This window comes from Theropithecus gelada, chromosome 3, assembly GCF_003255815.1.
Source record: "Theropithecus gelada isolate Dixy chromosome 3, Tgel_1.0, whole genome shotgun sequence".
Taxonomy (NCBI): domain Eukaryota; kingdom Metazoa; phylum Chordata; class Mammalia; order Primates; family Cercopithecidae; genus Theropithecus; species Theropithecus gelada.
The window spans coordinates 106915244-107059422 of record NC_037670.1 but is presented as its reverse complement, the minus strand read 5'-3'; the positions used below and the strand labels follow the sequence as shown (position 1 = coordinate 107059422).

The 144179-nt window shown below is 42.0% G+C and overlaps 2 protein-coding genes and 1 long non-coding RNA gene across 3 annotated transcripts; 1 reads left to right on the top strand and 2 right to left on the bottom strand.

Moving 5' to 3' along the window:
- Nucleotides 1-34830: 34830 nt before the first annotated feature.
- On the bottom strand, nucleotides 34831-82673 carry LOC112621450. Its single transcript, XR_003118728.1, has 3 exons — nucleotides 82538-82673; nucleotides 80798-80920; nucleotides 34831-37170 (listed from the first exon to the last, which is right to left on the bottom strand). It is a non-coding gene; the product is annotated as an uncharacterized LOC112621450 (long non-coding RNA).
- DLX6 (distal-less homeobox 6) lies at nucleotides 74082-79590 on the top strand. The gene is made up of 3 exons (XM_025380894.1): nucleotides 74082-74932; nucleotides 76210-76403; nucleotides 78345-79590. Exons 1-3 carry the CDS (start codon nucleotides 74500-74502, stop codon nucleotides 78594-78596), a joined length of 879 nt encoding a protein of 292 aa, XP_025236679.1. The 5' UTR covers nucleotides 74082-74499; the 3' UTR covers nucleotides 78597-79590.
- Nucleotides 82674-88965: 6292 nt separating the features above from the next.
- On the bottom strand, nucleotides 88966-93674 carry DLX5 (distal-less homeobox 5). Its single transcript, XM_025380895.1, has 3 exons — nucleotides 92852-93674; nucleotides 90774-90958; nucleotides 88966-89653 (listed from the first exon to the last, which is right to left on the bottom strand). The coding sequence occupies exons 1-3, from the start codon at nucleotides 93204-93206 to the stop codon at nucleotides 89324-89326; spliced, it is 870 nt and encodes a 289-aa protein (XP_025236680.1). The 5' UTR covers nucleotides 93207-93674; the 3' UTR covers nucleotides 88966-89323.
- Between the last annotated feature and the right edge of the window lie 50505 nt (nucleotides 93675-144179).

Sequence of the window (144179 nt, the reverse complement as noted above, 5' to 3'; positions counted from 1 at the left end):
ATTTGTGCCTAGTGTCATGACAACATTAGCATGCCCCCTTTTTTGTGAGTGAGAAAGATCAGATGATTTACCTCTTCTCATCTTTAGGGCTTATTTTCTAAACATTTTATCAGGAAGGAGCTATCCTTTATAAAGATTTGGCATGCCTTTTATTTTATTTTATTTTTGCTCTTCTTTGTTTAGGAAAAAGCAAAACAACAATGGATTCTTTTCTGAGATGCACATTGACTTGTAGGAAGGCAGTCTGAGAAGCAATTTGTCTATGAACAGAGATTGTGGTCTGTGCAGAAAAATGTACCAAGATATCTTTCCAGGGTAAGCTATGGAGGATATGTGGGCCTGATCCTACACAGTCTAATGGGCACAAGGCTTTCTTTTACGTCAGAGCCGGAGTCTGTTTACAAATAAACCCAGACCAAAGTGACATTCTGCCCAAGATAGGAACAATGAGGGGAACTACGGAATCTTTCCATTAATGACCTGTCTGAAATAATACACCACCCTTGATTCAGGGGCAGAATTTCCGCTGATTCTATGCCGAGTTGGGTGGGCCAGCACTGAGTACTATGATGAAAGCCCTTCACAATGGTTTCCAAAGAATGGGAGCCAGAAACACTAAAACAAAGTCATACTTTCACAGAGCAGCAAGAGGAAGGACTTCCAGCGATGAGTGCCTATGGAAAAATCTGCCCTGGCTTCATGGCCCCAAGCACAGCCCTGGGAACCATTAAAGAGAGGCTCTGGCAGATCTCAACTGACACATAGGCGAATGGCAGGAGGCAAGGGAAGGAAGCTGGGGCCCACCCCAAGTCAGACTTCTGAGATGCAAGATCATCACACACATACGTGCGCACACACAGATATTCACTGTCTTAGGAAGGCATATTTCACATTTTAATGATAAGCAAAACTTGTAACAGTAAATTGCCTCCTCTTCTTCTAGAGATGGGAAAGATGAAAACTCTGGAAGGAACAAAGAAGAATAGAGACCTGAATTCCCAGGTCTGAGGGTGCTCTGTGGATGATCAGGTGATGGCCACAGCCAGCTTTCCCAGTTTTTGGTTTCACTGTATTTGTTGTGCTTCAGGAAGCTCTGAGCATGTTACTTAGCCTGCCTCTACAGGAAAAGGTATATCAGTACCTTAAAAATCACCCCTTCTGTACCCTACTCCCATCCCCACACACCCCCACCATCCCCTCAGCATCAGTCATCCTGGGTGGTCTCCTGGAACTCTCTGTCTGCTCAGTCACCTGTGGCTTCATTACATTTGCCCTTCACATGGACGGTTTTCTATTTAACAGTGCTCTTTCCCTGAATGCCTTTATGGCTGGATCTTTCCTATCATCCAATAGGAGCTAAAATGTCACCTCCTAATAGAGGCTCTTCCTGGCCATACTGTCTAAAGTATTGCTTGCCTCTCTTTTCTGGCCTGCACATTTTTTATTTCCCTCATTGCCCTTTTCCTAAACTGTAACTCTTTTTAGTTGTTTAATATCTCTCTCCCTCATTTGAACACAAGCTTTTTTAGATTAGAAACCATATCTTCTTCATTACTATACTCCACTCAGATCAATGACCAGTATATAGAAGGTAGTTGATAAATATTTGTTGAATGAATGAAAAACTTAGCTGAAGTTCACCTTTTCCATTTCAGTCCACAGTGACCTTTGACTTTCTGGCTTGATAAAGTACTTGAAGTAAGTTCTGCATTCACATGACACAGCACTCTATTGTGTGGTCTTGATGCCTTCAGTCAGGTCATGCCATCTTAATTCATTAATACTCTGTGCATATTAATATTGTTTTCTACTCATTGTTTTATCCAAACTCTCAACTCAGCATAGATCTGGATTCACTTGTCTTAAAGCCAGTGTAACAGAAATATTAGCTTTGGGGAGAAGTCATTTTCTCCAGAGTGGTCTTTTCCCCGTAAGCCCTCTATAAAGCTATAGACCTACTGTCAAGATTCTGTTCTTAGAACATGACATAAATCCCGGGTCTTAGTTTCTGAGTGTTGGGAGCAAGCCATCACCTTCAGGGGAGCAGATTTGCTTGTAGAAGTCTTGAACTTCATATAAACATCATTCATTTCAGGCATACTGTCAAAAAATCTAAACAGTCTTAAATTAGGAGTGTATTATAAGTTATTACAGATTTCCTCATGTTGCTTCCAGATTGTTTGTTTAAAAGGATCTGGTAAATACCAGATCTTTAGTATGATGACTAATGTCCTGCCAAAATAAGGGGGGAAAACACCCCTTCAAAATTATTCTGGAAACGCAGGTGGCTCTGTCCCACAGAGATCTGCACCCCCCAACCCACCCCACGCTTACTCCTCTTAGACAGCTTGTTACTTCTAAGCCTTGGAAACAGCTCTTTTAAGATTGGGAGTTACTTTCAAAATTGCTTAGACTAAGAAGACAAAGCCTGTTGTCTTGCAAACATTTGCTCTGTGTTGTCAATCTTTGGTGGTCAGCAAAATGACCCCCAAATGTCAGAATTCAAATGAATAATTCAGTGGTTGAACATTAAAATAGATGCTTAATTCTTCAAGATAGGAACTCTTAACACCTGTCAGATGCTTGGAATGGGATGAGGCAGAAAGTAGACGGCAGTGTACAAAATGCAAAAAAAAAAAAAAAAAAAAAAAACATTTTGCTGAACGCGGACTCCAGATTTCCGTTTCAGCCAAAATGGACACTCATAGTCTTGACTCAATTTTAATTAGCGGAAAAATTGTGAAAGAAAATGAAAGAATCATTAGTTTTTTTTACAAGAGGTTTTATTATGCAAGATGTCTTAATGTTTTGATTCTAATGAGCATTTTCCAGACTTAAGCTACTTCTATTTGCAGTGTTCTCTCTGGATAACATTCCCGCTCTCCACATACACACCACTACCCACATGTCTCCAGGGATTAAATTAGTATCAGCCTCTACAAGGAACTCCGATCAATACCTAAGCTACTTTTGCTCTGGAGATTCCCTCAAGAAATCTCAATTGAGCTTAACTTTGGAATCACTTACAAGGTCTTATATCCACATAAGAGAAAGCAGTGTACTGAGTGGACATGTAATACAATGAAATAATTTTTAAATTGACTGTTTTTGAGCATCGTTATCTTCTGAATTCTGTCCCCCTCCTCCCTCAAATTCATATGTTGAAGCCCTAAACCTGAATGTGACTGTATTTGGAGAGAGGGTCTGTAAGAAGGTAATAAAAGTTGAGAGAGGTTGTAAGGGTAGAGTCTTTATCCAATGAAACTGGTGTCCTTATAAGAAGAAGAAGAGATACTGGAGAGGTAGCTGTCTCTCCAGGCACACAGAGAGGAAAGTCCATGCCCGAACACAACAAGAGGGCAGCCATCTTTAAGCCAGGAGGAGGAGCCTCACCAGAAACCCACCCCAACAGCACCTTGATCTTGGACTTCTGGTCTCCAGAATGGTGAGAACATTACATTCTATAGTTTAAGCCACCCAGTCTGTGATATTCTGTTATTACGGTAGCCCAAGCAGACTGATAAGTGCTTGCCAGTGCTTGCTGATCCCCAAGTGCTTTGTATACATTATCTCATTTAATCTTTACAACAATTCTATAAGGTAGACACTATTATTATTCCCATTTTAAATATTAGTAAACTGAGGCTTAGAAAGGATGAACAACTTTCCGAGAGTCACACACAGTGTCAGAGCCCTCTGATTCCAGATGGATATTATATTAAGTAAATTAAAATAAGTTAAAATATCTTTAAGGTAAGTCAAGGCTTAAAATTGTGGGTGGTGTGTGTCATTTATTCTTCCCATTCATATTCCTGGATTTTTTTTTTTTTTTTTTTTGGTCACTGGTACCAAATTATACCTAACTTGAGTTAATCTCAATCTAAATTAACTGACGTAATGAAACCATAATGCTCACATTTGATCAGTATATACCAGGGAATGGTTACATTATCATTTTTCTCATACTATTTGCCTTTAAAGGTTGGCATAATCTGTTTTTGAGTATAAAGTTGTAGGTGGATTTGAATCTTTTTATTAAGCAATGCTGTCAAGTACTGCAGTTGAAGCTGCAAATCGTGGTTCATCTGGTGGGAAACGTACTCTGGATTCTAAGAAGCCTGCTCCTTCCTCAGTGTATATAATTTAATGGGAGGAACAAGACAATCAAGAAAAATGTCTTGAAATATCTATTTTTACTTAGTGCACCATTTATTTGCCAAGAGCACTAATGGGATATATAGATTGTATATATGGAGAGCCTATGGAAAATAGAAACTTTGAGGATGTAAATCCATTGCCAGGACACTGAAATGATGGCAAATACAGACTTGGAGTTAAACAAATACTGGTTTCATTCACAGCACTGCTACTTACTTTTGGTGCAGTCTAGACAAGTTACTCAACCCTGCTCTATCTCAGGTTCATCATGTATAAAACAGGAATAACATATCAACCTCCAAAGGTTATGAAAATTAAATGAAATTATGTCTATAGAAAGCTCAGCATCTTGTCTGGTGTATTAGTCATGGATCTTCAGAGAAACAGAACCAATAAGATGTATATAGAGAGGGAGACAGAAATATTTATTATGCAAAATTGGCTCACATGACTGTGGGGGCTGGGAAGTCCTATCTGCCGTCTGCAAGCTGGAGACTCAAGAAAGCAGGTGGTAGTGGTTGTGGTGTAATTCAGTCTGAGTTTGAAGGCCTGGGAGCTGGCGGAGCCTATGGTATAAGTCTCAGTCCAAGTGGAGAAGCAGTTCAAACAGTAAGGCAGGGGGGAAATGAGCACATTCCTCTTTTTTCCATTTTTTGTTCTATTCCAATCCTCAGTCCGTTGGATGATGTCCACCTACATGGGTGAGGGCAATCTACTATACTGAGTCCACTGATTCAAATACTGACCTTATCCAGGAACACCCTCACGGACACATTCAGAAATAATGTTTAATCTGGGCACTTTGTGTCTCATTCAAATTGACACATTTTCAATTTATGAGCCATTGTTATTGACATCTTCCACAGAGGTGAGTTTTTCTTCCATAACATATTTATCTAGCCATTCAACATCCTGGCAAAACTCCTTTTTGGCTCATTGGTATCATCAAAGCAGACCCTCAGAAGGTATAATATGAAAGAAGAAGAAACAGAGCTAAAAGTAGAAAAAAATCATTTTTCAAAATGAAGAACTGTTATTTTCCAGCTCCCAAGAGACTTTGCAACAATAAACAGCAAAAAGTAGAAGATGATTACGCTTTACGGAAGAGATAGCTATTTATAAAATATTTTAAACGATGTACCACAAACACCACTGGGCCCACCAGCACAACACAGACAGGGATACAAGCCAGTGTGGAATTGGTGGCAATGCCCTAGGAATTCCGCAGAATTACTAGAGTGAGTTTGAATCGCAGTCACATAGACCTAGGCATTAAATTAGCATCAGCTAAAGGCCTAAGAAAAGTCAGACGTAAACAACAGAAATTGATCAAGGAGAAACACATGCATGCCGTAACACTCAGAGTGGCTACTGTTGTTCATCAGAGCCAAGTTGCTCTGACATCAAATCATTGCCTTGATGACCTCAGTGCGAGAGGACAAGACAAGTTAAAATCTCTAAAGGATAAGATCAGAAAAGCCTAACTACGACTTAGGCTATCAGGCAGTGACAGTTAACAGTTACTAAAACTGTTTCCTGTTTATGGCACAAAGTTGGGTAAAATAAGCTGTTCAACCAGGACTATAATTTCTAAGCCCCGCTGCACCTTAGCAACGCCGTAAGCCTGAGTTCTAGCCAATGGGATAGGAGAAGTGATGGATGCCACATCCAGACTCAGCTCATAGAACCTCCCAAACTTCCTCCACTACACTATCCTCCTCCAGCCACCAAACACAGATAATCATAGTGACCTTGGAAGCTAAATGCTGAAGACTGCAGAGCCTCCACCAGCCTGCATCCCCGAATGACTGGTACATCCCCTCCTTCCCACTCCCCCTTAAATGACTCAAGACATTTTACAGTTAAGAAATAAACCTGAGCTGGGCGCGGTGGCTCGCGCCAGTAATCCCAACACTTTGGGAGGCAGAGGCGGGTGGATCACGAGGTCAGGAGATCGAGACCATCCTGGCTAACACGGCGAAACCCTGTCTCTACTAAAAACACAAAAAATTAGCCAGGTATGGTGGCACATGCCTGTAGTCCCAGCTACTTGGGAGGCCGAAGCAGGAGAATCGCTTGAACCCGGGAGGCAGAGGTTGCAGTGAGCCGAGATTGCACCACTGCACTCCAGCCTGGTGACAAAGCGAGACTCCATCTCAAAAAAAATGAAAATAAATAAATAAAAAAGGAAGAAACTTATATTATGTGTCAGGCCTTATGCATTTTAGCACCTACTTAGAACAGTTAGCGTTGCCCTCACTAATACAACTAGCATTATCCTAACTAGTAAAGTTATAAATATTCATCACATGAATATTGCTAGAGAAAGAGGGCACAGGAACTTGAAGCATGTTTTCTGTTCTGTTTTCTTTTTCTACTTTTTCCTACTCTGATGTGTACTGGGCATATGGTTTTTGAGTACTGAATGAATGAATACCTGACCTGACTGATCTATGACAAATAATCTAACTTCTTTTTGCCTTCAGTACCTAAAGCCATAATTAACATCACAATGTTTGCCACTTTATTGAAATGCAATGAGGATTAATAAAATATCTGACATGCCATTCTGAGTTCCTTTGGGTAAGAAATACAATAAATTAGGTATAGAATAAGTACAATCAGTATAGTAAATTAAGTATAAATTAAGTACAGGATAAGTACAATGTGTACCCATTAAACACAAATCCAGTAGAAGTCAGGTTATATAAAATATAAAGTTATCTAGAACCCAATAATCTCAAATCACTACAATAATATATACAAGTGAGAGTGAGTAGTATTATCTAGTATATTAATCAGGTAAAGTAACTTCACTCTTCCTTAAGAGATGCCTTAATTACTAAGAAGAGTCATTAACTAATTACTCACAAATAATTTCTTTTATAGAAATGTGAACCTCTGGTTTTATTGTTAGCTGGACATATGTAAATTGATGTGATCTTTCTGTTAAAGGTGGTGGCACCTAACAAGTACTGTTATGAGCGTTAGTCTCAGACGGACAGGAAATTCAGTAGCCGATATATTTAAAAGACTCGCCTAAAAGGAGGTACCACTGATAGGGTCTCCAGCTTTTTGTGCTGATTGTGAAAATGAAAAATATATTTCTATACTTTTAATTTAAGATATAGGGTCTCACTATGTCACCCAGACTGAGTGCAGTGGCTATTCACAGGCACAATTCCACATTTGATTAGCATGGGAGTTTTGACCTGCTCTGTTTCCACCCTGGGATGCTTCACCCCTCTTTAGGAAACTTATAGCCCCCTGTTCCAGGGAAATCATCATACTGACACCATACTTAGTGTGGATACCCTATTGGCATAGTGCAGTACAGCCCAGAACTCCTGGGCTCAAACAATACTCCCACCTCAGCCTCCAGAGTGGCTGGGGCTGCAGCCATGTGCCACCACACCCAGATGAAAATTATTTTGACTAATTTGATTTTACATTAATATCTGTTAAGGGTGACCTTACATTATATATGATCCAGGTCCCATAAAGGAAGACAAACACGCGATGGCTGTCTGAAGGCTTAAGTTAACCAGAATTGGTGGGTGAATTATTTTTCACCTGATGATCTGGACTGAAGGAAATGCCCACCACTGGAACTTTGGTTAAGTTTAACACCATGTCATTCAAGATGCATCTCTTCCATGTCTACAATCTCTTCACAATACTATGATTCATCCATTTACAAAATACCTACTGAGCACCTGGGCTAGAAGCTGGAGATTCAAAAATGCCTAAGATACAGTCCTTGTTTTCACACAGCCACAACCTAATTTAAAAAAAAACAAAACCACAATATATATATAATACAGCTGTATTAGATATCTAAATGCATTCCAAGCTCCATCTTTGTGTCATAGACTATTATGATATAGCAACTAAAAAGAAATATTCCATGTTTTACCATCTATGCTGCAAACATAATCTAAGTTTCTAAAGTTTATGAGTTCACCTCAACTATTTATTGTTGTTTCAACCTAGCCAGCCAGCATAACACCATAGGCTTTTTTTGTGATGCAGAAATTTTAGATGCCCAAATTAAGAGGATTCCATCTCGAATTGACCAAAATTCTTGTCACTCTCATAAATGAAAAAGCCTTATTTACATGACTTTTAGCCTTTAATTTGCCCACTCTGCTACAGTGTTAGAAGCCCAATGTCTCCTTCTAGTTTTCCTTCACATATTCCTGCTTGGGCCAGAAAACATTAGTAAGGATATAGAGGTGATGTAGTAAGTGGTAGCCATTTGGCCAGGAAAACTTTGGAACAAAAATCTTGTAGTAGAGCCTTCTTTGGATAACACCTGTGCCCCCAGGGAAAATGGGGTATTATTATGAGCAGAAAAAAAAAATGCCATCCTACCACTTGGGAGTAATTGTTAGCAGGCAAATGATCATGTAATACACAGCAATTGTGGATTGTAAGGGCAAGATTCCAGACCATGATACAAGCCCACTTGTCTGCCCAAGGTTAATGGGGTAATATCCTTGCTTACTGCAGCTCAGAGTCAAATTAACTTTATAAACTCTGAGTATAGGTTCTGTCTTTTGTCTATAGAAGTTAAGATTTAATATTCTGAAGGGGACCAGATGATTCAGTGTTTCATGGAGCGTTTGTCCCTCTTTACAACAGACTGCTAACACATCCCCCTAAGACGCCCTTCTGAAAAAAAACCCAGACAGGTGAGACTCTTTGCCAACAGACTTTTTTACTTTGTTTTGGGAAATCTGTCAGACATTGTGTGAAAAGAATACTCAGACTGGTTACAGGCCTGCTTCACTGAGGACTACTGTGCATCATCCGGTTTAAAACAGCAGACTCCGTGAGGCGGCCAGGGTTCCACAGTTTTTTGCTGAAGCTCTCTACAAGCTGCCAAAATGGCTTCGAATACTGTAAGAGGAAAGCCGTTTAAATGAGTTTGGTTTTATAGGGTAGGGAGGAAAAAGAATCAATCATGTATCAAAGGAGTGAATTGATTGATTGCATTTTTACTTTTCAATTAATCGTCTTGGCAGCCTGGAAGAGAAGGTCAGCAGATCTGTCCCCAGTTGAATGCTGTTGTTGTCAGAGTGAAGCGTGCCACTGTCAATGACTGCTATGCCATATTTAACATCTGGTTGCTTGGAAGCACAATGATTATTTCCTGGGAGTAGCAATTTTCAACTACTACTTTTGTATGATATTTACATAATATCCCTTGCTCTGTGGAGATACTGACTGAGACAACAGTGGTGCTCCAAGGTAAGTCTTAGACAGAAGCAGCTCCAGAGAAGCAGGTACACTGACAGATTGCCACTGCCCTGGGATTCAGAAATGTTCCATGCTCATCTTCTCAGATCACCACCTTCATGTTTACTGGTGAAAGCACCTGCTGTTGAAAAATGCTAAGTCAGCAGCCCAAAGTTGTGGGCCTATTTCACACACTTACCAAACACACTTCTAGGCCAGGCTCTCACACCTGCAATCCTAACACTTTGGAAGGCCTAAGTGGGAAGTTTGCTTGAGCCCAGGAGAACCCCATCTCTACAAAAAATAAAAAATAAAATATCTGGGCATGGTAGCTTGTGCCTGTAGTCCTAGCTACTCAGGAGACTGAGGTGGAAGGATGGCTTGAGCCCAGGAGGTTGAGGCAGCAGTGAGCCATGATTACGCACTGCACTCCAGCCTGGGTGACAGAGCAAGACCCTGTCTAAAAAATAGAATAGAATAAAATAAAATAAATTAAATAAACACTTCTACTATGAGATATGTTAGTACTGTAACATGAAATGTAAATCAAAAGATAGCCTGAGGAAGCAAGCACTTGAACTGGTATTGGTACCAGATTTGCCATCCACAGATGGTAAACATCAGATTTTGATATTATAAGAAAATCTGCTATATCATGGGTGTGTGCCATTCTCCCTGCTAGAGAGCTCAGGGGCTAGTCATGAAGGCAGATACGTAGCACACACATGATTTTGCCAGTGTCTGCTAAAAGTTAGTAATGCCACCTGGGCATGGTGAACTTGTTTGAGGATGCTTTCATTTTGGCTGCACATCCTTGAGGATCTGTCTAAACAACCTTAAACTCAGGAGCAATAATTAGTCAATCCAGGATGAAATTCAATTGTGATGATGGCTGCATAACTCTATAAACTTACTTTTAAAATACTGAATCATACACTTACAATGGAAGAAACTTACTGTATGTAAAATAAGCCCCATAAACACTAACAATGTTTGTAATAAGCAATAAATATTGTTAAATAAACAAAATATAAACAAATAGCCAATGTAATATATTCAGATATTTTGACAACTGGTTTAAGTTAACTTCATGCCCAGCACATAATATATTTATATTATGAATATATATGCCATTAATGTGGCCTCCTAATTTGTCATAAGAAATGATTTGTCAATATCCAATTTGGGCCAGGCATGGTAGCTCACACCTGTAATCCCAGCACTTTGGAAGTCTGAGCCAGGTGGTTCACTTGAGGTCAGGAGTTCGAGACCAGCCTGGCCAACATGGTGAAACCCCGTCTCTACTAAAAATACAAAAATTAGCCAGGCATGGTGGTGGATGCCTGCAATTCCAGCTACCCTGGAGGCTGAGACAGGAGAATCACTTGAACCCGGGAGGCAGAGGTTGCAGTGAGCCAAGATCGCTTCACTGCACTCCAGCCTAGGCGACAGAGTTAGACTCCATCTCAAAAAAAAAAAAAAAAAAATATATATATATATATATATATACACACACACACACACACACACACACACACATATATACATATACATGTATATCCTATTTGGTTTACGTATAATTAACTATTTTTAAACCAAGATAAACATTTGTTTGCTCTTATCTTCAACTAAACACAGAATACATTTTAAAACCAAAAATATATTTTAGATCTAGACAGTATATCAATAAGGACGAGTATTTCCTGATCAATCACTGGGAAATAATGAAAATAAGAATAACTTTATAAATGATCACAGAAAGAATGTCATAACCATACCCTTAAGAATAATTGTCTGATATTCTGAGAAAATTATATATACAAGTTTCTCTCATAGGAAGATAGTACTTAATACTTCAAGAATTAAATTATTCATATGTTATATGGCTATTTTCCTATTGTTGGTGCCTTACATAGAGTGGGGTAAAAAGCCTTGATTCATTTTAGCATAACTACTAAATTTTCCACTGAAAGATAACTACCCTTCTTTCTTTAATGTAACTTCTATTTTCACTGGTTTGAATAATGACCATGAAACTTTAAATAGTGGGATACCTTACAAAAGCCAGTTATCATTCTTTCAAGCTCTATGATCCTTGCCAGTGTATCTAAAACTGGTTCAGACTCAAAAGTAACTTCCCATAGAAAATTGCTGCTTTCCTTGAGGTTTAGGGAATGAATCTACTTTAAATACTATTTAATCTGTAATGTAAGGAAGCCACTCTATTTCTAGGGAATTAAAGGGAGACAAATGGTGAACATCTAGAACCCTTCATTTGTATCTAATTATTCTTTTTATTATTATAAAAGTTCGAGAGAAATGCTTTCAAAGGCTTGAGATGACAAAATCATTTATTCCTACTGTTTGCTATTATTCTTATATACTTAATTTTATGCACAATGGTCCCATAATTATTCTGAGGGGGGGAGGATAACTGCTAATTTCCATAATTTCCAATTATTACTTGATCCTCACAGTAATTCTTTAAGCAAGATATCCAGGTATATTATTATTATTTTTATTAATTATTAGAGACAGAGGCTCTATCACCCGGGCTGGAGTGCAGTGGTGTGATCATAGCTGCATTGTACCTCCTGAGTACAAACTATCCTCCTGCTTCAGCCTTCCAACTAGCTAGGACTGCAGACATGTGCCACTACGCCCAGCTAAATTTTTTTCCTAAAGACAAGGTCTCACTATGTTGCCCAGGCCTGGTCCTGAACTCCTTGGCCTCAAGCAATCCTCCTTCCTTGGGCTACCAAAGTGCTGGGATTACAGGTGTGAGCCACCACACCCGGCCTTAAGCAGGGCATATTATTATATCCTTTCAATAGTTTGAGAAACTGAATCTTAATGAGGTTAAATATCTTGGCCAAGTTTATTAGGCTAGTGAGTAGCAGGGACAGAATTCAAACCCAAGACTGATTCTAAAGTCAGAGTTAACTGCTTGCCAATCGAGTAAGAAAAGCTGCAAACCAAAGAATCTGACACAAAACTCTGGTCTGGGGGAAGCTTTCCAAAGGACAGAATCAGACCAACTAGAGTTTGTGTTGACTCTGAAGAATTGAGTTACCCTGAGGCCTACATGTAAATATTATGCCAGAAGATACTGGCTCGTGGGAAAAGCTGCCCCAAGGACTTACTGGAAGGAGTACTCTCCAGGGAGAAGACGTGGGTTTGCGAATTTCAGCCTAAGACAGAATCTGGTCATGGCTAACAAAAGTTGTGACCTGTCACTTATGAAAAATTATAAATTGACATTAGCTTCCAACCACTTTAGCTGCGTTGCTTTAATAAGACCATTATGATGCTCACAGGTGGCCAGTTGCCTCACCGATCACCTCAAGTGCAAAGAGTGGCTCATACCATTCGGAAAGGACAAAGACCAAGCTGAACAGTAAGTTTTCACTGGAAACTCCCTAAACATTTTCTAGGAGAGCTTTCTTTCTGTTGGCAGAAGAAAACAAATCTACTTGGTTATTATAAGATGTTTCATTTTCTTCTTTTTACCCCCAAAGAAAAATATGCTTTCCTGAGAAATCTGAAATTATAAGGTGCTCTTTTAGATATTGCCACATAATTTACACTTCTGGCAAAGATTCTCCCCGCAGCCACTTGGGATGCATTCTCATTCAGCACACTGGCACTCTTATGTACTTTTGATAAAGGTCTTATTCACTGGGTTGGCCATGGTAACCCACTGTCCTTCGATTGTCCCAACTGGACTATTTGTTGAGTGGCTTGAATTGCTAAGTGATTGGATGACCCTGTTCCCCACAAAGCCTGTTAGGTGGAGATGAAGCACAGATGAGTTCATTTAAGGGCTCATCAAGCTCTGGCAAGGCTGGAGCTGTGTAGCTCTCCTTGCCTTGGCCAGGACCTCCAAAGCTTTCTGTTTCCACGTGGAAACTTGGCCAATCTTGTCAGCTCAGTGACAATGAAAAAAAAAATGAAACTTGGTTAATAGGATTATACGATTTGGGGAGTAGAATGTTGTTACATATGATTTATTTTGAAAGCTGATTTCGCTCTAGCGAAAACAAGCTCAACCCATTACACCAGAGACTGTGGTGCCAAACACAATCATTTCCAGTTTGAAAGATGTGATTGCTTTTTAATGTGGAAATTTCACAAGGTTACAAAAAGGAAAAAAAAATTAAACTGCTTTCATATAACAAAGTCACTTTGGTATATGGGTTGCAATGCACTGACAATGTCCAGACACCCTTACCACCTCTTACCACATCACAAGTCAGAAAGGTGGATCAGTTTGATTTACACCATTTCTTGGTTGTGTTTTTCTCATGTCTTTGAAATAGCCTAATAGTTTTTCACCAAAATAAATAGTAATATATGTTCAATATTGGACGTATGCATGGTCAGACAAGGACAGGAGAGATAGAGGAGATAATCTAGGTAAAGAAACCTCCTCTGCAGGCCTGTGCCTGCATGTGTGTGTATGTGTATGTGTATGTGTTTGACTTGTCCTCCACCAAAATGACCTAATTTGCTTTCTCAGGTTTGACCAGACCAGTAGCCTGTTTTTTAGTCGGTTCCAGTTTATACAACCTGGGTTCACTAGGTTCTGTACCACCTTCTTCCTCCCTGATCCCATACCTTTGAGAGATTTTAATAGAAGTAAAGACCCATCAAAACAATTTTTAAAGTGATCCTAGAATATGGTTGAGATTATCAAAATGATGATGGTTAGGTTTTTATTCTGCCATATTACATCAGATCTTGAAACTCTTTGTTAATCTGTAATCCAGAGTGAAATTTTTAGAAAAGAATCCGTGGCAGAAAGTGTTTCTACTGGTAAAAATCACCAAATTGAGAAAGATCAAAAATTTAAACTGTTTTGAAGAGAATTGGATATTTTTAATTTCTGCATCCTTAAATTAGGCCTTCATCCCTAGCTGTGGATGATGAGGCTTGGGGGCTGAGGGGGGAAATACAGCAATGACAGTGTAGCAGCATTTTTCAGAACCTGGGATAAAAATGACACATACACCATGAAACCTTTTTGTCCTTCCAGTAACTGTTTTTGTTTCTTTGTTTGTTTTTTGTTTGTTTTTTTTGCCTGTGCATTTTGAATACAAGCCATCCTGTTATTTTGTGACTGACGGGAAGAAAGCAGGTGAAGAAACTCTGATTGCAGGGCTCCTTGCAGAAGCTTGGCCGACAAAATTAGTATTGCATCTGCTGGACCCAGCACAAAAGGACAGAAGTCCAAGTAAAATTAAAGGAACCAGGAAACTGGAAAGGAGAAATGTTTGCCTTCTTTAAGGTGAAATTTGAGAGAAATCAGTTGGGAATCAGAAAAATAAGCAAAACGAGATTAGAACATCCAGTTTTCAGTTTAAGCCATTCCTAGTGAGCTCCTGGGTGTTCATACTTACTCCACCATTCATTGAGCACTCAGACCAACCCAGAACTCATAGATCACCCAATTCTGTATAGTGAGTATACATTTTCTTTCACTTTCGTTTTTAGATTCTTCCTTTTCTGTTCATTGTCACTTCAGTTATCATATTGGAATATTGACCCTGATTATTATACTTTTTAGCATCAATTCACAAAAGAAGACGGGCACTGTAAAATAGAATTTGGGATTATATGGATTGATGTCACTGGTGCCTAGAGAAAAGGCAACATTTATTGAGTGGCTACCTTGTTCCAAACATTGCATATACTTATCTCATTTAATCCTCACAAAAACTTGAGACAGATATTATTATCACACTTTGTGTTGGGAGGAAATTGAGGTGCAGAAATTTTAATAGCCCACAGATTCATCTGATTCAAAGCCCCTGCTTATCCCATTAGGCTGTTCTGCCTCCCAACTTCACTTGAAGTAGCAAAAGCCTATTGATTCTACTCGCTGAGGGATGGGCTTATTTAATGATATGAGCCTAGTTATTTTCGCCTTTTAAGATCTCAGAGCCCTTGATTATGTGACTTTGAGAGAAGAGTTTGGAGATCTTTAGATGAAAGGAAAGTCAAACATTACATTCAGTAGTCAGTTAAATAATGATAAACTGCTATTGGCTATGAAGGTTGGTCCAGCAAGTAAGGTTTTGAGACCAATAATAATAAAAATATCATCTTATATTTATATTATGTACACAGGTCTTTGTGCTATTTCATATATATCTTCACATTTAATCTTTCAACAACCCTGTAACTAATCAAGACAGAGATTATTATCCCATTTGATAGGAGAAGAAACTATCAGTTAGAGAAGTTAAGCAATTTGTCTGTGATCACATGGATAAGTAAAAAAGAGTCTAAACCCAGCTCCACTTTTCTATCTCTTAAGCCAGTTCTCATTCCTCTATGGTAGAATGTGAGCTTCATATCCAACTTAGCATGGGTGTCCTAAGGAAACTTTGCCATCTCTATCATCCTTCTATTCTGCTGCTTATCATACTGTTTTAAAGTTATTGGGTCACTCACCTTCATATCCATCAACTTCAAGCTCCTTGAAATGAGGGACTTTTTTTCTTTCTTATTGAAAAACAAAAACAAAAACAAAAACCATTTTATTTAAGTTTCTAAATTGACCAGAGTGCAAATTCTTAAATCCTACCATTCAAAACTGACAGTTGCCAACATTTTGATATTTTTTTCTGTCTTTCATCTCTGTGTTCTTAGTACCTAACATAATGCCTGGCATAGAGTGGATGTCTAATGAATGTTGGTTACATTTAACTGTGGGTTCCATAATTATGGGAATAAATTAGAAAATTGGTTATGTAATACAGAAATAATATTTGATATTTATTTCTTTCATTCCTAAAGTTGTCATATGTAAGATGCCTCTGAAACATTTATCCATATTTTACTATTTTATGGTAAGATGACAATGGTAATCACAAGAAGGTTTTGAAAAATGACATCTCTTACTATGCGTTTCTTTAAAGGCGAACTATACATGCCCCTATGACAATATCCCCACAACGAATGCCATACTAGGTACGGATTGATGGTTTCTTCAGTTTTGTTTTGTTTTGTTTTTAATGATTCCTTCTTGAATTTCAGTGGTTGCTAAGACTGCACATCTGCACGGGAATAGAAAACTACATGAAACCAGACTCTAAGCTCAGAGGGCAAGCATGCACACTGCACCAGAAATCATGCTATTCCAATCCAAATGAACTAAATCCTTCTGTAATGTGTGGTCAAGGAGTTAAGTTCTAAAGGAAAATGCAAATAACCTAAAGTGGAAACCATATACGTCTGCCTTCTTCAGTCTCTAAGCCTGTGACAGAACTCTGTGGAGAAAGGTGGCAGCAAAGCATCTTAATGTTTTCTTAATACTTCACCAAGTAATGATAGTCTCACCAAGTGCTTCGAAGGAACTAGACAGTAAGGGCCAAAGTTTGGGTTTGGAAAAGAGAGGAAGGAAACTGACTCTGTGGTTTGTTATGAGATCCTGGGAGGAGCTTTGAGTGTTACAAAGAATCTTTCCTCTTCTAACCTATCCAACCTCCTCCTACTCCCTCATGGGTTTCCTTGTTTTTTCATAGAAGCTTGGCAGGCTGGTTAAGAAAGGATAACGGGAGAAAATGACCCCTCGACTCAGGTCTCCTTTGGCTTGTGACTATGGGCCCAATAGTAGATTGTGAGACTAGAAGGCCTTTTCATTGAGTCTGTCTTACTGAGAGGAAAAACTGCTTTGTGTGATGACTTTATGGCAAATGCTGGCAACAGCTCTGCCCTGCATACTGAAAGAGAGACATTTCTGACCGCAGCTCATGAACCACACTTATTTACTCTGGCACATGCCCACTATTTGTTCATAGGCTTTCTGTCTCTACTAAATGCGTTCCAATTTTGGAGGCTAAATCATTGCCAGTAGTTTCCAGGACATTCCGCTAGGCTAAGCAAAATTGCCCTAAGCGGTAGTCAGAAACCACTGGAGTAGTATTGTAAATACAGACTATTTGCAGAAAATGAAAGATACCGAACATCTTATCTTTTTTGTGCTGCAGAAATCCATGAGTTGTATTTTGCAGAAAGCCGTGCAAGGCACTAGCAAGAAACAAGAGGAGGGTACGAGGGCTTTCATCCCCACTAGAGCTCAGAAATTGTGCTCGAAACTACTTTGAAAGTTGGGCACAGCCTAAAACAGTTATAAGTGCGTACTATGGCCACGTTCAGGAGGCATGCTAGAGATTAGGTACAGCCTAACCAATAGTAGCTTTTTGCTCAGTATGGATTTTTAAATGATCTGAAAACAGTGCAGCAATGATAAGAAGAAAATAAATGGTGGTCCTCGTGGGTGTCTTTATAACCATTTCTGTATTCAGTGATAGCTGTCCCCTCCCAATGTCAGTCATCACCTTAGACCTAAATGATGGCTTAATGGGTCATGTTGAACCACGCTGAGTTTGAGATCTAGGATAATTGAGAAATTCTCCATTTGTAATAAAACCTCCCACCACTATTGAGCTGTGTATTCCATATCTTGCCTCAGGCAGGGACTAAGAAAAGGAGATATTACATGATATTGCTTCCCTGTACATAGCTCTTTCACATGTTTCCTATTAAATTTGTTTCTAACCAAGCAGAGATTTTATTTACACATTGGCTTTAATAATAAATAACTGTGTGCATTATAAAGTCAGCAACTTTGATATCAACTCACCAATATGATCATATTTGTGTTTGGAAAACGAAAGGAAGTTCACTCTGAAAGCAAATGATCTATTGAAAGGAATAATTTTCTTTGGAGGTGGCTAAGCAGATTCTTGCAAGTACTTACATATTGCATAATACCTCCTGAGACTTATTGAAATAAATCTTCTTCATCCTAAGGGCAAAGCAAAATTAAGTTGAAATAAGCCACAGTTAAAACTCCATGCACTGGGTTAAGAGGGAGAAGGAAGCCTATACATACCTCTATCCATGTGTATTCTGTTAACATTTAAGACATTTTAACTTTGGGTAGTGGACAGCATAAAGGGGGACTAGGTAGGAACAAGGCCACCACATCAAACTGATAGTGGGGTAGAAGAAACATTTGACACCTCCCGCCTTCTCTGCCCTCTGTCTGTGTTTAATTTTGCTAAATCATTCCCGTCTGGAGATTGTATATTTTAATTTGCCTCTCCAAGCAACACAGAGGTACGGTGTCAGGAAGCCTGATCTCAGAGGCAGGCAAAGAGATGCAAAAGCTGTAAAGACCCCAAGACCCAAGAAAGACAGAAAAGGAACAGGGCGGGGTTGTGTCTAAAATCGCATGAGCCTAAAATTGGCATATGGAGTAACTGGGAAGATGGCACTGGGAGATGTAACATTCTCTCATGGTTAATTTAGGACTTTATGTGTGTTTATGTTTTTAAAAGTTAATATCCCTTTGAAAGTTCTAAAGATGACTTCCTGGGAAATATAAACTTCCCTGAAATTTTACTGGAGAAGACATTCCATAACAACCAACTTCAAAGTGAGCTAGATTTGTCCGTCAGAGATATAAAGGTAATAGAAAATGAGGGAAAACTGAAATGTGACAGAAACTAAAATGTGTGTTGCTTATGTGACCATGCATTGAAACATCATGACACGATGGCCCATATCAATAGTGAGTTTAAGAGAAAAAAATATCGCCCTGTCTACATATCCTAACACAGCTCCCAAATAAATCACTTAGATGTGTTTGGGGACAACTTTGAATTCACATGTTCTAGGCATTTTATGCATATATGTTCTATATATGTATAATATATACAGGTTTTATGCATACATGTTCTATATATGTATAAATAGAAAATGGACATGATAATATTTTCTACCTATAGAGTAAATATGAGGCCCAAACAAGAACAAAGCAAATAACGTGCTAAGCATGGGACTTGGAACAAACTTGCAACTCAAAAATTATCATAATTATTATCTAGAAATCTTACATAATGTGAGAATTTCTTTAATGTGGTGCAATAATGATAACTAATAGCTTTCTCCCCAGAAAATAATAGCCTTGACCCTAATTTATAATTATTTTGTTTATTTCTCATATATATTTTCCCCTGCTCAGGTTCATTGAGAACACTATGAATTTAGCCTCATTGCAGCATTGCTCACCAACTGTAATAATCTCCTAACAGTATTAGCACTATGGTTTTCATGAAAAGAAACAGCAAAGATGGTCTGGGCTCACACACACAGATCTGCATTGCAAATCTGAATGGAAAAAAAAAAGCCCTTCTGAATGGCATTTCTTCATGTTTTAGTCAATATCACTATTTAAAAAGATGATTAAACTACCTATTTATGCTTTTTGCCAATAAAGCAGATGCTGATTATAACAGTTCTGTAACCTCATCACTTTCCTACAAAAATCCTTGCTTAGTTGTATGTGTCTAGTAGCAATACCATTCTTCCTTAAAATTTAACAATTATGACTCTAGGTTGTTTCGTTTAAGCATCTTTCCATATTATTATTTAGTAGTTATAGGAGCAGTAGAGTAGTCAGCTCAAATGAGAGAACAATTAGTAATTGAAGACCAGAGATTTGTGCAGTGGGTGTGTGTATGTGCATGTGTCCACATGTGTATGCTTAGATGGCACTGGAAATTTTATGCCCTGGTGCATTTATGCATGTGAAAGGCATACATTTACATACAGAAACCACATAATTATTAAGAATCAACAATGGTCCCCTTGATTCGCACTGGAAATCCTGTAAGTCACATGGGAAGTTTTCCTAAGAGTTTAAGGTTAAATCAGAGTCCTGTCTAGTCAATAACTCAATGAATATGTTCTGGCTAGGCTATGAAGATATTCAGAAAATATTGCATTAGTAGAGCAAAAATGAAACATAAACAGTGTGAAATCAAAACTGCTGTGGGCATTTTTTTAAAGTTCTTTGGCTTGAGTCGTTATGTAATCAGGAATAAAGCATTGTCGCTGTTTTCTAAGGGAGAGTCGGAGAGCAGAGTGCAGACTGCATCAGCAACACATCAACACTTAAAAGAAAACAGGCACGGATTGTGAGATTACATATTATCAGTATGAATCAGCTGCACGTACTTCTGAATCATTTGCCTTTCTGATCTTTTAGGAATAAGCTGTAGTCAAACCATGGTCTGAGGCCAGGAGTGCCTGGGTGAGAGTGCATATACACTATATACACTATGCACCCTCACCCAGGCACTCCTGGCCTCAGCCCATAGCGCCAACCCCCAGGGAGGAGAAAGGTATGTACAGTCCCTAGTCTTCCTGTTGACCAAGCAGTCAGGCACATTCTCAGGCTGTCTTGCTCCTTGACAGCACCTCCTCTGTCAGCTGCGATGACACCTGGCTATGCGAAACACATACTCCAACTCTTCCGAACTCCACAGCTGGGCCTTCCTTACTCAGAACAGGTAGTTGTTTATGTGCATGATTTTGAGGGTGCTTTAAAAATGTTCTTGCCCCCAAAATGTTACTCCCACTGATTTGAAACATAGGTCCTGAAATTTCACCACTGAAAAATTCACAACTTTGAGTTAAAATACGCTGTTCTAGAAGCCACTCATGAAGTGTAAAGCCCCTACCCTCCACCCCTGCATTAGGAGGAACAATGTATTAAATTGTTTTTACCTTTTCTGCTCTTGTTCTAATTAGATTATAGGATCACTTCCTCTTCCCTTGAAAGGCAGAAATAAATATCCAATGGGAAGAGGACATGATACAGGTAGAATCTGATAAGAAATCTGGCGAACATGAGAAGTGGACAAGGTCCATAGCATATTAGCTCAGGTAAGGGCCACAACAAAGGGACTTTGGGTAACCAGATTACAAAATCATACCTCTGGGTTGGTTAAGTAAGTGGGGAAAGGGGAGGAGTGGGAGAAGGAGTAGGAAAGAAGAAGAACACTTCCAAAATAGGTAAATGTTGCCAAAGAGCCACTTCCCAGCATTTCTTAAGGCTGGCCCTGCTAGGGGGTAAACCTTCCAGCAAAATACATCCTAAAAAATGTCACCTTTCCCCAGTGAACACATATCCCACCCCCACTCTGTCCTGTGCCTAATTCCCATTCAGAAGGCTTACAGTTGCTGTGGCAGCCTCTAAGTTTTTCCATGAACCACTCATGGAACAAAAGTATTTATGGAACCTAGAGTTCTTCACCCAAATAATCATATGACAGATTTCCCAATTCTGACATCTAAGCCCTGGACTTGGCACCCCAATAAATCCCTGTCATGTTGTTAGCTGGAAGACAGTGAGTAAGTCTCTTGAGAATTACAGAGATGTGCACAGGGTACTCAGAACACCCCTGCCAAAAGAAGATGCAGTGCATTATGGGTAGTTCTTGTCCTGTCATTAGGAATAGGTCATTATTCTTAATCAGGGAATACATTTTTCTATCTTATGAAATCTTCACTTTCTTTTGGTAGACCTTTAGTTTTTAAGAAAGCTGCATATATTTTTAATATATAATATATATTACCTATTAAGATGATCCCGGTACAATTGGTTTCCTGGAAGACTAGAAACCTGGTCTATCACTCCACCCTCTCCAACCACCTGATGCCATTACTTCCAAGTCATGGAAGTTCCCTATGCACTCAAGAACTCCAGGGTTCTTTGGGCAATTTCTCAGGCTGTGTTTTATAAACAGGCCCAGAAACTCCTAGAAAAGAAGCTGTCTTAATTCATATGAAAGAGGCCTCGCCAGAGTTTGTTATACATCTCCCAGGAGAGACAGGGAAGGTAGGGTGAAGGGAGTGGAGTTGATGCCTAAGATAGGAAAAGACATAAGTATTATGAGAAATTTCCTTTAGCTATTCAACCCAGTTCCCTAGGTTAAGAAGGGATTTAGGAGTCCAGTTTTCCTGATATCTTCTTAGTATTAACAAAAGCATGGAATTTGTTTAAATGAACACTAGAGGAGTATCATTGATATTTCAGCACCTGTCAGTGTCTTATAATGAAGCTATATATACCAATAATAATTTTTAATGTACTTTCATTTTAACTAGAGGAGGAGGAGAAAGAGGGAGAAGAAGAAAAACACACTGAAGACACTCTGTTTCATTCAATTTAATTTTTCAGGCAAGCTACAAACAAGGATAAAGTCATTGTGCATTTATTATCTCAAACATTCATAATGTTTTACTAAGTATGTTATTTATTCTCACCGCAACTGTTTCAGGAAGGCAAAAACCAGCAGAATTATCTACAGTTCACAGATGAGTTATAAAATAATTAGATAAAAACAATTTAGTTTCCTCACTAGTTGTTTTGTCTTCATAATTCCACATTATTTAAAATACTTTTCTTTTTACATTGAGTTGATTGGGTGCTTCAGTACAATAAGGACACAGCCTTAGATGAAAAAAATAGTGGTCAATTTTCCAAAATTAAATAATGAAAAAAATGGTGGTACTGCTACTACCATCAGCCAAGAATATAGTTGTAGAAATATCATATCAGAAATGTCATTCTACTCATCAACTCAAGAAAACCTTTCCTTGTGAACCATAGAAATTAAACAGTTTTAACAGAGATTATGTCTAAGAAGGTCATCCAAACTCACCTTTCAATTACTCATTCCCTAGTAGTAACTTTAGGGACATTAAGTATCGTAGGCCACAAACACATATGTTACATTGAAATTGAGTACATTTGAGTTTTCTGTTCTCTGGGCTAAAATTAGTAGTCAATCACAGACTCTTTCTACAAGATAATGTTACCAAGGAAAAAAATGTCTCTTCAAGTTTCTTGTGGATTAGATAGATGAAATTCTCCCTATACAAGGCTAGTGCCTCTGAACAATTTTGATTCTGACCCAGCAAAAACAATCTCTACATTTGGTCTTGGGAATCTGAGGAGGAAAACTAAAACAAGTGGTCATTACTGAAGGGGGTTTCAATAATTACTTTAATGGGAGAGAGCGATTTTATGTGAAGGTCTTTGTGACAACTCAGGAAGAAACAATCAAAAGAAAAACTGTTTTCACAGCTTGTGACAAACCAATACCAATAAATAAGAATGGCACCTTGATTGTTTATCCCAGGGACCCTAATACTTAGGTTGACCATATAATTTATCTTCCAAACCAAGATTCATTAGACAGTGAATGGGGTTGCAATTAATAATTATGCTGGAACAACAGATGTAAACCAGGACAGTTCAGGCATGCAAGGCTTACAGTTACCTTAGTAATACTGGAAAGGGGGATTGATTATGGAAGAACACTGAGATAGGGCAGGTTTCTAATTAATGTTGAATATGAAGGGGACATCCATAAGGATTTTAATACACACTTATTTTAACAATAGCAGTTAGTGATGTCTCAGTTATGTCCTCTTTTTACTGATGATGAAATTGATGAGCCTTATCTTGTCAAATCATAGATTATCTTATATCTCAGGCATATTGGAAGGGACATGGGTTCTTTTTGTAGCCCTGGAGACCAGTTATTAGCACATAATCATGCCCTTATGACCTGAACATGAATGCCCATTCCTTAGAGAATAACCTACTTACCTGGAAGAAAGGAGTTTTCAATCGATCTTTCAGAACTTACAACGTCTAAAAAGTGATGTTCATCACGGATTATCTTAGGGGAATAAGAGACCATTGTTAGGATGGAGCTTGGCACATAGTAGGTACACAATAAATGTGTGTTGAATTTTTTTAAATGACAGAGACTTAGCAGAATAAATAATTTTTAAAAGAAATCATATATTTGTTTTTATTCAACTTTTCCCAAACAGTTGAATATAAGAGAGAAAATATACATTAGAGTCAACAAATTGCCTGTCTGTAGAAATCACAGTAAACAAACTGCTATACAGAACTTACAGAAGAGATAGTATCTCTTGGTAGAACTACAAGCTTAAAAGATGAAACAGCCTTTCTTTTCTTTTGATTTATTTGTTATTATGAAAAATAGGATTAAGCATATTTAACTGAAGTATTCTATCCCTTCCTCGATAGGACCATCATCTTGGAGAAGGCATTTGATGTTGGTGTTGAAGAAAGTTCACCAATGATTTGGCCATAAAATAAGTTCCTGAAAGCATGTGTAGAAAGACTTACAGAAGAAATAAGAAACTGAAGTAAAGGAAACAGGAAATAATAAAAAGAAAGGATAGGGAAGATGTTACATTTAGGGAAAGCTGGGTGAAGAATAGATGAAACTTCTACATACTTTTTTTGCAAATACTTATGAGTCTACAATCATTTCAAAATAAAAAGTTACAACAATTTTTTAAAAAGACATGAGAAAATTGAGAATGGAGAAATAAACTGTCTTAAGAGCAATTCCATGTAGTTTGAATAGGCTAAAGGAAGCTTTAGTGAACTTCTCACCACTCTTTATTCGACATTCAGGGAATATTTTTTGAGCACTTTCTTTGTAACCATCATTCTTCTAAATATTAAAGATGTAGTAAACAAAAAATTTCTGTTCTTGTGGCTCTTATTTACAATAAGTGCATATTTACAATAGATAACTAATAGATATATAATGTGTCATATGATGGTAAAAATAAGGCAGGGTAAAGGGGTACAGTGAAATGGGTGAATGCTATTCTAGACAGGATATTCATGGAAGGTTTCTGATAAGGTGACATTTGAGCTGAATGAAGGGAGAGAACTGAGCCATGTGAATACTTGAGAAAAGAACATTCCAGACCTATAGCAAGTATAAAGGCCCTGAGGTAGGAGCATGCCTGACACGTTCAAAAAGCAGCAAGGAAGTCAAGGTGGCATGAAAACAGTGACAGTGAGGAGGAGAGAATGGGGGGTGACCAAAGACATAGAGTGAATACAGGAAGCATATAGGCCTTGAAGGCTCTGGTAAAGACTTTGGATTTTACTCTGAATAAGATGAGAGCCATTGGAGGGTTTTGAGTAAAACAATGGCATAACCTGATTTGTACTACTTTTTTTTTTTTTTTTTTTTTCTTTTTTTTTTTTTTTTGAGATGTAGTCTCGCTCTGTCGCCCAGGCTGGAGTGCTGTGGTGTGATCTTGGCTCACTGCAAGCTCCGCCTCCTGGGTTCACGCCATTCTCCTGCCTCAGCCTCCCAAGTAGCTGGGACTACAGGAAACCGCCACCACGCCTGGCTAATTCTTTTTTTTTTTTTTTTGTATTTTTAGTAGAGATGGGGTTTCACCATGTTAGCCAGATAGTCTCAATCTCATGACCTCATGATCTGCCTGCCTCAGCCTCCCCAAATGCTGGGATTATGGGCGTGAGCAACTGCGCCCAGCCTTGATTTGTATTTTTTAAAGAACCACTTTGGCTGCCATCAGTGAACAGATTTTAGGCGAAAAGATGGAAGCAAGGGAGCTGATAAGAGGCTATTGCACTAATCTAGGTGAGTGATAATCAGGCTTGGACTAGGGCTTTAGTGGTGGAGGTAGCGAAAGCTGTTAGAACAAAGTAGAGCTTCAATTAAGTTGCCATTTAGCGATATGAAAAGGGTGGTGCAAGCAGGTGGATCCACTTGTTTTGGACATGTTAAGTTTAGATGCCTGTTAGAAAGCTAAACAGTGGTGTCAACAAGACATCAAGTCCACTTTTGGAGACCGAGGGGGGCAGATCACCTGAAGTCAGGAGTTCAAGACCAGCCTGGCAACATGGTGAAACCCCATCTCTACTAAAAAATACAAAAATTAGCCAGGCTTGGAGGCAGGCACCTGTAATCCCAGCTACTTGGGAGGCTGAGACAGGAGAATCGCTTGTACCCGGGAGGCAGAGGTTGCAGTGAGCCAAGATCACACCACTGCACTCTAGCCTGGGCAACAAAGAGCGAAACTCTCCATCTCAGGGTAAAAAACAAACAAACAAACAAACAAAACAAAACAAAACAAAAAAACAGAAGAAGAAGACACCAAGTCCATTGTTTAGGTACAAGTTGGAGTGTGGACATAAAAAAACTTGGAAGACATCAGCATGGAGAGGGTATTCAAAGCCAAAGGCTAGATGAGCTCACCGAGAGAATGGGTTTGAATAAAGAAGGCAGGTGGCTCAAGAACTGAGCCATGAGTAGTCCCCACTTTTCAAGGTGAAGAGGATAAAGAAGAAACTCAGGAGTAGTCTGTGAGGCAAAAGAAGATCCAACAAAGAGAGGTGTCCAGAAGACCAAAAAAAAGTATTGCAAGAAGAAAGTGATTGGCCAATGAGTTGGGAGGTAAAGATGGGGACTGAAAACTAGCCACTGAATTTAGCAAGTAAGTACCATAAGTGACCTCAACAAGATAGTTCAGGGACAGCGGTTAGGGCTGAAAGCCTGAGAGAAGTAGGTTTAAGGATGAATGGGAGGGGAGAAAGTATCTTTACAAAAGTAACGACAACGTTGTCAAGGGAAATAGCTGTAAAGGAAAACAGAGAAATGGTGTGGTACGTGAAGGGGATGTGGAGTTGAGGAAGTTCTCTTGGATTTTGTTCTTTGAGACTGGAAATACAACATATTTGTAGATAGGAATCATCCAGAAAGCAAATAAATTTTCCTGAAATAGGTAGGGAGTTTTGTTTAACCAAGTTGAAGTGTGTAAAGTAGGAATCAGGAGGATTTTAGTTGCATTATTCTTGATTAATTAAAAAGGAAAGTGGTTGAGAGAGGAACTACCAGTAGTATTACCATGATTTTCATGGTCATGACATTAGCTGGGCCCTACTGATAAAGGTGAATGCATTAGAGTAAAGATAAAGGAATAGAAACTTCACAAAGCTTCAGAGAAAAGGTCAAAGAAGAGATCTGAACTCAATCCATGAGATATAGCAAAGAGCAAAATAAAGCTAGCCAGAAATGCTGGAGAATTTTGTTGATAGCTGTGCAGAAATCAAGTGCAATTTTTTGGGTTTGAGATGTATGAATTATTTATTATAAATTACCATGTGCCTTGTGTAAAACAAAATCAGACAATATAGAAGTACAAAGGATAAAAAAAGGAAAGTATGTGCACACACATGCACATACACACACACACACACACACACACACTTTCTTTTTCCCTAGGGGGAACCACTGTTAACAATTTGGTGCATCTCTTTATAGATGTGTGTATGTGTGTGTATATACATGTATGTATAATTACATTACAAAAATAGTATCATATACTATTTATGCTACTCTGCACCTTGCTTTTTATATCTAACAATATGTCTTTTGTATTTTTCCATCTCACTAAAGATAGCTCTACTTTCTTCTTTATTAAAAAATGAATAGGCAATACATGAACATGATATACTATATAAAAGGGACAACAGAGACAGTCTTCCAATTTCTGAATCAGTCAGTTTCTCCCCAGAGACAACCACTATTACCAGTTCCTTAAATGTCCTTCCACAATTAGGCAATCCATAGAAACATATATGTATGTATTTATACAAATGGTAGCACACCATACACATTGTTCTGTGCTTTGCTTTTTAAATTTTAACTATATATCTTGGATACCACTCCATAGATAAAGCTGCCACATTCTTTTAAATGGCAATATGATACTGTACTCTATTGTGTCTTTATTTAATTAAGTCCTGTATCAGAATGTTTCTAATTTTTCACAATGAGCTCAATGCAACTATACTGAGCAATAATGAATAATTTATTCAACAAGAAGAAAGAAAAGAAATTTTAAAAAAGACCAAAAGAAATAATTTGAGACTGTAACGAATTGTGAATTAAGACCAAATCAGGCCAGGCACCATGGCTCACACCTGGAATCCTAGTACTTTGGGAGGCTGAGGTAGGTGGATCACTTGAGGTCAGGAGTTTGAGTCCGGCCAACATGGTGAAACTCCATCTCTACTAAAAATATGAAAATTAGCCAGGAATGGTGGCAAGAACCTGTAATCCCAGCTATTTGGGAAGCTGAGGCAACAGAAACACTTGAATCCAGGAGGCGAAGTTTGCGGTGAACGGAGATCACACCACTGCACTCCAGCCTGGGCAATAAACTGAGACTCTATCTCAAAGAAAAAAAAAAAAAACTAATGTCACTAAAATGATCCATTTACCAGGAAAAATCCAGAACAAAAAAACAACAGTGAAACTTTCCTTCTATATAAATACATTATTAACTGAATTGGCTAGAAAGACAATATCTTGTGGCGGTTAGTCTTAGGTATGGAAGATGTCAGTTCTGTGACCACTGGGTAGGTGAGTAATGTTGAATCATTCCATTCTCTTTGCTTCACTTACCCTTTTGGAAGAGGAATCATTGTGTTCAATGTCTCTACCTGCTCTGAAGACATGCAAGAAGAAACAGAAACATGAACCTGCACATAGCAGAAAATTCTCAAGTAAGATCCTCTCAGGTAATAATGTTAGAATGACTCTGGCCAAGTTATGTCTCAAAGAGAGTAGCTGAATTTAGAGGCAGAAACATGTGTGTATCAGAATCAACTGGGAAGAGTTTTCAAACTACTCCTTGTCTTGCTCCCTCCCCACATCCCAGTTGAGAACCATTATGACTGAAGAAAACTTCTGGGGGCTGGTGCCATAAGTGACAGGACATAAGCATTTGGGTTCTAAAAAAGGGGGAGATGCACACAGTGGTGATGAAGGTCATGAGCTTCAGTTTCAGGGATGCCTGGGTTTGAGCATTGGCTTTACTCCTTATTGACTATATGATCTTGAACTATTTATTTAACCTTTGGAAAAATCTTCATTGCCTTATCTGTGAAGAACCTGCCACATAGTTAGTACTCAATAGTTATGGCACTGGTTCCTTGGTAACTCTGACCTTAACTGTCCACTTTGAACTACAGATTTAAGGAAATATCTGTTCTCATATGGGTTTATCAATTAATTCTCTCATAAAAGTTTAATGGATGTAGGATCTGTACAAACATATATGCATAAATACATAATTTTAAAGCTGGACATGGCTTTTTAATCATAAACTTTACCCTCAATAACCCCTCAGTTTATGAATGCAGAAACTGAGGCTCTGAAAGGCATGAGACTTGTCCAACGTGACAGAGCTGATAGGCATGAGTCAGGACTAGACTTATATCTTCCATCTTCTAGTCTAGCGCTTGTCACTTCTTTCCTCTCTAAAACCACGCATTTAATAAACTAAAATATACTTGCTTTAAAAAGCTAATGATGAGAATATTATTTCCTTTCTATTTCAGGGGTCAGTGACATTATTTTTTTTTTTTTTTTTTTTTGAGACAGAGTCTCGCTTAGTCGCCCAGGCTGGAGTGCAGTGGCGCGATCTCGGCTCACTGCAAGCTCCGCCTCCCGGGTTCACGCCATTCTCCTGCCTCAGCCTCCCGAGTAGCTGGGACTACAGGCGCCCGCCGCTTCGCCCGGCTAATTTTTTGCATTTTTAGTAGAGACGGGGTTTCACCATGTTAGCCAGGATGGTCTCGATCTCCTGACCTCGTGATCCGCCCGCCTCGGCCTCCCAAAGTGCTGGGATTACAGGCGTGAGCCACCGCGCCCGGCAGTGACATTATTATATAGGACAAGAAAAATCCTGTGAGGTGATCCTCATTCAGCCAATAAAATTAACTACACAAGAAGGATAGAAAACCCCTCCCTATCATTGCAGAGGTGGCATCCAAAGACCCAAGAAACGAGTCAGCAATAGCCTAGGATCCAGGACTCAGAGAGAGACCCATATTGGGAAAAGGTGCTGAATAAGGAGTAGAGTTTTTATATTCCTTACCGAGCCCCAAATTAACTTCTCCAGGCTAGTCCTATTTCAAGCTTCTATGCCTACCTTGAGGAGTCACAAGATTTCCAAAAGCGCCATGTTTTTTTTCACATGGTTGTTTCTTCCTCGAATTCTCTATTCCTGCTCACCTGACTAATAGGGATATTAGTGTGTCTGCAGTAAATTTTTACTACAGTTCTGCCGTCCTGGGCAAACATGGAGGTGACCAGACCCACAGTGAATTCAGGAAGCGGAATGTGGTTAGTGACTAACACCAAGGAATCATAAATGCAATTCAACAGATAACAGCTAGGTCTGTGCCTCTAAAAACAGGACCAAAGGATCTTCTGGGCTCCCTCAACAAAGCTGGGCGCCAATACTGACTGAATAGCTATCCTTGGGTCTGACTCACCCGACCCTGTGGAGTGGAGGGGAAGGTCACAGAACTGGAAGCACATCCAGTCCAGTTCTGGACACCTGCCTGTCTGCCCACGAATGACCACTGTGGAATCTAAGGCAAGCAGACAGCTCCCAAAACTCAGCCTGGAGTCTGCCTCCGTGCATGGCCCAGCAACCACAGCAGTCTCCACTCCATCCCTGGCCACCATCAGAAAGGCATCTGTTACCTCCTGCTTGGCCTTCAGTTCTGTGGTTGCTAGTATAACCCAATGGCCATAAATTTCAAACTCTGCTAAATCTTGGCCTACTTCTAACTCTAACTGCAACACTTCTCCTTTGGGAAAACAGCCTTACTCATGAGTACTCTCTGCTAAATGAGTGCCACCTTGTCTCTTTCCTCTGAATCATTATAATTAATAAGCAACAATATCATCCCTCGTGGTTATGTTCTTATTAGATGTTAACTGGCCTTAGCATCATTATCTCATTAAACCTTTCCATCTAAATTACTTTATCAGCTTCCCTCTGAAGGAGGTCTGGTACTGTCTGGCTGAATGGAATCTCTACACAAACACAAGAAACCAAAAAGGATGATCACTGGTATTTAGTCCTGCTCCAAATACTAATATTTAAAAAAAAAATTATTGTTATTTCTACTACTAACAATAACCTTACATTGCTATAAATCCTCTTATCCAAAGTGTTTAAAGCAATACCCATAAGTTTTTCAGCTTCTTCTCATTTTTATGGGGAAAAATGTAAAAGAATGCATTCTAAAATATTTCTAACTGTTAAAACTTCCTCCCTTATCATTACCCACATTTCTATTTGGAAAATCTATTTCCAGTTCTTTCATTAAGATGATGAATTTCAAAATTTTATAGAAAAGGCTGAAAAACAGGCTTGCTGGTTTACTTCAGTTGTTCTAGGTGCAATCTTTTCTTCAACTTTCCTGATAATGTTTAGCTTTTCTTTCCTTTAACAGCATTCATTTTATACATTAACCTTTTATTAAAAAGTAGATGAAAACTATTCTGCTCATAAATGAAGAACATAGACTAGTACATTTCTCTAGAAATGCTTTCATTCCTGAGGCATTTGCTTATTGCTTCCTCTGTTGTCCTCACAATTTCATGTTAACCATGACCTCTTTTAATCTTTTCCTTCTTTATTACTAAGTTGTGCACATTCTCCAAAGTTTGGGAAGATACGCCATCGCGAGTCCAAACTTGCCCTTTTACAGCCATTAATCATGTTTTCTTTCCCACCCCAGTCATCTCCTCCCTTCCTTGCCATCCCAAATCCCTTAACCATCTACTATCATTCATCCTCAGTTTCCCAAGTAATTTGCTATTTTTAAATATCTTATTATCTCATATTCCTTGTTATCCACTTATCTTTCAAACTCTATTGTTCATTTAATTTTCTCAGAAATTGTACAGTCTTATTTGGCTTGCAGCATCCTTTTCCCCATTCTTGCACACCTACCTCACCTTCCCACTTTCCAGCTTCCTCTTTGTTTCCAAAGGTGCAGATCATGATTTGAAATGATGGAGATATATCTTAATCTCCTTCCATTTACTTAATTTTAAAAATCCAATGATCATTCCCAGAGGGAAACCTAGGTCTGTAATTCTCAAGCCTTGTCACAGAAGCAATCAAATACACTAGGTCTCTTTTTATTTAATCATGGATAATACAACGAAATGCATTCTCAAATGAAATACTGCACAGTTGGTTGGTGTTAATCTGAGATGCGCTGACCACTCATTTTCTCCTTTGGGAGTGAAGCCTGGTATCATAGTCAGCCAAAGACACATTTGTATCTTACGAATCTATGTCACATAAGCCTTTTCTCTTAGGGATCTAAATAAACCACTAAATACAAATCCTGCTGTCACCAAGCTTTCTGTTAGTGTCCAGCCTCTTTTCTTAGAAGAGCATAATTTTAGCTTTAAAATTTTTTTGTTTATATTGTGTTTTTCAACCTTCACAGGCTTTGAGGCTGTTTTCCCTTTCTCTTGATCTTTCTTTCCTCCTCCTGAAATCTCAGGTAAATTAATTTTAGCAAACACTGAAGGCATGCAGTCTTCCCTTTATTTTCTCTACTTCGGGATCCTTCCTCACCTAATCCTCTTCCAGCCCATGCCTTCCTATTTCAAGTGCAGGACAGGGATGAACTCCCATCTTTGGACAACCCCACCTTTGTATCATCCTTCACTTTCCCCTCATCACTTCATTTCACTCCATACACACAATACTTTCGTTCCTGACCATGTTTGGCCACTTGTGTGGCTGCTGAAGTTCTGGCAGCCTGCCTTCCTGGCCACGAGTACAGCTACCTGGCTCCTTCAGTGCCCCCAGGTGCTGCCAAGGCAAAGGCATCATGATCACTGACTTTATCAGTGATAACACCAAGGCAATGGAAGCAAATATACAAAGGGACAGCCTCATTTCATGCTTAAGGGAAGAACTGGGACAATTTCCCCAACTCAACCTATCTCCCATTGAACTTCCCTGAAGAATAGTGTTCCTTTTCCAAGCTTATTGATTTTCCCATTCCATCACGGCATATAAAAGTCTCATATGGGAATGAGGTTAGTAAATTGTAACCGCTGAAACCTAGCATGCATCTCCATATGATTATGACCTTACTCTCATTCTACACTGGCCAAAGGTATAGATGCTTGTGCAGTGGGAAATCCTGCTCACTGAATGATGATTAGTACATTTCTTTGAAAAGAATAGTTTTCCTGAGTTAATCCCTTTTTTAATAATCCAAATTATCTACTCTTTTTTTCTATAATGTGACCCCTTTCCCCCTCTGTATTCTATTACGATTCACCATGATTTCTCCTGAGGGTACAATAGAGTCTAATTTTCTTCATTATTCAATTTGGATCCTGTTAAGAGAGACAGACATTCACTGACAAGAAGAACATTTAAATTTTGGCAAATAAGTTCATTAGTATTCAGAAAGCTTTGCACCCCTCATATTTAATAAACCTTTCCATTACAGTGTAAGAAATCCTGCAAAATAGTCAAACAAATTAGCAATGGGGCCACCAAGAGAGTACATTCAACCTTGATTCAAAGATGTCTCAGTTTATTAGTTTTCTGTCAATCATTAAAACAAGAAAGATGAAACATGCAATTAGATACAAGGAGACATAACTCCTAATTCTTTCATCCTAGCTGAAGCAGAAGAGTTTTAATTGCTTGGAAAAATAAGATTTTTGTTTTCTCTCAAGAGGGAAGAGGAAGCAAATATAAATTGCCTTAGAGTCAATGGCTGGAGGTACAATGCTCCAAACCATGCAAATGAGAGGTAGAAAGACAAGTCCATCATCTGTATGTTTTGTCTTTACAATGGCCAATATTCAGATATTTTAAAATGTGAGATGATTGACAGAATAGTCCTCTTTTCATTAAAATGTTTAGAGTCACATAGATTTACTGATTCTCTTCTTCTTAATGAGAGTGACACTGAACTAAAATACTTGAATATGTTGTCAATTATTCCAGGGCCAATTTTCCATTCATGTGAGTTATGTTTCTCTTCTTAGTCCAGTTTCTCTTCTAAGTTCCAGTTATTTGAGTTATTTCCATTTATGTGAATTATGTTTCTCTTCTAAGTCCCACCAGCTATTCTATCTTATGAGCCTTACACTGTTTATAACATATTTACCAGAGGGAAAGTAAGGACAAGGAGAGGAGATAAAATACTAATCAATCCATTTAGTAACGATGTACATCTACAAAACTGAAAACGAGAAAATTAAAGTTCTTGGCCATGGAGAGGTATAGACGTTAACTGGAGGTGTCTGCCTGTTCCTTGACCTCAACTCAGAAGTAAAATTAAGAGTTAAGAGTAATTAATTCTACCATTTAAGCCAGAAATTGAAATCCCTAATACTATGTCCTAGGATAAAATTCTGAAACCAAATAGTGTGTATCAGCAATTCCGAATTTGAAATTCCATAGATTGATTTTTCCATAAAATATTTTCTACACTCAGAGATATACATCAAATAGATCTGCTAATGTTGGAAAAAACATAGATACAAATTTGCTTATATAGGATTCACAATAGGGTAAGAATTAATAGCAACATCTTTTTGTCTGATTAGGCTTTTTCCTTTCCTTTTTAAAGAAGTCACCACCCATAGGGATGTAAGAATCACAGTATACATAAAAATGTCTATTTGCTGAGAGGTACTTTGTAAGTTTAGAAAGTAGTCCTTCCTACCAGGGAAGGGATGGGTTACAGAGTATAAAGTAGTCAGTGGCCTTCACTGTCTGGAGGTCCTTCTACAGATTTATCCTAAGAAATAAAAGATTGTTTCTTCCTTATATCTGAAGACAGATCTTTTCACAATGACACTAGGACTGAATGATTATCTTTTTTTCTTTTTTTTTTTTAAGACAGGGTCTCCCTATGTCACCCAGGCTGGAGTGCAATGGCATGATCTCAGCTCACTGCAGTCTCGACCTCACAGGCTCAAGCAATTCTCCCACCTCAGTCTCCTGAGTAGCTTGTACTACAGTCAGGGGCCACCACACGCAGCTAATTTTTGTATGTTTTTGTAGAGCTGGGGTTTTGCCATGTTCTCTAGTCTAGTCTTGAATTCCTGAGCTCAAGCAATCTGCTGCCTCAGCCACCCAAAGTGCTGTGACTACAGGTGTACAGCATCATGCCCGGTCCCGAATAATTAACTGATGTGTATCTCAAGGCACTCTAAAAGTTGCTTGAGTAGAATGGGGCATCTGTCTGTAGTTGGTTACCCTGGGACATGGGCACACTCCCCTGGGACATCGTTGATTCTTTCCAAAGAGAAAGCCAGCAGATGAAAGAAATAAGGGTTTTGTCTCCTGGAGTCTGGGAAACTCTCAGGTTTACCTTGTATCTCCAAACCTAGCACACACCTGGTATATGGCAATGGTATATGCTCAATAGAAATGTTTGAGGAAGGGAAGGAGCGGGAGAAAGGTAAGGGGGAAAAAAGGAAGGAATAAAGCTTCCATAAGCTCTACAGTGTATATTGCTACAACCTTCCTAACTCCAAAGGGAAGAAGCAGACTCACTGTATCCTGAAACATTGGTAAAACACCCGCTTCAGAAAAAAGTAACAACAATCAAGTAACTATTGAAGATTGATTTGACCTAACAGTGTAGAAACAGGAGAATTACATAAGGCCAGCTGTAGCATAGGGCCTGATCTTAATGTTTTAGAGCTGGAGAGGCCTGGAGTCACTCAAGAGGCATCCAAGTGGAATGTGAAATGACTTACCCACAGTCACATAGCTTGTTAGTATTAGAACACAAACTAACACCCAGGTCTCAAAAATGCTGGGGCCCAGCATTTTTCATCCTGCAGTTTTCTATATAGAACAGAAGCGAATAGAATAGAACTTGAAACCTATCCCTTCCTGTTTCCTGACCCAAGTCACTTCATATGTCCTTCCCCAGAGACCCTGCTAACCTTAAGCCCTTTGCCTGGTACCACAGAACTTTGTACAACTTGCTGGGTGGAAACAGCTCATGCTTACAGGCCATTTATAGAATGCAGGCTTATAGAACATGATCAATAGGCATGATTAAGGAAATAGGAATTATTCTAATAACTGGAACACTGGCTCAATGATATCTTTATGACCATTTATTAGTTGTAGCCACTGTTCTTCATACCTAAGGGAAAGCTACAGTGTAAGCTCCATGGGGGCAGGAACCATGTCTGTCTTGCTTCTAAGTCTCTACTTAGTAGAGTATCCAGTAGTTACTTAACTATTAGTTGTATTATTAAACATGACCACCAGTTCCATATTTCATAATTCCAAGCATGTTCCATGATGGCTTTATCTACAAATAACCAGCAATGTCATCCTTTAGCCAAATATTTTTGAAGGGCCCAGCTCTACCTTGTGTTCCCAATAATCTAATGAACTCAACACAGAGTCTGACCACCAGGCCCATAGGCAAAGAGTTCAAGTTCCATTTGACTTCAACTACTCTGTGAGCAATGACTGTCACCCGCAAGTGAACGAAGACTCCCTAAGGGCTCACATTATAGAAATGGAAGATAGATAGTCTGCCAGTGTCTTTATTATCAAAGCCCTAGAGTGCAAAGAAGAGACATGTAGGGTAATGAATTGGTGTCTCCCTCAGACCACTACTTGTTCAATCTTTATTAGAGGAAAGACTGAGGTCTGTAGGGGCAAGAATCAAGCAGGAAGATCATGGGAGCACTCAGCCTACCCTCTGTGGTCATAAACAATCTAGCTAGAGTCCTTGTTTTATATATCCTAGTAAGAAAAACAGAAACCCTGAAGTCAAACAGCATGCTCCTCTACATTCTGATTATGCCCTACTTTCTACCCCTAAGGAATTTAACAGACTATTCCTTCCAACCCCACACAGACTCCTCCCTGAGAGAAGGGCTGGTAAATATATTTTCCATGGATGTGTTAGCATACTATTGATATGTTAGTGCCCTTATAGTTTAGTCCTCCAAGCAATTGTCCAGTTGTTTTGTCTTTAATCTGACCCTGCTGACAGTCATTACTCAAAATGAAGAAGGCAATCTAGAGAGAAACTGTAGCTGATGCTCCTCTTCTCTCAGTGGGTGGATAGCCCATCCATAAAGTCTTCTTGATGATGGTGTCCAGGAGTCAGGGTCCAAGGAGCTCAACAACAGCAGTGGGAAGCAATACAGGAAAAGGTCATGCTCCTCCAAGGGAGTGGGTTTTCCTTTGTCTCAGCAACTGTAAAATTATAAACAAAAGATTAAAAAGCTAAACCACTGCTCAAGTAAGGATCTCGGTAAATGCATGCTTTACCCAAAGCCTGATGACGGATTCATTGGCACCTATATGAAGTCTGTGGTTTTCCAGACAATGGGGCAGAGACTACAGGAACACACAAATTATGCCTAAGGATTCTCTGTTCCTTCATTAATTTTGTTGTACCAAAGAAAAAGGAAAAACTATAATTGCAACTAAATACAAGTAAATGCGAGTAAATCTGCATGCATAAAGCATGTAGAATACATGGACTAGGGGAAAAGGAGAGAGAGCACAGAGAATCAAGAGCAAAGAAGATGCTTCTTCCCCTACGATATTGCACAGCACTGACCTGAATGGAACAGCAATTATGCAACCTAAGTGAGAGTTCAATAAATAACAATATCTGGGGACAAACTGAGATTTAAGCTCCCATGAAAAATTAGAAGTATAGTAACCAAAGCCTTAGCCAGTTCCTGGGCAATCAATATGATTGATACCCAGAGTCTTTAACAAAATAAGATAGGATGATAATAATCTCACCCAAAGATGGTCTAAATGAAGCATCACTACTTTAGCGAATTTCTACCAAAAACATCAAAAATGATGGCGATAGCACCATTATCAGAGTACTAGCAAAACCACCAAATCAATGGCTGTCTTTGACTGCCATCCCCACATAGGTGGGTCCCTCTGTCCCCTTCCTCAGGAACCAGGAGCCCAGCATCCATGTGCCTTTATCCACCCACTCTAATTTCTTTAATGCAACAGAAAGCAGTTAAATAGAAAGTCTTCCAATGGCTAGAATTGAGTATTTGATACTAGGGTATGAACAACTGGTTAATTTGACTTTATCAGCACCATAAGACAGACAGACAGACAGAAAGAAAGAAAAAGAAAGAAAGAAAGAAAGAAAGAAAGAAAGAAAGAAAGAAAGAAAGAAAGAAAGAAAGAAAGAAAGAAAGAACAATTGGTGACTTTCACACTCCCATGAGGTATCTGCAGTTTATAAATGGAGCTTGTGTACATAAAACTCTTAATTACTGGAATGTGAAAAAGATAGAGAGAGAAGGAAGGGACAAGTGAAAAAGGAAAGAGCAGGGCCTTTCCATGCTTCTTGTTTAACGTCACCACCATCCCACGCCAACCATCAAACCTCCGAACAGTGGGCTTAGGCAACTTGGCCTCCGATGATACTGAACAGCTGCTAACCCCAGTCTTAGAAGACAATTCTGTCCTCAAAGCACACAGAAGGGCTGTGTCCTTTAGAACCGACACCCGGATTCATAGAGAATCCTCCTACAGATATCAGTGATCATGTCTGCATTGCTGGTGTCTCCCCTAGTCCAAATCCTTCACTCTACAAAGAAGCAAAGTGAAAGATGAGTGGCTTGCACAGTGTCCCATAGAGACTAACCAAAGGGTAGGGCCAGTACTGAGCCCAGGTCTCCCAAGACCCAGTCCCTAGCTCTATCCAGGTAAATCCCCATGAGCATAACACACTGTGCTCCAGACACAGGCAGAAGATCATACCCCTCAAACTCTAGAGTAGTATTTGGGTAGTATCTGGGTAGCAATTTCCTCTCCCTAGACAACAATTTGATTCAGTGGGTCTGGGGTGAGGCACAGGTATCTACATGTTAACAAGCTCCATGGGATCTTCCAGATATAGAAACCACCCCCCTACCTACCAGCACCGCACAGAGGGCTGAGAGGGACTGCTCTGGGGACATCCTCTGGAACCCAAACATCAAAGGGCTCCTGACCACTGGGTCACAAGTCAGAGCCCTGAAAACAAACACCAGCCTTGAAATCTCAAACAAAGAATGCTTAGAATGGGCCAGAAAGGTCTCCTCTTAGACCTGTTGACCTTAGTGGCTTTGGGTCTGGCAATATCCAAGTGATGCCTTCAAGCCTCCTATGTAACCAATCTCCCAATATGTGCTGAGCCCCTACTTTGTATAAGACTGTGCAGGGGGGCTAAGATGGGCAAAGAAAAGTAAGCCCTAGTTGTAAAAACTCTACCAAAAAGATCAGACACATACACTTAAAAAGAACACCCACATTACAGAGCAGTGTTGTTGAGGATGAAACACAACACAGATCCATATCCATGTCATATAAGCTTGCCCAATGTAACTCAACAATCTCTAAATCCACTTCCTGGCAGAACCATCTTTCCTGGTTCCTCAACCTCCACCCTGGGATTCTCATTCAGTAAGCCTGAGGAAGAGTCCAGAATGTGTCTTTTTTGCCAGCTGTGAGGTAAATCTAAGGCAGGCAGTCCACAGGTGGATATTTGAGATTCTCAGAATATGTTAAGGGTCAGGCTGCAAAGAATTTGAGGGAATCTAGCTTGGTTGCTTCTTTATATTAATGGTTTGCTGCTCCTCTAAATTCTTAACCTACTCACATTGGCCCCTAGAATCTAAGTCTGTTTGGTTTTGTTCCTCTCAGCTCAGTCATGGCCTATGCTGTCTTCCTACTTGAAACTTCCTACTTAGGGCCTCCTTCATGTTCCCAATAGAAATCTGTTTTCTGGGAAAGGGTGCAGCTTTACTCCTCAGGAAAACACACAGGGGGAAAAAAAAAAAAAAAAAAGCCCATGTCCAGCCATGTATCATATGATTCCATTTAAACCATTTATATGGAATGTCTAGAACAGGCAAATCCATAGAGATAGAAAATAGATTAATGGTTGTGGAGGATTGGGGGAAAGTGGAATGGGGAACGACTGCTAATAGGTGTGGAGTTTCCTTTTGGAGGTGATGAAGACATTCTGGAATTAGCGGTAATGACTGCACAACTTTCTGACTGTACTGAAAACCACTGGATTGTACACTATAAGAGGGTGAATTTTATGGTATATGAATTATGTCTCAATTTTTGAAAAGCCCATGCGTAAGTAACACATAAAACATACAGGTGGCTGACCTGGCTCCCTGGGTCCTCACAACTACTGGGTGATGACCCCTGGGCAAGAGGCAGGGCAGTCAATGACAATAATAACTACCATTCACTTGTACTTATTATGTGGCAGATAGACATCCATTACACACAGTACATGGCTGGCTCAGTACATGGTTATCTCAGATGAGACATCACTGCCAAAGATGTAGATATTGTTATGATTATACTGTTATCACTAACATTTTAAATATGAAAACACCAAGCCATAGTGAAATTAAATAACTTGACCAGTCCACAGCTATTAAGTGGCAAAACTGATAGCTAGGGATATGTGGCTTAATAGGCACCAAAAGACCCCTGCCCCAAACCTTGCCCCAAACCATGTCCCTCAAAGATCTGTCATTCTTATCATTAGATTTGCAGAAAGTAGAATAATCATAATGGTGGCAATAATGTAGCTGAGATGTATTGAGCACTTTCCATAAATCATTCTCGATTTATAGATGTGAAAACTAAGGCAGAGAATGTTTAAGTAAATTGCCCCAAACCACACAGCTAGTAAGTGGTGGAGCCAGAACTTAAACACAGACCCTTAGTGCTAAGCTGCTCGGTCAGAGATCCAACTCAGATGTCTGCAGGAGCAGGACAATGATAGTGTCAACTGGGCCCCATATAGCACACCTTGAAATACAAAGCAGTATTGACTCATCTTTGATTCATCTATAGACATGTGGTAAATTTTCTCCTAATACTAGGGGATAAAACAAAGCACGAGATCAGTGATAAATGGCAAATGATGCTTTGCCTCAATGTTAAGGATGCAAACAGGAGTGCAGAAACTATGGCAAATTGGAGAGAGAGCCGCTTCACCCAACAGGACTTCCCCATTCCACTCTAAACCTCCACCGCTGGGTGGGTGTGCAGTACAGTGTTGCTATATTTTCTGAGATAAAGCCAGAAAAACATATCTTTACAGAAAATCTTTTTCGCTTTTAAAAGATAGTAAAGAATTCTGCAGACTATATTGGTCTATAGCAGAACACTTGACTTCAACACATAGTAAATTGCCTCCTCAAAGGCAGTTCTATGTGACTGGGATTTAGAATTTGGGGTGAAAAGTAACAGGGTGAGTCAGGAATAGTAAGGAGGAGCCAGGGTCTGAAGACTTGATGCACACCTAAGGAAGTGGAACTGTATTTTCTAGGCCAGGGAAAGCCAGAGCTTTGCTGTTCTGTTTTAAGAAGGGAAAGGGACCAGATCACAGACATCTCTGACGACGATGTGAAGGTAGAATAACCAGGAAAGATAGCCAAGGCAGTGAGACCAACTGGGAGGTAACTAATTGTCAGCCCCAAACTAAGGTAGTACCAATGGAGGCAAGAGCATATACTCAAGTCAACAACTAATAGCAAAGATCTTCCCTGAGAGATGATAGATATGACTATATCAAAAGGGGGCATGCATATACTTTATCAGATAGATATACTGGTAGTCCCTTAATTTTTTTTTTTTAAAGACTATCATAAGGAAGAGGGAGACATTAGCAAATGTGAGGAAGAACACTATGAGAGAAATACAGAAGGGTTACAGGATACAACTTGTTAGAGGCTGGGTTTGGCATATGAAAGGGAAAGAAAATGTTCTTGGCTGGCGAAGAGACAGCTCTAAAACTGCCTAGGAAAACAAAAGTGAATGAGGGAAATAAAGAAAACATAAAAGAGTTCAGGTATTAAGAAATTAAGAAGAAATATGGAAAGCCAGCAGGGAAAAAAACAATCAACCAGTGAAGAACAGTGAAGGTCCCTAATGTCCATATTTAATGCAGATGAAAGAAACCAGTGAAGGCATTTTAAAAAGATGTTGTAATGAAGGCACCAAGAAGATTGCTTTAACAGAGACTGAACTCAAGAATAGAGACCACAATGGAGGCATTTATGAGGGGTAGAAGAAAAAGAAGACCAAAATATGGGAAAGGATTTTAGTGATTGGAAACTCACAGGAAAAGATGAGTCTTAGAGATGTCAGAAAGAAAAATATGACAGGATTCTGGAATATTCTCAGAGTGAAAATAAGGTCTAATCTGTAAAATATACAAAGTTCTCTCTCCACAAGTGCTTGAGAAGCAGCCCTGAGGAGTGCCAAAGATAACACCAAAGCTGCATTCCGAGGGCATGAGGAGGAGAAAGCAGTTACCAGCAAGACCCTGAAGGGAAGGGAGCAAGGATTTTAGCCCTCACCAGGCTTGGTTTTCATTGCTTGTAACATCATCCAAATCGGAATAAAGCATTCAACAGAATGGACTTTTCCAGAAGTAACCTTGTGACAGCTCGGAGCATTCTGGGAGAGCTGCAGTAGTCAAGAAGGCAGAAGCAAAAAGGAAAAGCCTCTACCACACACCCGGTGCAGAGATAGAGGACCAACAATAACAGTAACAAAATATCCTATTGAAAAGCATCAAGGTGTACATTAAAAGGGAAAAAATACAAGGAGGTAGGAGGAGGTAACATCCATTGACAACAATGGGAAAGGGCTGTCGTTTAGAAGTATGTCATGTTATGTTTGGTATCTTACATACAGTATTCCATTTAAGCCTCACATTAGATAGGCAAAGTTACCCCGTTTTGCAGAAAAAAAAAATGTAGAGGCTATTTGAAATTGATTATTTGCTAAAAGTCACTTAGATAGTAAGTTTTAGAGCCAAGGTTTGTTGGATTCTCAAACTTATGCATTTTTCCACTATACCACACTGTTGGACTATGGACCTTCCAATCGGATTACAGCAAAAGCCTTCCTAACTGATATTTCACCCTTTACAATTCTCCTTTCACTATGTAACTCAAGTAATCTTTCTAAAATGCAAATTTTATCATGGTGCTGCCCTGCTCAAATCCAGTCAATAAATTCCTTTTGATCTTAAGAGGGAGTCCAAACCACTTAGCATTCCCTACAAGGCCCTTCAGGAACTGTCCCTACTCACCTTCCCAGCCTTATTGCAAGCTCCTCTCATTTCAGGTGACAACGCAATGACTCTTAATATATTAAAGTCCCCGGAATGCACCCTGCACATTCTCACTTCCAGGTCTTTGCACACTTTGTCTCTTTTGCCTGAAGCACTCTTCTTCCTGACCTCCTAAACTCTCCCCTCAGGCAGTCAATGCAACAGCTTCTCTTCTCTCATAAAATTTAATACACTTTATTGAAATCCTCTCTGCCAGTTCTGAGGTCCCCACACCCTCTAACTGGGAACTACATGAGGAAAGATCCTGTTTCTATCTTGTTCACATTTACACCCACCTAGTAGTGCCCTGACATATCATAGGTGTTAAACACATATCTTTTGAAATGGATTAATAAATTGGATGGGATGGGGCTGTCACTGGTTACTAAGTTAAACTATGGGTAGAGGCCAAGGCCACAACTAACACCAAAGCCTCTACTTTTAACATCTGCAATTTACTGTTTATAGCTGAAGATTCTTTTCTTAGGCATCTTGAAAAATTTAACAACATTTAGGTTGGGCCTCCCCTGGCTCACACCTGTAATCCCAGCACTTTGGGAGGCCAAGGTGGGCAGATAACTTGAAGCCAGGAGTTCGAGACCAGCCTTGCCAACATAGCAAAACCTTGTATCTACTAAAAATACAAAAATTAGCTGGGCATGGTGATGCACACCTGTAATCCCAGCTACTTGGAAGGCTGAGGCATGAGAATCACTTTAACCCGGGAGGCAGAGGTTGCAGTGAGCCGAGATCATGCCACTGCACTCCGGCCTGGGTGACACAGCAAGACTCTGTCTCCAAAAAAAAAGAAAATCAACATTTAACGAACATATACTCTATGCACTTCCTGTGCTCAGAGCTATGAATAATTTCTAGGGATGTGACTCAGTTCTTGCCCTAAACAAGCTTGCAGTCTAGTGGGGTAACCTTCATTTTCTAATGTGTTACAATTCGCATTCTCTTTAAACCTTTTTAGAATTGAGTTGACAAGGGATCCTTGACAGTCCGTTAAGCATTGGGTAACTGCCAGTTGACTGATCACTGGCTCCAACAAGACTACAAGGGGCTTGAGATTTGAGACTGAATCTTCTTCATCATTATCATCCCAGTGCCCAGCATAGTGGCTGGTATATAAAAACAAGTTTAAATAATCAACTGAATGAATGAAAGAATAGACAAATGAACAAGCAAACAAGCCAAGTCTTGGAATAAAGCTTTGGGATCTGGGTCAGAGTCTCAGCAGGAATTATTCTCTATCATTAAACAGATAAATGACTCAGCAACAAATACTCTAGGGAAAAATCAACCCATTCAATATAAACACACACAGAGATACACACACACACACACAGAGACACACACAAACACACAGATACATACACAGATAGACACACACAGAGACATACACACACTGCAGAGCCAGAGGAGTATGGGAGCAGGACAAAAGAGGGTCAGGGTAGGATTTGGGATGGTTTTCCAGTGCCAGCTCAGGTTCCTCCTGTGACTTTAGGTTCAGAAGGGAGACACTATGAGGCAGGCACACACACATAGAGCAGTGACATGGCTTATCCTGACCCCTACAGCCTCAAACCTGCTTATTAAGACATACCATAGAGATAAATCATTGGAAAAACAGGTAGATAGATCAGTATCGTGCTCATTACATGTTTTCAAAACTTATTAAGAAAACCTTAATTTGACATGTTATTTAAAATGTATGTTAATAATCACCAACACAAATAAATACCCAACTGAAATACCTGAATAGTTTCTATATCTTTCAAAATTAAAACCAAATATCAGAACAGAAATAGCTATCTAAATAGCATCCTTTTCACACATACACACACACTCCTGAAATTAACCTGCTGCCAATTTGTTAGTTATTTAAATAAACATTATTTCTGCTACACACTTTACCACCAAATAGTACCTTGTAGTCAGTTTTAAAAACCTTTATCAAAGTAAGAGTATGGTATTATTTTGACACCAGACAGTCCTTTGCTTTTGTGTGGAATCACTGTGTTGCCTGAACAGCGTATGATTTCGCTTTTGTGCAGAGAATCAGCAGGTCATTAGTGTACCATACAAATCGCCCTGGACTCAGGATGGAGCCCTGGGGAACTGAAGCTGTAATAGACTGGAGGGAAGATATGGTGTTGCTGACAGTTACCTCTGATGGCAGTTAAAAGGTATGATTGCAACCACATGACAGCTTAATACAACAGATCCCTGAGTTGTTCACATGGCAAATTCTGATTAATGACGTCAATAATCATTATAAACGTTTAAAGTTTTGTAGAGGACTCCATTACATCCTACTATCAGAATACAAGACCAACCAGGTCCCTTATAAAATAACCATGTTTTATCATTATTTTACTGCTATTGGTTTTACATGTTGGTGAACATGAATTTATTCACGTATGGAAGGTGGGGGGGCAGAGTTCTACTGCATATTTATAAGGTTCATGAAGAAATTTTTGCATAAGAAAGTGAATGTAAGATTAATTGAAACTCAATATATGAACCAGAATTTGCCACTTTCACACACACACATATGCATGCATACACACAGAGATACACATACAGGATAAGGTCAATTTCACTGTATCCACATCTGGCAATGATGTGGGCATAGTGAAAAGATTTCAGGTTCCCTCCAGAAAGCCCTTAGGCTACAAGAAAAATCATCCTACATCTAATAAACCCATCTTAGATATATCTCCCATATGGTAAAGCCCTGTTTTGCTTTATTCCAACCAATTTGTCCTTGGATTCCTCTCGCAGCTGTTGCTGCTATTGTTTATGATGTATTGAGCCCTGGCAGTGGAGTGAGGCACTGCATACAACAGAGTCAAGATTCCCACATCACTGGGCTGTGTGAGCATTAAATAATCTCACCTGTGAGGAGTCCGAAGCACCCAGTATATTTAAGGGCCTGATACGTAATAACTGCTCAACAAATGGTGGCAAAAACCATTTTTAATTAAAATATTCTAGGTGCTTAGTCTCAAGAAAAAAATCACAGTAGGTTTCTAAACCAGACTACCACCAAGGTAATAAGGATGCTAAAACAAACAAACAAACAAATAAATAACCCTTCCTCACAATTTCCCCCTCACTATTTTCCACCACAGTTTGGTTTGGCTTGAGAAACACTGGTGCCTTTATGTGCCCAGCACTGGGCTAGCACTGGATGCATGGAGATGACTGTGGCCACCCTCCAGCTATAGGTGGCTGCCCCTCTGCTGGAGACATGAAACACTTGAAATTCTTTCAAAGCTGAGTCTTTTGCCATCACAACAGCAGTTAGAAAAATTATTATATAAATTCATATAAATGATATAATCCTATATAGGAAGATACTTGCTCCTGTAACAGTTACTATTTAGGTCAGTTGACTTTTTCATATTCTGGGAGACTCCTCCTTAATGTATAGCTGCCATACATACAGGAATCATCTTTTCGGCAATGAGTTTCCTAGAATAAGTGAATGTTTCAAATGTGCTAAAAATAAAATAAGTAGATTAAATTAATGCTAATTAAAATAGAGCCTATGAGGGCAAGCCTATACATATAATTCTTTTCTATAAAATATATCATAGCTGTCACCAAATAAATTAATCTAAAACTTAAAATTACCAATACTAGCTAGATGTCAATAAATATTAATATCAACAGATAATTCTAATCCTTTTGGTCTATCTGCATGGGTGATCTTCAGGCATGTAGCCTGCAGAGTTGCTCAATACTTTGAGTTGTTCAATATCACTACTAATGTTTGGAGGTTCCCCACCCGAAGGATTTCCCTTTCCATTTCTATCAACTTTCAGCAGATCCTTTTCTGAAGTTTAAGACGAGAGGCCTTGCCTGTTCCATATCAATGTGACTTGGAATTTAGAAGCTAACCCTTCCTCCTCTTTCTCTTCTCCATTTCCCTTACTTTACTAGCCTCATCTCCCTTGTTTCATTTTCTTCTGAAGTTATTTTTTTGCATGCTTTAAGTATTAATGTAAAAGCTCCCCTTTCCTATGCTCTAAGAAAAAGAATAGCAGAAGGAACATAAGACAGGGTTAGAAGGTGAGCAAACATGAAGAAACAAGAATTTTGAAGCTCCTACGCCTTTAAAGCTCAGCTTCTTTCTGCAATGGCCAAAAACAGATGGACATTCTAGAAAGACTAAAGGAAGAAGATGCTAGGTAGGAGGAGACAGAAGGTTGAAGGGAGGAACCCATCTCAAGTTCTTCCTTCTTCCTCCAATCTCTTCTTTCCACAACTCATATGCAATGGCCTTTATGCTCCTAGTGGAATTGAATCCATTAAAAGTTCAGTGTAAGGCTGCGTGCAGTGGCTCATGCTTGTAATCCCAGCAATTTGGGAGGCCAAGGCGGGTGGATCACTTGAGGTCAGGAGTTCGAGACCACCCTGGCCAACATGGCGAAACCCCATCTCCACTAAAAATACAAAAATTAGCCTGGCATGGTGGTGCATGCCTGTAATCCCAGCTACTTGGGAGGTTGAGGCAGGAGAATCGCTTGAACCCAGGAGGCAGAGGTTGTAGTGAACTGAGATCACGCCACTTATAGCCTGGGCAATAGAGCAAGACTCTGTCGGAAGGAAAAGAAAAGAAAAGAAAAGAAAAGAAAAGAAAAGAAAAGAAAAGAAAAGAAAAGAAAAGAAGAGTTCAGAGTAGGTAAAAGGGACAAATGGCATGAAGTAAAATTCCACTCACAAAAAAAAAAAAAGAAAAATTCCCCAGGGTGCCTCTAGATAAATTGCTCAAGTGTTGTTCTCCACCCCTCTCCCAGGCCAACACACAACACTAGGCCACCTCACACCTGAACTTCTGGTTGAGCCAGAAGAGCACTAGAAGTTTGAAGGCAGGGCCAGGAGCCCAGCAGAGCCCCAGGCAGTGGGCCCAACCATCACCTCTGCAGGGCTGGGACTACATTTGCCCCCGAACAACCCTTAGAAAGTTGGGTAGGAGGAGCACTGGGGAAGATCAAAGGCAATTTGGGCTGGCACCAACGAGGCCTCACCCACCTTCCACCAGGCTCCAACCCTGGCTATCTTAGAGGGTGCAAGAGTCTTCTAACTCTGTCTTCCAACTTCCAGTTAAACCAGAAACTGGACATTCAAGGGAGGGGCCAGGAATGTGGCCAGCCAGGTACAGGGACATTACTGCCACACTTCCCATCATGGCCCACAAGTGAGATCCAGGCCACACAGGTGTACTTGTTGGACAGAAACATTCTGAGATTCCACTTAAAAAGTCTTCTATTCCAGATACTAAACAATCATGACTACCTTTTATTGACCGCTTACTATATATGGCCTAGACTCACCACGAAATAGGTCATTTAATTCTAACAACAACCCTATACAGTAGATATATACTAGTATGTATTACCTCCCCTTTACATACTAGAAAACTGGAGCCTAGAAGGACAAAAGAAAGTCAATTCCAACCGAATAAAGGACAGATCCAGAATTCCATTCCAGATAAAATTGACTACAAAACCCACATTTTCAATCATCATATGCAGAAAACCAACCTTCTATACTTTTGAAAGTACTCCTCCTGGATGGGCCTTCAAAGCACTTTGACCTTGTTTTGTTACAGGAACAGAATTCAGTAGCAAGATGGCAAATAGTTTTCCTCTCTTTGTCAGTGTGCCTGAGGCCAGAAGTAGATTCTAGAAATCAGATAAACAAGTGGCAGAGACAGCCAGGTGCAGTGGCTCACGCCTGTAATCCCAGCACTTTGGGAGGCTGAGGCGGGTGGATCACCTGAGGTCTTGAGTTCGAGACCAGCCTGACCAACATGGTAAAACCCCATCTCTACGAAATACAAAAAATTAGCCGGGTGTGGTGGCACGTGCCTGTAAACCCAGCTACTCGGGAGGCTGAGGCAGGAGAATCGCTTGAACCCAGGAGGCAGAGGTTGCAGTGAGCCGAGATTTCACCATTGCACTCCTGAACAACAAGAGCAAAACTCCATCTCAAAAAAAACAAAAACAAAAAAAACAAGTGGCAGAGACAATCCATTTACAAAACAGAATTTGAGTGAGTTAGTGTGTGGAAGTGTACGTTCTGGGCTCAGTCTAGCTCAGAACTAGTTTGTCTCAAGGTTAAAGTATTTCCCTTGCCTTTCAGGGGCAACCAATACATGAAAATATATCAACCATGAACTTTAGTCACAGCTGTAAATAAACAGACAACATACAAACACATTATATGTTCAAGAGGTCCCTACAGCATAAGTACTTTCTCCACTAAGGTCTCTATTTTCCAAGTCTCATTTTTCCAAAAGATACTGACTGCCCCAAAGGAGAGGTATAATAAAATATTGGAAACGTTCCGGGAACTTATTGAAAAAAACAATAGATGCAACAAATGAAGACAAAGTCACTACTGTCTTTATGTCCAATGGCCCCTAGCTCTTAACATAAGAATACCCTTATGATTTTACAGCAGTCGCAATGATAAATGTAATTGATAATTTAACATAATTATAAAATAAACATGCCACACAGTTTTTCCCCTTTCACAGAGGCCTTAAGAATCCTCATGATTATGACTTTGGGGGCATTAGGACTATTTATAAGAGATTCAAGTCAATCCAATCTGTGATTACGACTTCCCCTCCCAGCCCCTGTGGACTCTGAAGAGTCCCCTATTTGTAGTTATCAAGGGAACTCCCACTTCCAGTGGAGAGAGAATGACAGTATGTGATTACTTAGCTTCCCCATTCTCTCAAAGTCCCCCAACCAAATTTTCAGGATTGTTCTTCCTTTCATGTACTATGAAACAATAGCAGGTGTTCCCCCCTCACCCCTTTCTAGTTTACAGACTCCTCTAAGGAAGATGGATGCTCCTCTAGAACAATGACCACAAGAAAACAGCAGAAGCAAGAAAAGTCAAAGATCACAACTACCCGAATCTCCATCAAAAACAAGACTCAGGAGCCTGCAATCATATAAGTAGACCTACAAGGTGACTCAGCTCCCTAAGTAATATGATTTAGGGAGAATCAAAGGAGATATATATATGTGTGTGTGTGTGTGTGTGTGTGTGTATAATTTGAATATATATATTCCATTTGAATATATATACTATTTGTATATAAATATATATATATTCCATTACTTTTATGTATTCATTTTCAATCAGTATTTATTGAGCAGTTACTGTGTGGGAGTTACTAGAAGATGAAAATAAAATGGTCATGGGGTTGGCAGAATTCACAAATAAAAATTTCATGTTTTATCTGGCAATTCTAAATTGTCAGCAAGAGACCATGCCTGCCACAAGGAACTCACAATCTAATGCCCTGTGCATTCCCTAAGAATTTTGAAATCTCATTAACACCTTAGCAAAACTGATTTATCTGATTAGCTTCAAAGTCCATAACCTGAGGCTGGGCTCGGTGGCTCATGCCCATAATCCCAGCACTTTGGGAGGCAGAGGAGGGTGGATCACAAGGTCAGGAGATGGAGACCAGCCTGGCTAACATGGTGAAACCCCATCTCTACTAGAAATACAAAAACTAGCCAGGCATGGTGGCATGCACCTGCAGTCCCAGCTACTCGGGAAGCTGAGGCAGCAGAATTGCTTGAACCCAGGAGGCGGAGGTTGCAGTGAGCCGAGATTGCGCCACTGCACTCCAGCCTGGGCAACAGAGTGAGACTCTGTCTCACAAAAAAAAAAAAAGAAGAAGAAGAAGAAAAAAGAAAAAAGAAAAAAAGTCCATAACCTGGGAGAATGATACACAGAAGACGTAAGTTTTGAGGGGAAGAAAAGTGTTAGAAAGGTCCAAGGCAAGCATCAGCAGAATGTCACAGAAGGATTAACAATGATTAACCGAGGACAACAAAATGGCCCCATGTCCATAGTTGGGTGGTGGGGATAGGGTAAAGAAATCAAAATGAGGCAACTATTGCTGAGAACTCAGCTTGTTTCACCTGCATTCCAAATAAGTGACAAGTTCACAAAAATCATTGTCAAGGTTGGTAAACATTTCAGTTAGACCTGAGCAGAACGTCTAGTGAGATCTCATGCCAACTTATGGTTTGGGGTGGAAACCATACAAAATGTGGTGGTTTTATAGGGTTTGAACCTGAAAGCAAGCAAAATGTGGTGGTTTGGGCTGTGTTTTTCTTGGAGTTTTTTACATACTCAGGCATAAAAATTCACAGTCAAGCTTGGGAGGTCCAATCTGAAACAATAAAGTTTTCACACTATCCTTTCAGCAACCACAAGGAATAGGCTTCCAAAAGAAGTTGTAGACTCTTGTTTGAATATCTTTTAACTATGGTTGATAAATGGACTACTTAGGCCATGTTTATGTGACAAAAACTAATTTTGATATTTGGAAAGAGGAAAGATGTTGTCTTTTCCTGGACCAACATTACCTACATAGAAAAAAGAAATCAAGAGTTTTTTATGCATGCTCTCTGTGTTAATAATAAAACCAGTTAATGATCAGTTCCATTGGCAGAAATTTCTTGGTTAGCCTGCTGTGAGCAACTCCATAGCTTGAATCTAAAGTGAGAGTGGGCTGAGGAAAATATTTGTTTTGTCTTGTATGTCAGTTATTAAAGCCACTTCAAATCCTTCATGGAAACATATGGGGTTATCACTGTCTTGGATGTCAAGCAGTATAGGTTCTATAATGGCTTCAGAGTGCCTTGGTTGGGTGCAAGAAAACAGACTTGCATGACCCTCCCCACGTTCTTTTTATAACTTTCTGTGAGGTTCATTATCTGAATCTGCAACCAAATCAAAATATTTACTTTGTTCTTTAGTTTGAAAACCTGAATATCCCTTTACCATTAATAGAAATTCTAATGTTCTCACAATGGTGTAAAATTTATTTTTTCTTTTGTAATTTTGTAGTGCTTAACTTAATTTTCAACGGGGCTAGGGAAAAGGTTATAAACATTAATTATGGTTTACACGAGCAGAACAGCAGGAATCATCATTATTATCACTTAACACATATATTTATTAAGTTATTCCAGGAAAACCTAGTTAATTTACACCTTGTGCCTTTGAAACATTTGATAACTCCAAGTTGGGGAATTGGCTTAACTTTCCCTTTGGTGGAAGAGAGTTTACAGATCTAATTAAATTGGCTTTGCAGGGGGTGATTAATCTCCTTAAGGAAATAGACTGCTTTCAAACACTTCAGTAACAACTGTTTCTAATGATTAATGAAATAAATACAAAGAATTCTGGCCTACTAATTAAAGCAGATCCAGTTATGAGTGTTGGCCACAGAATATTAATCCCTGGCTTATGCAAATATGTTATATATAATAGATTACAATATTTTATAATTCTGACATATAATAGTTTATACTGGTCTTCCCTCACATTAGTCTAAGACAGTGAGGGCTTCCTTGTGTTTCTGTTCAACAGTTGTAGGCTTCCAAGATGCCAGTGAAATACATCTAAATAGCTTTTTGAAATGTTTATGATCCCTCCAATCCCTGTTAACTATAATATGTGATGACATAATTGGATTCATTGGAAGCCCACTTGGCTAGGACATTGTGGTAGTTGAAACCTATTAGCACTCAAGTAGATAATCCAAATCACCATCCAACAAAGATGTATAAACCATATATTGAATAGTACAATCGAATGTCTGAGGATTGGACAGGTAACCCAACATGTTTATAAGTTCTTCAATTAAGATAGAAACTCACCAAAAATAGTTTGTCCTGCAAATGTCAAGAATTCATTATGGAGCCCACAATCAAACCTCTTCATAAAGTTACTCAGGGAGAATAACAGGATCCTTTCAGCCCTCCTTTTTTTCTTTTTTTTTTTTTTTTTTTTTGAGGTGGGGATCTTGCTCTGTCACCTAGGCCAGAGTGCACTGCAGTCTCAAACTTCTGAGCTCAAGAGAGCCTCTCAAGTAGCTAGGACTACAGATGCACACCTCTATGCTTGGCTAATTCTTATTTTAATTTATTTATTTATATATTTTTTTGTAGAGATAGGAGTTCTACTTTGTTGTCCAGGCTGGACTCAACCTCCTGGCTTCAAGGAACCCTCCTGCCTTAACCTCCCAAAGTTGAGCACTCATCTTGAGAAATACTAGCTAGAAAAAGCTAAAGACAGAAGAATCCATCCAGTTGCAATTTATTTATAAATGTAAACAAAACAGAAAGAAAAATTGAATATATATTCTTTCAGTGTACATATATTATTTACTATCCATTAGGCTCAGTTGTGGGCTCTGAGAAATATAAATATTATGTTGTGCTTGCTACAACTTGTAGTTTAAAAAAGGAGACAGATTAATAAAGCAACAATTACAATAAGGATCTAGAACTAGAAATACCATTTGACCCAGCAATCCCATTACTGGGTATATACCCAAAGGATTATAAATCATGCTGCTATAAAGACACATTAACACATATGTTTATTGTGGTACTATTCACAATAGCAAAGACTTGGAACCAACCCAAATGTCCATCAATGATAGACTGCATTAAGAAAATGTGGCACATATACACCATGGAATACTATGTAGTCATAAAAAAGGATGACTTCATGTCCTTTGTAGGGACATGGATGAAGCTGGAAACCATCATTCTCAGCAAACTATTGCAAGGACAAAAAACCAAACACCGCATGTTCTCACTCATAGGTGGGAATTGAACAATGAGAACACTTGGACACAGGAAGCAGAACATCACACACCCGGGCCTGTCGTGGGGTGGGGGGAGGGGGAGGGATAGCATTAGGAGATACACCTAATGTAAATGACGAGTTAATGGGTGCAGCACACCAACATGGTACATGTATACATTTGTAACAAACCTGCATATTGTGTACATGTGCCCTAGAACTTAAAGTATAATACACACACACACAAAAAAAAACTTGCAAAATGCTGTAAAAGAAATAAGCAGTGGATACTATGGAGGCATAAAAACAGGTACCTAATTCCAAGCATTGGAGATTTCCCCAGGGCTGATGTCACTTGAGCTGAGCTGGAGAGGTGAGAAGTCAGCCAGGTGGGCAATGAACCAGGGAGGGCTTTCCAGAATAAGGGGATAGTATATGCATAAGTAGAAACTAAAAGGCCTCGTTAAACATTACATTAAAGCTAATGTTAAGCATTAACTAGTATTCTTTGAACATTTACTTTTCACAAAGCATCTTGGTAAGCATTTTACAGGCATTTGTCTCATTTAATTCCATCATTACCATTTAAACCAGTTCTATTATTATTCCAATTGTACTGAAAGAAACTGAGGTTTGGAGAAGTAAAATAACTTACTGAAGATTTTTCAGCAGTCTGACTGTAAAGTCCCCCGCCGCCACTAGACTCTAACTGCCTCCCCAATGGTGCTTGTCCTCCACAATGGTGCTTGTCTGTCCTCTGTAGGCAATGAAAAGCCACAAAAAACTTTTGGGTGAATCTCCTAAAAGTAAGCATAACATTTTTAAAATGTGAAAATGACTCCTTTTTTTGGTCATTTAAAAAATCCTTTGGTTCAATACCTTGATTATGTCCTTGTTAAATTTGGTTTCTATCTTGTTTAGAAAAGGAATCATGACTTAAGAAGGACCTATTGTGCATGTGAATCACAACCCCCATAATGAGGAGAGAAGTTAAAATGATGCTGTTTCCAATAAGCAGGGATGGGAAGTGCCATGTGTCACTCTGATATGCGATACAGAAACCAACATGGGTTGTCACACCATACATACAGGGTAGGATTTATCATTTATACCTACTCTCATGGAGGCAGGGTCAGATTTCTAAATCTAAGTACTTTAAATTCAGAATACTTCTCCAGCAATCTTTGCTTTTTAATTGATGGTCTTTAAAGGGCAAGATTTGCTTAGAACCATATTTAAGAGAGAAGAGTGGAACTATAGTGATCTAAAATGATCTAATTTTCTAGAAAATTACTACTTTCTCTAAGCTGTATAAACTTTAATTAAGAAGACAAGGAGGTCTATTCTCTCTCCTTACACACATATGAAATGCCAGGCTTTTGGGATACTGATAAAAGGAAGACAGTGGACTGAAAAGATTAAAATTTTTAACAAAACTCTAAATATAATTAAGATGGAATGTTTACTGCCATCTTTAAGGAGCAAAAAGTAACCAACATTTGTTGCTCCTCTGGAAAGAAAATATCTATCACTTCAAAATATGGGTAAAGTCAGCTTATAAAGTAATCTGTAGAAAGAGATTAAGTCACAAGTAAGACAAAACGAAAATCAGCTCATATGAGCAAATACATTTTTCAGCTAAATATCACCAAAATAAGCATTCTGGGACACTTAATGCAATGCTTTGTGCATCTGTATCCAATAACATATTCTCAACATCTCCTAAAGGGATATTTTGGTAGCTTCCACTACATATTCTCTAGAACCTGACTTTAATGGTAGCAGATTTAGAAGAACAGATAAAAAAAAAAAAAATGAAGGCCACTAAGGTGAGAGCAGATATTGAATGCGAAAATATCCTCCACAATTCACAGTACAAAATCTATGGCCCCAAAAGGTTTCTCTTTTCCCTACTTTCTATTCATGTGGTTTTCTTTCACCTGCTTCCTCTCCTTGCCCTCTTTCTCCCTAAACTTTCTTTTCCCACTTGAGTTCTCCTACAAAACCAGGTCTAAAATCACTTCAAAAGGACATATTTGAAGCAAAGCAGTTTAATGTATTTTGTCCTGCAAGTAAAAGCATTTGGGTAGCCTTGGTGTCAGCGTGATTTCAGCTGTCATCAAGACTGGCCCATTGAGGTTAAATGAAAATCAACTTCAATTGGAATAATTTGAAAGAGAATAGCATTTTTAACAAATTCAGATATCTTCATGTGCTCCTCCCAATCTACAAATTTTGAAGAAAGCTGGGTGGCAGCTACAGCTTCATAAGTAGCCTCCTGTGATATGTTGATGCTACCACAGCAAATTGAGAAATGAGGGGAAGGATGTGTGTTTAGCACAAATGCTTATGATTATGCACACATCACTTGTGTTGAGAATGTAGCTCGGCTATACTAACTATACTAACTGATTAACTATATTTATATATATGGGATGTGGGCTGAAAAGCACTATAAAATTTATCTGCGTGTGTATATGCAAGCAGAGAGAAATGCTGTATTCTGTGTATAAATATCAGGTAGCATAAAATAAAATACCCCTGTAGTTGTTTGTTTAGGGACACATTTGGATTGAGTGAGCATTATAACAATCATTTCTTTCAGAGCCACAAAAACATCACACTTTTTAGTTTTAATAAAGTCTAGTTTTTGGCAGTTCTTTTATCACACCTGTCATCTCCTAAGCTTTGCTTAGCCAAAGCACTCAGACTTGAATTTTTGAAATTGTCAATATAGGCCTTCTAATCTTTAAGTCTTAAATTATCTAAGCAGATTAACTACCATTATTCTATGCTTACAGGACTCCAGGGTAAAAGGCAGCAGAGAAAATACAACTTTTTTTTTTTTTAGGCAATTAAGTCCCTGAGGAAGCTGTGTTTGGGGCATGTATTTGGAATATGGTCCAATGTGTTTATGTAAATAACCAAATTGACGTGGTGAGTACCTTAACTCCAGTATCTAGGTTTATAAGACAAAAAACAGCTCTAAGAAGCTTAATTGTCCCACTTTTAAATTATGAGTTATTCTTAGTTCATATTGACAATTCTCCAGTTTGCAAGCAATGAATGTCCTGAAGCCAAGGGAGATATCTTGAAGGAAAAAAATAAATAAAAAGCAAAAACGAAAGCTCACTTTCACAGCAGCGCCTATCTCTGTGGTGACCCGATCTCTGCTATGATCTCCTTTCTGAGATCAAAGCAGGATTAATGTGATTCTTTACTGTTTGCATTGCACATCTCAAAGTTCTGGAGACTTAAGAATTAAGTACAAATGCAGCCCTTGAACACAGAGGAAACTGAACTTGAGTGGGGTGGGTTAATAGCACGAGGGACAGCTAACAATGAAAAGTTATTTGGGATTTGGAAGGCAATACAGAATTTAGAGTACTTTGTAAGCACTGTTGCTTTCTCTTTTCTCATTTTCTGGGGCAGACTTTCGGTTGGTTGATGAGGCCAGCACTGAATGCCATCTTATTAATAGTCTCCATAATGACCTTTTAGCTCATTTGGAATGTTTTGCAGCTGCTAGTATGTATGAAAAGGGAAGGGAACCCTGCTGCATGTTTTCACAAGAAAGCACTTTCACATTGCTACAACCAGGCATTTATAAGCAGGATTTAAAAGAGGGGGAAATCTTTTAAAATATCAAAATGTTGAGCTTTTGTGTTTCCACTGCATGTTACATTCCTGGATACTGGAACCCCTAAAGGGTGAGTGTTTCTGCAGCCTTTCAGAATTGCTTGCTCTTTTGTTGAAGAAAAGGCAAGTCCCATATTCCTGGGATCTCAGAAGGTGAAAAGAAAATCGTTTTTATTTTTAATGCTTAGTATACACACTACTTGGGAAGGGAGAAGCTCCCCTCCTCCAAAAACGTGACTGAGATTTTACCTGCATTACCTAGAAGAGGGCGCGCCACAGTGTAGCCCAATTTGCAATTTTATTTGTACTCAGTACTCTATAGGAGAACAGGATCGCGGGGCGGGGGGTGAAGGTTTTCTCAGCCCCGAATGTGACCCCACGGTTTCCACTCTCGGCTTATACAGTTCCACCCAAAGCTCAACTTTTCCACAACTCTGCAAGCCTAGCCACACAAAGACACCCATACAACAAGAAGTCCCAACACCTGCAGCCCATTCAACCAGCTGAGCCCTCCTTTTTCACAGGGTACGGAATTTCTTGGACAACTTCCTCGTGTTCCCTCTTCCAAGTTCTTTTAGGTTAGCACTCGCCCTGTCTTTTCTCTCACCATTTCCTCCCCCTTCCTCTCCTGCCCTGCCTGGAGGCCACACTCTAAACCTGTCCTCGGTACTCCTGGGCAAAGCCCAAGAGGTGACCTGAGATGAAGGTAGTGCAGGGTAGACCAGGGAGAGAGGTCTCTACACTACCTCACGCCGGGGTACCGGGGGTCCTTGCTGCGTAACCCCTGCCTTGGCACCCAAGGAGGGTCCATCTACTTTTTCCTAACGTCCCTTATACCAGTCCCGCGTGGAGCCGGAGGATGCGGGGAGCTTAGAGTCAGGCTCTTTCTAGGGAGTTGGGAAGGGGGTCCCACGTGCTGGAGCGCCTGCAGCTGCGACCCAGCACCTACACCTTCGCCTCAGCGGTCCTGGTGGCGCCGGACTCCCACCGCCCACCCCAAGTTCCTACCTGAAGGGGAAATTCACCCGACGAACCTTGTGAGTTGCCTCAACTGGAGAAGGAGCTGGATGGTGAAGCTTCTGGTCCAGAACACAATTCCCAGGGCCAAGAATAAAGGAGACAGAATCTCAGTACCTACATACTCTGTGCTCGCCTCCTAACTGTTTTCACCACAACAAACAAGCAAAGTGGACTTTCTTGGACCGTTTCCTTGCATTATTTAGCTTCATCTGATGGTGTCAACTGTTTTCTCATTATTATGCTGAATTTCTTAACAAGGAAATTTTCAGCTGAACTACGATTGTTCGGAATCCATAATGAGGATTGTTCGGAATCTGTAGCTAGGAATTGTGGCTTCCTGGAAGAAGTCGCCTGAACATTCTATTGGAAAAGTTCGGAACATCAATAACAGCTCACCCTCTGCCTTTCTCTTTCTAATTTTATACTATTATTGTCTGTGCAGCCCTGGTGTGCCCAGCGGTGTCCTATCACGGGGAAACAGTCACGTAGCTAAAATCATAGTAGGGAGGGACCCATGCTTTATTTTAAAAATGTAAAGTTTTAAAATGTCGGATTTTTTAAAAAGCTTAAACTACCATCTGAAATCTCGAATACAATTAGTCCTTGCGTCTTAAAGGCCTTTATATCATTGAAAATTTCCTAACAGCCTGTATAACTTTGAAACAAAACGTTAGTGTTATAATTCAATAACAGTTATTTAATTATTAAAACACAGTGAGGGCCCCATAAGTTTTATAGCTTCTGTCAAGACATTGCTAATATGAGTGTGTGTGTTTGTGTATGTATATATAGATGTGTGGGTGTGTGTCAAGGGAGAAGCAAACCCAGATTTTAGGGTTGGATCTTTGTTAATATGTAATATCTATGAGGCTTCCAAGTCCAGAAATCAACTCACCAGTTCTGTACCGGATTCTGTATGGAGATCAAATTTGAGATTTCTAAAGTTAAGAATTCAGGCCTTTGAAATGGATTAGATTATATATACCTGAGCTTATTTTAAAAAGAAAGAGAGGGAGGGAGAGAGTGAGACAGGGAGAGAAAAGAGAGACAGAGACACAGACAGAATATACATATATATATAGAGAGAGTGTGTGTGTGTGTGTGTGTGTGTGTGTGTGTTATCGGTTGTATTTTTTCAGATCTCATTTTTAAATGTCCTGTTTTGGATGTGATCGCTTGAGTTCAATACATGATCTTTTACAACTTACAAAGAATCTAAGTTTTAAGGAAGGGAAGCACAGGCTTCAGCCTCTATTTCATATTTTTAGAGTCACAGCATACCATCTCTTTTGTATTTCCTAACTTAAAAACAAAACTTATAAGGTAAATTTGGAAAATTAACTTAAAAGAGACACATAATAGAGGATAATTTTTATCTATATCTATCTGTATATCTGTATATCTTTATAGAGATGATTTTTAAATTAGTTAAGATGTACAGGGTAATTAAATTATATGGTATCCTGAAATATATAACATGGGAGGAGGGCCTTAAAAATTATCCCATCTAGCAATACTTGTATATACACAACTAGTAAGAAGTCCATAACTATCAATAGCCAGCAGTGCTTGCAAATTATATTGAATTGAAACGCTACTGAAAGAGTTTATCTTTCATTGTAGTTTGGAATTGTGTGAAGGTATGTTATGTACATGATCTATGTATATATAATTCTTATACTTTATATATATTTAGACATGCACTTCTTTTTAAATGTTTATGTGGTTAGTCACTTTAAGAGCATCAAAATAAATTGTGCGTTGGCTTACACTATCTCCCAGATATTCACAAACACTGATGAACAAAAATCTTTATATCGGAAATGAAGAGCTACCCATTTAAAGAAAAGAATGGAAAGGGGAACTCGATTTATTCTCATTTGTTTATCGCTAGATTCCCCCCCACCCCCCTGCAAATTCATTTGAATAGCTTTCAAGCCGGAAAATGGAAATGTGGCTCCTGCCCTCTATTTCAGCGGCAGCAGCAGCGTCCTGGCAACAGCGCAATTTTCTATCATCAAGGATAAATGGCATTGAACAGAACATTCTGATAAAAAAAAAAAAAAAAAAAAGGAAGAAAAAGAAAGAAAGAAAGAAAAAAAGCTTCAGCCCAAGGAGCCCATGATTGCTGGCCTTCCTGTCTGTCATCCCTTTACAAAATCCTCTCCGCAAACCTGAGCGGCATGCTGTCAGAGCTAATAACGTCTTCTGAAGGGGCTGGGGGGCGGGGGGAGCACAGTCTTCCCTGCACAATGTTCCCATTTATTAAATCGAGTGCTTATTTTAAAATTGCAAATATCTTTGTTTGGTTCACTGAAAATTAAAACCAAGATGTAGGAAGTTACATGATGCGACAATTATTCGTGTCATATCAGAGAATCAAACCCTTATCTCTCCCTTCTCCTGGTTAAGGTTGGATGAGGGGGAAGGGGGAGTTTGGGGGTATCCGGGACAGGAGGTTTCTGGTGGAAAAATACAAATCGGTTCGCCCTGCAGGTAAGCTGAGAGTAATTGAAAGCCAGAGCAGCGATGCCTGTTTCTACCAGGAAGAAAGAGCTAACTGCGATTCCAGGGGCGCGTGTGGGCGCGGTCCTCGCAGCGATGCCGAGCGCGGGTCAGGCTCAACTGCAAACCTTGCCACCGAGCTTTCCCGCGGGGGACTTCGAACATAACGGTGTCTATTTCTCGCCTACTGAAATCTCTTTCCAGAAAAGGACATTCTCCTGCTCTGAGGAGATGGATCCCTGAGGTCCCCATGCCCGCACAGGGGGTCCTGGAGGAGTTGAGAGGACACTCCTGGAGCCCTTCCCTGCGTAGTACGCTTCCTCCCGAGGTGGGGGCTGAGAATCGAAGAGCAGCGCCCCCCACACTGGGATTGGGGGTGGTCGAGGGGCTAGAGATGCCCGCGTTGGGTTTCTTAGCGGCCTAGGCTGATGCCTGGAGATGGGGGGGATTGGGTTTGGCCGACGACTAGCTCTAGTGCCCGTGGAGTTCCTGGGACACCGAAGTTCAGCACTTTGGCATGAAACCGAAACGGCCAGGGAGGGGCGGGGCGGGCCGAGGTCCAGGCAGCGGCGGTGCTGAAGCCCTCTTCCCACCCAGGATCGATCAATCGGTAGGGAATTTTTTAACTTTGGGAGGGAGAGATGAGGAAGGGGACCTAAAACGAGGGGGAAATTCGAATTTAATATCCTTTATAGGAGGTCAAAAGAAAAAAAAAATGATGGTGAGGAAGGCAGAGGGCCCTAAATGGACCCTAAGATGAAGTAGGGTCGGGGACTGGGAGGTGGGGCTGGGGGAGACGGGTAAGCAGCTTGCTTTGGTGAGGAGCTCCCGCGCTGAGAACGGTGGGAGGAGGGAATGATGGGGAAACCTTTGTTTAATGAGGAAACCTAATTATTGCGCATCTGGAAGTCTTAGTCCCTACTACCAGACGAAGGCGGGTACCTGAGGGATGCTGTGCGCATGCCTGGGCCGTCGGATTTGCTTGATAAGGCGCGCACGTGAGCTAACTCCGGCGCAGCCCAGACTGTGCCGCTGCCGCCAATGGAATTTCTCTCCTACTGTGCCTCCAGGTCACATTGACATCTCGGTTTCCCCACAATAGGCCTTTAAAACCCACTTTAAAAATAAAAAAGAGTGTTTTAGTATTGATTCTTGCCTAGACACTGAAGATTTCTGTAGGAAATTGACACGGTTTAGAACTACAAATACATTACTACAAGCAAGGGTTAAAGTATTCGGAATTTAAGAAAAAGTTAGAAGGCGGGAGAGAGGGGGCTGTTTAAAGAGCCCTGGCAGGAAGTCAAGGAATCCTGGGACTGCTGCCTTCGGAGCCCTGTGGCTTGGGCCAAAGCTGAAGCTCTCTGAGCCTTACCTGTCACATGAAAATCACACCTACTTCATTAACCAAATGAGCCTCAAAAGCAGAAACATTACCTATGCAGGCCTGGCTTGAGAAAACAACCCATACTGAGAAAGCAACCCAAACCTGCTCTTTCTCCACCTCATCCCCAGTCACACATGGTGGCCAGGGAGATGGAAACTAGAACACCTGTGTTCCATCCCTCTCCCTTTCCCAGACACCAAAGTGTCTTTGGGGTGACGGCCATGTGTTAGCTCCCTCCTCTGTGAAATGTTGCTAATTTTAGAAAGACAGAAAAGAGAAAGGTAGAGAAGTAGCATGAATCACCACCATGGCTAAGCCTCTTGTCTCCACCCAAGCTCTGAGGCTGGAAAGATGAGATTGATTCTCTGGTGCTAAAGAAAGGGTGGGCCAGCTGGGAACTATTACCCATTCTGCCCCTTCTGCACACCAAGGCTGCTCCCTGTCCTTGCTGCAGCACCATTCTGACCATTACCAACCAACCACCTTATATTCTTCTCAGTATATATTCCCGCCAGAATTGCTGTCTACACACGGGCCTCCAGTGTCCCTAAGAGTGCTCATACTCTGTGACAAGAAAACCATTTGTTCTCACTGAAATAAAACATGTGGGGATTGTCATTTGCAGTTCCTATCCCCTTTTGTGTAATTCACAAGTCTCTGATGTAAGATTAGGCTTCGAATACATTTGGTCAAGTACATACATTTTAGTACTCAGCTTAAACAATGTCATGCTTAAAAGCACCTCAGCAATGCCTCTGTTTGTCTCTAGGTCTTTGTCACCCTCCAGGCCTATGATTATAACATGGCTTTTTGTTTCTTTTTTGAGAATGTGAACCAGAGCTCCACCCCAGTCCTCTAAAATGCAAGACACTAAAAAGTGACCTCAAGGCATTACCTGTTCATCTAAAATCAATATTATTTGACCAATGAGTATTACATCACATATCATGTAAGCATATAGCTTCCAATAGCCATGTCTATTTTCAAAGAAGGAGATACCTACTGAACCTTCAGAAAAGCCAGCTGGTAGTTTCTGTATAGAATGACAAACTTCCTCACAATAGTGTTTTGGGATTGTCTTTGAAAAAGGTAAGCTTTCTCTAAACTGGCCCAATAAAATCAAGAGTGTTGGCTTCAATCTTATAAGGCTGCAAAATGAGATAGCCATGTTGTCTAAAATAGTTCTTGAACACTTTGGATTTTAGAACACTTTTTCTTAGACTTCTCTTTGTGCTTTAAGGAATAGGATAATAATGGTATGTTTGAAAGGAAATCATTAGCCAATCAATAATTGTCACAGTCCTCAATTAAAGCAAAATTATCTTTCCTTGTTCTATAAGTGGCTGGAATAAATGAAGAAATTTTTCTTCTTGAGCATTTTAGGTAAAATTGAATGAACGTAAGTCTCAAATTCATGTCCTGGTCTTTTTCTAAGGTTTTCAGATCATCCATAAGGCTAACTTTGATGACAACTCACTGTCATCTCTGAAGAAGAAAAGATTAGCAGGCTGGGGGTTCTAGAGAGGGACACTGCAGTGTGGGCTCTGGACAGTGACCAGGAACCCATCACTGGCCACAACTTCAGGCTCTGGAGCTGCTGTTCTAAGGCAGCTTCAGCTCCCACCTAGACTGCCCTGCAAAGTCTCTTTGTCTCACATTTGTGCTGACCTCCCATTGGCTCCTTCTCATTCTCCACTGTCATGGCTGGCCCTTAGCACCCTATGCCAGTAAGGCTAGTTGACTAAAAAACTATATATATATATATATATATATTCACACACTGAGCTGGGAGCATTTCCTTTCTACGTAGCAAGCCCCTCTGATTTAAGATTGGTCAAATTAATAGGAAACAGCAAAGGAGGTTAAAGAGGGAAATTATTGAGGACAATGACTGCAGACATGCAGTCTACTGTGCAGGCTGCCTTTTCCTGAGGATTCAGAGCTGTGCCCACAAATCGGATGAGCGGAACAATCCCCTACTCCACCCGCCATGTTTGGGCTTATTAGGATTGAAGGTAGCTTGGGGGGATTCCCTTTCCTCTAGCATGGGTCAGCCAGGAGGCAAGAAGGAGACTAGGAGGCTGGGGACCCTCATCAGTCCCATGAGCCTCCAGGAGGTATCTTTTCCATCTGCCCCTACCTGCTCCCCTGCTCCCCTGCTCCCCTGCTCCCCCAGTGAGTCCCGCGTGCCTAGCCCCCACACCCCCGCCCTGCGGGAGTTATTTTAAGGACACTAAAGGTGCTCCAGGAAGCTTTTCTCTCTTTCTCTCTCTCTCTCTCTCTCTCTCTCTTTTTCTCTCTTCCTCTCCCACTCTCTCCCTCTCTCTCAACCTGGGAGCTAACTCAAACCTGTGCACCGGAGGGCAGCTGACAGCTGAGCGTGGCAGGGGCGGGGTTGGGGGTGGGGAGGTGGCGGTTGTTCCAAGCGCAGGATTCTGGAGTCCACCGGCGCTTGGGCAGGTAGCAAGCAGAGCTAGCTGCACATTGCCCCGGCTGGCGTTTTCAAACAACTTGAATTACAGGCTACATCTTGNGCTGCACATTGCCCCGGCTGGCGTTTTCAAACAACTTGAATTACAGGCTACATCTTGAATATGAATTAGCCTTCCGCACTGGTGTGACTTCGCTTTGAAACTCAACTTGTCAAGTATGGTTTTAATTAAACATCTTCCGGCCTCGAAAGATTACATGTTTTGTAAAATATATTCTAGCATGAAATTTACTTCCACGATCTGAAATTAGGTTTTTTGTAAATGTTTTCATAAAAAAGAAATAGGAGGTGTGTGTGTGTGTGTGTGTGTGTGTGTGTGTGAGAGAGAGAGAGAGAGAGAGAGAGAGAGAGAGAGAGAGAGAAAGGGGGGAATGAAGTAGTTTATATTCACTGCCTTCCTTTAAAACGTCCTACTAGCCGGCCCTGGAGCCTGACAGGTCCCAGGTCCCAGGTCTCAGCCAGCCGCGGCCGGGGCAGGGCCAACACCGCGCGTCCAGGTCAAGCAAGTAACTCAAACCTGCCCAGGCAAGCGCGGCCCACGCTGCTTTTGCAGTTGGGGACAATTGAGTGGACACACAAATTAATCCCGCACTGATTTGTTTCGGATCCATCTGCAGGACGCTTGATGCCTCCCCCTTGGCTGCTGCAGCAGACACCTGCCTCCCTCCCCATCCCAGACTGCTCTGCTTGTCCCATGAAAGCAGAGAAAAGAAACCGTAGGGTGCAGAACAGACCTCAGTAGTATTCACCGTGAAACGTAAAGTTCTCCTTTAAGAATTCCTGCCTAATATTGAGAACAACAGCAATGTCAATTGATAGCCGTTCTAACAGACAGTCCGAACTGCTCTAAACCAATCTAAAAGCTTGCCTTGATGGAGAAGGGGCCTCTGGGGCCTCTCTATCACCTGCCTGGGGGCCTCTATTTCCCAAGTAGCCCTCAAAGAAAAAAGACCCTATGCTCCTGCGTAGGGGTAGGAAAAGTGCCTGCCAGGATGGGTCTTTCTATTCAATACAGAATTAAGAGTTGGGTCCCTGTGGAATTTTCTTCCTAACTAATCTCTGAGGAACCAGCCAATTCTGACGGGATTTGCTGGATTCGAGTAAAACTTGGCGCACATGGGGTGGGGTGTGATGGGGGGCAGGAGGGAGGGGGGCGCATCTCCTTTCTTCGAGATAATTGGGATCCAGCAAAGAAGGAGGGGTGGAGCGGTAGGGAAAGTTATTTACCGTCCTCGACTGAAATAGGCAAAACCAATAACGCACCTCGCTTTTTGCCCTGTTTACTCCATCCCCATTCAGTGATTGGCAAAGCAGGCCCTGAAGGCAAAGGCAATAATTGTTCCGCGCTCTCCTTACTAGGGAAATGTGTAGGCATTTGAAGTGTACTAAAAATAAACGAAGGAGCGAGAAAATGAAAAGGGGACAGAGTGACAATTTGCGGCAATTAAAGCGTCTGCGCGCTGTTGCCGGAGGAACAGGAACCCACAGCGGTTTTTGTTTTCCTAGGCTTGATGAAGTGACTAACTCGTTAGAGAATTTGCGTCCCAGGTTGTGTGTGTGTGCGCGTGCCCCTGTGCATTCAGCAACCCAGGAGCCCACAGAAATGGCCGGATCCGTGGGGGAAGACGGAGCCTAGAACCCTAAAAAGCCCTTTAGCCTCAAGAAAGACCCCGGTCAGCTCTCTATCCTAACTGCTAAGCCCCTCTCAAGTGAGAGCCTCTCAGCACTCAGTTGCCACGTCTCGCAGGAACTTTGGAGCAAGTTTTCAGCTCCAAGGTGTCTAACCTTTAAAAGGAAAAGCATAATAATACTTTTATTTCACGACCACGCGAAACGCAAAGGATGTGGAGTGGGGAGGGGAGGGAAAAAAGGGGCGGCCAGCCAAATCAAAGCTTGGGAGACATTTTGACAGTGCGCTTGAAATAATGCTCATAATTTTTGGAAGGTTTGCAAGGGGGTGGGGGGTACGTGGGAGAACCACAACTTTCTCCTGTCTGTCACTGAAGCGGCCAGAGAGGGCTCCAACCTCCAGCTCCCGCGGCAACACACAGCGGGAAATTGCTTCAAGATACAGTAGGGCTCTATTCTTTCTCCCCCCCCCCCCCCCCCCCCCCCCCCCCCGCCTTTCCCGAGCAGTGAACTTCACAGAGAGGGTAGTAAGGGAGGGTAATCCTGGGTGTCAAAAATCTGTGCATAGCCTGAGCTCACAAGAGTTAACCCCAGGCCCCAGACCCAGCCTAGCGGCCAAACTGGCACCCCGGGCTGCTCAGTCCCCGCATCCCCATATCCATCTCCCCATCGGGGATGGTGAGGTTTGGGGGAGGGGAGTGACACTACCATGCATTCACCACCTAAGTCCTGCCCAGGCTGCCTTCAATGAAAGCTGGCAAATCCAGCGAGTCTCGCAGAAATTTTCTTCAACCCTAATTCAATTTTAAAGCGGATTTTTACTATTAAAAACGCTGACGAGTAACACATTGAATTAATCTGACTGTACGGTTTTAATTACAGTGAGGGTTTCTCTACAAATCTGTACAAGACAGTGGCTGGCTCTCGGAGAATCTCTGCCTCCTGAATTCCATTATCGGGCCCCTGGTTCCCTGCAGACGGCAGCGTGTGGGAGCCAGCTGTGGTGCCAGCGTTCAGTCGCCCTCTGCTTCTGCAGGGCCTCCCGGCTCCTGTCCCTCGTCCCTTCCTTCATCCCAGCTCCATGGAGAGCCCAGGACTCCTGCCTGTCTCTTTAAGACTGCTGAACTGATATCCTGAAACGCTACCCTTGCTTTTTAAACCCTTGGGCCCCAGACTTTTGAGCCCCCTGAGCATCGTTCTTAAAGTGGCTCGTTTTGTCTGGGGAGGGTGACCTCTTGTGTAGTGTTTTTTTAAGGGTTCTCCTGCTTCGACTTAGCAGCTGTTAGAGTGGGCAGCGTGATGCCCACGCTGTTTAAGGGGAAAGTAGGTTAGGAAATGGGGAGGAAAAAGGAGAAAGGTGTAGAAGACTAGTAGATGAAGAGCTTGGTTTGGGGGGTCTAGGACCCCCACCTCCAGTCCTACCTCCACCCCCATCTCCACCTCCTGACCCTAGAGGAAATATACATGGTGTAGATCTGCAGGTAACAGGACTGCTTTTATCAGCTCTCATTTTGTTCATTTGTTGTGCAATTAGCATTGTGGGGCAATGGTACCTAGCAAATAGGACCAGGAAGAAAACTTAAACACAAAAGGAAGCCGACTCATACTCATACTCTTTTGTCCACTCTGTTATATTCTTTTTCTAACTCTCTATGTCCCCTGCTTTTGTCCCGTTCTCTCCTTCCCTCCTCACAAAGTATGTGCGAGTAAAGAGCGAATCCAAATATGAACTAGCAAAATGGACACAACTTCTCAATGCATAAAGAACTGAAGGCTTTGAGCTCTGTGGGGGAAGGGCCCCACTCAACAGAGTGAAAGGGATGAGGAGCGTTTTTGTTCTCTGTACAAAATTTGTAAAACCTACCAGAAAAAAAATAATAATTATTATTATTCCATTCCCAGGGTAGTGGGAAAGGGACTTTCTTTCTCCTAGTTTTGTGTGTGTGTGTGTGTGTGTGTGTTTTCAAGGGGTCTCTTTTCTGAACAAAAAAAAAAAAAAGAGAAGAGAGAGACAGAGAGAGAGAATGAATGGGCACAGTTGGGAGAATGGGATGTGAAAAAACAAAAACAAACAACCTTAGCTTCTTCTAAGGGCATTCAAATCTGTTGCCCTCTAAAAAGTTTTGCTAAAAGACTAATAAATTACCTTTCCATTTATTGGGATGTTCCCAAATAAAGGAGATAAGAAGTATTTATGAACAGGTATGAGTATAAAAGTCACCAGTTCATATATATCACAAGAGTAGTCAGATACAAAACAAACTCACCCTCTCTCTTTCTCATGAAAAATGGTTTTCATTTATTTTTCTGTTATAACAAGAGAACTGACATCATAGCAAGGGGATGTTTTCATCCCAGGTTTTCCTGAAGAGTTGTCCCAAGCGGGGCTCTCCTTTAATATTAGGCATTTTCTGTGACCTTGTTATTGTTACTGCTGATGAAGGGATGAAGGAATTAAACAGAAGATGCTTGGAGGCATTTAGGAAGACAGCTATATTAACTCCTTATTATGCCTAAAAATAGTCTACTGTTTCCTGTTGATACTTGTTCCCTACTACTATAGGGTTGTATTTATCCTCCAATGGTCAGGGGTCCCTGCTTTCCAAAGACTGGCTTGCTTAAAGCTGACTTCTAACACCCCTTCCCTTCTCTCTTTGCCCTGATATATTTCCCATCAGGGTGAATATGGAGAGCTCAACCTTAGCATAGCCTACAGATTGAAAAGACAGACATCAGCATTTACCTTGTTTTATTCTAAGTGTTTAAACACTGTTGAGCCCTTTTTTTCCTGGGCTTAGAGAAAGAGGAGCGTTTTTGTATTAGGAGTGGGGTCCTATGCTTGTTAAAAGAGAAAAAAAGAGAGGATTTGAGGGGAGAGAGCAGACAAGCAGGCGGACTTCTGTATACAATCCTAAAATTAGGGAAGGTAGAAACATGTGCTGTTTTTCTCCTGAATCAATTCTGGGCCCAGTGCATCAGCTCCCTCTATTAAGAAAGCCTTGAGTGCTCACACACTTGGGAATGGAGTCATGGAGAAGGTAAATGATATTTAGTTTGAGGAGCTGGTTAGCTTTGTTTTCATAACTCCACTGGACTCCAGGTCTGAAAATGCCTGCAGCAGGAGCCTGTAGGTTGGGACATGCATAGTTAACATTCTCCAAATTGGATAGTCTTGAAAAACTCTGTGAAACCCCCTGTGGGAGCCAGTGTCATGTCAGAGTTTCCTAGCTGCCTATTCTTGGGACCCAGGACCAGAGAGATGAGGAAAATGTTATCCCCAAACTTAAGTAAGACTCTTTCTAAACATGGGGTAAATTGAGGCCACTTTTTAACTGGATTTGGGGGAGTCTAAGAGAGAAGGGTGTTAACATGGACAATACAGCTTATCACCACAGACAAGAACACCAAACTCAGTGTTTCCTTGTGTAGACTGATACTTTTGGCAACTCCTGAAGATGCCATCACTGGCAAGAGGCAGCTCCCATGTGCCCTAGAGCTTTCACTGCTGTGTGTGTGTTGGGGGAGGGGAGAAAGTTGTGCGGGTTTCCAGGATATCAGGCACCCTTTTTTTTTACATACATACACAAACAGAGTTTTACAGTATATTGAATGAGGAAAAGACTAGCAAGTTTTTTTTTCCACCAATGTCTCCCTTTGAGAAGGGGCTATGTAAATCAATACCGAGTTATTTCTTTGAATTCAAAGGCCATTTATCCAGGTCTAATTTCTTTAGAATTAAAGTGATAACTGAGCCCAACTTAGCAACCAAACCCATGCAGGTCCTGCCTGGTTTGAATGTACTTCTACAGTCCGTGAGGCTGCAAAACCACTTCGGGCACCCCAAAGCATTTCCAGGTCTACATGTGTGAGCAAACACCGGTCCAGACCAGGAACAGCAGGAGATTCTTTGACCCAAGAGCCCATTCCTCCGACAGTGGCCTCGGGCGGACCCGGGAGGTCTTGCGTTGGCAATACACAAGTATTTCTCTCTAAATAACATTGACACTCGCAATACAAATTCCAACATCTCAACACCTTGAAAAGCAAAAAGCAGCTTAGGCCTCAAATCCTGCCTAGTGAATATAACCCTCACCTATTACATGCCCTGAAAGAGCCTTGGGCCTCCTACCCTAGATAGCAGGGTTTACTTTTATTTTGAATGATAAAGACTTCGAGGGCCTTGCCCGCCCTCCTCCTCCCACCCGCAAGGGTTGGCCCGCGTTCCCCTGCGGGCGAGACAAAGAAGCAGGAGCCAGGACCCGGCTGGCGCCTAACCCGGCGCCGGGGCCTGGAGCCCCTGAGGTGTGCGCCTTCCTGCAAGGCCCCAAAGATCCCGAGTTTTTGCCCCTTCCTGAAGGGCTGGAGGTGCGGGCTGGACTAGTGCAAACGAGAGTGACTCCAACCGCCTTACTTCAGCTCATTACCGTCACCCATGAAACCAGAATGAAGGACTGGGAAGCCAATCTGCCGCGTTCAATTGGAGAGAAATGACTGTCGGAAGAAGCCCTGCGGTAAATAGCCTCTGAGCCGCGAACTCCATGCGCCGTGGCTGGTGGCAGAGGCCACACCTGGCAGCCACTCGTGGTGCGCCACCTTGGCATGTTGTGTGTAGGTCACACTATCTGTTTTCCTTTCTCCAATTTTCCATTCTCGATACTGGCAGGAAAGTCTGATAGTCAGGCCTGAAGTTTAGATTCCATCCCGCAAGCGCAGAGATATCACACCAAGTGGGGCCCCTCGCTCGCTCGTTCCACTTCCCAGCCCCTGACTGTCTCTGAGCCCAGCCTGGGTCGCCCAGCAGGTTTCAGCAGGACCTTTACCATGTGCCACAACTACCACCTCAGTGCAGCTGCTTCACTGGAACAGAGTGCAGGGATTTTAGCCAGTAACTAATAGGGGAAGGTTGAGAGCCCTGAAGCTACAACCCGGACAATCCCAGCCTGCCCGGCTTCCTCAGCTATCAAAGAAACGAGAAAAAAAAAAAAAAATCCCGTTGCAAATAGAGGCTGCTGCGCTCTGGATACGGTGCTCAAGTGCAGGGACCTTCCGAGGCCCTGCCACGACATACTCTGCTTGGGGTGCAGCCAGTGTTGCAGGAAGCTGGCGAGGAAAGCGGTGCACCTGCGAGCATAAAGCGAAAAACACAGACAAGCACAGGGTGGGGGTGTAGGGGGTGAAACGCCTTCACAGTGTTAACAACAAGCTGCAGGGTGTAAAGCAATAAAACTGCCACGTCTACCTGCTGGTATTGAGGACATTACAAACAGTCTCTGCGCGCAGCCCGGGTGTACCGAGAGCGCACTAGGATTGGGAGTGGGAAGGAGGGGTGGGAAATCTTCTCTTTTCCTGACCTTCCCTTCTGTCCCCCACCCCCCACATTTGCCCCTTACTTAGCCCACCTTTCTTTTTCCATGAAGCTTTTTTGTTGTTGTTTTAATTCATTGCCGATTTGTAAACGTGTAGATCGGGTTACTGGTTCGCGTGTTAAAGTGCACCTCTTGTTAAAAGGTGGGGAACAAGGCACGCCACTTAAAAATGAATTCAGAGTTACTGAACCGGCTCCCCAGACTCAAGAACTTAAGCGCAGCGGGCTGGGTAAAGGAGGGGGAGAGGAGCGCAAATGCCGCTGACCTGGAAACTCGGAGGAAACTCACGGGCAGCGGGCAGCGGGCAGCGGGCCTCGAGCTTCAGGTCTTGAAGAAAAGAAAGAAAGAAAGAAAAAGAAAAATGCAAACTGGCCTGGAGATAGCTAGACACCCAGGGCTGGGAACTGGGAAAATCAATTAGCATAAGCCGCTGCCGGCAGGTTTCCCACAATGTAAAAATAAAGTCCAAGCCGCTCCGTCTGCAGCCACCCTTTTCTGGAGTTAAGGGGCAAGCGGCACCTTTTCTCTATTTCTCAGTTTTCTTCGGTCCTGTAACTTATGGAGTCCAGGAGAAGTAGGATATAAAGAAGTCCCCAGTACTTTTCCCAAAGGGAGAGACACAGTCTCGTTCCCGCAACCTCCAGACACGGCAGTACAGGGTTGTTAGTACGTTTCTCCGTGTGGCCAAAGGCTCGCGGCTTAGGTCTCTAAGCAGACCGAAAGTCGGGGTCCAGACCGAGAGGGTCTTCAGGTCTCGTTCACCCAATCTCAATCCTCTGGAAGCGCGGGCTCCCGGCGACTTCCTCCAGTCCCAGGACCCGGGACCCTGGACGCTGGCGCGGGCGGGCCTGCCCTCCTCTGTGCTTGGCCCCCAGTCCGGCCCTCCTACCTGTTGACCAGGCCTGAACCGCGCACCGGGGCTCCGCTGTCTCTGCTTGGCTGCCTGGACCTGCGTGGGTCTGGAGGCCGGAGGGAGAAAGGCTAGATCCGCAGCCTTGGGCTGCTCCGAACTTAATGTCTTTCCCCAGTCCATCTTTGAAAGAGAAGTGGTTCTACCACCTGGATGTGCGGATATAAATCCCCTTGCAAATAATAAATGGATTAATAATAACAAGGTATGAAGTTCTTTTTATAGAAAAAAAGGAGAGAATTGAAACTAAATGCGGCAGTTAGACAACCATTTTGATAAGAGGATAATTGAGGCGACACTGGTGTATAATTAGAGGATAATTTATGCTATATCCACTTTTATTCCACCTCCCAAAATAAACCCAGTCCATAATCATTACAGGCAAATTGTTCTGAATTTTATAGCAGCAATTTGAACAAAGTACTGCAGTTAATCATGGGAGATTTTTGTGTATTCCTGATTAGAACTCTAATTGCCTCCTTCCAGAAAGTAAAAATAACTGTAAAACGACTCTATTTTTATCATTAACAATGTTGACAATAAAATAAAATCAATTGGAATTGTAATCGAGAGACAAATTTAGGACGAAGGCACTTTTACTTGGGTAGTTTATATTGTAATCAAGATTTGCCAAACCACTAACCGCATGTATCATTTGCATATATTTGAAAGCATTACAGTAGCTTCTGTTTTCAATAGGAAAAAATGCATTACTGTCAGTCCTCCAACGATTCGTTTTCAGAACAGGCTGCTGCGTTCTGAGAAGAAAAAAAAACACCCCCCCCCCCAACCTTTTGTACAATATATAAGAAACACGGCCTGAAATGGCAGGGACCGAGCCAGAACACAGTCTGATTTTTCTTTTTCCTTACCACCCCCCAGTGGGGTGGAGCCCAGGTGTGAGGGTTAGTCTTCCGTCTGTGGTTTCAGTAAAATACGTCTAGAAAAATCCACGGTGACAGGGAGCTCCCACAGGAGTGTAGTAGGACCAGAGTGGAAGGGAGGTCAAGAAAGGGGGGGCCTGGATTTAAATGCGGGGCGGGGGGCACTGCTTCTAAGCACAGGCAGCCCACAAGGGTGCAAGGGGATTGAAAGAGAGCAGCCCCCAGTTGGCTGTTTCAAGGCTGAGATATTGGCAGCTGGGTCTCCGGGATTTGGGGCACGAACTGCGGCGGAAAGCATCGGCGGCCAGCCGGGCAGAGGCGCCTCCCTTCCCGGCGGCCACGGGCGCAGCACAGCGCGGCCCCCGGCTGCAGCCCGGGCTGGGATTGGAATTGAGGAAGGTAGGCGAAGAACTAGGCAAGCCGCGCACACGCCAGTAGAAGCCGTGCGCCTGTGACGTCAGGGGGCGACTGACCAATGGGGAGGCACTGCCCTTTGGAGACAAACCATTCGACTCGTGGCGTCTGCATCAAGTCTGAAAGCAGACGCGCAACTTTCGCAGAATCCACCTTAAAATCTCTGCCTTAAACTGCACCAGCCCCCAAAAAATCCAAGGGGGGAAAGCAGGCGGGGGGGAGAGCAGATTCCCCCCTCCCCCCTCCTCTCCCATCCCTCCTCCTTCCTCCTCCCTTTGAGTTAACAAGGCCCCGCTCACTATATCTCTTTATATTATATATATATATATATATTAGAGAAGAGCGAGGGAGAGGGAGAACCACCTCCACCCCCTCTTTAAATTTTTTTTTTTTAATTTTTTTGCAAGGATCCAAAGAGCTAAGGTGGCTGCAGAGGGGAGAGCGGCGCAAGCCAAGTGGGGGAGGGTGGAGGAAACCCGGGAGAAGGCTTTCTCCAGCCCCCAAAGTTTTGATGATGACCATGACTACGATGGCTGACGGCTTGGAAGGCCAGGACTCGTCCAAATCCGCCTTCATGGAGTTCGGGCAGCAGCAGCAGCAGCAGCAACAGCAGCAGCAGCAGCAGCAGCAACAGCAACAGCCGCCGCCGCCGCCGCCGCCGCCGCCGCAGCCGCACTCGCAGCAGAGCTCCCCGGCCATGGCAGGCGCGCACTACCCTCTGCACTGCCTGCACTCGGCGGCGGCGGCGGCGGCGGCCGGCTCGCACCACCACCACCACCACCAGCACCACCACCACGGCTCGCCCTACGCGTCGGGCGGAGGGAACTCCTACAACCACCGCTCGCTCGCCGCCTACCCCTACATGAGCCACTCGCAGCACAGCCCTTACCTCCAGTCCTACCACAACAGCAGCGCAGCCGCCCAGACGCGAGGGGACGACACAGGTGAGAGGCCGCTGGGGCAGCTCGCTTCTCCCGCCTCCCGACTGCCCCCTACCCCGCCCGCCCCCTACCCCGCCCGCCCCGTTCACTTCCTCGACGCCCAGGCCTCCGCCGCCCCCTCCCCCAGGCGGCCCCGCGCGCCCTTGGCCGGGCCCCGTGCGCGCCCGCTCGCCTGGCGCCTGCCTGCCGGCCTCTCCCAGCCTGGCCCCTTCCCGCTGCCGCGGACCCTCAGCTTCCTTGCGGCGCTGCGCGGCCCGCCTCGCTCTCCTGCCTCCGACGCGCAGTTTGGGCTGAGTCCCCGGCCCGGCGCAGGCTTCGCTAGACGAGTTGGTCCACACTGCGCTCTCCAGCCTACTGGGTCTGTGCGCCCTTTTCCTTGCTCCTTCCCTCCAGGCTGTAACCCACATTTGACCCGGCTGGGGACATATCTGTGCCGGAACTGGGGAGCGTGTTTTGCTTCCCAGCCCACGCTGGGCAGGCAGTGGCCTACTTTGCGTGGAGAGCCCCGTGCGCCTCAGTGACTCGGAGGGAAACTGGCGTGGCCTTCGCTCTGGTTAAACTAGTAACAATCAGGCTCTTTCCAGTGGGCTTTAAAGTGTCCCTCACCTTCATCCCTAACCGGGCCCCCTGTCTAGGTTTTCGCTACAGTGTTGGCTGCTCCTTTGTTCGTGGAGGCGAAGCAAAGAACCCCGGGCTAATGGTTCTCAGCATCCGAGGGGGACAAAGTTGCCGTGAGAGGCGCAGCCTGTTCGTGGGCTGCTCTGAGCTGTTGGTTGTGTTTTGTTTGGGGATTTAGTCCTCCTGATGAGAGTCATTTCAAACATGCAGAGGATGCTTGATGCACTGAGCTTGAAGCTGGTGACATCAAGTCAACTGGCCGCGTAAACACCTGGGTGGCTCAAGCACAGCTTCAGGTACTGTTAAGCCAGGCACAGGGGCCCCGCTTCGCCCGGAGAGCTGCTGTCTTGCTGCTCTGCGCACACCAGAGAGCCTCCGGCACCGCCTCCACTGCGGCAAAGCGGGCTGTTTGTCTGAGAGCCTCTGGCACTCCCTTGGCCCAGACACTGCACAATGTTAGGGCCAGGGACTGGGTCAAGGAGATTACGCAGACGCTGGGAGCACACGAGTAGAGTGGACCAAGAGAGGTAGGGGCATCATAGGGATTTCTCGAGGTAACCCTTATTGGGCTTTGGGGAGACTCGTTGCAGGCCAGGCCAGGAGCAGGGAAATGGCAGCAGTGGCCTCCCGGGTGACCGCTCCTCTGTGTTATTTGCTTGCAGATCAACAAAAAACTACAGTGATTGAAAACGGGGAAATCAGGTTCAATGGAAAAGGGAAAAAGATTCGGAAGCCTCGGACCATTTATTCCAGCCTGCAGCTCCAGGCTTTAAACCATCGCTTTCAGCAGACACAGTATCTGGCCCTTCCAGAGAGAGCTGAACTGGCAGCTTCCTTAGGACTGACACAAACACAGGTAATTCCCGAGAAGCCCAAGTATCCCTGAAATACTGGTCCCGCTTGCAGATCGAGCAGGGAGCGCATCAGGAGGAATTGTTGGCCTAGTCAACCAAGGATGGAAGGAGCTTAATGACAAATGCCTTTTGCTCCAGTTATGCACTTTCCTGGGACAACACAGTTTGGAATGAATGACCTGGTATTGAATACTGGATTGGATTTGCACATCCTCCCAACCCTCGGCGACCCCACCCCAGCCTAGAATCCTTTTGTGACCAAACTCATAATTCAATTGCGTCTTATTCCAGAGCAGAACAACATGAAAGAGAACAAACATTTAGGAGAAAAAGGTTTACAGACCAGGAGGCAGAATAAGGTTCAACTTTTTTAAGGATCCTTTTGTAGGCCCTGGGAACTAATAAGGTTTTCAACTCATTGACACAGAAAGAAAACTTGTGAAATGAACTAAGAAAAAACAAAGTAGGCATAGGTTCCAATGAGGTTTAGTAAAGGCACCAAAGTGCAATCTATTTATCCTAGGAGTGGCAAGGTGGGTTTTTCTGAAGATTTCCCTAAGCACAGTGGTTAAGTCATCTGGGTGACAGGCTGATGTGGTCTGAGCTGTCTCCCTGGAGCCCAGGACTTGGGTGTAGTGGCAGAGTTGGAGATCAAAAAGAAATGTTACCAAAATTGTAACAGGTGAAGCCACAGTTAAGTACAGTTACTGAAGTTCTCCCATCCTACTAATATGAAAGCCATAAAAGGCATTTCAGATTTCACAAGAAGGAGCTTAGGTGAGTATATTAGGACCCTGGTCAAAAAGCCAGGCTGCAATCACCTGCAGTTTTGTTGATTAATTTACCTAGATGGAGTAGGCCTTATCTGATGTAGGTAATCTTCAGCAAGGGGACCTCAGGTTTTATGAGACTATTGCTGGAGACTGATTGTGTGTTGACTTAAGACAGTTGTTCCTTAAGCTGTTCTTTTTCTATTTAGCCTGTTTCCTCTTTCCATATTGCTATTCATATATTTGGGGTTTGATATGAAAGGATTCCGGCTATTCAGTGGCTTGTATGCCTCTTGAAAAAGTAGATTCCTATGACTAGGGAATTTTAAAGGTAAAGGAAGCTGCACCATAAAATTTCCTTCTTCAAATAAAGTAGATCTGAAATGTTGGCCTAGATATGCTCCCATCCCAGATTTCTCAATTCACGTTTAATTTTCAGAAGTCCTTTGACTTTTAGTTACTATACTAACAATCATGTGATGATCGTTGACCACAGTTTGACTAGGCAACATACAAAATAGGGAATGAAGGAGCTGCAATCCTTAATCCCTGCAAGATTATGGGGATATATTTATGTCTGGAGAAAAATGCTTCATGTATAATCTATGGCATATGCAACATATGCATAGATATATTGAAGGCATTTAGTTATAAATGTATAGGCTTTAATCTTTTCAGTCATTTGCTCCCTGTGCCTGTATAGAGATACCAGCTTTTGGGTATCTCTACGCATGTACAGGAAGCAAACGACTATGTGAAAATAGTCATTTTACATAGACCAAATGTAAAAACACAAGACTTTCAGAGGAGGTGCATTCAATTGAATGACTTTGATTTGAAAGGGCTCCTTTTAAAAATCTTTCTTTAGGCTTCGGACCTGGTCATCTCATTCAGTTTTGTCTTATTTATACTGTTGTTTTAAACACCTAGGCTAGCATGCAATTCTAGGATTACAATAACTTTCGGTGTCCAGGCAAGATACCTAGTAGGTTGGAGGAAGTGGGAGTGTAAGAGGCTAGAAAGAGGTGGAAGGAGGCGGGGACTTGGCTTGTAGGCATTGGCGGTGGTTGTTTTTTGTTTTAAACTTTTCTAATATTGCTTCCAAACCCCCGAGTGATGCTAGAGGCACTGGTTTGATGTTTATGGGCCTAATGATTGCTGCATTTCTTGCAGGTGAAGATATGGTTTCAGAACAAACGCTCTAAGTTTAAGAAACTGCTGAAGCAGGGCAGTAATCCTCATGAGAGCGACCCCCTCCAGGGCTCTGCGGCCCTGTCGCCGCGCTCGCCAGCGCTGCCTCCAGTCTGGGACGTTTCTGCCTCGGCCAAGGGTGTCAGTATGCCCCCCAACAGCTACATGCCTGGCTATTCTCACTGGTACTCCTCTCCACACCAGGACACGATGCAGAGACCACAGATGATGTGAGTTGTCCAAGGGAACACCCTAGGGAAACGTCTGAACAAGGAAAAGAGGATCCGGGACCTGCTTGTATCTGCGAAAAGGAGCCGAAGGAGCAGGCTTAGGAGAGCTCATAAATGTGGCGAGAAGCCGACTAGGCTTCTCTCCCTCTCTCTTTCTCTCCCTCTCCTTTCTTTTCACTGCTTCTTCCTTTCCTCCATTCCTTCTTTCTTTCCTTTTCCTTTCTACTTTTCTTTTCTTTTTCCCTTTCCACTTTTTTTTCTCATTTACCTTCTCTCTTGAGCAATGTCAGTAATTAATCTTGCATCTCAGAGAGAGAGAAAGAGTGTGTGTGAGAGAGAAACTGGTTTCTATGCCAGCACTCCTGAAACCCTTTACTGTAAGGATATTTTCTCTTACCCCTTGGGATCCAGGCTCTGAGCCTCTTCTTCTCTTTGGGAGTATCCAGCAAAATGACTTTTTTTAAAAAAACAGATTTTCCCCCAACCAGAAGAATCTGCACAAACATGGCAGCGTTTTTACTTGTTTAATGAGTTTAAGACATTACATGATGAAAGAGAAGCATTTTGGACTCCTGCATTTTTATTTACCATTCCCAGACTGACAAGAAAAAGAAAAATCCTCACATAACAGCCCTTCTCTAAAGAAAAAGGAAAAAGTGGCTGTAAGATTAGAACATTGCTACAAAGGGAATGCTGCATGTTTTATCAAAATGCAATGACCAGGAATGATGGTTGATTAAAAAAGCAAAACAAAAACCACTCTTTCCCCACTCCACCCCCCAGAACCCTGAACTGGAATCAGGAAAGACGGAGGACATAATCAAAATTGCCATTCTATTGCTTTGACACCTTTACTAGGTGAATTGGTGGCATTCACAAAGCTAATAGGGACATTTATATCAAGAAACATTTCTGTATATATTGTTGAATTTTAGTTGTACATATACTTTGTATGTTTTTGTCTTCTTTCATATATGGAGTAAAAGCCACAAAACGCTAAGAGTGTCTTGTATATTTCTCTCTGTGTGTGTCTCTGTCCCTCTCTTTCCTCCCTCCTCCCTCACTTCCCTTCCCCCCATTATATTTTCTATCACCCTTAAAAAAATTCCTATTTCCTAATATGGGAAGATATATATATATATATATATATATATATATATATATATATATGTGTGTGTGTGTGTGTATGTGTGTGTGTGTATATATATATATGAACATCAAGTGCCTGCAAAGATGTCAGTTTGCACTACTAGCCTTTGTCTTAGGTACTTTAACATTAACCATGGATGTTCTCTCAGCTTTCTTTACATATTATGTTTTTATTGTAATTTCTACACATTTATCTACTTTTAAACATTAGAATTACCTATCCTCAAGTTAACTTCTAGACATCACAGTAGTTTCTAGTGCTGAAACTGAGTATTCTCCTTTCTCTTTTCCCAGCCAAAATAATACAGCCAGATTTGTCTTTGGATGCAATTTTTAAAAACATAGAAAAGAAAAAAGTGAGAGTAGAGTGCACAATTATGCCTACTTAATGTTTAAAACCCATTGCCAGCTAGCTAGGTAGGAAAATGCACTATCCTGGATGAAATACATCCTTCCGATCTTGGGGAAAGCACAGAAATAATGAAAATGAAAAGTCCTTCCGTCATACAAGCAGGAAGCCCCATACTGCGAGAATTAATGGCTACAGACCTGGGCATCCTTCAAATTATGAACCTTGAAACCACTGAGCCATTTATCAGAAGTCAATAGAGATACTCAGAGTGCTCCATATAATGACAGCGACATACAGTCGTGCAAAAGGACAGTCACTATAATTAGACACAAAGCAAAGACTACTTACCAATATACCCGTTCCTTTTTTTGTTGAGCAACTTCCACGCTCAGTCAGTCTTCAGAATGGTTTAAAACCGATCAGTCTTGTCATTTTCTAGCATTCGCATTGTTACATTAGGAAAAATGTTTTCTTTTCTTTTTTCCCCCTTCCTACTGTGAAACTTTGGGTTCGTAGCTCCCCAGGATCAATTCTGAACAAAGCCTCCAGCTGCAGTGCCATCCAATTTGAAGCAGACATTGGGGACAATTTAAGGTTTTTATCCACAAGAAGGTTTTTTTCCATTCTCTTAAATGCAGCCATAATTAGAGTAATTTTTCATGTAGCCCGCTGATTACAGCGTTTTTACCGTCAAAGATAATTACCTGTAATTTTCTTCCACTTTTAATACTAAAAAGCCATCTTTATTTAGATTCAGGAACAGGAAAGGCGAAACAAAAGAGGGAAATTATTCTGTTATTCATACACAAATTGCAGAGACGTAGGACCTAAAATTGAAAATTAACCAAAATTATAATGCTGAAAAGAATGGAAGAGGCTGCAGAAGTACAGCTGGTAGTGGGGCTTTGCTGAATTATTCAAATTACGTTAGGGAGAAAGCTACCATACATCGAAACCAACACTAATTTTTCTTTAAAAAAATTTCACCAGATACATGCCAAACCACTGTGAGTGCATAACATTCTGAAACTCGGCAAATGCATGTTGACATATTCGAGGTGTTGTCATGATGCATTTGTATCGATCTGTTTATCTCTTAACAGGAGTTTAATTAAGCAAGAAATTCTGCCAAGTAGTTCCCCCAGACTGCCCTTGGAACTGGGCTTTCTCTGGATCCTCTGAACCTCAAGGGTTAATATGTTCACTCTTTAGAATGTATTGACCCTATGGTAAGCGGATTCCCGAGGGAGGGATTGGTAGGAGGGGCGTGGGCGAAAGGCATCGCCCAGTGGTGGTGCCTACTACGCCTCCCCACGTTCGAACTTCTCCAGAGGTTGCAGAGTTCGAGTTGTGGAGCCTAGTTCTGACCGTATTTCCTATTTAAAAAGAGAGAAAGTTGGGGAGAGAGAGAACAATAGCTGGGGGTGGGGTAGAGGAGGGAGGGAATGAAGGGAACGATTTCTCTTTGGCACCAATAAACATCTCATTATCTTTTGACACAACTTAGTCAAAAGGTTTCTGCCGCCGGAGAAAGGCCTTTTTGCACTGGGATGGAAAGCCAAAGATTTCTCAGGCACTTAACATCTCTAGTTGCTTACAACGTCTACAGGGTCAGGAAACAGCGTCATCTATAGATAGAACAGCAGGGCTTCTTGCTGGAGTCTTCCTTGGTGCGTTCCTAAATTTGGGTTTTCGATCTCCCCAGCTTGGTTCTGCGTCTCAGCCAATCATGCCCCTCCAACCCCAAGGTCGCAGCGTTTGTGCTCGGCGGGCAGTAACTCCAAGACCCGCATAGCCTCCTCCCACCCCCACCGCCCCGACACACCAGCTTGAGGCAAAGACCCTGAAAAGCAGCCTCGAAGGGGTTCAGAGGCCAGTTATTTCGGAAACCTTCCCCCAAGGGGAGGAAACATTTCGAAGGGGCTACACCGTCCAGAGATTCATCAGACTACACCTGCCTTTGCAAATGTCCGCATACCTGTGGTTCTAAAGGAGCCCCATTGCGAGCTCCGTTTGATATCTTGTCGCCTCAAAATCTAAAATCACGGCCACATGTAAAGCCCTCTCTGGATTCACCTAGGATTAGCTGTGAATAATAATTCTTAAATAGATTTTAGCTTGGAATCTCCAGCCGAGTCTTTCCACACCTTATAGAAACATGGTACTTTTCACAGGCTCCAGTCACAAGCTGCACCAAATACATCAACAACATAGAAAACAAGAAAGACAAATCGAATACTTAAGGATCCCATTCTCATTCGCACCCTTTCACTCAACAGAACAACAGCCCTTTTTACTGTTAAAGGGGATAAAAGGTCAGCACAGAGAAATCTATAAAGCAAAGTTGTAGCCCATGATAAATTACAACGGCAACATGTATCTTGGAAACGGTGAGAAGAGAAATAAGAACTGTTCCTTGAAGTATACAAGAAATAAAAACTTACCATTAGTGAATATCTCTTAAGCAATGATCAGGGTCTAGAAATCTATACTGAACCGAAGCACAGGAGAATATTTTTCTGAGTCTCAGGGCAGAAGCTCTTTCTCTATATTCTTGGTTGAGTGAGCACATCCAGGTGTGAAATTGTTTGCACACCCCAGCACCTCTTATATTGCCAGCAAAATTAGCTGTTATTACTGTCACTGTTTAGTGATGGTTAGCGTGGTACAAAAAAAAAAAAAAAAAAAAAAAAAAAACTGCTGTAATCAAGACCTGGCGCATCTTTGCAAATTACAGATAATTGTAAACGTCCAGATTATGATAATAGCATCCTAATCCAGCCTGCAATATAATTATTACAGAGTGTTACATCTGAAACTGTCCAGTAGGGCTAATTCAGCCATTATTTAGACCCTATTTTTGCACTGCAAATGGGTTGCTGAGTTGAAAATGTACGATTGTAATTTCACAGGGCACTCAATGAGTAATGGTATAGGAAGAGGAAAATACAAAAGTGAAATGTGAACAGTAGCGATCAAATCAAACCCTGAAGGACAAAAGACTGTTTGATTCATGTGGAAAAAGAAGAGCAAGAATTAAGAAAATAGCAAATCAGTGGTCTGAAGCATTTCATGTCCAAATCTTCAATAGTGCAGGGCTGATGTGTTTGCAAGGGCAGCTGCATCTGCTGCTTTCTGGAGTCTAAAATAATTTTTCTTTTTCTTTTTTTTCCCAACCCTCTGTCTTTTATTCCCCCTTCTCTCTCCAGAAGCATTTTCCTGTTTTAAAAAGGTGTCCCTCCCCCAAAGCAAAGAACATTTGTCAGTTTCACCATTGTTTCCACAAAATCACCTCAGAGTGTGCCTGTCACTTGTTTATGAACATTTTCTTAAATGAAATTGCTGTCTCTCTTGTTATCCAAGTAAAATGCCCTTGGGCACTTGTGTTTCTGCCCTCTGTCTTCATTCTCTTTCAGCGTGTACTAAGTCATAGAATCCTAGATGATATTAGCAGAAAACATATTGAATGCTGCTAATTAAATATAGCCAGCTGGGAAGCTGTCTTCTCCAGTAGGCTTGGCTGGCTATTGGTTTTAATCCTATCATTAACTTTTATTAATTAACACCCCTCCACCATATAAACCAGTCCAGCTGCTTCCTTTGCTACCTGTCACCAATGTGCTAAAATGAGCAAGGTCAATCTTATTAAAATATAGGAGGACCAAAGAAGGAGGGAGTTAGAGCAAGAGAGGGAGAGAGAGGCTGGAGAGAGGCTGGGGGACTATGCTGGTCCCAGAGTCAAAGAGCTCTAGCGGTTCAAGCTGTTGCTTCCCGGAGGATGAACCCTGCCCTAGTGGAGGGTTCTGGAGTCTAGTTCTGGTTCCTGGTGGGGACCTCCTAGTCAAAGATACCTAAAGCCTGTTTATCCCCAGGAGCTCAATTTTCCCACCATGAATACAGAGAATTTCCTAGGCATCTTTTCTAGCCTCCAGGCCAATGTGCGCCGACTCTCCCTCCTCCCACCACTTCACAGACCCAGGAGCTGCCCAACCAGGGCCACCCTGCAGGGTGGCAAGCAGGCTTCCTAGCTCTTGTGAATTTAAGGGCAATAATGAAATGTCCCCTGTTTAGTGACCCCTGTTTATAGATGAAAGTTGAGTCCATATCCTGCTCTTCCTCCGCCCCTCTTCCCTGACCTTGCAAATGGCAAGTGGCAGAAATAGTCCTGGATGACAATAAGCTTCCATTGGCAGGTTTCTGTCTTCTCGGTTAGCGAGAGAGAGAGAGAAAAAAGCTTTTAAAATATATCATAGCTTGGAAACTGTTTACTGCCCTTTACCCTCACGCACTTCTTAAAAAAAAAAAATACACTAGACTGCATGGTGAAGATTCCACAGAGAATCCTTACCGAAACTAGGAGAGAGGGAGGGTATGTGTGTAGAATGATGTTATGAAGCCATTTTTTTTCCTTCCTGTGGTGAAAGGTCGTAATGTGTGGTATTTCACGGTTTTATATAAATCTTGGTTTAGGATGTGGAACAGACTCAATAATACATGTGCTTTTGGCAAAGAGACTCCTTCGGATCCCGTAAATCAGAAGTAAATAAGAAGTCCAAGTGAACAAAAGAGCAGGAATATTTAATTGATGCAAAACAGGACTCTCATCTGCTTTAAAGAGAGGTTCATGTAAATTCCCTTAGTTCCTATCTTCACGGTAAGAGCCCGACATATAAAACAGGTTATTACATTACAGCCGGCAGCCTTGGATGATTGAAAGGAAAGGCTCCCCACCCCCAACACACACACACACACACACACACACACACACACACACACACGCAATAGATACAATGTATACTTTCGGCCCTGAGGAATCGAAAGCCTGTCAGATGCAACAGAAAACGCCGAGGGTGGGGGGAAAGAGACAGGGCTGCGTAGAAAATATTTAACCAATCCCACATGTGCCACCGCTATTTGGGCTATTTTTAAGGCCCAGAGTTCGCTGCGACTGGGCTGAGGTTGAAAAAAACCAAGCACTGTGTGCAAAGACCGCGGGCAACCTGGGAACGCAAGCCGAGGCCGAGAGCAAGCTGCAGCGCCCCCTCCCCAAGCTCCGGAGCGGCGGGAGCCTCTACTGGCTACTGTGGGAGGGGGTGCTTAAGGGTGGAGGAGCTGAGTGACCGCAGGCGGATCCGCCGGCGTGGCGAGCTTCCCAGAGGTGCCCGAGGGCGTCTGCCCTCTGGGTGTGCCTCCAGGGAGGGCTAGAGAGCTCTAGGTTGGCAAGATCCCAGTGACCAGTGGGAGGCGCGCGATCCAAGGGGTTGCAGGGATGGGGCGGAAAGGAGGGGTGGTTGGGTAGCCTAAAGGTCCCTCTCCCAGAATACAAGGAAGCGCTAAGAAGGAGGATGTGGGGGCAGAGTTTCTGCAGGCATCCCGGGCTCTTCGGGCTGGAGAGCTCAGGAGACTGAGCGGTGTCAAGGCTGGAGTGAGCTATAGGGCGCGCTGGGAGGAGGTGAGCGCAGCCTGCCTTTGGCGCGCTGTGGGTGACTCCCTGGACTGCGCGGCCAGGACGCCGCGAGCGGTGGGGCGTCCGGTGGGATCAAAGGAACCAGAGGAGGCCAGCCGACGCGTCTGGGATTGTGGGATAAGGGGCGGGAGAGACGAGATTGACATGGGCGGGGAGATCCTGGCCTGGCCTGTGTCACCGGAGGGGGTTGTGTGCGTTTGTGTCTTTGTGCGGATCAACGCGCACCGGCCTGAGGCCGAACCCTGGGTGGATCCGAGTGTGAGTGGGCAGGCTCCCGGGTGGGTGCTCCGACGGGAGGGAGAGAGAGCAAGTGAGATCAAGGGCAGCGAGGTCTGCGGGTTTCTGTGTGTGTGTGTCTCAGGCCCTGTGGCTCAGCACTGGAGCCGCCTGGCACCCACAGGAATGCGGCTTCTCTCGGATCCCCAGGCCGCCCCTTGTCCCACAAGGAGGTGGCCGCCAGGAAAAAGGGGGGAAAAAGGGCAGAAATCCGCCTAGCCCAACCCGAGTCTCAAACAAAGGCCAACTTATCTGATCTCTTACAGGAGGGCTCAGGAGGCGGTCTGGGCACCGAGGAATCGCGCTGGCCCTGACCGCATGCCCCAGCCTTTCTGGGGTTTGTGAGGAGCTCTGAAGATGAGGGTGAGGTGTTGGAAGTAAGGGGTGGGGAGTGTGAAGACGCCCACTGAAAAAAGCATTAATCTTGGACTTGATTTCGTTTTGGGAGCACTAGACTGAGAGCTAGGCAAGTGGAAACCGGAAGGGGCAGGCAGAGGGGTCACCCAGTGCGATGTCAAGAGTGGGGCCGGCCGGTCCGGGAATATGCTAGGGAGTGGAGCACGTTTATATTCGACGTAGGAAAAACAATGGAGAGGAAGAGAAGGTGGAAGGGAGGACAAGGGAGAGAAACATCACATAGATATTTTTAGACTTTGCTGAAGATCTGTTATTTTTACATCCTTGGGCGCAGGACTGCAGGGAGTTAAATTCCCCTGAGAGAATCCCCATGGTGCCAGGGAAAGCCCGCTGCAGACTGGTTTACCAGAATATTTTTGTCCACAGCTCCCAGACCAAGCTAAAAAATAAAAACCGCACGAGAGAAGAGGCCTTTGCGAGTGGAAGAAGTGAGGTTAGCACAAGGGAAGGAATCTTGAAACCAAGTCTGTGTCTGCGCGGCGTTGGGCTGGGCCACCTAGCAATGAGGCTTTAGTGATCTTAACTACAAGCAGCCTCAAAGCTAGGGTGGAGGAGTGGTCATTTAAAAAGAGCTTCCCTCTGTCTCTAGAAGAATCAAACCCTCCCTTCCCTCAGCTCGGCCGCGCCCGGTGAATGGGGATGAGGAAGGGATCCCCCTTCTTTTCCACCAGTAATGGGGCTGGGGAGATGATAGGAACAGCTGGAAAACTATCTGCCCTCTCTGTGTGCATAAAGGAAAACAGTATGTTCCAAGCACATTCTTGCTACTCTTAGGCAGCCAGTAGGTGAGAAATATTGGAGGTGTGCAGTGGGTGCGCCCCCACCCCCAACCTTCCCAAACACGCACCCCTTGGCAGGGAGAGGCGTCCGCGCAGGGGAAAGCCTGGCGCTGGCACACCGCGAGCGCGGGTTTCTCCCAGTCGGAGTCGCCAGAAATAAAGCGCTAGCTCTCGGTGTAATGGAAACTCCCGAAATCCTTGCAAGCAAAGAAAGAAAAGTAGGAAGTGGATATCTTCATCTCTTCCCCAATCCCCCTATTCTCTGTGAGCGCAGAAAACAAAATGGGACACCTTTTGGCTTTCCCCACCTCACCCCCCCCCGCCCCCGCACCCCGCCGCAAACCTTCCTATTGCCACCTCTTCCCCGCACCCAATGCTCCTTCCGAGAAAGTACGGCTGGAGCGGATTGGGGAGACGGAAATATTGAGTCGCGGTCGCTCTGGAGTTGGGGGTGCGGGAGGAGGAGGGGTCCACAGGCCAGGCTGCCGGGCGTAGTGCTACCTCGGAGCCAGGCTGCGGGGTATGTCTGAAGAGTGGCCAAAATATTGATTCCTCCAAGAAGCAAGCTGTTCCACCTGGCGGGCCTGGTAACTCTTCTAGAAAAAAAATAAAGGAGAAGAGAAAGAAAAAAATAAAGGAGATGGAAGGGAGGTAGGAAGAGAGGAGGAGGAGGAGGCAGGCAGAGAGAGAGAAACATGCAGGTAAGGTAAATTCCCCTCAGGGCACATAGCGTGCCTTTTCAGGTCTAGTCTCCCAACCCTGGAAGAGCCTTCTCAGAAATCCTCAGCGACAGGATATAATTTTTATGCTCTAATCTACCCCCACTTTAAGAAGGTTCTTTTGTCACATTTATTGCTGCTGACTTCCTAGCTGTAAAATATTTCACATGCATCTTGTAATTTCCAACGCAACATTTTCCTTCGTATCCTGAGTCAGGCCCACTGAAGGACAGTCAGACAGAAAGAGACCTACAATTCAGGCCTGGGTCTTTAGGCGCAGTGCGTAGTTCTGGTCATACTGTTGATATTTACATGCAGGAGTGCAAGAAGAAGGAAGGGACACAGGGCACAGCTGCAGCAACTCCTTTCTCTCTGTCCCAAAGAAGGCTTCCCAAAGGAGAAATCCTCGTAAACAGATTCCATTTTGCATCATTTAGAGCCTGTTTTGCCACTGTTTTATGTAAAAGCAAAGCAGAGGAAGCTCCTTCCTGAAAAAAGGAAGGAGGGAAGGGAAATATTAAGAATATTATCTCACACAAAATGAAATCAACACAGTGTCACAATGCTTTCCATTCCTTCCTTTCCCCAACCCTGAAGTTCCCTCTTCACCGTATCTACAATGTTTTCATCTCTCAAAAAGAGCTGATACATTTATAATCATACTCCAAAGAGTCCAAGGTTTTATCATTTGCCATGCTCCAAACATTTTAGATTTTTAAAAAATGTAATAGGTGTGAGGGAGGATTTTTCTTTTCGTTTTCTCATCTCTGGAAACTCCCTTTGAAGGGTAATTTGTCTAATTGCTCTGGCACTACACAGAGGCTGATGATGGGTGGGGGCGCTTCTCCAACGTAATTGCTTTGAGCTTAGAATTCAGAGGGGTTATTGAGGGATTTCTGTTGCCTTCTAACTTACATACAGGGTGAGAGGGATGTATTTTTATTTCAGCATAACCTTCTACCTGAAACAATTTGGAGTTAATTTTATCTAAAGGTTTTTTGTGTGTGTGTGGCTAAGCAAAAACACACACACATACACACAAAGTATAGCATTGAACATATACACATATACAGTCTGCATGCATGCAGCCCCGACTTTTCTTTTTTGCCTTGTTGGATCTCTGCAGAGCTTGTCCTTCTTTAGTTGCCTTCAATAAAACTTCACTAGCCAGTTATCAGAGAGGTAGAATCAAGTATTTTTCAGAAACAATCCGCTTTTCATGGTCGAAATAATTTTATTTATCCAGAATATACAGTTTAATTCCTCTATCTACACTTATTTACATGGCTAAAATGACATTGAAAAAAGTCTTTTGAAAAGTTGAGGTCATAGATTTCAAGGCACCATTGAAAGTGTCCACAGTTGCGCAAAAAAAAGTCCTCTGTAAAAAAAGGGGGGGGGGGGGTCTTTGAAACGCAATAACTTAAAAGCAAAAAAAAAAAAAAAAGCTTTACACATGAATCTTTTTGTTTCAGTTTTCTGAACTTCCCCATATGAATTCCTTTCTTTATGATTTTCTAGAAGAGCAAAACACAGTAGTCCCAAAAAAGAGAGTAAGAGAGAGCAGCCCATCTAATAGAGTGTCCCGGAGGCCAGCGCCAGCGGGTGCTGTAAGGAGCCGGGTGGCGGCAGGTGGGAACTGATTGAGCTGGCTGCACTTGTGTACCAGGATGCAGAGTTCTCCAGGTAGCTGGACGCTGGGGACTGGTTGGAGGTCGGAGGGTGGGCATGAGGGTGGTGGCTGAGCGAGCGGGACGAGCCCTGGGGCTCCCACACCGCTGGAGACTGCGGCGAGTTACACGCCATTGGGTCGCTGGAGCTGGGACTGTGCTCCGGGGGCATCTCCCCGTTTTTCATGATCTTCTTGATCTTGGATCTTTTGTTCTGAAACCAGATTTTCACCTGAGTTGGGGAACAAAGGCACACGTTACCGGGACACTCAGAGGTCGCCCGCGCCTTCCCCGGGGCGACGACTGGAGGCATCTTCGGGCCCCTGGGCGGCCCAGCCCTGCCTGGCGTCTCCCCGCCGCTTGCGGCCTATGGCCAAGAAGCTATGCCTGAGGCAAACCATGGAGCTCTGGCCACAGAGGGCGCCCTGGCCGGCTCGGTGCGCCCCGGCCCAGTGAGACCACGACCCCAAGGCTTGTCTTTTGTTTGGGCTGGGGGTGGGTGGCGCGAGCGCGGCGGCTGTGCGCCCGAGTGTCCGCGGCGGCGGCGTGACTCGTGTAAGCCTGCGCAAGACGCGCGGAACGCGGCGAAGGTCTCCAAAACAATCGCGGGAGCCCGGCGGGGAAGGGGCGTGGGGCGGGGTACGCGCGCCTGTGGTGAGGAAAAGGAGCGAGCTCCCAACCTCCCGTCCTACTCCCTTCACTCCCTCTGCAGCTCAGAGAGGCCAGAATCTGACTGCAGCTCTTGGTGGCGACTGGAACGTTCTTTATGCTTCCGTAGGCCCCAGCTGGGTTGGAGGAGTAAAGGGAATGGGACAATCCAGGAAGACTTCCCCCCGTACAATAGCGCCCCCCACCTCGCGACCCTCAGGCGGCCGTGGCCTGAAGCTCCCATAGGCTCAGGGCACCATCCTTCAGTTTCTCCGCTCCAGGCGACGTTCTCAGCCTTTTCTTAGCCTGAGACCACTGCGAGGACACCAAGCCCTGCTCACCCCGAGGAGGCACTACATTGTTAAGAAAACTAGATAGCTTCTCAAGGTTGCAAAGCCGCTCTAAAAATAACCCTCCGCTTGCTTTCAACCCCAGAAATTGACCCCCGAGCTCCGGAGGCCCGATGCGGGGTGGGGGCGGCGGCCGCGGTTAAGTGGGAGGTATCTCCAGACCGCTGATGAATCCCATCCCCACCGTCTCAAGGCCTGGCTCGCGGAGGGAAAAGCATAGGGGCTGGTGTCTTTGTGTCTGTTAGTTTCTCACGGGTACTTTTGAAACCGCTCCAGTCCCATCGAGACTGAACCGTGCGACCCAACCAGACCTGCAGCTCAGGCAGGTCTAGTGCATGGCAGCGGCGTATTTACCTGTGTTTGTGTCAATCCCAGCGAGGCGGCCAGCTCGGCGCGTTCTGGCAAGGCGAGGTACTGAGTCTTCTGAAACCTTCTCTGTAACGCGGCCAGCTGAAAGCTGGAATAAATAGTCCTGGGTTTACGAACTTTCTTTGGTTTGCCATTCACCATTCTCACCTCGGGCTCGGCCACTTCTTTCTCTAAATAATCAAAACAGACTCAGTTAAAGCTTGTCACCAAACAATGCCCTTTTTGCGGAAGGGCCTCAAATAGAGTCCTAGAGTTTCTTACCACGCAGTCTTCACTCTTTGCTCGTATCACCATCACCTTTGCTTTTCAAGACCGCGATAAATATGCTCCTCCCCCAAATATGGAAAAGCGCGGTAGCCTCTGATTAATTCCTACTCTGTTCATTCAGATAGTTTGTGTACAGCATTTCCTACAACACAGCTTTCTCCTTGGCATCTGGGATTCAGCTCTTGCGGTGGTTCCTCCTTCTCCCGGACTTGTTTTTACGCCCACCCTATGCTCCCCCGCGTTTCCGAGACAAAAACACCAGCCCCTCCCGGGGCTTCAAGGAGGCAGCCCTGGGCCGTGACCCCGCTTCTGTCGGCGTCTGTTCGGGCGCCCGCAGAAGCCAGACGCTTGGGCAGGGAAGACGCTAACTGAGGTCTCCAAAGTTCAAAGACCCACAAGCAAACTATGCTCCTTCACTTCAGCAGCAAGCGGTCGGGGCCGCAGCAGACAGAGGGCCGATTATGCAGCCCCCATAATCTCACTGCAGATCTGCGAGGGCACAGATGTGTCTGGTTTCTTTTACAAATAGACTTAATATGTTCTTGGTAAAAACACACACACACACACACACACACACACACACATACACACACACAACTTCCACTTATGCACGAAATACAGAAAGAGTGAAAGAAACGAAGACGCCTCAACCCGGGGCTCTCTTTTAAAGTTCAGCAAGAGTCACACATTGAGAAGGAACCGGTGGGGTGTTTTCGTAGGAAAGGGGCGGCAGGTCAGGACGAGATTCTCACTGTCATGAGTATGGGTTTGGGCGGCAGAGGGAGGGATTGCCAAACTCGTGTTGTACAAACGTGCCCTGGGGCTACAACTCCCCTTCCTCAAAAGTACCACCCCTCTGGAACTGGCGGAGAACCTCTCCAGGGTGTGTGTGTGTGCGTGTGTGTGTGTGTGTGTGTGTCAAGTTCCAGGGAGAAGTGTGGAGAATGAGGGCTGTGGTCTCAATTCTGCCAGAGTAGGGGATGCTAATATTAGCAGGATTATTAATATGCTGGTGGGAAGAGATCAAACCTTACCAGTAAAACCTCTCCGCCGAGCCTCATGCCTCTCTCTTACCGCCCAAGCTCACTAACCCTCTTAAACTTTCTAAGTTTCAAAGTGGACGAAAGAGGAGGAGGGAAAGACACGTTTTGGGGGCCTATGGAGAGAGAAAAAAAAATGTCCTACAACGTGACCCCTCAGCAACCCTCCTCCACCTTTAAATGGCTTTTTGTTTTTGGAAATGCCTGGATAAACCGCAAAGCTCTCGGCGCGCTCTTCTCTGGCTGGCTACAACTCCTTAACCCCCCACCCCCACCCAGCGTGCTCAGGGCACCCGCACCGTGCTAGCTTGTGGCGGCTCTCAAAACTAATCCTGACTGAGTCTTTGAGGCAGCCTTCTACTCCCACTCGCACCAACCCAGCACGCTTACCAAAATTCCCAACAACTAACCTCCTCTTTATTACGCAAATGCCAGGGGCTGCTTGATTCTTTCTTCTCTCCACCCCTATCCCCTTTCCAGCCTAGCCGGCTTCCTGGCCGGGCAAGCTGGGAATTCAGCGAATGAAGGGCCGGAGGGGAGAGACGCTAGTTCGAACCTCCACAGGGCTCTCCTGCTAAGAATCCCTAAAATGCTGGCCGGAGAAACTCTCTTTGTCGGAGGGTCTGAGTCCTACTCCCTTCTGCCGGTGCGCCCCCACTGCAGTGAACCGCTGTGACCCCCAATCTACCACCCCATCTCGCGCCCCCAGCGTCCTAGTCCCCCTGTATCTGCCCAGCCTGCCCCCTGTCCATGTACCTGGCTGGTTGGTGGCGCTTGGGATGCGGTTGTAGGCGCCGCCGTACTGGTGGTAGGAGCTGGCGTAGCTATAGTCGGCATAAGCTTTGGCTGGGTAGCTCCCGGCGGAGCCGTTCACGCCGTGATACTGATACTGGTAGGGGTTGAGCGCTTTGCCATAGGAAGCCGAGGTAGGAGAGCAGTAGCCGTGCGGGGCTCCCCCCGTAGGACTGTAGTAGTCAGAATCGGTAGCTGACGACTCGGGCAAAGTTGGCGATTCCTGAGAAGGATGGTGCATAGCTGCGGACGTCTGGAACGGAGCTTGGAAGTCGCCGGATCGGATGCTGGGGACCCTTCTGTCAAACACTCCTGTCATCGCTCACGGGCGGCGGCAGCGGCTGTGCTTGCTGTTGTGGCGGCGGCGGCTGCCCGAGTTGGCTGTGGGGCTGCTCTGGTCTAAGCAGACATGGCTGTGGGAGCGAGGGAGGAGGAGGAAGAGGAGGAGGAGAGAAGGAGGAGGCGGCGGCCGCGGCGAGGAGGAGGCTGGGAGTCTTGGAGTCTCTGTCTCCGGCCGGCTGACTGCTGGCTGAGGCGCAGCACTGCCTTGGTTAAATCCTTAATTGCGCGCTTACGCACAGCGGGGTGGATCTGGTTCTATTGGCCAGGGCCTCGGGAGCAGCAGTAACACCCTAACTCGTCCAACTAGTTTTAGCACAACAAAGCATTGCTTAAAAAGGGAGTGGGGGGTACGGAGGGGGTGTGTGTGTTTGTGTGTGTGTGCGCCCGCGCCTTTGTGTGTGTTTTTGCTTGTTGTGGAGTGGGGAGGGGTCTCAGTCAATCTGTTTTTAGTAAATTCCAAAGACATCGCAGAAGCCCCAGCACAAGGCTCTGTGATGTCTGGGGACAATGTGTTCCAATCAGAAGCCTCAAAAGTGCACATGTTTTGGGAATGAGGTGGGCGACCATCTTTCCTTGCTCCCCACTACCCCGCCCCCGTGGGCTGCACCAAAGGCCAGTGTAGAATTAAATACTGATACTGAAATAGGGAGTCAAGGTGCAGGGAGTGTGTGTGCGGGGGGGGGGGGGGGTGTAGAATGGAGGCAAGAAAGAAGGGAAACAGCATTTTTTTTTAAGAGGCGTGTTCGCAAGCAAGTTGTAACTTACATGTTTTGAAAATTTGCTCTTTGGGGAAAGAGGCAACTTCCTTTGCAGGAGATGAGTGTGTCCGGGACGCGGGCTGGATAGGAATGCCCAAGAATGCACAATGTCCATTAAGTCGGTGAATGGCAGAGAGAGTTCCTGCAGCCCAAAGTCCTTAACATGATTTTTAAAAATTACTGTCTTAAAGAAATATAACTTAAGGAAGCCCAAATCCTCGTTGCTGGTTTGCAAGAAGAGCCAAACAGCTCCACTTCTGTTTAATATTTTCATCTATTTTCAAGCCATTGGAATAAAGAGTCTTTAACTATGTTCAGTGGCCAAAAACTCCTGCAAAGGTGAATGGATCCATGTATAACCTGCCATGCCTCCAGGAAAGAATGGGAAAGTCTCAGAAGTGGGGAAGGAGACAAGGATCAAAGCCTTTGCAAAGTCAGATGATGCTCATTGATTTCCCCCTCCTGGCTCCATGGATGTGGCACTCGAGGCCCAGTCTCTCCATTCCCCAGACCCGGATTTCTGTACCCTCTCCCCTTTATTTCCTGCTGCAAAGACATCCTACTTAGCTCCTGTGCAAGGGAGAAAAGGATTCAAGAATCATTCAGTTGGTACACGAGGTCTAAACTTTGCTCTTCAGGAAGGTGCTATCCTTGTTCTAGTCGTGATCCAGCTGGGAGTTTAGAAATTCAACATAAAAGTCTCTCCCAATCCCCGTTGTTACTCCCCTCAAATAGGCAACTCCGGGGAGTGGATCCTGATTTGGGGCCTTCCTGTATCTTCCTTTACGGGGTCCAAGACCGGCAACCTGGGAGTTCCACTGGATATCTAGGGTTATCTGGCCTCCCCTCCGTTTTCCCTCCTACCGAAGAAGAAAGCGTCTGTGTTAGTTGTGTCTAGTATTAGTTTAGCCTTACTTGGGGTGTGGAGCCACTCGGCCCAAAACAGGCCGACAGGTAGAGGTAGGGTGTCTGGAACTCGGAGCAAGATACAGCCCCGCTCAGGAACTCCAAAGCAGAGCTGCCGCGCGTGCACCAGCTCCCTGCCTTTGCGGTCTGGACTGGACACACACACAAAACGCAGCTATTGTCGCAGTTCCTTTTGGGGGAAACTTCAGTGCCAGGAGACTGGCGCCCAGCAGCATTCTCTTTCTCCCCCTGGCCCGAGTCACGAGCTTTTGGGCCTGGGCTGCCCTGGGCTTCTCTGAGGTGGACTTTAGAGTAAACAGAACCGCAACTGCCAGTCAGCCGTGACTCGGCGCTGTCGATTACCGACAGGCTGTTAACCGTCTGGATGTAGGCTGTGAGGAGCTAAAGAACAGCAGGGAAACATGGGGCTGCGGTCCTGGGCTCTGCTCTGCAGAAGTTATCGGTGCCAATCGAGTCATCTGACACACACCCTGCCATTTAATTACAGGAATCGCTTCCCCAGATCAATGCCAAGGACAGTTCAAAGCATCTCCCGGCAAAGACAAGTGGGCAGGGAGCCAGGCCTCCCTTCCTCCGGTCCCCTATCTTTGACACTTTTGGTTAAATAGAGATTTGAGTTACCACATGGTTATACTGAACAGGGTGTTCCTAGCAATGCCCTTACACCTTGCTGAGATGGCAGATTCTAACCAGGATGGGATTGGAAGCTGCAGAATTGGGGCAAAATTTAGAAGTTCGGGATCCGATTGAAAATAATGTTACAATATCAAATTAGTTCTAGACCTTGCTAAATTTCACCCCCCCCCTCCCAAAACCCCGCGGTCAAAATGGACATTCTTTCCCATATTTCATAAAAGACAAAAAGGAGTGGGGCGGGAGGGAAGAATTTTTCTTTGTTTCGGTTCCTAAAGCGTTGGCTCTCACGCAGACTTGAGCCATTCTTCTTCTGGGTGAGACCAAATCTGGATGTGTCTCTACAGGTCCAGAGCCTCAACTTTCTTGATTTTGTTCCTCTTTTCTAGGTTGACCCCACTCCCCACTCCACCCCTTCCTTAAAGGCAGCCTGGAGGGAGAGGAAGCACTAAGTTAAAAGCAGCGGAGGGTCTGTTCACAATACAGTTTTATTTAACTTCACAATATAGACATTGTAGCTCTGTGCACTACCGGCTCCTCTGCGGGCCTGTCTGCGGCTTCGGACCCACGCTCAGGACATACACCGGCCGGTATCCCGGCTCTCGAAGTAGCAAACTTTTGCTGGTGGTGTGAGGTAGTTCTCACACTAGGGCCTCCAGCTTTGTCCTAAGGCCAGCGGGCTGGACGCTATTGCCTCTCAAAATCCACCGACAAATCCAGCCGTGGTGAAACAACCCCACGGCATCAAACTCTTCCAGCGGTGCGCTTCCCGCTGAGACACGCAGGAAGAATGTAAGTAATTTTATCTTTTAGTAGCCGAAATCTGCAAAGGGAGGGAAGGGGAAGTAGCGGGGGGAACCCTAAGGTAAGTGCAAGTCTTTACCACGAGCGCCACCCAGTGTCCTCGAGCAACATTGCGTAAATGGCAAACGCCAAGCTCTGTTACCGCCGGACACGAACCGGTTCTTCGTGTTAGAGTTCACTCCCAGGTGGCTTTCTTTCTCTGTACTTCCAATACATCTTTCTCTCAATTCCCATCCCCTTTCCTTTCCTTCTTGCACATTCATACTTTTCCTTCCTCCTCCCACCGGCTCACCTTTTTCTGGGTCACCTTTTTTTTGGTGCCCCCTGCCCCATCCCTCAATTCTTGGGTGTAAGGCGTTCCTTCAATGTCCCCACCTGGGATGACTCTCCTTTCCTAGCCTTTTTTTTTTTTTTTTTTTTTTTTTGACAGAGTCTTGCTTTGTCGCTCAGGCTGGAGTGCAGTGGTGTGATCTTGGCTCACTGCAACCTCTGCCTCCCGGGTTCAAGCGATTCTCGTGCCTCAGCTTCCTGAGTAGCTAGGATTACAGGCACCCGCCACCACGCCCGCCTAATTTTTGTACTTTTAGTAGAGGCAGGGTTTCACCATGTTGGCCAGGCTGGTCTCGAACTCCTGACCTCAAGTGATCCACACAACTTGGCCTCCCAGAGGGCTAGGATTACAGACTGAGCCACCGCCCCCGGCTGCCTTTCCTAGACATTTGTGAAGAAGCAAGCCCTCCTTTAGTTAGATGAGGTGCTTGGGAAGCTTTCAGTCGTTCACTACTATGGGCTGAAAGTGCCACTGAGTTTGCAGGGAGAGAGCCATGGAAGGGGGTGGGGTAGCAGAAAATTTTAATAACAGCATTTACTCAACTTTCTCCATGTAGCCTATCTGGAAATCTATTTACTCATAGCAGTGCCAACAGTAGAACATCTTTTCTTTTGGGCTTGAAACTGAGAAAGTTCAGTGCAGTTGAAAATATTTAATTTACGAAGTTAAGATATTTTTAATATGGAAACTTTCATTTATATAAAACATTGTACACATCAATTGGATGTGCATAATTCAAGTATATAAAGGACCCCTCAATATGATGCTAGTATTGTATAGGCACACTTGATATAAAAAGCACTTTTTGACTTTATCAGTAGAATACTTACTCTTTAAAAGTCCAGTTTTGGGGGTGAGGTTTATTTTTCTTTTTATTTGCACTGCTTTATCCATTTATCTGTCCAGTGAAAAATGCTCTCAGAGCAATTCACTCTTATCATGATCCATTTAGAGTACTTTTCATCCCAGAACTCTCAAACACAACAAAACTGGTTAAGTCATACATTTTGTAGAGGTAGACCTGAGTAATCATTTTATTACAATGGAGCTGCAGTTATCTTTGAGCTGGGGCACTAAGGTCATTTAATAACTTAAGGTAACAGCTCTGAAATATTCAGTGTGATATTTGTATAGTAAAAGCACATTTCTTTGAACTAGGGTGAGATGAAAAGATAGGAGTTATGATTGCAAAAGTAGCAAAGGCTTTCAAAAATATCACAAGTTGTCGGTCATTGGTTTTGGCAATGCAACTGAATGGCCTTTGTCTCCCAATAGAGGGCTAGGCACACTGACTTGGATCTAGCATTCAGAGGTGGTTCATCTGAGTCAGGAAAACCAATTAATTCCCCACGTAGGTTGAAAGTTCTTCCCATGCTTTTATGAGGCTGAACTAACTAAGCCCAAGCTAAAATGTTTGGGAGCCCATATAAATCAACAGTGAGCTTATCTAGGGAGGGAGAAGAGGGAAAGTGGGTGTGAAGGGTAACAGGATAAATAGAAAAAAGGTTTCCTCCCATGCTGAAATTAATTATAATATCCCCTTGCCCTCAAGAAAAATGTGTTTGGAGTTAAAGAGCATCTCCAACAAAGTAAATCTCAAAGGATTCACTAGTAGGCAGTTATATAAATATTCTGAATAAATTAAAAATCCCCAGAGGGAAAAACTATTTTCCACTTAATTCCAACCTAATAAGATTTTTGGTTTATTTCCAAATGATAGGGCAGATCATAGACTTCTACACGTTTTGTTTTTATAATTAAGACATTAAAATATGTTTATTCATTTAACTTAAACATAACTAGCTAGGAAAAGGCCTTAAGTATCCACTCAAATCTATTCTCTATGAGACGAATTTAATATACCACAGCTGAAAACACTTCAAGTTCATCTAAATAGGAAGTAAATGGGATTATATTATTATATGGCTTTGCAAACTGAAATTGAGGCATATTCTTCATCCCAAATTCGGATTTCATCTTCTTGAAAGGAAGGTTTGGCTGTGGTACTATTTACAAAACCTTTAGTCTTCTTAAAGATACATAAATATTCTAAATTCTAAAAATACCCCCTGTGGAGTTAAAAGAAAAGTAATTGACAGACAGGAATTCAGAGCAATGATCCAGCTCTGGCAAGGAAATAGCAAGAGTGAAGCTTCAGTCATCTTTAATAACATCCTAATTCCAAGATCTATTTATAATTTTAAAGTTCATTGATCATAAGCCACTGTATTTTATGATCTGACAACATTGCATGCAGAGATGCAGAAAACCAATTCTGAAGGCAAAGCCATGCAGATTATTCAAACACTGTGAGCTGCGTAAAACTTGGCCCACAACGTATATGCACAGGGGCAGATAGTATGATTTTATAAGCATTTTTACCATCTGCCCTAATTATATCATTTTTATAGATTAAAACAAACAGTAAGAAAATACAAAACCTTTTTCTACAGCTGTGTTTACTACCTTTACCTTTTATAAAGAAAAAAAAATCTTAAACAGGCAACCCCAGCCTGAGATAAGAGGTTTCCCTGCTGTGTTACACAGCACAATCAGTCGAAGCTGCAGTGCCCACCTGGACTTGCATCCCTCTGTGCTCCTGCAGAAGAAAATTAAGGCAACAGAAAGGAAAAGTCAATAGCTTTCCAAGTGAAGTGTAGCTGACAGCAATGGAGTCACTTTTAAAAACTGTGGGCAGAAGAGATACATTACTTGGCAGCGAGAAGCTTAGTAATATTCAATGTATATAGCCCACGGGCAGTTAAGGAAAATTTTACTTTTTCAACATTAAGTCTTGTTTTATTTTATTTTACTGTTTCAACATAGCAGGCTCTTGGATGGTACATGTAGCAAAGTATAATAAACATATACCTTAGTATAATTTATTGCTGCATCCTGATTTATAATTTTGGGCATATAACTGCACGTGTCCAATGGTTTGTGTGCAGTCCCCCAATTGACGCATGCGTTTCAGATGGTTACTTAGTGAATCAAGGAACACTGTAGTTGTTGCTACAACTTTTCCATAGACCTCATTTTGTAGGCAACCTACTATGTGTCTGCATGCACCACTATTAGTGCATACAGGTTTAGGGATGTCCGGAATTTTTCTTAAAAGTTCCAGGAGGCCGGGCGCGGTGGCTCAAGCCTGTAATCCCAGCACTTTGGGAGGCCAAGACGGGTGGATCACGAGGTCAGGAGATCGAGACCAGCCTGGCTAACACGGTGAAACCCCGTCTCTACTAAAAAATACAAAAAACTAGCCGGGCGAGGTGGCGGGCGCCTGTAGTCCCAGCTACTCGGGAGGCTGAAGCAGGAGAATGGCGTAAACCCGGGAGGCGGAGCTTGCAGTGAGCTGAGATCCGGCCACTGCACTCCACCCTGGGCGACAGAGCGAGACTCCGTCTCAAAAAAAAAAAAAAAAAAAAAGTTCCAGGAATCCTTGGAGTTAGAGAGGGAAAAGATACTTCTGATGACACTCGGGACATTAGCAAGCCACAGAGTATATACCAGCATTGCATTAAATAATTTATTAGAATAAAAAAAGCAAAGTTGGAAATCAACAAATCAGATAAACAAAAGATATAGGCAAGAAAAACTGTATTCATACATGAAAAAATTCAGAATGTTCCATTATTCCCTACAGTTCTCTGTTGTCTTGTTATTTGAGTCTCTAGCTGCTTCATGGGTACACTGTTACAGCTTTTTTACACATGCCATTCAAGAGATTCAGACACATTTAGGGTTATGTTATAGAGTAACTGTGCTAGGTTGTTAGCAGTTAACCTGCATAGGAAACTTGGAGAGGATAGGAAGAATGTTTTAGCATCAGGATAAATAGATGAACCAAAGAGAATATCATATTTGCTAAAGTGATAATACTTTTAATGGAATTATTCCCGAAGCCTGTTAGTTTGGCATAAAAATAGGGGGGAAAGTATCTAATAATTAAAATTGCCTGGTAATTTTTCCTAACTCATAAGAGTGATGGAAGAGATTAGAAGAGAAATAGACCAAAGAACAGAAAGCAAAAGGATAGAAATAGATCTACTTTGTACTCTCTGAATTAAAATAATCACTGGGGGACACTCAGGAAAAAGTACTTGTCCACCCGAGGACTGTCTTTTAGGGAACACTTCTCAGAGAACTTGGAATGAAAGTCACTTCTTTGTGACTCCCTTTTACTAGGGTCATTAAAATTCAACGTGGCCTTAAATATCACAGTTTAGGAAAAATGTTCTGTAAATGTTTTGAGTACGTTATTGGGCTCCATTCCTCTTCAGAGTCTTATGGAGAGTATTTGGCATGTCTTGCAAATTTTATAGACCTTTAAATGTTTTTTCCCAAAGGGATTTCACATATAATTCACTTATACTTTCACAGTGCCTTGAGAAGCAGCTATGTCTGCCTGTTTTGGGTGGTCCTCAACTTTTATATATTTGCCTTTCATTTAACTTGAACTTGCTCATATTCCATATTGGCATTCCTACCTCACCCTTTATTGGTGGGTTTGAGTGGTGATGTGGTGGCACTGCCTGCCAGCTACTGCTGTTAGGAGTAAAGTGCCTGCCTGGCCTTTGAACAGTGCCAAGTTTGTATTCCCTCTGTCTCACACTATGCCTAGGAATATCTGGGCATGGAATTCCTGGCTCAATGGAGGGCTGCCATCTCCCCATGTCTTGCCTAATCCCTCCCATCACCATCCTTGCAATTGCCACTTTCTCCATGGGCATGGAGGCTAACCACTGGGCTTGCCTAGCCTTCTGCTCCAGTTCCTGCAGATCAGTGTGTTCCTGAAAATGAGAGATGCCTGGCTCAGCTCTCCCATGTCCATGAAAGACAAATGGCCATCTCGTCTGCTCTCCATGGGGTTGGGCCAGAGGAGATAACACTGATAAAAATTGCAGTTAGGAATTTTATATTTGGTTAGCACTTTGATATGGATATCCATTTTCAAATACATTTGTTTTGAATGAAAGGTACTCCTTGAATACCTAATTGACAGATTAATATACTGAGGCCCAAATAATCCACTTTTATAATAATAGTTTCTTGCATTTGCTTAGAGTTTTAAGCTTTTTAAAAAAAATTCTAGAAAGTTCTCATATAATTGATTGTTTACTCTCACGATATTCTTGAGAGGCAAGTAAGGCAGGAAGAAACCTGATTTCCCAACTTTCTATTTGACATACACTATGTAAATTGTGTTGTTACCTAAGAGTAGTTAAAATTTCCCATGGTCAAAATGCTCTGTGTATGCACATGCAAAAAGAGTTGGTCATGGACTGAAGTAAACTTGCTACTCTTTTAATATTAAACAACAATAACAACAGCAGCAATTCAGGCCAGGCGAGGTGGGGCATGCCTGTAATCCTAGCACTTCGGAAGGCCAAAGTGGGAAGATCACTTGAGCTCAAGAGTTTGAGACCAGCCTGGGCAACGTAGTGACACCGCTACAAAAAATTTAAAAATTACCCAAACAGGGTGACAAGTACCTGTGGTCCCAGCTACTTGGGAGGCTGAGGTGGGAGGTTCACTTGAGCCCAGGAGGCTGAGGCTGCAGTGAGCCATGATCATGCCACTGCACTCCAGCCTGGGTGACAAAGTGAGACCTTGTCTCAAAAAAAACAAAAACAAAAACAAAAAAACCCCAAAAAATCGCAAAACCAACGATAGGCATTTACTGTATGCTAAATGCTTTATGCGTATTATTTCATTTAATCTTTACAATAGCCTGTAAGGAGGTGCCATTATTATCCATTTTATATAGATGAATATGAAGCAGAGAGATTAAGAAAGAAATTTAAGGCCAGGCACGGTGGCTCATGCCTGTAATCCCAACACTTTGGGAGGCCGAGGCAGGCAGATCACGAGGTCAGGAGATCGAGACCATCCTGGCTAACATGGTGAAACCCCGTCTCTACGTCTCTACTAAAAATGCAAAAAAAAAAAAAAATTAGCTGGGTGTGGTGGCGGGTGCCTGTAGTCCCAGCTACTCAGCCTGGGTGACAGAGCAAGACTCCATCTCTAAAAAAAATAAATAAAGGAAAGGAAAGGAAGAAACTTAATTATAATTATTATCCTGTGGCTAATAAGTTCATTGTATGGGAGTTCTCTAAAACCAGAAATCCTATACCCTGTGGAAGATACAAGCATAGAATTGAGGCTTTAAATACCAGAATAACGTTTCTGTTGCTAGTCTCCTTTTTTGTGTGTGTTCTTACACATAAAGACACATACAATAAGCTGTGGCTGTTTTAGTTGCAGTAGTTTGGTTTTGTTTGTGTTTGTTTTTGTTTTTTGGGTTTTTTGTTTTTTGTTTTGTTTTTTTTTTTTTTTTTTTGAGGCAGTCTCGCTCTGTCGCCCAGGCTGGAGTGCAGTGGTGTGATCTCGGCTCACTGCAACCTCTGCCTCCCGGGTTCAGGCCATTCTCCCACCTCAGCCTCCCGAGTCGCTGGGACTATAGGCGCCCGCCACCACACCCAGCTAATTTTGTTTTTGTATTTTTAGTAGAGACGGGGTTTCACCGTGTCAGCCAGGATGGTCTCGATTTCCTGACCTTGTGATCCGCCTGCCTTGGCCTCCCAAAGTGCTGGGATTACAGGCGTGAGCCACCATGTCTGGCCGTAATAGTTTGTTTATATAAACAGTTTCCTTTCCCTTTAATCAGTTTCACTTTTCTTTAGAATCCAATTGTTGGATATTAGTATCCACATCTTAGGAAATTGAATGGAAATATACTGTAAATCTGAGGTAGGGCGTTTTTTAGTGTTGGAACAAAGAAAATTCAGGGAAAAGTTTCTCTTGATAGAAAGCTTAATTTTATAACTGATGTTAAATGTCGATGAGCAATTGGTCCCTGGAACTAACTGATGACAAACACACATAAAACTAAGCAGAAGATCTTGTCCCACCGTTTGCCCCCATTCTTTATTTTCCCTTGTTTTTCACACATGTGTCTCACACATGTATCTACAGACTATTCTGGCAAAATGTTCACACTGTTTATTTAACAAAGTTATGTATAGAATGACCACATAATTTATCATCCAAACTGGGACTTTTTTTTTTTTTTTTTTTGAGACAGGGTTTCACTCTGTTTCCCAGGCTGGAGTGCAATGGCAGGATCTCGGCTTCCTGCAACTTCTGCCTCCTGGGTTCAAGTGATTCTCCTGTCTCAGCCTCCCGAGTAGCTGGGATTACAGGCATGCGCCACCACACCTGGCTAATTTTGTACTTTTAGTAGAGATGCAGTTTCTCTATGTTGGTCAGGCTGATGTCAAACTCCTGACCTCAGGTGATCCGACTGCCTCGGCCTCCCAAGTGCTGGGATTACAGGCATGAGCCACCGCGCCTGGCCCAAACTGGGACATTTTTGACAGTGAAAAGGGATTGATAATTACTTTACTAGGACAATAGGAGTAAACTGGAGTAGTCCTGGCTAAACCTTGATTTTGTAGCATATTTCTCATATACTCCAAAGTCATTCAGGAGGCCATCTTGGAAAGTCCTGACCAGTAGCCTCACATCATGGAAACTTGCCTGGTTAGCAAAGCTTAGGTTTTTTTAGTTGCCTTGGGGTTGACCTACATAGCCTATCCTCAGTAGGTTAGGGATGGTCAAGACCGCCACCTGTACATATGCAGGTTGTGCAATGCATAAGTGTGCCATGGTGAAGGGGAGGGGGAGCCGGAATCCGGCCCACACTATCCTTGCCCAGCCAAATGCCCAAGTGACGGTCTGCATCTCCCCTGAGAAAGGAGCATCTATTTCCACCTCACACAAAGGTACCCCATGGAATAGTAGACTCTCTGAGTACAACAAAGTTCACTTCCTTATCTAACATTTTCCTAAGTGTTCACTCTATATCCTTTACTTCATTTTGATTATTTTATTTTTAATAGTTTTGGCAGAAATTGTGTCTCTATATTTTTTAAAACAGTTAATCTGAATCCCCACATAATGGAAAACTTTAGAGAATTGAAACCTAAGGTTTCCAAATACACAAAAGTATACTAAATGATTTTTCCTTTCCTTTTCTTTTCTTTCTTTTCTTTTTCTTTTTCTTTTTTTTTTTTTTTTTTTTGTGAGACAGAGTTCTGCCATGTTGCCCAGGCTGGTCTGGAATTCCTGGGGGTCAAAGGGTCCACCCGCCTCAGCCTCCCACAGTGTTGAATTATAGGTGTGAGCCACCATGCCTGACCTGTTTCCTTTTCATCTCAGAACTTCCTAAGGCTTTTTCGAAATCTGGTATATAGAGAAGATAAATGCTTATGCCTACACTGACCATGCATTAATGCACTGTATTTCTTTTCTTACATGAGGTATGCCATGTATAACAAAGATTTCCCTTACTGCCTAGGTTTCCTCAAAGAGTGAAACTTTGAGGACTATTACTTTTCACAAAACTTTTTAAATGTACTCCTGCCTTTGCAAGAGAAATGACTATCTGATACAATTAACGTTGGACCATAGACCCAAAGAACAATGAATATTTCAAACACAAATTGCTTTTGAGAATCATAGTCCTATTCTGGGCTTGAAGACATTCATGTAGGAAATTAACAGAAAATTTTAATAAAGACTCTTTGGATAAAGAAAATTAGATGAAGAATGCCAGTTTGTCTTTTAAGTTGCTTGAGCAGATCTGTCATAACAGACATTGCCCCAGATTGTGGAACCCTTTCCTTCTTACATCTTTTAATGGTAGTAGAACTTACAATACCATAATTTCCTTTCATTTTTGACAGTGTTATACTATCTTTTTAGATTTACACTGACAGCATTTCATCTTGACATCATTAGATCATCTCACCTGACTTTTGCATGGTGCACATCATTACCTTACGATGGTGCTATACAATTACCAGTGAAATGAATAGGGTATTAACATGATTACTGAAAAAACGTTAGCACATACAGATATAGCATTCTGCAATTGAAAGCATTTTATAGCTATTAATTAGTCTGCCCAACACTCCTGGGATCCAGTGAAACTTACTTTTTTTTTTTTTTTTTTTTCCAGTAGGATAATGAAAGGGAGTGACTTAGACAATATTGCAGAACCAGGCAGTGGCTGAACTTTTCTTAACTTCCTTGATATTTTTAAGCCTAAGAAAGTTGGGTGTGAAGATTTATAGTCACTCATCACTGTCTTGAAAGGGCAGTCATGTGAGAAAATTCCACAAGAATACCACTTTTTCTAGTTTCCATTTCATGATTATCATGGCAATTATTGATAATCAGTTCTTCTAGGTTTTGTGAAAGTTTTGGGAGACAAGTAATCTGGAATTATTTAAAGTCTCCATCTTAAATAGAATTGATTTGGTCTGAGAAAAATCACGTAACTTTGAATCATTAATCAGGAAATGTTGTGATCAAAGGATAACACAGAAACAGCTTTAGAACTATAGAAATCTTGATCATTGAAAAGCATCTGTACTTTCTTCATATATTTTTCTAAAACATCTCACAAAGATAATGCCTTACCAATGACATCCTAGACTTGGGAGACTCGGTGTTGTCTTGGAGGAGAGGATGAACTGACTACCTTTTTCTAAATCATATAGTTCACCCTGAGTTCCAATTTTAAGGTGATGAAATAAATTAATTGTATGAATTAGTTAAAATTTTGCAAACTTTTTGAGCTTTGGTTTGTTTTCTCATTCTCATTTGTATAAAGAGAATATGTATCATAAAGATTATCATGAGGGTAAAATGAGATAACAGATATAAAACACTCAGCTTAATGCTTGGGCACAGTAGACATTCAATAAAGCGGAGCAGTTCCTATAATTCAAGAGACTTTGACTGGTCTGGGAACTAGAGCAGAAACTTTGGTGGCTTGAAAGTGGTAGTTCTGGCTGGGTGTGGTGGTTCACGCCTGTAATCCCAGCACTTTGGGAGGCCGAGACGGGCGGATCACGAGGTCAGGAGGTCGAGACCATCCTGGCTAACATGGTGAAACCCCATCTCTACTAAAACTACAAAAATTAGCCGGGCGCAGTGGCGGGTGCCTGTAGTCCCAGCCACTGGGGAGGCTGTGGTAGGAAAATGGTGTGAACCCGGGAGGCGGAGCTTGCAGTGAGTGGAGATCACGCCACTGCATTCCAGGCTGGGCAACAGAGCGAGACTCCGTCTCAAAAAAAAAAAAAAGGAAGTCGTAGTTCTTAGGGGACAGTTCTTCACTCTTGGCCCTTCTTCTGCTACATTGACACTGCCTGGAGAAGTCACAGGGATCATTATTTTCCCTCGATGTGTTCTGCCATGACTCAGCAGTAAAAGAGCAGTATCAGTGGATGGAACTGGGAGATGGATCAGAACCAGTTTATCTGACTTTAACTAATATTGTTTTATCAAATTTTCCCCCACCCATCTGCAAAAGGAAGAAACCAAATGAGAGGAGTATAAATTTTCACTGTAATTGAATCAAATTATAACACCTGGAATTACACGTATGTCTATCTTGATTGGCCTATTGACAGCCATATATATTTTGTGGACAACTAGTATGTTTATGAAATGGGCTTTTGAGGTCAGGAATATTGCATCATTTATATTTTAGGCACAATTTTCAGTCTTTCCTTAGACCTTGGAATTCACTCTTTTCACTCCCAGCCTGACTACCACTCAGCTCATCTCATCCCCCCTATTGCAATAGCCTCCAACTGGTCTTTCCACCTTCAAGCTCTCCAAGCTCCCCTCCAGTCACCTATCACAATGATAGCTACTCCCTATGAGGTCAAGTCTGAACTTCACATCGTGGCACAAAAGGCTTCCAGAATCTGCTCCAACCCTAACAATCTAGTATATCTCCATCTTTTTTAGCTTCCAAATCAATCTCATTTTTTCAGCCAAGCTGATTTTCTCCCTGTTGCCTGATCATATCGAACACTTTTCCAGGTCTACCTCATTGACTATTCATTCTCTTACCTCTCTCTGAGTTCAGTGTCAAAAGCAGAAGTCATTCTAAATGTTTTAGGCAAGGAATTGAATGCCAGTGACTGGGTGCTTACAAAGTGTCAGAAGAGCTGGAGGAAGGGTCTAAGCTAGGCCTCTAGGGACAACTCCTAGAGCACCAGGAAGGGTGCTACCAGAAAGACTGAATTCAGAACCCACTGCTATAGCAACAACCCCAGGATCAGAAGCTGCTGCCATTACTGCTGCTATAATTGCCTCTCAACCAAAGGAGCTGGAGAAAAACAAAAAACAAACAAACAACAACAACAACAAAACGCTAGAATGTGATTGGGGAGAAAACACAAAAATTTATATTTCCATACCCTGTCACTGTCAGTAAAAGCAAAAAGGTGTATGAAAATGGCCTCTCACTTCTATTTTCTACATTAGATACAAGGCCATTTGCTACATTGGATACAAGGCATTGCAAAATCCTAGTTGCAAAGAAGGCTTGGTGTACATGAAAGCAACTAGAGGTGAGGTGGACGAACTTTGAGAGAGCCTTCTTCCTTCTCCTCTGCTACCAAAATCTTGTATATCCATTTCAAGGATCAGTTCAAATACTGTATCCTCCAGGAAACAGCAAGCAATGTCAATGGCAGATCTTTACGCTTCCTAATCACCCTTAACCCACATTGCAGAGATGGTCAATACGCAGTTCACTTAGCCATACCTTGCCTTCCTACACCTCTAATGGTCATCCCACTTGAATTGCAAGATTAAAGCACAAGATTTACTCAGCCTGGAATTGGCCTCAGAATTGTTCTTACCACAGTACTCAAGTCAGCCTTAATCAACTGATGGGAGATAATGCTTCAGATATACCCTGTTTGCAAGCCCTGAAGTCTATTCTTCAGGCATCTAGACAGCTTTTGATTAAATATATTAGATTGCAATTCTGACTTGATCGTTCCCTAACCTCAGAGTATGATGGTCTGAAATAAGGATACTGGTGGATGTGTGTGTTGGGGGTGTGGAGAAGTAAGTAGTCCTGAATCATAGATTTTAGATCTGGAAACGGCTTCAAGAAATACCTTGGTACAGTTCTTTGTCTGTAGGCAGGAAAGCTTTTATATCCGAATTTAAAAATGAATAAACTGAGGGCCAGAGAAATTAAGTAACTTTCTAAGTTTACACAGGTATGTTTTGTTATCTGATAACAGCATATTACACTTCAAGATGGAATTACAAATGAATCTACTTCTCTCATCTTTTGTGCTTATTATTGATAATTCATCACAGTCTATAAAATATAAATTTAGTAACTGAGTTTTTCTCCTTTTGATAATCTTCATTTCTACCAGGAAATAATCACAAATGGCAACAAAACAAAACAAAAAAATACCTAGCATAAGAGTACAGGTTGTGGAGTACTGTTTATTACCATGTTCAACCCTGAGAAAAATTGCAAAATAGGTGAAATTTATCTAAATTGACTTCTATCTTTAAATATGTCTTTTTTCCTTCCTGTAGGTTCCTAAGACTTTTATAGATATTTAAGGTTTCCCACAGGCTCTTTCTCCCTTGAGAATTGTCCTATACACTAGAGCTTTTTCATTTATGTATCTTGCATTCATAAGGGCACTCATCACCTTTATGAGCTATTAACCTAAAACTGACGAAGTGACAAGAGTTTTGTGTACCTTGCCTTGCCATAATCTATATCTTACTGACTTCTCCTGATAACAAATTGCCACAAACTTAGTGCCATAAAATAACACAATTTATTATCTTACAGTTCTGTGGGTCACAAGTCTGGTATGGGCCTCACCAGCCCAAAATCAAGGTGCTGGCAAGCTGTGTTCCTTCTGGAGGCTCTAAGGGAGAATTATTTCCTGTTTGTGGGGTTGTTGATAGAATTTGGTTCCTTGCAGTTGTAGAGCTGAGATTCTGGTTTTCTTGCTGGCTGTCTGACTGCTGATCCCAGGTTCTACAGGCCGCTGTGTTCCCTAGCTCATGGTTCCCTTCCTCCACCTTTAAAGTCTGCAACGGTGAATGGATACCTTCTCACATCACAGTTCTCTGAGCTACTCTTCTGCTTTTAAGGGTCATATGATGAGATTAATCCCACTCAAATAATTCAGGATAATCATCTCACCTCCAGGTTGTAACCTTCCTTAATCACCTCTGCACAGTCCCTTTTGTCATATTCGGTAACTTATTTACAGAACTAGAACATTGACACCTTTGGGAGGCCGTATTCTGCCTACCATATCTGGCTTCCATAGCATAATCCCATCTTGATCCAGTTTCCCTCTTTATTTCCTGCCTTCCTCCCTTCTTTCCTTTTATCCTTCTTAACACACTATTGAGCATCTACTGTAATGATAAGTACTTACATACGTGTGATGAATGCAAAGATGATAACAGTGTGACCCCTTTGTCATCTTTGTTACTCAAGTTACTGTCTGGTAGCTCTTCTCTTACTCTTCTGATTGCTTCTTTTTTTGTGTAATATCTTTCTTCTACCCCAGGGCAGAATTTGGAACCTGTCACATGGAGCCTGTCAGTGTCCTATTCTGAATAACTCATTTAGTGCTGAGACTGCCTGCATATGAACCTATTTATGTACATATCTCAGACCCCACTTCTCTTTTTCTGGAACCTGAATTCCAGTTATACATCTTCAGGTGGACATTTAAATTTACTCCATTATCACCTCCAACTCAGTTAGGATAGAACTTACCATGCTTTAGACTTCCTTCTTTCTTTAAGAAGCTCAAAAATTCTCCTAGTCACAAAGGTAGAAAACTTTTCAATCAATCTTAACTGCCCCTTCGTCTTATTTTTGTAACAGGGATGCTATCTGGGGGAGGGGGAAATTAAACTTATGTATTTTATCTTTGGTAATATCTAATTACTAGTTGTCCCACAGCTCTCACATCCAGAGCCAGGTCGGGTCAACTTCTATCATAGAGTTTTCTCCATAGTACAAGAAAGATTTACCTTCTGCCTCTAATGGGGAGGCTTTGGAAATCTGCCCCAGAGGAGAAGAGAGATAAGATGTGGCGGAGTTCAAGTTGAGACAAAAGTCAAAGGAAGATGCAATTCCTTCTGGAAGTATGAGGAAGAGAAAGAGCAAATCAGTAGCAGGAAGGCAAGTGGCCAGATTCTCCTTTGTACTAAAGTTCTGGAGTAGAAATTAGGAATGAGGGGGAAACCACAAACAGAGTGTTTTGCCCCTGAGTCAGAGCTGGCTTGAAGCTCACCAAACTTGCTTTTTCCTGAAAGACACCCAGACTACATTTCTTAGATTCCCTTGCAGTCAGTTGGCAGTCACATGACTAAGTTCCAGCCAATAGAATGTGGCACAACTGATGGACTCATTACTTTCATCTGGGTCATTAAAACCCTCTGTGTTTAATCCTCCTGAATCTTTCAAATCCAGTGGAAAACCCTCAGGTCCTCCGGCAAGGGTTCTTTACCTTTATGAATCATTATGGATCCTTGGAGCAGTCTGGTAGAGCCTATGAACTCTTTTTTAGAATAGTGTTTTTAAATGTGTGAAATAAAAGCCAAAAGATTACAATGAAAACAGATTATTTTGAAACACAGTTAACAAAGTATCTTAAAATGCAAATCTGTGATACAGTAATGTGTGTTCTTCTTTATTAATGCATTAAATTACAAGATCTAGTGGCAGGTATAATAACTACCATGCTTCCAACATGCTGATGATATAAAGAGATAGCACTGATACCTGTAGTGTGAAAAAAAATCTGTGATTTATTTCAATGACAAAGTTGCAGGCTTAGCAGACATCTTTCAGTTAACAAAGGGCACAGGACTTGCCCAGCCACCTTTGCAGCTTAGACTAGTATGTGAATCTGAGACCCTATCTCCTTTATTGCCCTTAGATCACATAAATCCTCCCCAGCCTTGCCCCATATTCCCAGATGTTATCCTGGGGTGCAGCAGGATGAAGGGGGAAAATCTCAAAGTTTGAGCCATAAACCTGAAATAGACCAAATTACTTAAAATGGGAACATTTAAAGCTGAAGAGAATGAAATCATGTCACTAGACAAATTTAACCTTTCTCACCCTTCAGGGGGGTTGGGTGGAACTTACAGTGAAATTTTGATCAGTAGGAGACACTGAAGGAGTCAGATATGATGTAGGGAAAACTTCTGCCACTTAAAAAATTGAGAGAAAGCCTGGCTTTTCTGCCCCCCACCTTCCACATGGGAAAAGTAGAGAAAAGAAGGAAAGTGATGTAGAGGAAGAAGTAAAGTAGGAGAGGCATAGGTCATAGCTTCCAACTCTGGGCTGAAATTTGCAGATATAGGGATGTGGGCTGGGTTGAGAAGAAAGAGGCTTTTGCTGTGATTCTAATGGAATGCAGAGGCCTCCATGCAAAGTAGCCTCTTTTGAACCTGGAGGGTCCAGAAAGGTAGAGACGTTGGTATGAATGGTTAAGGAGAGGGCTATTGTTACTCTTCCTCAGTTCCCATGTGATGTGCAGGTACTCAGAAATTTCTGCATGCTTTATGGGACAATGTGAAGGATAGCTGATTGGGGAGCTGGTAGTCTTGTTGTTGGGACTGTTGTAGGGAGGGGTTAGTTGACCATACTCATATGAACCTACTCACAGAATTCATTTTTTTTTTCAGGGGCAGGAAAAAACTAATAGACACTCAATAGAGGATTACAGAGATGGCTATAGTCATGATGGAACAGAGTCAGCAAGAGAAGACCACTGCGTGTGAATCAATAAAGAGAATAACCTGCAAGTTCCCCAGGCATCCCTCAGCACACCTGAGTGCAAAAGGATCAGGGACCTGCCCAGCCACACCTCAGCAGAGAGCAGCTAGGACTTGGATAATTATTCACAGCTACAACTCCATCATTGCCATGATATCACATGAACCTCTCTGACAATGAGAGGCCACCATGGAGAGGAGTAGTGGAAGAGAGAAAGAATCTGAAGGAAGCAGTTTTCAAAAGAGATAGAGTTATTGCAAAGTGATTTCATAACAGGAAGACTAAGACACTTAAACTTTTAAGCTTTCTTGACCCCAGATTCATACTTAGGGTAATGGGGTCTCATGAGGAAGATGATTGGTTATAAAAATAAAGAAACAGGATTTTTTCCCTTATATGCATAATTTGTACATTTGAAGCCCTTTTACATTTCTCCTTTGGTGGTAAGAGAGCTTGCAAAAATGGCCCAAATTCTCCATTGCTCTCTGTATGGACTTTGTATCATAAAGTTACAGCTCCTCCCATCAAAAAGTGGAGTTGGCCGGGCACGATGGCTCACACCTATAATCCCAGCACTTTGGGAGGCCGAGGCAGGCAGATCACGAAGTCAGGAGATGGAGACCATCCTGGCTAACACGGTGAAACCCCGTCTCTACTGAAAATACAAAAAATTAGCCGGGCGTGGCAGGGGGGCGGGGCGCCTATACTCCCAGCTGCTGGGGGGGCTGAGGCAGGAGAATGGTGTGAACCCGGCAGGCGGAGCTTGCAGTGAGCCAAGATCGTGCCACTGCACTACAGTCTGGGTGACACAGCGAGAATCCGTCTCAAAAAAACGAAGAGTCTACTTTTTGAATCCAGACAGGACTTGTGACTTTCTTTGGCCAAAAGAATACAGCAGAAATCGTGATGCATCGGTTTGAAGCCCATGCTTCAGGAGGTCTTTCATTGCTCTCCTGGACTTCTACTGTCAGCATGAGAGCCAGCTCTGGCCAGCCTGCTGCAGAAGAGAGACCTTATGAGGACTCAAGTCATCTCAGATGAGGTCATCCTAGACCAGCCAGCCTCTAGCTGACCTAACAGATGGCTCATGAGTGAGCCCAGCTTAGATCAGCCAAGCCTGTCTCAGATGAAGAGAATCTTCCAGCCAATTCACAGATTCATTAAGCCACTAAATTTTCATTTAAGCCACTACATTTTGGGGTGGTTTGTTGTGCACCAAGAGCTAACTGATAAACCTACAGAAGTAATAATATGTCCTATTGCCTCTTCTCCTTCTGTCATATATCACAATAACCACTTTATTTTCTTACCTTTCAGCCTTTTTCCTCTCCAAACCATCTTGCAGTCCTGAGCTAGACCAAGCCTTCTGCATGCTTCTTTCTTTTCCCTTACGCCCTGAGGGTCAAAATAACAATAGTACTTGACACCAAGTCACTCACAGATTTTATTTCCTGGAATACAGTTCCCTCCTTTTGCTATAACCCCCAGTATTTGATCTTCCTCAGTCACTGCAGTAGCTGCCACCGTAAAGCTCTCCTGGGAACACCTTCCCAACTGAGGCCCAGGATGCAGATTGCTGGTCTGGCATGCTTTCTGTACCACTCTACCCATCCTGTCCTGGAGGGGATTTTTATCTACCCTTATTTGGAGGGTCTTTTCAGTGGGGGCTATTTCTCAACCTTGGGTCATCCAGCCTTCTCATGGTTATAGTGCTCTAAGGTCTTCAAAAGGATGCTTGTATTTTTAATTTCTTAGCTCCAATGATCAAGAAAGTGAGAAGAAGTCCTTTCTTCATAACCTGAACAGGAATGAAATTCCTATATATGCTGCAACATGGATGAACCTTGAAAACACTATGCTAAGTGAAACAAGCCACACACAGAGACCACATATTGTATGATTTCACTTATATGAAATACTGCTATGGTTTGAATGTTTGTCCCCTCCAAAACTCACGTTGAAATCTAATCCCCAATAGGTGGTATTGAGAGGTGGAGTCTTTAAGAGGTGATTGGATCATGAGGACTCTGCCCTCATAAAGAGATTAGTCCATTCATGGATTAATGAATTAATGAGTTATCATGGGAGTGAGACTGGTAGCTTTATAAGAGGAAGAGAGACCTGAGCTAGCACTGAGCTAGCACACTCAGTCCACTTACCATGTAAGGTCCTACTCCACCTCAGGACTTAGCAGAGAGTCCCCACCAGCAAGAAGGCCCTTACCGGATGTAGCCCCTCAACCTTGGATTTCTCAGCCTCCATAGCTGTAGAAATAAATTCCTTTTCTTCTTCTTCTTCTTCTTTTTTTTTTTTTTTTTTGAGACAGAGTCTCGCTCTGTCGCCCAGGCTAGAGTGCCTTGGGGCAATCTCTGCTCACTGCAAGCTCCGCCTCCCGGGATCACGCCATTCTCCTGCCTCAGCCTCCCGAGTAGCTGGGACTACAGGCGCCCGCCACCTCGCCCAGCTAGTTTTTTGTATTTTTAGTAGAGACGGGGTTTCACCATGTTAGCCAAGATGGTCTCGATCTCCTGACCTCGTGCTCTGCCCGCCTCGGCCTCCCAAAGGGCTAGGATTACAGGCATGGGCCACCGTGCCCGGCCCCTTTTCTTTATAAATTACCCAGCTTCAGGTATTCTGCTATAAGCAACAGAAAATGGACTAAGACAGGTACCTGGAATAGTCAAATACACCAAGACAGAAAGTAGAACAGTGATTCCTAGGATTTAGGGAAAGGGAAGAGTAGGGAGTTTTTTAATGTGTATAAAGTTCAGTACGGGATGATGGAAAAGTTCTATACATGCATAGTAGTGATGGTTGCACAATAATGTGAATGTACTTAAAGCCACTTACTTAATGGTTAAAATGGCAAATTTTATATTACATATATTTTACTAAATAAAAAAGTAAAATAAAAGAACCACAATGGGGTGCCACTTTATATGCACTAGAATTGCTATAATAAAAAATTTTAATGGAGGTGGGACAAAGGTTTTCAACACAATCTTCAAACTCGCCAAAACTTGGCACAGGTCTCTAACCTCACTCCTAGAATCCTTGAGACTTTCCTTCTGAGCTTGAGCATCTTACTCTGTGTTTTGATGCGAGTCCTCAGTCTTGTTTGGGGCTTTTCCGTTTCTTAAGTCCTCCCATCTTTTAAAGTCTAGTTCAAATCCCATTTGCTATATGAAACCCTCTCTGATCACTACCCTAATCTTTCTGTCCTTTGAGCTATCCTTGATCTTATTGTTTGTACCATTATTTATCCCTTTTCATAAATAGTTTAGTATTATTAAAAATATTTAAAATCGTTTTTAAATATAGTTTTACATTTTTTGTATTTTTAAAAATTTTTGTGGTTACATAGTAGTGTATGTATGTATTTATTGGATATATGAGGTGTTTTGATACAGGCATGCAATAGGAAATAAGCACATCATAGAGAATGGAGCATCCATTCCCTCAAGCATTTATCTCTTGAGTTACAAATAGTCCAGTCACATTCCTTATTTTAAAATATACAATTAAGATATTATTGGCCGGGCATGATGGCTCACGCCTGTAATCTCAGCACTTCGGGAGGCCAAGGCAGGTGTATCACTTGAGGTCAGGAGTTCGAGACCAGCCTGGCCAATATGGTGAAACCCTGTTTCTACTAAAAATACAAAAATTAGCCAGATGTGGTGGTACACACCTGTAGTCCCAGCTACTTAGGAGGCTGAGGCAGGAGAATTGCTTGAACCTGGGAAGCGGAGGTTGCAGTGAGCTGAGATCACACCACTGCACTCCAGCCTGAGGGACAGAGCAACACTCTGTCTCAAAAAAAAAAAAAAAAAAAAAAAGTTATTATTGACTATAGTCACCCTATAGTCAATAGGGTGCTATTAAATAGTCAATGATGTGCTATTAAATAGTAGGTCTTATTCACTAAATAGTTCTTTATATATTCACATATTGATACCCACATCAACATCTATTTATTGAGTGCTAGATTCTCTCAATTCAATCAATCTTAAAAATAAGAGACCTTAAAAATGAGAGACCAAATTTTTTATCACTTGGGTTCTCTTATAGTAGCTAATGTAGAACTCCGCACATATTGTTTGCTCAGTAATTGTTGATCCATCATTTAATTCTATGTTGTTCTGGCCAACATAGCCTTGACAGGGCTTTTCTGAGGAAAATACCTAATCAAGTGCTTCTCAACCTGTTTTTCTTCATTGTGTTCCCCCGACCCAGGAACCGTTACAGACATTTTTTTTTTTTTTTTTTTTTTTTTTTTTTTTTTGCTAATCATCTCACCTATGAAATTTTACTACTACAGATAGGCAGTCTGTCTCTACAGAATTTCTATACAGCCATACACAAAAAGAGCAAGAATTTTTCCCCAAGAACCAATCCCCTGCACACCTGAAGGGAATACTACCTCCATTGAGAATGCATGTCTTAACCCTTCATGACCTTCAGCAAGGCAGTGGGGAAGATGTTTGGGTGGTTTTCCAAATATTTCAGGCTCCTCAGAGCACAGCACCATAGAGGTCTTTCTGTTCCACCTCCGTGAGTACCTAAAAACCCTGCTTTCTCTTTGTTTCTTTGTTCGTTTGTTTGTTTCTTTCTTTCTTCCCCCCACCCCTCCACCGTGATTATTGCTTTTGGTGGTAGCTTTCTGTATTCACAGGTGAGGACAGAAACTGAAAATATCCTCTCTAAAAGGTACTAATTTCTCTACATCTCACATTTGTTGGGTTATTAACTTATTTGCTTATTTGGGGGGAGGGGAATAAGCATCTGTAATTGACACAGGAAATAATATAATGTTGCCGCTTCTCTTTAGGTGCATGGCACCACTGCACCACTTGAAAAGGACAGATCAGGGTATATAGAATGGAAGACTGCTACTAGGGCATATGGTGCTTTGTTTGAAGTAGAACAAGGTGCCCCTTCCTTCAGGTCCCACAGCCCTAGCAGTGTGCACAGCGAGCCTGCACCTGAGCTCCCTTGTCTGGGTAACTTTATGGAGGGAACTACCTGCACACCTTCAAACAGTAACACCTGACTAAACAAACATACAAATATGGGAATTCGTATATTTAAAACACATTTTAAATACTGTGAAACAGTTTATAAGATGTGCCCTGTGTAGTCACAAGCTCCTTTTCCCATCTTACTGACTGCAGGGTTTGGATTTGGGAAAGATAAGATCCTTCTCTTTGCTTGGATGTGGTGTGCAGCTGGCATAGGTCCCATGTGGGAGTGTGGGAGCATCCGGAGAGCATTTCTAAAGTGAACTCCAGGCAAGTCATCATGTAGAACACATATCTCTTGGGACACTTTTCCCGGAATTTTCATTGCTTTCTTCCCTCTCTAATCTGGGTTTCCCATCTGAACATTTAAATTTTAGGTCAGATTAAAACATTCCATCAAATTTTACTAATTGTTAATTTGAAAATACATTTTCATAAAACTAAATACAAAGGTTTTTTTCTTTTCCCAGTTACTAGTGATCAAAAAGTTCTTCTGTTTTATAAAGTTTACAATTGGAATTGCCACTAAATATCTGATTTTCTACTGTTGCCATATTTTGACTTCAAGTAGAAATAACTATCTACATTACCAATATTATTGCATCACATAAATTAGGAAAAATTTGTATGGCTTCTGATAGAATAAAGTAATACTAGCAGTTTCTTTTTGATTGCTCTGAAGTATCCTATAAATGACTTAACAAACCCCCCAAAGTATTACTAACATGATTCTCAATGGAAAATATGAAAATGTCTCTGTGGATAAGCATTGTAACTTAAAAATATAGACTTCACCGTATCAGTGGGTAAACATTTTAACTTAAATATGTATCAGGGTTTTCAGATTGCTTAAACTTTTTTAAGGCTTGTTGCTATAGAAGATTTGATGAAGATAACTGAATGATTATCAGCTTAATTTGAGATTTATAAATCTCTGATTTATATTTCATAAAAAACAGGAATATTCTTTTCTTTTCTCATCAGTATCTAAAGTTCTTAAAAAGTTATCCACATTACAGGGAGGCAAGACAGCCGAATAAGAATAGCAAGGTTCTATAGCTCCCAGAGAGACAAACACAGAAGGCGGGTGATTTCTGCATTTCCAACCGAGGTACCCGATTCATCTCACTGGGACTGGTTAGACAGTGGGTGCAGCACATGGAAGGCGAGCAGAGGCAGGGTGGGCCATCGCGTCACCTGGGAAGCACAAGTGGTAGGGGAATTCCGTCCCCTAGCCAAGGGAAGCCATGAGGGACTGTGCCATGAAGGACAGTGCTATCCAGCCCAGATACTATGCTTTTCCCATGGTCTTCGCAACCCACAGACCAGGAGACTCCCTCAGGTGCCTACACCACCAGAGCCCTGGGTTTCAAGCACAAAGCGGGATGGTCATTTCAGCATACACTGAGCTAGCAGCAGGAGTTTTTTTTCATTCCCCAGTGGTGCCTGAAACTACAGCGAGACAGAACCACTCACTCCCCTGTAAAGGGGGCTGCATCCAGGGAGCCAAGTGGTCTTGCTCAATGGATCCCACCGCCATGGAGCCCAGCAAGCTAAGATCCACCGGCTTGAAATTCTTGTGGCAAGCACAGCAGTCTGAAGTTGACCCGGGATGCTCGAGCTTGGTGGGGAGAAGGGTGTCTGCCATTACTGAGGCTTAAGTAGGTGATTTTCCCGTCACAGTGGAAACAAAGCCGCAGGGAATTTCTAACTGGGTGCAGAACCCATCGCAGTGCTCCAAAGCTGCTGTAGCCAGACTGCCTCTCTAGATTCCTCCTCTCTGGGCAGGGCATCTCTGAAAGGAAGGCAGCAGCCCTAGTCAGGGGCTTATAGATAAAACTCCCATCTCCCTAGGACAGATCACCTGGGGGAAGGGGTGGCTGTGGGCCCAGCTTCAGCAGACTTAAATGTTCCTGCCTGCTGGCTCTGAAGGAAGCAGTAGATCTCCCAAGCACAAACTGCCTCCCCAAGTGCATCCCTGACCCTCCATGCCTCCTGACTGGGAGACACCCCGCAGCAGGGGTCAACAGACACCTCATACAGGAAAGCTCCAGCTGGCATCTGGTGGGTGCCCTTCTGGGATGAAGCTTCCAGAGTAAGGAGCAGGCAGCAATCGTTGCTGTTCTGTAGCCTCTGCTGGTGACACCCCAGGAAACAGGGTCTGGAGTGGAACTCCAGCAAACTCCAGCAGACCTGCAGCAGAGGAGCCTGTTAGAAGGAAAAACTAACAAACAGAAAGCAATAGCATCAACATCAACAAAAAGGATGCCCATACAAAAACCCCATCCGAAGGTCATCAAAGACCAAAGGTAGATAAATCCATGAAGATGAGGAAAAACCAGTGCAAAAAGACTGAAAACTCCAAAAACCAGAACAACTCTCCTCCTCCAAAGGATCACAACTACTCACTGGCAAGGGAACAAAACTGGATGGGGAATGAGTTTGATGAATTGACAGAAGTAGGCTTCAGAAGGTGGGTAATAACAAACTCCTCCCAGCTAAAGGACCATGTTCTAACCCAATGCAAGGAAGCTAAGAACCTTGATAAAAGGTTACAGGAACTGCTAACTAGAATATCCAGTTTAGATAAGACCATAAATGACCTGATGGAGCTAAAAAACACAGCACAAGAACTTTGTGAAGCATACCCAAGTATCAATAGCTGAATCAATCAAGTGGAAGAAAGGATATCAGAGATTGAAGAGCAACTTAATGAAATAAAGTGTGAAGGCAAGATTAGAGAGAGAAAAAAAGGAATGAACAAAGCCTCCAAGAAATATGAGACTATGTGAAAAGACCAAACCTATGTTGATTGGTGTATCTGCAAGTGATGGGGAGAATGGAACCAAGTTGGAAAACACACTTCAGGATATCATCCAGGAGAACTTACCCGACCTAGCAAAACAGGCCAACATTCAAATTCAGGAAATACACAGAACACCATAAAGATACTCATCAAGAAGAGCAACCCCACGACACATATTGTCAGATTCACCTAGATTGAATGAAGGAAAAAATGTTAAGGGCAGCCAGAGAAAAGGCCAGGTCACCTACAAAGGGAAGCCCATCAGACTAACAGCGGACTTCTCAGCAGAAACCCTACAAGCCAAAAGAGAGTGGGAGCCAATATTCAATATTTCTAAAGAAATGAATTTTCAACCCCGAATTTCATATCCAGCCAAGCTAAGCTTTATAAGTGAAGGAGAAATAAATAAATAAAATATTTTCCAGACAAGCAAATGCTGAGGGATTTTGTCACCACCAGGCCTGCCTTGCAAGAGCTCCTGAAGTAAGCACTAAATATGGAAAAAAAAAAAAAAAAAAGTTACCAGCTACTGCAAAAACACACCAAAATACGAAGACCAATGACACTATGTAGAGAATGCATCAACTAGTGTGCAAAACAACCAGACAGTGTCCTCATGACAACAGGATCAAATTCATGCATAACAATATTAACCTTAAATGTAAACGGACTAAATGCTCCAATTGAAAGATGCAGACTGAATTAAAAAGTCAGGACTCATTGGTGTGCTATATTCAGGAGACCCATTTCACATACAAAGACACACATATGCTCAAAATAGAGGGATGGAGGAAAATTTACCAAGCAGATGGAAAACAAAAAAAGCAGGGTTTGCCATCCTAGTCTCTGACAAAACAGACTTTAAACCAACAAAGACGAAAAATAGAAAAAAAAAAAAAAGCTGGGTGCAGTGGCTCATGCCTGTAATCCCAGCACTTTGGGAGGCCGAGGCAGGAGGATCACAAGGTCAGGAGATTGAGACCATCCTGGCTAACACAGTGAAACCCTGTCTCTACTAAAAATACAAAAAAATGGTGGTGGCGGGTGCCTGTAGTCCCAGCTACTCAGGAGGCCGAGGCAAGAGAATGGCGTGAACCTGGGAGGTGGAGCTTGCAGTGAGCCGAGATAACGCCACTGCACTTCAGCCTGGGTGACAGAGCAAGACTCTGTCAAAAAAAAAAAAAAAAGAAAGAAAGAAAAAGACAAAGAAGGGCATTACATAATGGTAAAGCCATCAACAAGAAGAGCTAACTATCCTAAATGAACATTCACCCAATACAGGAGCACTCAGATTCATAAAACGAGTTGTTAGAGATATACAAAGAGATGTAGACTCCCACACAATAATAGAGGGAGACATTAACACCCCACTGTCAATATTAGACAGATCAACAAGACAGAAAATTAATAAGGATATTCAGGACTCGAACTCGGTTCTAAATCAAGTGGACCTAATAGACATCTACAGAACTTTCCACCCCAAATCAACAGAATATACATTCTTCTCAGTGACACATGGCACTTATTCTAAAATCAACCACATAATTGAAGGTAAAACACTCCTCAGCAAATGGAATAGAACTGATATCATAACAAACAGTCTCTCAGACCATAGTGTAATCAAATTAGAACTCAGGATTAAGAAACACACTAAAAACCACACAACTGCATGTAAATCAAACAATCTGCTCATGAATGACTCCCAGGTAAATAATAAAATTAAGGCAGACATCAAGAAGTTCTTTCAAACTGATGTGAACAAAGAGACAATGTACCAGGATCTCTGGGACACAGCAAAAGCAGTGTTAAGAGGAAAATTTATAGCACTAAATGCCCACATCAGAAAGCTAGAAATATCTCCAGTCGACACCCTACCACCACAATTAAAACAGCTAGAGAAGCAAGAGCAATCAAATCCAAAAGCTAGCAGAGGACAAGAGATAACTAAGTTCAGAGCAGAACTGAAGGAGATAGAGACAAAAAACACCCTTCCAAAAAATTAATGAATTCAGGACCTGTTATTATTTTTTTAATTAACAAGACAGATAGGCTGTTAGCCAGACTAATAAAAAAGAAAAGAAAGAAGAATCAAATAGACACAATAAAAAAAGATAAAGGAAATACCACCACTGACCCCACAGGAATACAAACTACCATCAGAGAATATTGTAAACACCTCTATGCAAATAAACTAGAAAATCTGAAGATATGGATATATTCATGGACACATACACCCTGCAAATACTAAATCAGGAAAAAGTTGATTCCTGAATAGACCAATAGCAGGCTCTGAAATTGAGGCAATAATTAATAGCCTAACAACCAAAAAAAGCCCAGGACCAGACAGATTCACAGCCAAATTCTACCAGAGGTACAAAGAGGAGCTGGTACCATTCCTTCTGAAACTATTCCAATCAATAGGAAAAGATGGAATCCTCCCTAACACATTTTGTGAGGCCAACATCATCCTGATACCAAAGCCTGGTGGAGACACAACAAAAAAAGAGAATTTTAGACCAATATCCCTGATGAACATTGATGCAAAAATCCTCAATAAAATACTGGCAAACCAAATCCAGCAGCCCATCAAAAAGCTTATCCACCACAATCAAGTCGGCTTCATTCCTGGGATGCAAGGCTGGTTCAACATATGCAAATCAATAAATGTAATCCATCACATAAACAGAACCAATGACAAAAACCACATAATTATCTCAATAGATACAGAAAAGGCCTTCAATAAATTCAACATCCCTTCATATTAGAAACACTCAATGAACTAAGTATTGATGGAACATATCTCAAAATAATAAGAGCTATTTATGACAAACCCAAGCCAATATCATATTGAAGGGACAAAAGCTGGAAGCATTCCCTTTGAAAATTGGCACAAGTATGCCTTCTCTCACCACTCCTATTCAACATAGTGTTGGAAGTTCTGGCCAGGGCAATCAGGCGAGAGGAAGAAAGAAAGTGTATTCAAATAGGAAGAGAGAGAGAGTAAAATTGTCTGTTTGCTGATGACATGACCCTACATTTAGAAAACCCCATAGTATCAGTCCCAAAACTCCTTAAGCTGATAACCAACTTCAGCAACGTCTCAGGATACAAAATCAATGTGCAAAAATCACAAGCTTTCCTATAAACCAACAATAGACAAGTGGAGTGCCAAATCATGAATGAACTCCCATTCACAATTGCTATAAAGAGAATGAAATACCTAGGAATATAGGTAAGAAAGGATGTGAAGGGCCTCTTCAAGGAGAACTACAAACTACTGCTCAAGGAAATAAGCAACAACACAAACAAATGGAAAAACAGTCCATCTTCATGGATAGGAAGAATCAATATTGTGAAAATGACCATATTGCCCAAAGTAATTTATTGATTCAATGCTATTCCCATAAAACTACAATGGACATTCTTCAAATAATTAGAACAAACTACTTTAAATTTCATATGGAACCAAAGAAGAGCCCACATAGCCAAGACAATCCTAAGCAAAATGAACAAAGCTGGAGGCATCATGCTACCTGACTTCAAACTATACTATAAGGCTACAGTAACCAAAACAGCATGGTAATGGTACAGACATTGCTCCATATAGACCAATGGAACAGAACAGAGAGGTCAGAAATAACACCACACCTCTATAACCATCTGATCTTCGACAAACCTGACAAAAAGAAGCAATGGGAAAGGAATTCCTATTCAATAAATGGTGCTGGGAAAACTGGCTAGCCATATGCAGAAAATTGAAAGTGGACCTCCTCCTAACACATTATACAAAAATTAACTCAAGATGGATTAAAGACTTAAATGTAAAACCCCAAACTACAAAAACCTTAGAAAAAAACCTAGGCAATACCATTCAGGACATAGGCATGGGCAAAGACTTCATGACAAAAATGCCGAAAGCAATTGCAACAAAAGCCAAAATTGACAGATGCAATCTAATTAAACTAAAGATCTTCTCCACAGCAAAAGAAACTATCATCAGAGTGAATAGGCAGCCTACAGAATGGGAGACAAATTTTGCAGTCCACCCATCTGACAAAGGTCTAATATCTAGAATCTACAAGGAACTTAAACAAATTTACAAGAAAAAAAGCAAACAAACTCATCAAAAAGTAAGCAAAGGATATAAACAGACACTTCTCAAAAGAAGACATTTATGTGGTCAACAAAAATATGAAAAAAAATCATATGATTATTAAAAAGTCAAGAAACAGGGGGCATTCCAAGATGGCCAAATAGGAAGAGCTCCATTCTGCAGCTCCCAGTGTGATCAACACAGAAGATGGGTGATTTCTGCATTTCCAACTGAGATACCTGGTTCACGTCATTGGGACTGGTTGGACAGCGGGTGCAGCCCACGGAGGGTGAGCTGAAGCAGGGTGGGGTGTTGCCTCACCTGGGAAGCACAAGGGGTTGGGGGATTTCCCTTTCCTAGCCAAGGGAAGCCTTGACAGACTACCTGGAAAAACAGGGCACTCCCACCCAAACACTACACGTTTCCCAAGGTCTTAGCAACCAGCAGACAAGGTGATTCTCTCCCATGCCTGGCTTGGCAGGTCTCATGCCCACAGAGCCTTGCTCACTGCTAGCACAACAGTCTGAGATTGATCTGTGACACAGCAGCCTGGCTGGGAGAGGGGCATCCACCATTGCTGAGGCTTGAATAGGTAAACAAAGCAGCAGGGAAGCTCAAACTGGGTGGAGCCCACCACAGCTCAAAAAGGCCTACTGCCTCTAGACTCCACCTCTGTGGGCAGAGCGTAGCTGAACAAAAGGGAGTGGACAACTTCTGCAGACTTAAATGTCCCTGTCTGACAGCTCTGAAGAGAGCAGTGGTTCTCCCAGCGCTGCATTTGAGCTCTGAGAATGGACAGACTGCCTCCTCAAGTGGGTCCCTGACCCCTGTGTAGCCTAACTGGGAGACACCTCCCAGTAGGGGCCAACAGATACCTCATATAGGTGGCTGCCCCTCCGGGACACAGCTTCCAGAGGAAGGATCAGGTGGCAATATTTGCTGTTCTGCAATATTTGCTGTTCTGCAGCCTCCACTGGTGATACCCAGGCAAACAGGGTCTGGAGTTGAACTCCGCAAACTCAAACAGACCTGCAGCTGAGGGTCCTGACTGTTAGAAGGAAAATAACGAACAGAAAGAAATAGCATCAACATCAACAAAATGGTCATCTACACCAAAACCCCATCTGTAGGTCACCAACGTCAAAGACCAAAGGTAGATAAAACTACAGAGATGGGGAGAAACCAGAGCAGAAAAGCTGAAAATTCTAAAAATCAGAGCACCTCTTCTCCTCCAAAGGATTGCAGCTCCTCACCAGCAATGGAACAAAGCTGGACAGAGAATGACTTTGACGAGTTTATGGAAGGTCGGTAATAACAAACTTCTCCGAGCTAAAGGAGGATGTTCAAACCCATCCCAAGGAAGCTAAAAACCTTGAAAAAAGATTAGATGAATGACTAACTAGAATAAACAGTGTAGAGAAGACCTTAAATGACCTGACGGAACTGAAAACCATGGCATGAGAACTTCGTGACACATGCACAAGCTTCAGTAGCCGATTTGATCAAGTGGAAGAAAGGGTATCAGTGATTGAAGATCAAGTTAATGAAATAAAGTGAAAAGACAAGGTTAGAGAAAAAAGACTAAAAAAATGAACAAAGCCTCCAAGAAATATCAGACTATGTGAAAAAACCAAATCTATGTTTGACTGGTTTACCTGAAAGTGATGGGGAGAATGGAACCAAGTTGGAAATCACTCTTCACAATATTATCCTGGAGAAATTCCCCAACCTAGCAAGGCAGGACAACATTCAAATTCAGGAAATCAGAGAACACCACAAAGATACTCCTCGAGAAGAGCAACCCCAAGACACATAATTGTCAGATTCACCAAGGTTGAAATGAAGAAAAAAGTGTTAAGCACAGCCAGAGAGAGAGGTCAAGTTACCCACAAAGGGAAGCTCATCAGACTAATAGTGGATCCCTCAGCAGAAACCCAACAATCCAGAAGAGAGTGGGGGCCAATAATTCAACTTTCTTAAAGAAAAGAATTTTCAACCCAGAATTTCATACCCAAACAAACTAAGCTTCGTAAGTGAAGGAGAAATAACATCCTTTACAGACAAGAAAATGCTGAGAGATTTTGTCACCACCAGGCCTGCCTTATAACAGCTCCTGAAGGAAGCACTAAACATGGAAAGAAACAATCAGTACTAGACACTGCAAAAACATGCCAAATTGTAAAGCCCATGGATGCCATGAAGAAACTGTATCAATTAATGGGCAAAATAACCAGCGAACATCATAATGACAGGATCAAATTCACACATAACAATATTAACCTTAAATGTAAATGGGCTAAATGCCCCAATTAAAAGACACAGTATGTCAAATTGGATAAAGAGTCAAGACCCATCAGTGTGCTATATTAGGGAGACCCATCTCATGTGCAAAGACGCACATAGGCTCAAAGTAAAGGGATGGAGGAAGATCTACCAAGCAAATGGGAAGCAAAAAAAAGCAGGGGTTGCAATCCTACTCTCTGATGAAATAGACTTTAAGCCAACAAAGATCAAAAGAGACAAAGAAGGCCATTACATTATGATAAAGGGACCAATTCAACAAGAAGAGCTCACTATCCTAAATATATATGCACTCAATACAGGAGCACCTAGATTCATAAAGCAAGTCCTTAGAGACCTACAAAGAGACTTAGACTCCCACACAATAATAATGGGAGACTTTAAAACCCCACTGTCAACATTAGACAGATCAGCAAGACAGAAGGTTAATAAGGACATCCAGGACCTGAACTCAACTCTGCACCAAGCAGACCTAATAGACATCTACAGAACTCTTCCACCCCAAATCAACAGAATATACATTCTTCTCAGCACCACAACACACTTATTCTAAAATTGACCACATAATTGGAAGTAAAGCACTCCTCAGCAAATGTAAAAGAACAGAAATCACAACAAAGTGTCTCTCAGACCACAGTGCAATCAAATTAGAACTCAGCATTAAGAAACTCACTCAAAACCACACAACTATATGGAAACTGAACAACTTGCTCCTGAATGACTACTGAGAAAACAATGGAAAGAAGGCAGAAATAAAGATGTTCTTTGAAACCAATGAGAAAAAAGATACAACGTACCAGAATCTCTGGGACACATTTAAAGCAGTGTGTAGAGGGAAATTTATAGCACTAAATGCCCATAAGAGAATGCCCATTAGAAGGAAAGATCTAAAATTGACACCCTAACATCACAATTAAAAGAACTAGAGAAGCAAGAGCAAACAAATTCAAAAGCTAGCAGAAGGCAAGAAATAACTAAGATCAGAGCAGAACTGAAAGAGATGGAGACACAAAAAACCCTTCAAAAAATCAATGAATCCAGGAGCTGGTTTTTTGAAAAGATCAACAAAATTGATAGACAACTAGCAAGAGTAATAAAGAAGAAAAGAGAGAAGAATCAAATAGATGCAATAAAAAATGAGAAGGGGGTATCACTACCGATCCCACATACATACAAATTACCATACATACAAAATACCTCTATGCAAATAAACTAGAAAATCTAGAAGAAATGAATAAATTCCTGGACACATACACCCTCCCAAGACTAAACCAGGAAGAAGTTGAATCTCTGAATAGACCAATAGCAGGCTCTGAAATTGAGGCAATAATTAATAGTTTACCAACCAAAAAAAGTCCAGGACCAGATGGATTCACAACCAAATTCTACCAGAGGTACAAAGAGGAGCTGGTACCATTCCTTCTGAAAACATTCCAAGCAATAGGAAAAGATGGAATCCTCCCTAACTGATTTTATGAGGCCAACATCATCCTGATACCAAAGCCTGGCAGAGACACAACAAAAGAGAATTTCAGACCAATATCCCTGATGAACATTGATGCAGAAATCCTCAATAAAATACTGGCAAACCAAATCCAGCAGCACATCAAAAAGCTTATCCACCACAATCAAGTCGGCTTCCTCCCTGGGATGCAAGCCTGGTTCAACATACACCAATCAATACACAGAACCAATGACAAAAACCACATGATTATCTCAATAGATGCAGAAAAGGCCTTCAACAAAATTCAACAGCCCTTCATGCTAAAACTATCAATAAATTAGGTATTGATGGAACGTATCTCAAAATAATAAGAGCTATTTATGACAAACCCACAGCCAATATCATACTGAATGGGCAAAACTTGGAAGCATTCCCTTTGAAAACCAGCACAAGACAAGGATGCCCTCTCTCACCACGCCTATTCAACATATTGTTGGAAGTTCTGACCAGGGCAATCGGGCAAGAGAAAGAAATAAATGGTATTCAATTAGGAAATGAGGAAGTCAAATTGTCCCTGTTTGCAGATGACATGATTGTATTTTTGGAAAACCCCATCGTCTCGGCCCAAAATTTCCTGAAGCTGATAAGCAACTTCAGCAACGTCTCAGGATACAAAATCAATGTGCAAAAATTATAAGCATTCCTATACACAATTAACAGACAAACAGAGAGCCAAATCATGAGTGAACTCCCATTCACAATTGCTACAAAGAGAATAAAATACCTAGGAATCCAATTTACAAGGGATGTGAAGGACTTCTTCAAGTAGAACTACAAACCACTGCTCAATGAAATAAAATAGGACACAAACAAATGGAAGAATATTCCATGCTCATGGATAGGAAGAATCAATATTGTGAAAATGGCCATACTGCCCAAGGTAATTTATAGATTCAATTCCATCCCCATCGAGATACCAATGATTTTCTTCACAGAATTGGAAAAAACTACTTTAAAGTTCATATGGAACCAGAAAGAGCCCACATTGCCAAGACAAGCCTAAGCAAAAAGAACAAAGCTGGAGGCATCACGCTACCTGACTTCAAACTATACTACAAGGCTACAGTAACCAAAACAGCACGATACTGGTACCAAAACAGAGATACAGACCAAGGGAACAGAACAGAGGCCTCAGAAATAACACCACACATCTACAATCATCTGATCTTTGACAAATCTGACAAAAACAAGCAATGGGGAAAGGATTCCCTGTTTAATAAATTGTGCTGGGAAAACCGGCTAGCCATACGTAGAAAGCTGAACCTGGATCCCTTCCTTACACCTTATACAAAAACTAATTCAAGATGGATTAAAGACTAAAATGTTAGACCTAAAACCGTAAAAACCCTAGAAGAAAACCTAGGCAATACCATTCAGGACATAGGCATGGGCAAGGACTTCATGACTAAAACACTAAAAGCAATGGTAACAAAAGCCAAAATTGACAAATGGGATCTAATTAAACTAAAGAGTTTCTGCACGGCAAAAGAAACTACCATCAGAGTGAACAGGCAACCTACAGAATGGGAGAAAATTTTTGCAGTCTACCCATCTGACAAAGGTCTAATATCCAGAATCTACAAAGAACTCAAACAAATTTAGAAGAAAAAAAACAAAAAAACCCCATCAAAAAGTGGGCAAAGGATATGAACAGTCACTTCTCAAAAGAAAACATTTATGCAGGCAACAGACATATGAAAAAATGCTCATCATCACTGATCATCAGAGAAATGCAAATCAAAACCACAATGAGATACCATCTTACACCAGTTAAAATGGCAATCATTAAAACGTCAGTAAACAACAGATGCTGGAGAGAATGTGGAGAAATAGGAACACTTTTACACTGTTGGTGGGAGTGTAAATTAGTTCAACCATTGTGGAAGACAGCGTGGCGATTCCTCAAGGATCCAGAAGTAGAAATACCATTTGATCCAGCAATCCCATTATTGGGTATATACCCAAAGGATTACAAATCATGCTACTATAAAGACACATGCACACGTATGTTTATTGCGGCACTATTCACAATAGCAAAGACTTGGAACCAACCCAAATGTCCATCAATGATAGACTAGATTAAGAAAATGTGGCACATATACACCATGGAATACTATGCAGCCATACAAAAGGATGAGTTCGTGTCCTTTGCAGGGGTATGGATGAAGCTGGAGACCTTCATTCTCAGCAAACTATTAGGACAGAAAACCAAACACCGCATGTTCTTATTCATAGTTGTGAATTGAACTATGAGTCACTTGGACACAGGGCAGAGAACATCACACACTGGTGCCTGTTGGGGGGTGGGGAGTGGGAGGGAGGGATAGCATTAGGAGAAATACCTAATGTAAATGATGAGTTGATGGGTGCAGCAAACCAACATGGCACATGTATACCTATGTATCAAACCTGCATGTTGTGCACATGTACCCTAGAATTTAAAGTATAATAAATAATAATAATAAAGTCAAGAAACAATAGATGCTGGCAAGGCTATGGAGAAATAAGAATGCTTTTACACTGTTGGTGGGAATGTAAATTGGTTCAACCACTGTGGGAAACAGTGTGGCAATTCCTAGAACCAGAAATACGATTTGACCCAACAATCTCATTACTGGGTATATACCCAAAGGGGCATAAATCATTCTACTATAAAGACACATGCACATGTATGTTTATTGCAGCACTATTTACAATAGCAAAGACTTGGAACCAACCCAAATGCCCATCAATGATAGGCTGGATAGAGAAAATGTGGCATGTATATACCATGGAATACTATGCAGCCATAAAAAGGAATGAGATCTTGTCCAGAGACATGAATAAAGCTGGAAACCATCATCCTCAGCATCATCCTCAGCAAACTAACACAGGAACACAAAACAGACACCACATGTTCTCGCTTATAAGTGGGAGATGAACAATGAGAACACATGGACATAAGGAGGGAAACAGCACACACCTGTGGGGGATGGGGGGTGATGGGAGGGAAATTACATGAGGGTCAACAGATGCAGCAAACCACCGTGGCGTACGTATACCTGTGAAACAAACCTGCACGTTCTGCACATGTATCCCGGAACTTAAAGTAAAATAAAAATTAATTAATTAATTAATGATATACTTTTTCATATCTTCTTGGTATGTAAACAGAGGTAAAGTTTTGTGGTCATTTAATTTCAAGTTGCATGGATGCTGCTCAGAGAATCTGTCAGCCAAGATCTCTCCCTTGTGATGAGTTAGGTAGACAGAAAAGAAAGCTTTCTTTAGAGGCTATGAGAAGAGAAAGAAGAGCATTCTCCTTTTGTAGATCCAGTGTCCTCACAAAGCTGGCTGTTTGCACGCTGCTGGACCAGCACATCCTGTCTGGGATTTCGAAGGTCTTTGCCCTCAGAATCTTTTCAGTTCCCTACATTGCCCTGAATCTATAATGCCTGATGTTCTGAAATTATGGTGTGAGATGAGTCTCACTGATTTTGTGCTCTTAAGATTCTGGTTGAGGAAGTCACTAAGCAGTTCTCTAGGGATGCAGAGGTCTGGGAGAAAAGTATCACATGGAAACCTGCTCATGTATGTCTCCCAAAGTTCGGGGGAAAAAAATCAGGCTTGGAAGCATCACAAAAATTATTTCTAATAAAATAACTGTACCCACTTACACAAGTTTGAAGGGCGATAATGCATCTTTTTCTTTAATCACCTTAATTCAATAAAATAGTAGTTTGTGACATCCTCATCTTTCTTTTATAACGTTACCAGCAGTGATAGAAATAAGAATTTGAATGCTTCTGTTACCCCAAGAAAGCAGGAGATGGAAAAAAAAAATCCAGATGCTTAAGATTGCAGGCTTAAAGAATTCTTGCTTACATTTTAGTGTGTAGTTAGCTTCTGACCATCTTAATTTAAATAGTATCTTTGTGGGGTAGAAAGAAACTCCAGGAATTTTGGTTAAATACAGCTCAGTTACTATAGAAGACGGTCATTAAATATTTTAAAGGTATTTTATGTAGCAAGTATTTACAAAGCATACGTACAGTGCTACTTAAGAGCCTCTATTATGTACACAAAACATGTTGTTATAGGATGCGATGTTCAGATCATAAGTTACAGCCTAAACATCTAAAATAGTTAAAATATCCAAAATATATTTAATGGCGTGGTATTTAGGACTGTGTAAACACATAAGAAAGCGTGCTTTGGGCTTCCAATAATCCACTATATTAAAAGCTACATTCTAAAACAGAGAACAAAGAACTCTGGAGTTCTGCTGTCACAGTAAATCTGTGACATATGCAACTAAATCGAACACTCCAGGTCAGATATTAAATGATTAAAACATTTCTAAAATCACTTGAAAAAGAACAAATCCATCACATCATTATGGCTTAAGTTTACCGCTTAAGAAGCAATACGGCCAGGCGCGGTGGCTCACGCCTGTAATACCAGCACTCTGGGAGGCCAAGGTGGGCGGATCCCGAGGTCAGGAGATGGAGACCATCCTGGCTAAGATGGTGAAACCCCGTCTCTACTAAAAATACAAAAACTTAGCCGAGCGTGGTGATGGGCACCTGTAGTTCCAGCTGCTCGGGAGGCTGAGGCAGGAGAATGGCATGAACCTGGGAGGTGGAGCTTGCAGTGGGCCGAGATCGTGCCACTGCACTCCAGTCTGGGCGACAGAGCAAGACTCCGTCTCAAAAAAAAGAAAAAACAAGCAATAGCACAGCCCTGCATACAGTACCTCAGAAAACCCAGTGCTAACGAGGGAAGCTGTATTAAGAAGCAAAAATGCAAAAATAGCAGCCTGCTTATTTTAGAAATTACAACATACCCTCAGGTGAGTACCTTGAATTTGCCTCCCAGGCAGAAATTGGATGTGGAGGAGAGCTGAGTTGGGAAGCATTTTGGCTGCAAGTATTAGAGATTTTAAATTTTTCTCCTGAACTGAAAAAGTTCATTGTAAGCCCACTGAATACTGTGCATCTAACCTTGAGGCAACCTAGCAACGGTGACATCTAGTGGTCACACTAACTGCATCTCCTCACCTCTCTTCCTCCCCAAACCTTTCCCCAAAAAGAGTGATATCAGAGTTAAGCCTTTAAAATTGAATCTCTCTGCTAATATCTACCCTTAAATGGTCTTTCTGGGTCTCTAAGTTGTTTCAAATACAAGTATTGATAGATCAGGACTGAAATGTTTAACTGAGTCTTTCTTTGATTTGTATGGAAGTCACTTTGCAATATAGCAAAAGGAGAATAATCGGGCCCAAATATTTTTTAAAAAGACAAAACAAGTCCGACAGCCCGAAGACCTTGGTCATGGGTAGAATGTTCAGAGTTGCTGCGTCCTGCCCCTCTACTCCATCACACAGAAGGCTGCCACCAGACTAATCTCCCCAAATAGTAACTCTCGTCAATGCTTCAGTTGTCCCCAGCGGCCCACCACATTGAATTCATACGTGCCTGTCTGGCTTTCAAACCACTCATAAGAATCACCCACTGTACTTATTTCTCACAATTCCTCATTTCTCTACTCAAGCCAAGTTAGTTTCTTTTCTTTTCTCTGGATCCATCATAGTCCTTTCTCTTTTCTTGCATTTTTTCCTCCTTTTTTTGCTCCCTTTCTTCTCTGATACCTATTTTTCAAAGCTCATTTTAAGTTCATCCCTCCCACAAAGCCATATCTTCATTATTCCTCAAGCCTATGCTGACCTCTCATTTCTCTGAATTTCCATTTCATTTGCCCTTAGTACCACAAAGTGAAGCATTAAATGGCTTCACTAGTGTTTCATGCTTCTTGGTCTTGTCTCATCTGCAAGTTTTAAAACTCTGCCAAAGCAAGGGTTGATATCTTATATGTCTTTTTGTATTTTCCATGGTGGTTTTATTTTGTTTGTTTGTTGCTGCTGTTGTTGTTTTTTGAGATGGAGTTTTGCTCTTTCACCCAGGCTGCAGTGCAATGGTGCCATCTTGGCTTGTTGCAACCTCTACTCCACAGGTTCAAGCGATTCTCCTGCCTTAGCCTCCTGAGTAGCTGGGATTATAGGCGGCTCCACTACCACACCTGGCTAATTTTTACATTTTTAGTAGAGATGGGGTTTCGCCATGTTGCCCAGGCTGGTTTTGAACTCCTGACCTCAGGTGATCCACCCACCTCGGCCTCCTGAAGTGCTAGGATTACAGGCGTGAGCCACCGTGCCTGGACCATAGTTTTTAAATGATGTAACATATGTAAAACAAATCCTCATCTAAACCATTCCTTAATCTCTCAAGTTTCAGTGGAACAACTCTATCTCTTCTTGTCCAACTAGTTGGTGGACTCTAGTTTTTAGTAACTGTTAGTATAATGTTAAGCTGAGATATGAAACAATACATAAGCCTTAGACCAACTTGAGTTGTTGTAAAAATGTATTCCCAGAATATTTTCAAGGGAACAGCAACATAGAATAAATTATTTTACAAACATTAGATACTATACAACAGAGCAAAATGACAAAATAGTGTGGAAATCTCTCTTTGTACTTGAAAAGCTCTATTTCTCTTCCTTTAGGAAGATCATCTACTATCTACTCCAAAAATGTTATTCTCTATCTGTAACTCAAGTTCTGTTCACTATTGTTTGACAGCTCCATGCTTTTCAAATCAATAGTACACTATTGTGAATTATCTAAGGAATACTGAGTGCCAAAATAAAATTCCTAGTTTCTATTATGTTTTAAATAAAGGGAATTTACATATCCGAATTTAGATAAATAATATTTAAGATTCTATTCCATATCCACTAAGCATTGGCCAGGTTAATACCATATTGGTTAAGATTCAATTGAAGGACTGAATTTTCTCCTGGTCACCACGTTTTGAAACAGACAGACAAATTGGAGAGAGTTCAGAGGGGAAGAACAAAAATGATCAAAGGTTTGGAAAATCAGCTCTGTGAGGAAAGGTTAAGAGAATCAGGCCTGTTCTGCCTAGAGAAGAGAGAACTGAAAAGGGCTATAATAACTCTCCAAAATACATAAAAGAATGTTTCCAGGAGGAAAGGGACCAATTATCCTCATTAGTCAACAAGGACAGGACTAGGGATAATGGGACTTAAGTTGCAGCAAAAGGAAGAAAAAAAAGATTAAATATTATGAAAACCTTCATTTCAAGGCTAGACCTAATGCTTTTTCTGAGTTAGGGATAAAGAAATCATCCCTCTGTGATGGTAGGGAAAATATCAGAAAATTATCAGAGAAAACCTTGGCAACTCAAGAATTTTAAGGGAAAAAAAGATGGAATTTTGATGTTACGCTTAAAATGTGCGTAACGTTATCCACTCAAACCCAATGAGGTAGCTATTTTCACCAAAAAATCATACAAATACGTACAGAACACATAAACACAAAGATGCACAGACAAACAAATCACAAATGAAGAATGACAATTACCTATTCCCATACTCTCTTGGCTCATCTTTCACAGGATTAATGCATAAAATAGGTTTTATCTTAAAATAAGAAAACATTAGTGCCCTTTGTTCCTTGATTTAATATAGTCATCATATTAAAAAGTGGTGGAACTGATAAGAGTTTTAAATACAGATAAATCAAGCATGCATAAAATAATGAAGGAGTGGAAGAAAATATAATACATCTGAAAAAAATCAGCATTTGTTTGCATATGATTTGTTTTTGTTGCTTGTCATTTACCTTCATATTTTCTGAAGGCTCTACTTCTCTGAGAAGGTGGGGGTTATCCAGTTGAGTGCATTATCTTCATTCCTTTCTATCTCAGCACAACTCGGATTGTCAGTCTCCATTTCTCCATTGCTTTCTTCTCTCAATGCATATTTATTGACAACCTGCTGTTTGACCAGGAATTAGGCCAGTGTTTTCAACCACCTTTGTTCAATCAATCATTCAATCATTTAGCCAATGAATATTTATTGAATGTCTTCCATATCCTGGCACCTTGATAAACACTCTGGCTAAAGCTGAGGACAAGACACATTTTGTCCCTGCCCTCATGGAGTGACATTTTTGACATAAACAAGTACATATGATGTATGAGGAGTGTTGAGGAGGGGAAGTAAAGGGTGCTAAGGGAGTACATAGTGGGAGAACCTAAGTTAGTCTAAGGAACACTGCCTTAGAAATGAAAGTTAGCAGGTAAATAGTGGGGTGTGGGTAAGGGAAGAGGCAAGTATTTCAGGTAAACTGGTAGAGGAATAATATGTGCGAAATTTCAGAAAGAGGAAAGACAGCAATGGTATTTATGAATTTATGTATTTTATGAAATTACCTTAACCAGCCTTTTTTATAAAGTGAGATTGGGCAGTACAGTAACTACGTCTGTACTTGGGAACATTGAGATTATCTATAATATTTTTCATTTTTAAGATGTCAGTGATTATATGATGAACTGCCATTTTAATCATAGTTTTTTTGGGTTTGAAAAACACCTTTACATTAAAATGGGAAAATAATGTGTCTTGAATGTATTTGCATTTGTTTTTACAAAATGGGATCTTACCATATACATTGTTCTGAAACTTTATTCTTTGGAAAATGATCATATTTTCATTATTTGGGGATAAATTTGATTTTCAGACACAAAAAAGTCATTTAGCACTAGGTCTTTTGATGGTCAAAAACAAAAAAACAAGACTACCTAATTCTAACAGAGGTTTTACACAATATTTTTTGCACTATTCACATAAATGTATAGCATCTTGAGATGTGTAGTTTAAATGCTATTCTTTTGGATTTATTCATTTTGCTACTGCTTTTCAAGGTCTGTTTAAATTTTGATACCACAAATAATCTGGAAAACAGAACATTTACTTCAAAGTCTCCAGTGAAGCTAGAAGAATTTTGTTTCTCAGAAGATTATGAAAGGAGGGTTGATTGGGTAACAGCTGAAATGGACATAGCCACTGCTTTATCAACTCCAAGTCTTCCTTGCTCTTCTCCATCAGAGAGTCCTGTGGTGAACTGGCACGAGGGATTCAGCTCTCAGTTAAAGGAATAAGAAGAAACCTCAGCACACTGAGACCATGAGGCAATGGCTCATCAGTTGAAGATATTCTTTTTTTATTTAATCAGGGTATTTTTTTAATTTTTATTTTTAATTTATTTTAATTTTTAAATTTTTTTATGTTTCCATAAGTTATTGGGGTACAGGTGGTATTTGGTTACATAAATAAGTTCTTTGGTAGTTATTTGTGAGATTTTGGTGCACCCACCACCCGAGCAGTATACACTGCACCATATCTGTAGTCTTTTTTCCCTTACCTCCCTCCGACTCTTCTCCCCAAGTCCCCAAAGTTCATTGTATCATTCTTATGCCTTTGTGTCCTCATAGCTTAGCTCCCACATATCAGTGAGAGCATACAATGTTTGGTTTTCCATTCCCGAGTTACTTCACTTAGAGTAATAATCTCCAATCTCCTCCATGTCACTGCAAATGCTGTTAATTCATTCCTTTTAATGGTTGAGTAGTATTCCATCATATATATACCACAGTTTTTTAATCCACTTGTTGATTGATGGGCATTTGGGTTAGTTCCATAATTTTGCAATTGTGAATTGTGCTGCTATAAACATGTATGTGCAAGTTTCTTTTTCATATAATGACTTATTTTCCTCTGCTTAGGTACTCAGTAGTGGGATTGCTAGATCAAACGGTAGTTCTACTTTTAGTTCTTTAAAGAATCTCCACACTGTTTTCCATAGTGGTTGTACTAGTTTACATTCCCACCAGCAGTGTAGAAGTGTCCCCTGTTCACCTCATCCATGCCAACATCTATTATTTTTTTGATTTTTTTTTATTATGGCCAGTCTTGCAGGAGTAAGGTGATACCACATTGTGGTTTTGATTTGCATTTCCCTGATCATAAGTGATGTTGAGCAGTTTTTCATGTTTGTTGGCCTTTTCTGTATATTCTTTTGAGAATTGTCTATTCATGTCCTTAGCCCACTTTTTGATGGGATTTTTTTTTTTCTTGCTGACTTGTTTGAGTTAATTGTAGATTCTGGATATTAGTCCTTTGGGAGGTGTATAGATTGTGAAGATTTTCTCCCACTCTGTGGGTTGTCTGTTTATTCTGCTGACTGTTCCTTTTGCAGTGCAAAAACTCTTTAGTTTAATTAGGTCCCAGCTATTTATCTTTGTTTTTATTGCATTTGCTTTTGGGTTCTTGGTTAGGAAATCCTTGCCTAAACCAATGTCTGAAGGGTTTTTTCCAATGTTATCTTCTAGAAATTTTATAGTTTCAGGTCTTAGATTTAAGTCCTTAATCCATCTTGAGTTGATTTTTGTATGAGGTGAGAGATGAGGATCCAGTTTCATTCTCCTACATGTAGCTAGTCAATTATCCCAGCATCATTTGTTGAAAAGGATGTCCTTTCCCCACTTTATGTTTTTGTATGCTTTGCCAAAGACCAGTTGGCTGTAAGTATTTGGGATTATTTCTGGGCTCTCTATTCTTTTCCATTCGTCTATGTGCCTATTTTTATACAAGTAGCATGCTGATTTGGTGACTGTGGCCTTATAGTACAGTTTGAAGTTGAGTAATGTGATGCCTCCAGATTTGTTCTTTTTGCTTAGTCTTGCTTTGGTTATGCAGGCTCTTTTTTTGGTACCATATGCATTTTAGAATTGTTTTTTGTAATTCTATGAAGAATGATGATGGTATTTCGAGGGGGATTACATTGAATTTGTAGATTGCTTTTGGCAGTACGGTCATTTTCACAACATTGATTCTACCTATTCATGAGCATGAGATGTGTTTCTATTTTTTTGTATCGTCTTTGATTTCTTTCAGCAGTGTTTTGTAGTTTTACTTGTAGAGTTATTTCAACTCCTTGGTTAGGTATATTCCTAAGTATTTTAATTTTTTGCAGCTATTGTAAAAGGGGTTGAGTTCTTGATTTGATTCTCTGCTTGATCACTGTCGGTGTATAGAAGAGCTACTGATTTGTGTACGTTAATCTTGTATCTGGAAACTTTGCTGAATTATTTTATCTGTTCTAGGAGCTTTCTGGAGGAGTCTTTAGGGTTTTCGAGGTAAACAATCATACCATCAGCAGATAGTGACAATTTGACTTCCTCTTTATCGATTTGGATGCCTTTTATTTCTTTCCCTTGTCTGATTGCTCTGGCTAGGACTTCCAGTACTATGTTGAAGAGGAGTGATGAGAGTGGGCATCTTTGTCTTGTTCCAGTTCTCAGAGAGAATGCTTTCAACTTTTCCCCACTCAGTATTATGTATGCTTTTTCTGCATCTATTGAGATGATCATGTGATTTTTGTTTTTAATTCTGTATCATATTTATTGACTTGTGTATGTTAAACCATCCCTGCATCCCTGGTATGAAACCCACTTGGATTATGGCGCATTGTATTTTTGATATGTTATTGGATTCAGTTACCTAGTATTTTGTTAAGGATTTTAGCATCTATGTTCATCAAGGATATTGGTCTGTAGTTTCCTTTTTCTTATGCCCTTTTCTGGTTGTGGTATTAGAGTGATGCTGGCTTCACAGAATGAATTCTGGAGGATTCCTTATTTCTCTGTCTTGTGGAATAGTGTCAAAAGGATTTGTACCAATTCTTCTTTGAATGTCTGGTAGAATTCTGCTGTGAATCTGTCTGGTCCTGGACTTCTTTTGTTGGCGGTGGTAATTTTTTTTTTTTTTTTTTTTTGAGACGGAGTCTCGCTCTGTCCCCCAGGCTGGAGTGCAGTGGCATGGTCTCCACTCACTGCAAGCTCTGCCGCCTCCTGGGTTAATGCCATTCTCCTGCCTCAGCCTCCCTAGAAGCTGGGACTACAGGTGCCCGCCACCACGCCTGGCTAATTATTATTATTATTTTTTTTTTTCGTAGAGACGGGGTTTCACTGTGTTTGCCAGGATGGTCTTGATCTCCTGACCTCGTGATCCGCCCACCTCGGCCTCCCAAAATGTTGGAATCACAGGTGTGAGCCACCGCGCCCAGCCAGCAATTTTTTAATTACCATTTCAATCTTGCTGCTTGTTATTGGTCTATTGAGGGTATCTAATTCTTCCTGATTTAAGCTAGGAGGTTTGTATTTTTCCAGGAATTTATCCATCTCTTCTAGGTTTTCTATTTATGTGTTTAAAGGTGCTCATAGTAGTCTTGAATGATCTTCTGTATTTCAATGGCATCAGTTGTAATATCTCGTGTTTCATTTCTTAGTGAAGTTATTTGCATTTTCTTTCTTCCTGTCTTGGTTAATCTTGCTAATGGTCTACGAATTTTATTTATTTTTTCAAAGAACCAGGTTTTTGTTTCATTTATCTTTTGTATTGCTTATTGTTTCAATTTCATTTAGCTCTGCTTTCATCTTGGTTATTTCTTTTCTTCCGCTGGGTTTGGGTTTGGTTTGTTCTTGTTTCACTAATTTCTTGAGGTGTGACCTTATAATGTCAGTTTGTGCTCTTTCAGTCTTTTTTTCCGTAGGCGTTTAGGGCTATGAACTTTCCTCTTAGCTCTGTCTTTGCTATATCCCAGAGATTTTGGTAGGTTGTGCCATTATTGTTGTTCAGTTCAAATAATTTTTTAATTTACATCTTGAGGCTGGCCACAGTGGCTCATGCCTGTAATCTCAGCACTTGGGGAGACCGAGGCAGGCGGATCACGAAATCAGGAGATCAAGACCATCCTACTTAACACAGTGAAACCCCATCTCTACTAAAAATACAAAAAATTAGCTGGGCATCGTGGCGGGCACCTGTAGTCCCAGCTACTCAGGAGGCTGAGGCAGGAGAATGGCATGAACCTGGGAGGCGGAGCTTGCAGTGAGCCGAGATCACTCTACTGCACTCCAGCCTGGGTGACAGAGTGAGGCTTTGTCTCAAAAAAAACAAACAAAGAAAATTCCATCTTGATTTCATTTTTGACACAATGCTCCTTCAGGAGTCGATTATTTAATTTCCATGTATTTGCATTGTTTTGAAGGTTCCTTTTGGAGTTAATTTTCCATTTTATTCCACTGTGGTCTGAGAGAGTACCTGATATAATTTCAATTTTCTTAAATTTATTGCTTAATGGCCTATCATGTGGTCTATCTTGAAGAAAGTTCCATGTGCTACTGAATAGAATGTGTATTCTGAGGTTGTTAGATGAAATGTCCTGTATATATCTGTTAAGTCCATTTGTTCCAAGGTATAGTTTAAATCCATTGTTTCTTTATTGACTTTCTGTCTTGATGATATCTCTAGGGCTGTCAGTGGAGTACTGAAGTCCCCCACTATTATTATGTTGCTGCCTAACACATTTCTTAGATCTATTAGTAATTGTTTTATAAATTTGGGAGCTTCAGTGTTAGGTACATATATGTTTAGGATTGTGATATTTTCCTGTTGGACAGGAATATTACTATTATATAATGTCTCTCTTTGTCTCTTTTAACTGCTGTTGCTTTAAAGTTTGTTTTGTCTGATATAAGAATAGCTACCCCTGCTCACTTTTGGTGTCCATTTGCATAAAATGCCTTTTTCCACCCCCTTACTTTAAGTTTATGTGAGTCCTTATGTGTTAGGTGAGTCTCTTGAAGGCAGCAGATGGTTGGTGAGTTCTTATCCATTCTGTCGTTCTGTCTCTTTTAAGTGGAGCATTTAGGCCATATACATTCAAAGTTAGTATTGAAATGTGAGGTACCATTGCATTCATCATGCTCTTTGTTGCCTGTGTATTTTGTTTTTGTGTGTGTGTTTCAACCTGTATTTTTTTAACTGTATTTTTGTTTTATAGGTCCTGTGTGATTTATGCTTTAAAGAGGTTCTGTTTTGATGTGTTTCCAGGATTTGTTTCAAGATTTAGAGCTCCTTTTAGCAGTTCTTGTAGTGGTGGCTTGGTAATGGCGAATTCTCTCAGCATTTGTTTGTCTGAAAAAGACTGTATCTTTCTTTCATATATGATACTTAGTTTTGTTGGATACAAAATTCTTGGCTGATAATTGTTTTGTTTCACGAGGCTGAAGATAGGGTCCCAATCCCTTCTAGCTTTGTAGGGTTTCTGCTGAGAAATCTGCTGTTAATCTGATAGGTTTTCTTTTATAGGTTACCTGGTGCTTCTGTCTCAAAGCTCTTAAGATTCTTTCCTTTGCCTTAACTTTGGACAACCTGATGACAATGTGCCTAGGCAATGATCTTTTTGTGATGAATTTTCCAGGTTTTTTTTGTGCATTTTGTATTTGGATATACAGGTCTCTATCAAGGCTAGGGAACTTTTCCTTGATTTTTCCCCTAAATGTGTTTTCCAATCTTTCAGAATTATCTTTTTCCTCAGGAATACCAATTATTCTTAAGTTTGATCATTTAACATAATTCCAGACTTCCTGGATGCTTTGTTCATATTTTCTTATTCTTTTTTCTTTGTCTTTGTTGGATTGGGTTAATTCGAAGACCTTGTCTTCGAGCTCTGAATCTTTCTTCTACTTTTTCAATTCTATTGCTGGGACTTTCCAGAGCATTTCACATTTCTAAAAGTGTGTCCAAAGTTTCCTAAATTTTCAATTGTTTTTTCTTTAAGCTACCTACTTTCTTGAATATTTCTCCCTTCATTTCTTGTATCATTTCTTAGATTTCCTTGTATTGGGCTTCGCCTTTCTATGGTGCCTCCCTGATTAACTTAATAACTAACCTTCTAAATTCTTTTTCAGGTAAATCAGGGATTTTTTTCTCATTTTGGATCCATTGCTGGTGAACCAGTATGATTTTTGGGGGTGTTGAAGAGCCTTGTTTTGTCATATTACCAGAGTTAGGTTTTCTGGTTCCTTCTCATTTGGGTAGGCTCTGTCAGAACGAAGGTCTAGGGCTGAAGGCTGTTGTTCAGATTCTTTTGTCCCACAGAGTGTTCCCTTGATGTGGTACTCTCAGCCTTTTCCTATGGATGTGCCTTCCTGTAAGCCGAACTGCAGTGATTGTTGTCTCTCTTCTGGATCTAGCCACCTAGTGAGTCTAACCAGCTCCTGGCTGGTACTGAGGGTTCATTGCACAGAGTCCTGTGATGTGAACCATCTATGGGTCTCTCAGCTGTGGATACCAATGCCTGTTTTGGTGTAGGTGGCAGAGGGATGCAATGGACTCCGTGAGGGTTCTTAGCTTTGGTGGTTTAATGCTCTATTTTTTTGCTGCTTGGCCTCCTACCAGGAGGTGACACTTTCCAGAGAGCATTAGTTGTAGTAGTATGGAGAGGGACCAGTGGTGGGTGGGTGGGGAATTAGAACTCTCAAGATTATATGCCTTTGTCTTCCACTATCAGGCTGGGTAGGGAAGGACCATCAGGTGGGGACAGGGCTAGGCATGTCTGAGCTCAGACTCTCCTTGGGCAGGTCTTGCTGAGGCTGCTGTGGGGGATGGAGGTGAGATTCCCAGGTCACTGGAGTTGTGTACTTAGGAGGATTATGGCTGCCTCTGCTGAGTCATGCAGGTTGTCAGGGAAGTGGAATAAAGCTGGCAGTCACAGGCCTCACCAAGCTCCCATGCTAACTTAAGGGCCGGTCTCACTCCTGCCCCCCACCCCCTCCCCCAACAAATACCCCCTAGTCTGTCTCCAGGCAGTGGGCAAGACAGGCTTGAAAACTTGCCCCAGGCTACCCATCTCCCAGTTGCAAAAGAAAAGGGCTTGGCTCTTTCTCCACTTGTGGAGTCTGCTCACCGGATTTGTGCCCTTCCCCCGAGTTCTGGCCAGAAGGCTTCTCAACTCATTTGAATTGTTACAAAGTTCAGCTAGAGATTTTCTTCTCCTGGTGGAGTTTCACCCCCACTACTATGGCCACCCTCCCAATGGATCCCTGTGATGCCGGGCAGGAATGGCCTGCTTGGGGACCCAGCGAGTTCCCAGGGTTTTTCTCCTGCTTCCTCTACCCCTGTATTTCTCTTGGCTCTCTAAATTGAGTCAGCTCCAACTAAAGTCAGAAACTTCTCACACAAACAGTCCTTCAGTTTCTCCAGTGGGGGTGTGTGTTTGGGAGAGGAGGGTCTCCCTTTCCCACTTCTGCAGTTGGGGCAATCATAGTATTTGGGGTGACTTCTGGGTCCTGAAGGAGCAGTCTGCTACCTTCAGAGGGTCTGTGGGTCCTCTCAGGATTGTTGGTTTGTCCTTGCAGTC

Coding starts and splice junctions, on each gene's coding strand:
- DLX6 (XM_025380894.1), top strand. CDS start 74,500: ATGATGACCATGACTACGATGGCTGACGGCTTGGAAGGCCAGGACTCG. Junction 74,933..76,209: donor GACGCGAGGGGACGACACAG/GTGAGAGGCCGC, acceptor ATTTGCTTGCAG/ATCAACAAAAAACTACAGTG. Junction 76,404..78,344: donor TAGGACTGACACAAACACAG/GTAATTCCCGAG, acceptor CATTTCTTGCAG/GTGAAGATATGGTTTCAGAA.
- DLX5 (XM_025380895.1), bottom strand. CDS start 93,206: ATGACAGGAGTGTTTGACAGAAGGGTCCCCAGCATCCGATCCGGCGAC. Junction 90,959..92,851: donor AAGCGCCACCAACCAGCCAG/GTACATGGACAG, acceptor TTGATTATTTAG/AGAAAGAAGTGGCCGAGCCC. Junction 89,654..90,773: donor TGGGATTGACACAAACACAG/GTAAATACGCCG, acceptor TCCCCAACTCAG/GTGAAAATCTGGTTTCAGAA.